The sequence below is a fragment of the Podarcis vaucheri genome (assembly GCF_965113315.1).
Source record: "Podarcis vaucheri genome assembly, chromosome: 1".
In the NCBI taxonomy this organism is placed as follows: Eukaryota; Metazoa; Chordata; class Lepidosauria; order Squamata; family Lacertidae; genus Podarcis; species Podarcis vaucheri.
In genome coordinates this window covers 13,244,424-13,369,447 of record NC_138759.1, presented here as the reverse complement: position 1 = coordinate 13,369,447, position 125,024 = coordinate 13,244,424, and the positions used below count along the sequence as shown (strand labels likewise).

Here is a 125,024-nt window from a genome sequence, read left to right as displayed (position 1 = left end):
TGCAATCCTGTAGAGGCCTGTCCCCAGCAAACCACAAGATCCACCAACTTTAAGAGGCGGTGTCCTGCTTTGTATTGGCACGTCAGTGGTATCTTGCAAATGACACCTTTTTAAGCTGGGACGGGTGATAGCAATCTGCCCGTATTCAGTTGGCCTTCCTCCGTGCTGAGTCATTCCAGCCATTGCAAAGACAGTTTTCCAAAGCCGCAGCAGCAACTATCTTCTGCTGATGAGTCAGTAAATATATCTCAGGTGCCTGCAATTATAAGATGGCAGAAAGGAGTCAAGTCATATGAGGAATAGCTTCTGGATGCATTTAGCCTAGAGAGAGTTTCAAGTGAGAGGGAAGCATGTTATGGGCCCCTGCAGATTGGTGCTTTAATCTGGGGGTTCCTTGACCCAATAATAGTGCATGGATGGTGGGTTTATTCTGCTTTTGTGTCTTCTGCGATGTTTCCCAAGGCTCCCACATTTGTGCTTTCCAGAGGGGCTATAGCACAACAAATGTGGGAATAAGACAAACCAAGAAGTCGTGGTATAGATAGCAGGAAATCAAAAACTAAAAGGCAGCCACCTTTTGAAATGTGCACTTCTCTGCATTTTGCAATGCACTTCTCCAGCCAAGCAATGCATACAAAAATGCATTTGCTAAGGTAAAGTGTGCATAAAAGTGCATAAAGGTAAAGGTAAAGGTACCCCTGCCCGTACGGGCCAGTCTTGACAGACTCTGGGGTTGTGCGCCCATCTCACTCAAGAGGCCGGGGGCCAGCGCTGTCCGGAGACACTTCCGGGTCACGTGGCCAGTGTGACGAAGCTGCTCTGGCGAGCCAGAGCCGCACACGGGAACGCCGTTTACCTTCCCGCTATAAAGCGGTACCTATTTATCTACTTGCACCCGGGGGTGCTTTCAAACTGCTAGGTTGGCAGGCGCTGGGACCGAACAACGGGAGCGCACCCCGCCACGGGGATTCGAACCGCCGACCTTTCGATCGGCAAGTCCTAGGCGCTGAGGCTTTTACCCACAGCGCCACCCGCGTCCCTATAAAAGTGCATATTTCAGTGCAAATAACATACAAAAAATGCACGGCATTAGGAGAAACTGCTGTGCAAAGATGTGTATATTAGGGGAGATTGCATACAAAAATGGATATACTGGGAGAAATTCCGTGGTGAATTTTTGTGGTGACTAAAACGAAAAGAAAATAAATCACAATCTGATGTGAAAATGAGGAGAAGAACTGAACTTCAGTTTGGAAAAAATGAGAAACCGAGAAAAACTGAAATATGTGGATTCACCCATGCCATTTTTTCCCCTTGTTGGAATTATGTTTGCTCTATAACAAGATGTTCCAAGAGGCCTTGCCTGCTGCTTTTGGCTATAAATTCGTAGGGAGGTGTGCAAGGTCTGTTTAAAGGAAATCAGTTACAACAGTAAAGGAGGAGATGGCTCAAAAGATAAGAAGGAACAGGAGCACACTAGCTGAAACCTCTGAGAAAGAGGAGGCGCAGGCAGTTGGCCCTGTGCTAAGAGCGTTTGCTTTTGTTAACCTCCCCAATAAGGAATGTTAATTTGCCGCTGACTCGCTTTCATCAGCAGCTCACTGTGTGAGGCTCTTTTTCATTCTACCGATGAGAGAATCATATTACCCCATTTCTGCTTCTCCGGAGGGGGGTTTCATGCTGCTTTCCTCTGTGCAGATAATAATTAAGGACAAGAATAAACGATCTTTCGTGGCACCAGCCTCCTCTAGTTATAAACTAAATTCTCAAATTATATCTCTTTCCCCCACCCTCCTTCTCACACAGGAAACCCGATACACCTTTAGGAATTAATGATAACAACAACAATTTTCTTAGGTTTGCTCGGCTTCTTTGATCCTGAAAGATCTGATGGAACATCAGAAGGCCTTGCTGCAAGCACTTCATCATGTTAAATGATGGTGTGCCAAGCCACCTGGACCCTTGCCAGGGATGAAAGCAACTCTTTTCTCCAGAAACGTTGGGTGAAAATTGGGAGCTAAGACTCGCCCTCTCCCCCCCCCCATCCTTCCAGATTCAGGGCCCACCTTGACTCTCAGCCTGCAACATCAGACACCCTTGTGCAAATTAATTGAAACAAACAGTGTAGTTTATTGTACAAAACTCACATATACATGTACAAAACTCACATTAGTAATGGATATGACCTCCACTGTTTTTAAGCAGCATTTGAACACGGTTTGGCATGGAGTCTACTAGTTTCGAACAGTCACTGTTGATTTTCAGATCCCTGTACCACACTTGAATCAGCGCCTGAATGAGCTTCTCTATAGTCATACAGTCTACATCATGGAGGCAACTTTTGCATATAGCCCACAAATTCTCAATGGGATTGAAGTCCGGGGAATTCCCTGGCCAATCAAGTACCTGTGTTTGCTGCTCTGTCATGAATTTCTTCACCACTTTCTATGTGTGACAGGGGGCTAGGTCCTGCTGCAATATCCCAGTACTGTCAGGATACAGAGAGCCAGTGTGGTGTAGTGGTTAAGAGCGGTAGACTCGTAATCTGGTGAACCGGGTTCGCTTCCCTGCTCCTCCACATGCAGCTGCTGGGTGACCTTGAGCTAGTCACTCTTCTCTGAAGTCTCTCAGCCTCACTCACCTCACAGAGAGTTTGTTGTGGGGGAGGAAGGGAAAGGAGAATGTTAGCCACTTTGAGACTCCTTCGGGTAGTGATAAAGCAAGATATCAAATCCAAACTCCTCCTCCTCTTCTTCGTCTTCTTTTCCAGCTCTGAAATAACTCTCTTTCATAGAACCTCAATATATTGTGGTGAGCGCATCATTCCTTCTATTGGCTGCAGGCTTCCGACACCATAATGATCAACTAAATTTTCATGTTTGTTTTGAGTACAGCATTATGAGTAAGATAGGAAACATGCTTTGTTTCAATTAATTTGCACAATACTAACAGCAATCTCGATTCTCCTAAACATTGTCCTTACGTTCCCCAAATGCACAAGAGAAAGATTTTTGAAGGCTTGGGAGAACCCCAAGGTTTGCTGAAATACAAAAGAAGGGGAATTACAGGGGAAATCCCAAAAAATAGCTTGATGCAGACTAGAGATGGGCGAATCTTCCAATTTTGGTTTCTCTCCATTTCTCATTTTTTCCAATCCTAAATTCAATTCTTTGTATTTCTACAGCAATGTGTGGATTTTTATTTTTTTAAAAATCCTCACAAAAATTCATCAGCATTTTATAATTCCTCCTAGTCTGCACATTTCTGTTTTGAGCAATATACACATTTGCAAACAATTTCCCCTAATATGGTAAAGCTGCGTATTCATCCTCCTTTCATTTTTATGCATCCTTTCCACTAACACATGCATTTTTGTAAGTATTGTTTTGTCGCGAAATTGCACCACAAAATTCAGGGATTTCAAAGGATAGTTTCATTTCAGTTATTGGTTGGTTCAAGAAGCATGATTTAGGTAGCTTCTCATTAAAAAGCAAATAAAATTCTTTCCCTACCCAGTATCACAATAGCCAGAGAATTCTGAGTTGACTGTGGGGAGGCAGGATGGAAAATTTAGTGACAGGGACCAGAATGAGCATCTTGAACATGGGTAGGCAAACTAAGGCCCGGGGGCTGGATCCGGTCCAATCGCCTTCTAAATCTGGCCCACGGGTGGTCCAGGAAACAGCGTGTTTTTACATGAGTAGAATGTGTCCTTTTACAGTGGTACCTCGGGTTAAGAACTTAATTCGTTCCGGAGGTCTGTTCATAACCTGAAACTGTTCTTAACCTGAAGCACCACTTTAGCTAACGGGGCCTCCTGCTGCAGCTGTGCCGCCGCTGCACGATTTCTGTTCTCATCCTCAAGCAAAGTTCTTAACCCGAGGTACTATTTCTGGGTTAGTGGAGTCTGTAACCTGAAGCATATGTAACCCGAGGTACCACTATATTTAAAATGCATCTCTGGGTTATTTGTGGGGCATAAGAATTTGTTCATTCCCCCCCCCCAAAAAAAAAAATATAGTCTGGCCCGCCACAAGGTCTGAAGGACCGTGGACCGGCCCCCTGCTGAAAAAGTTTGCTGACCCCTGATCTTGAACAATGGTATCTGCAACACAATATGGGACTTAACTGCAACACTTTAATATGTATTTCTCTATCTCGGTTCCCCCCCCCTTTCTCTCTGTCTTTTGCCTCATTGAACTATGTGGAACTATGTAGAATGTAAGAAATAACCTCCATATGCACTATACATTTAAAAGCAGCATCATGCTATTATTATTATTAATCTCCTAAAGAAATTTGGGGACTGTGTTTTGTCTGAGATTCTTTCGGAAATCCCTATAGCCCAGGGTGGCTCAACCCTCCGTGCCTCTTGCCAGGGAACTTTAGCAAGGATGGGAAAGAGACTGGCCTTGGGGGTTGGGGGTCCTGAGGTTTCTAGGAGGCCACTGCCCCAGTTATCCAAGCACACCAATTCCCCCTGCTAATAACACTCCACAAAAAGTGGTACCCACATTCCTGAGTCTTCAGTGGGACTTTGTGCTATGTCAGCACATGACTTTGTCATGTGAAAAACAATGGCATCCCACACAAGAGGGAGCAAGAGACCTTTGTCTCACCCACCAAATGCTATTCTTTGTAACGATTATCAATCCCTGCCGCCACCGCCTTGTATTTCTCCCATATATGTGAGGCTAGCAATAAGTGCACATTACCCAATTTCCTGCACATCAGCGTCTTGCTTGCTGGATATCTTTTTCTTTAATGCTGCTGCCTTAAGTGCCCATAAAAGTTTTCTATTTTAGAGTGGTCTTTTATGCTGATAATGATCCCCCAACATGTGAAGACCCAGTGCAGCTGCACCGATGGTGTGGTGGGGGCAGGAAATACACAGCCACCCAGGCGCATGTTTTTGGTTTTTGGTTTTTTTAATGATATTTATTAAAATTTTGCAGACAATGAAAGATTACAAAATTAAAAATAAGAAATAAAAAGGAATAACAATAATAAAAGAAAAAGAGATACAAAAATGCAAAGACAAAATACATAAAAAGTGAAAAAAGGGGGGGAAAGTTTAAAAGAAATCAATATTTTCATGTCTTATATTTCATTTACTTGTTTCCTGACCTCCTCACACCCCCCTTTTTTGTATTCCAGTTCACATGGTTAATTCAGCAAATCCTTACCCTCTATCATTTATCTTTACTCAATATCGTAACCTAATATAACTATATATTTTCAACCATTGTCAGTCCGTATTTACATATTCTTGTTAATCTTTTTACCAATACCACTTATTTTCAATCCAACATCCCTTTAACATTCATTAATTTTACAGTATTTCTGCAAGTAGTCTTTAAATTTCTTCCAGTCTTCTTCCACCACCTCTTCTCCCTGATCTCGGATTCTGCCAGTCATTTCTGCCAATTCCTTGTAGTCCATCACCTTCATCTGCCATTCTTCCAGTGTGGGTAAATCTTGTGTCTTCCAATACTTTGCAATCAATATTCTTGCTGCTGTTGTTGCATACATAAAAAAAGTTCTGTCCTTCTTTGGCACCAATTGGCCGACTATGCCCAACTAGTCGGCCACCCAGGTGCATGTTGAGTAGAGTGGCACACCTGGGTGAGGCTGGCAAGGGGAGCTCCCAAGCAGCATAGGCCCCCGGGCAGCGCCTAAACTGGCTGACTACTGGAGCCAGGCCTGCAGTCCAGCATTCTCTTCTCTCATTGGCCAGTTAGGATATGAGAGCAATAGCATCTGCCCATTCATGACCCCCAGCAAGGGGAATTCAGAGGCATATTGCCTCTGGTGTCGTTAGAATGACTGGCAGCTGTTGATAAGCTAATATGCTTTTCAAAGGCCCTTCAAAAGCTTGTCTTCATTCTGATCTCATTGGGGGAGTGAAGAGATAAGCCCAGGGGTCAGCAACTTGCGGCCCATGGGCCAGATGCAGCCCACGAAGATCGTTTTACCGGTCCACGAACCGCCCCTGAACCGAGCCGCCCACTCAGCAAATCCCCTGCGCACTGCCCTAAACCAGCACAGCGTGGCATGGGGACTCGCCGAGCACACCGAAAATCGCATCTGCGCATGTCCAGACACTGAAAATTGCTTCTGCGCTCGTGCGATTTTTGACGTCTGGGCATGTGCAGAAGCAATTTCCGGCACCGCGGACATGCGCAGACGCGATTTCTGGCGTCACACTGCTCCAGTCTGGCCCACGGACAATCTCTGTGGGAGTGATCCAGCCCATGGCCGGTAAACCTTGGCGACCCCTGGATAGAGTGGTACCTCGGGTTAAGTTCGTTCCGGAGGTCCGTTCTTAATCTGAAACTGTTCTTAACCTGAAGCACCACTTTAGCTAATGGGGCCTCCCATGCCGCCGGAGCACGATTTCTGTTCTCATCCTGAAGCAAAGTTCTTAACCCGAGGTACTATTTCCGGGTTAGCAGAGTCTGTAACCTGAAGCGTATGTAACCTGAAGCGTATGTAACCCGAGGTACCACTTTAAGCCACTTTCCCAGCCAAAACCAGGCTCCCCCATTTCAGTCAAGGAGAAAGAAACCACACAGCTGCCTGGTATATGTTTAAGCAATTGTTTATGTTGGGCTTCAGCATGGGTGCCAGGTTGAACAAAATATTGGAGGGCCGAGAAAATATTATGAAAATGATATATAGGTGGTACATGACCCCAGTCAAGCTTGCAAAAATCTATCACTTGCCCGATAACAAATGCTGGAAATGTAAAGAAACTGAAGGTACATTCTTTCACCTTTGGTGGACGTGCCCAAGGATTAAGGCTTTCTGGGAGATGATATATAATGAATTGAAAAAGGTATTTAAATATACCTTCCTGAAGAAACCAGAGGCCTTTCTCCTGGGCATGGTCGGCCAATTGGTGTCAAAGAAGGATAGAACTTTTTTTATGTGCGCTACAACAGCAGCAAGAATACTGATCGCAAAGTACTGGAAGACACAAGACCTACCCACTTTGGAAGAATGGCAGATGAAGCTGATTGACTGTATGGGGCTGGCAGAAATGACTGGCAGAATCCGTGACCAGGGAGAAGAGTCGGCAGAAGAAGACTGGAAAAAATTTAAGGACTATCTACAAAAATATTGTAAAATTAAGGAATGTTGAATGATGCTGGATTGAAATTAAGCGGTCTCAAGCTGTAACTATGATAAAATGATTTTCTTTTTGTAAGTAAGAATTTAAAGCTATAATAATTTAAGATGTTGAGATAAGGATTTGCTGTATAAACAATTTAAATTGGGTATACAAGAAGGGGAGGTACGAGGAAGTCAGGGAAATAAGCTACAAGAAAATAAGTTGTGAAATTTATGTGTTTTTAATATTTTTATGTTTGTTTTTTTCTTTTTTGTTTGCATAAAATTGGAAACTTTAATAAATATCTTATAAAAAATATATATTGAAGGGCCACCTATTCTTCTGTCCTGCCCTGCCCTTCTGTGGAGTGCACCTTCCTCCGCTGTGCACAACTGGGTGCTGGCCCCCCCTTTCCCTGCCCCACCCACTCGCCTTTCGCCCCTTCCCCCGCATGCAAGATTTTTCTGCCTGCTCATCTGCCTCCTGCCCTCCACTCCATCTCCACCCATCGCCCAATTGGCTCTCCAACCAGTCTACCCACCTGCCTCTCCCCAGCTGCCCCAGGCCCAGAAGTGATCTGAAATGGGTTCAGGAGCCAGAAGGCAAGTTGGGAAAATAGGGCAGTACCTGGCTGGGGGGTGGGTAGAGCTGGCTAGCCAAGGGAGGGAGAGGCACCAACTTGCACAAGATATTGGGGGGCCACCGCCCCCTAAGAATTTTTTGGGGGGGCAAAGGTACCAGGATCCCCTAGAGTTAAGTGCCTAAAGCCCTCAGTGATGCAGCCAGAGTTCAGTAGGAAAACGTTTGTGACTCGAAAGTAAATCATTGTGAATAGACAAAACATGGGAGAGATCTATGGTCAGATCCTACAATGTTTTCCTTTTTTTAAAAAATGCAACTGGAAGGAAAATGTATGTGAAGAATTGGATCAGGACCAAAATGCTGACAAGGGTGTAGAACCTGTCCCCTGCACCATATTCCCAATCTAAATTGCAGCGCGTGCCCCCAAAAGTTGTCTTTTGGTCTCCAGTTTGTACCCGTGGGCCCAAGCAGGGCAAATAGCTTTCATTGGTGGCTGTGGGGAGGGGCAGCAGCTTTTGACCACGAAAATGCTGATATATACTCGGAGTCGAGTGTGGATTTCACGCTCTTTATTCAGCTCATAGTGGTGAGGAATGCAAGTTCCCCCAGAATGTCTACTTTACATACATTATTTACACAATGGGCCCCACGTGATTGGCTAATTCCGGGATTCTCCTGTAGGCCAGTCAGGCTGCGGATTCACTTCCACTTGGGGCTGGATTGGGTGGCTCCTGCGGACCAATCAGATTGCTGCATTCTGGATCCTATTGTTCTAGGACCAATCAGACTGCTGCATTCTGAATCCTGTTGTTCTAGGACCAATCAGACTGCTGCATTCTGGATCCTATTGTTCTAGGACCAATCAGACTGCTGCATTTTGGATCCTATTGTTCTAGGACCAAACAGACTGCTGCATTCTGAATCCTATTGTTCTAGGACCAATCAGACTGCTGCATTCTGAATCCTATTGTTCTAGGACCAATCAGACTGCTGAATTTTGGATCCTATTCAACTTAGTTCATAACAAATGCAATAGAGAGAAAAGCATTTTAAGAAGGAGAAATCATCCCCAAACAATGTGTTCCCAATCCAAGGTTGCTTTGAAAGTGGGATTGGGGGTGAGGACATGTAAATTGCCCACATTTTCCAGTATAGACCTTACTCTCCCGAAAGTGTGCACAAAATTGCAGCCTAGCTGCTGAAGCCAAACTGGCTACGCTGGATTTGAGCAGACCTTCCCCCTCCTTCTCCTCGATTGCCCACATTGTGAACAACTGAAAAACAGGATGAGGGCCTGAAGTCTGTCCCTGGTCTAAGGGATGTTTACCTTCTCCACTCTCCGTCTGTTTTCATGGAAACTTTTACTTCTGCAGCTCAACGTCAAGCCAATTTCCTTGCTTAAAGAGTTTTTGACCAAGGACGTCCTTAGGTGTGGGTCTTAATTGTTGCCGCCAGCTTCCGGAACAGGCTGGTCCCGGGAATGGTTTCCTAAGTGTAGCCATAGAGATGGAACCCAAAGCTGCCCAGTGGTCTTTTCCAACAACTTAGCTCCTTTGCGTTGGAGTGAGGAAGAGAGTAACCTTTCCAAGAATCTGCCTGTTTTCAGGTTCTTTTTCCATCATCTGGTTTGGAGAATCTATCGCTGGCCATTTGCCAAACTCTTTATAAGGGAGGCTTCTGTAAATCAGATGACTCCCCCGGTCATTTGATGCTTCCATAGCCAATGTGTGCTGAGTCACGAGGATGGGGGTTACATAGTGTCGAGTTAACCAGGCAAAATGAATTACTCAAGAAATTCCTCTTTCAAGGATGGTTGGAAACCCTACTGATACACATTTGTGTATGTTATGGTTTGTTGTTGTGGTGGTTTAGTCATTTAGTCGTGTCCGACTCTTCGTGACCCCATGGACCAGAGCACGCCAGGCACTCCTGTCTTCCACTGCCTCCCGCAGTTTGGCCATGTTATGGTTTAAGAGGACATTACAGTGGTGCCTCGCAAGACGAAATTAATTCGTTCCGCAAGTCTCTTCGTCTTGCGAGTTTTTCGTCTTGCGATGCACGGTTTCCCATAGGAATGCATTGAAAATCAATTAATGCGTTCCTAGGGAAACCGCCTTCAGACCAGGTCCGGGGACAGTCTGCCCCCGGACCTCTTCTGAAGGCTGGGGGGGGACAAGGGCTTTTCTTCTCACCCCCAGCATTTTAAAAAACCCCGGGACAGCGGAGGACTTCTCTGCTGTCCGGGCGATCTTAAAATGCTGGCGGGCGGCATTTTAAACTCGCCCCGGGACAGCAAAGGACTTCTCCGCTGTCCGGGGCGATTTAAAAGCCCCTGGGAAGGCAGGCAGGGGGGACAAAGACTTTCGCCCCCCGCCCGCCTTCAGAAGGTGTTCCCGCCCCCCCGCCCGGCTTCGGAGCACCGGGAGAAGCGATCTCCCCGCAGCCCCTTGCTTCAAAAGAGGTCCGGGGGCAGCGGGAAGCGCTTCCCGCTGTCCCCGGACCTGGGGCTGCGGGGAGAAGATCGCTTCTCCCCGCCGCCCCTTGCTTCAAAAGAGAAGACCCGCTGTCCCCGGGGCAAGCTTCGTTTTGCGAAGCAAGCCCATAGGGAAATTCGTCTTGCGAGGCAACTCGAAAACGAAAAAACCTTTCGTTTTGCGAGTTTTTCGTCTCGCGAGGCGTTCGTCTTGCGGGGTACCACTGTATTTGAAAATGATATATCGTTGGTACCTAACACCAAGTAAACTGGCAAAAAAATGTATAAATCTAAATCAAACAAGTGCTGGAAGTGTAAAGAGAAAGAAGGTTCTTTTTATCCTATGTGTGGACTTGTAGTAAGGTTAAAGCTTACTGGGAAATGATATATAACGAATGGAAAAGGATGTTCAAAATAACCTTTGTTTAAAAAAAAACCAGAAGCTTTTTTGGGGGGGGAATTATACCTAAATTGCATAGTAATGTATTTATGTATGCTACTACAGCTGCAAGAATGTTACTCACCCAAAAATGGAAAGAAGCAGAAGTCCCAGCAAAGGAAGAATGGATACAAAAACTTGTGGAATATGCAGAAATGGCAAAAGTTACCAGAAGAATAAGAAATCAAGATAACAAACTTTTTATAAAAGAATGGAAATGGTTTATGGAATATTTACGGATAAATTGCAAATAATAATAATAATAATAATAATAATAATAATAATAATAATAATTCATTATTTATACCTCGCCCATCTGGCTGGGTTTTCCCAGCCACTCTGGGCGGCTTCCAACAAAAGATTAAAAATACATTGAAACATCAATCATTAAAAACTTCCCTAAACAGGGCTGCCTTCAGATGTCTTCTAAACGTCAGATAGTTGTTTATTTCTTCGATGGAAGGGCGTTCCACAGGGATAAAACAGAACATTGGCAGGATTATAGTAATAACCTGCAGTTTCATAAGAGTATATAGTTAAAGTAGATGAATAAATGAGCAAATTAAATGAATTTGGATATGCAGAAGATATTTCAAAATAAATTTAAGGAACCGCAGAAAGAGGAGGAAGGAAGTCACACTTTGAAATGTTAAAATGATTGGAAAAATAATGAAATGTATAAACTTGAAAAGTATACGGTAAATAAAAACTTTTTTTAAAAAAAGATACGTTTGTGTATCATGGAGGCATCACAGTGAAGAGCGAAAGCAAGTACAGTGGTACCTCAGGTTAAGTACTTAATTCGTTCCGGAGGTACTTTCTTAACCTGAAATTGTTCTTAACCTGAAGCACCACTTTAGCTAATGGGTCCTCCTGTTGCTGCCTTACCACTGGAGCCCGATTTCTGTTCTCATCCTGAAGCAAAGTTCTTAACCTGAAGCACTATTTCTGGGTTAGCGGTGTTTGTAACCTGAAGCGTATGTAACCCGAGGTACCACTGTATAGGTATGAGCGACTTAAACCGCACAGTCACAAAGGAGGAAGGCTTCTGCTCCACTTTAATGTGTCAAATGACATTGTCTTCAGACTGCCTTGGGCTGTTACTCTTTCGCTGGCCAGCAGTTTAAATCTGACATCCCTGGTTCCACACCCAAGCCCACGAGAATGATATAGGTAGCCTGGGGAGAAGGAGTTAATGAACCAAGCGGAAGCGCACCTCCATAGAGCTCCCCTCCCACCCCCACCCCTAAGGCGCACTGGCAGCGCAAAGCATGTCTCAGCAATAAAGGTTCTTGTTCCCTGCAATGCTGGAATCTCCTTCAGAGGCTGTGGGAGTTGGCGAGGGAAGGACGGCTCTGAATGATTAGAGGTTTATGCCATCCAGCAAAATTAACGTTTGTTCGCTGCCTGCGTGCCGAATTTAGATGAGGATCTCCTGGGGGCAATCACAGCGCTTTCCCAGCGCTGCACGTACTACTAGCAGGGCAGCCTTGGCATATAATACAGGATACAGTACAGAAGAGAGGCTGTTAACCGTGTCCATCCCAGCCGAGACGGAAACACAAAAGCCACTGGCTTTCAAGCACTGTGGTATTCTTGCAGAGAAGCTGGTAAAATGTGAGCTAGATGATGTTGCGTGAATTTGTAGCTGGTTGACGGACCAAAGCCAAATAATAATAATAATAATAATAATAATAATAATAATAATATAATAATAATAATAATAATAAATAATTTTTATTTATACCTCGGCCAGAGCCAGGCTCAGGGCAGCTAACACCAGTAAAATTACACTAAAAATATAATGTGGGGGACCACACAAAAAAACCCCACCAATTTATTAAAATATGGGTTAAAATACAATTTAAAATGCAGCCTCATTTTAACAGTAGCCCATAGATCAAAACCATGTTGTTGTTTAGTCGTTTAGTCGTGTCTGACTCTCCGTGACCCCCTGGACCAGAGCACGCCAGGCACTCCTATCTTCCACTGCCTCCCACAGTTTGGTCAAACTCATGCTGGTAGCTTCGAGAACACTGTCCAACCATCTCATCCTCTGTCATCCCCTTCTCCTTGTGCCCTCCATCTTTCCCAACATCAGGGTCTTTTCCAGAGAGTCTTCTCTTCTCATGAGGTGGCCAAAGTATTGGAGTGTCAGCTTCAGGATCTGTCCTTCCAGTGAGCACTCAGGGCTGATTTCCTTAAGAATGGAGAGGTTTGATCTTCTTGCAGTCCATGGGACTCTCAAGAGTCTCCTCCAGCACCATAATTCAAAAGCATCAATTCTTTGGCGATCAGCCTTCTTTATGGTCCAGCTCTCACTTCCATACATCACTACTGGGAAAACCATAGCTTTTACTATACGGACCTTTGTTGGCAAGGTGATGTCTCTGCTTTTTAAGATGCTGTCTAGATTTGTCATTGCTTTTCTCCCAAGAAGCAGGCATCTTTTAATTTCGTGGCTGCTGTCACCATAAAGGGGGGGGGGACATAAGGGTCAGACTGAGTCCAAACCAAAGGCCAGGCGGAACTGCTCCGTCTTGCAGGCCCTGTGGAAAGATGTCAAATCCCCCAGGGCCCTGGTCTCTTGTTAGAGAGCATTCCACCCAGTTGGGGCCAGTACTGAAAAGGCCCTGGCCCTAGTTGAGACCAGAGTGCTCGCTAATGGTTCCTCATCGTCCTGGGCAAAGGTGACCAGTGGGGTCCTGTCCTGGGAAAGCTGTTGCAAAAGAACAGGGCTTTCAGAGCACATCCCATCAGCAGATTGTCAGTGCCCACAATGAGCAGGGGCATAGCATGGGCAGGCAGGGGGTGGAGTCCCAGGTGCACGATTTTTAGGCGGCAAGAACCAGGCACACACACCCCAGGGGCCGCCATCCTGCCTTGCCTGCTGCTGCTGGAGGTCTCTGAGCCCCAGAGCCCGGCCTGGCCTAGCCGCCGTGTCCCCAGACCCCTTGGCTGCCTGGAGAGCATCACGGAAATTTGCCTGCCAAGTCCTGGCCGGGCTCCTCACTGCACGGTCAGGCAGGAGATCAGCGCAGCGCTGCTTTGCTTTGGTGACCAGCGCTGAGCTGGCGCAGGGGCTCCATGAATCCTCTGTGCCCTGCGCGCATGTTCTTGGCAGCTTTGGCAGTGAGGCTTGGCATGGTGTGGTGTTGGCCTTGCACCCCCACCCCCACCCCACCACCGTCCCTGCCCAGGCACCAAAAAAGGATGCCACACAGCTGACAGGGAGCAAATGAGAACCTGCCAGCTGGAATCATTGTGGGATTTGGTGCCCCCACCTACCTGTCAAACTTGGCCCATGCGTGGTGATGGTGGTCAGGATCCGGCCTCCAGGCTAGTTATGCTCCCTTCCCTAAAATAAGAATTGGGGCAGATCCACACGATACACTTGAAGCCCATTCAACAGACATTTAAAGCCCATTACACTCATACCTCATGTTACGTTTGCTTCAGGTTGAGTGTTTTCAGGTTGCGTCCTGCGGCGACCCGGAAGTACCGGAAAGGGTTACTTCCGGGTTTTGCTGCTCGCACATGCGCAGATGTGCAAAATGACATCATGCGCATGCGCAAAAGCAGCGAATCGCCACCCGCGCATGTGCAGATGCTGGTTGCGTTCTGCTCGTGCTGCGAACGGGCCTCCAGAACATATCCCGTTCGCAACCAGAGGTACCACTGTACTTTCCCCAAAGAATTCTGGGCATACTCTAGTTTCCCACTCACGGAACTACAATTCCCAGCATCCTTAGCGAACTTCGGTTCTACTAAAACGGCAGACTCCTAATGGCGCAGCCTTCGTGGCTCCGGCTCAAAACGAAACAAAGGCTGCTGGGTATTGCAGGGCCACGCTCCGCTCTCAGGCTCAGGGAGGAGCACCTTGTTGTCACTCGATCTCTCCGATATAGCTGATTAAACCATCACGCCCCGGTGCCTTGAGGGACCATAGATGCATTTCTTGGCAGCTCAGGCATGTTTTTCCACAGCAGATTTCCTGTAGAGATTTAGATGCTGAAAGTGAACAGCATGAAGTAGTGGCTATAAAAACTGACCCAGTCCGGAAATGATAAGTGACTCTGCAAATCGGGCTTTGGATTGGGGCAGCCAGCTGTTTATGGAGCAGCAAACATCAGTCAGAAAGAGCTTTTGCGTGACAGGAGGCAAGCAGTCTGCTGACAGAGAGCAGCTGTGAACACTGTTAAGAGCCTGCAGGATCAGTGGCCCAAGGTACGAAATGCACCTGGGTGCTTTGGAACTAACCTTCCCAGGGGCTGCTCCAGACCACCTGTTTGTTGACCATTCCTCCTGAGCTGCTTGCACAAAGCCTATGTGGAGGTTAGGCAAGGTCTGGTTTTGATTTGCTCCCATCTCTTTGCAGCATGGTTATATAGTGGTACCTCAGGTTACATACGCTTCAAGTTACAGACTCTGCTAACCCAGAAATAGTGTTTCAGGTTAAGAACTTTGCTTCAGGATGAGAACAGAAATCGGGCTCTGGCGGCGCAGCAGCAGCGGGAGGCCCCATTAGCTAAAGTGGTGCTTCAGGTTAAGAACAGTTTCAGGTTAAGAACGGACCTCCGGAACAAATTAAATACTTAACCCGAGGTACCATTGTACATCGGTGAGGAATTGAGAACAAAGAAAACAATGAAGCCAGTGCCCCATCTGATCAGGACCACAATGCCTGAAGGACTGCCTCTCCCCTTATAAACCACCCCAGACTTCCTCATCTGAGACCCTTCTTCTTCGTGTGCCTCCTCCACATGAGGTCCAGAGGGTGGTAACATGAGAACGGGGCCTTCTCTGTAGTGGCTCCCCGTCAGGCACCAAACTAAGACATTCCTCTTCAACCAGGCCAATTTGGGCTGATTACTATTCCACAGTCTTTCCGATGTGTTTGTGGGAGGGGGGATTGTTGTTTTGCTGTTTTGTCTGCCCAGGGCTAGTGGCGTCACTTTGTTTGAGATGTGGTATATTAAGGCTCCTGTGAGCAGAAACTGAAAATGGAACTGCTGGACTGTGGAAAACATCAGGGGAAAACATTTCACACAGAATTAAGAAGGTGAAAGTTGAACAGGCCAGTGGTTGTAAAAGTAAAGGGAAATTATATGAAGGATTAACATCGGAATGGTTTATTAATTAACTAAGAAATGCAATGTGATATATTTTTTCCCCAAAAAATGTATTGGTTTTCTCTTATAATACACAAACATAAACACAGAAAAGAACATTACATTTAACACAACATAACATTTAACACAACATAAAAACTTAACAAGAATAAAAGTGCAAAAGATAAAAGAAAAAAATAGGTTTTTTCTATCCCTTAGCCTAATCTGTTACTTCTATGAGTTTCTTAATTTATCTTATATTGCAATACCTCACTAAATAATCTTTAAATTTCTTCTAATCTTCTTGTGTTTCCTCCTCTTTCTGGTCGCGGATTCTTCCAGTCAGGTCAGCCATCTCCGAAAAGTCCATCATCATCTGCCATTCTTCTATTGTCGGTATTTCTTACAATTTCCAATTTTTGGCTAATAAAAGTCTTGCTGCTATAGTGGCATACAAAAACAGTCTAACATTCTTCTTGGGCAATTCCAGTCCTGTTATTCCAAGTAGAAAGGATTCTGGTTTCTTAATAAATGCATTTTTCAACATTTTTTTAAATTCATTATAAATCTTTTCCCAGAAGTCTTTCACCTTGGGACACGTTCACCACATATGATAAAAAGTGCCTTCTTTCTCTTTACATTTCCAACATAGGTTATCATTAGTGTGGTAGATTTTTGCTAGTTTCACCGGGGTTAAGTACCATCTATACACCATCTTCATAATATTTTCTTTTAATACAGTACATGCCGTGAACTTAACCCCTCAGAAATGCAAAGTGATATTAGATGATCAGCATTTCGCGAAATTCAGAGCAACCAAAGATATAAAATTCAGCATTTATATTTGGCTTTTTAAAAATAATTGTATTGCAATTTGGAATGTTTTAGTGTGGTTTTTATTGGATAATTAAATTGGAAAGCTTAATAAATATTATAAAAATTAAAAATATTGTTTTGCTGTTTTGTTTTACTTATTTATTTGTATTTCTCCTGTATTTTATTCCGTGAACCACCCTGAGAGCTTATGATGAAGAGTGGTGTATAAATGCAATGCAATGCAATCAATCAATCTCCATCCTATTCTCATGATGTCCAATCAGATTCCCGTGGGAATTCCGCAAGGAGGACCTGAGCCCAAGAGCCTTCTCCCCACCTGCCATTTCCAGCAATTGGCTGTGCATTCTTGTGATGTCATAGCAATCATTGCCATCAAATGCCAACAGTGTCCTTCAGCTCTCTATATTGGACAAACAGGCCAAACCTTACGCCAAAGAATAAACGGACATAAATCTGACATCAAGAATCACAAAACAGAGAAACCAGTAGGAGAACACTTCAATCTCCCAGGACATTCTATACAAGATCTCAAAGTAGCTGTTTTACTACAAAGGAATTTCAGAAATAGACTGGAAAGAGAAGCTGCTGAATTGCAACTCATTACCAAACTTAAAACCATGGAGAGACCTGGTCTGAACAAAGACGTTGGATTCTTATCTCATTATACATGACTAAGCCATTTCGCACCTTCTCACCCCTTGCCTTTTCCTGTAAGACCTATTACAGTCGTTAAGAGTCGTCAACAGGCTCATCTCAGCTATCTGCCAATCTCCCATTCCCACCACCCTTCTGAGTAATACCCCTCCCCACCTTCTCACTATATAGAAGGGTCTGGCAACTTCTGTTTCAGTGTATCTGAAGAAGTGTGCATGCACACGAAAGCTCATACCAAGAACTAACTTTGTTGGTCTTTAAGGTGCTACTGGAAGGGATTTTTTTATTTTAACAATCATTGAGTTATCCTGAGTGGGTGGAACCACCCTTATAACTAATTTAGGGGAAAGGAAGTCTCAACAGCCGGAGGAGGCAATGGCACTGAACAGGGAGAGGAAAATATATGTATATTCATTGATATCTGTACTTATCAGAGGCAGGATTCATTTCCACTGAAACTGCTAAGTTTCTTTCTTCCTCCAGTTGGAAACTAGGTACTATTCAGCACAGCTATAATTCAAATCATAGCCCAACCCTAAACTTAACGGGTGGCTTTCAGCAAAACTGTTATCATGCAGGGTTTGTTTATTTTCTAATCCTCTGCTTGTTAAAATGAAAATAGCTGATGGGGCTGTTGGGATGAAGAATGAGATAAGAATTCCAAAGCATTTCCCGGCCAAAGCTTTGCTATATAAATTACTTGCAATCTCTTTTTTTACTGGGGGGGGGGGTTACAAAAGGCAATTTTCGAGATGTTCACCTGGGTCTATTTTATGCCTCCCCAACAGATACCCGCAAGCAGAAAAGTAATTAAAAAGCCCTCCTAGTTGAAGGGGAAGCAAGTTTATATATCATCATCTAACACACACACACACACCCCATATGATGGTTATCAAAGGAAAACTCTGGAAAACCGTTTTCTCATCTAAGCAAGCAAGGCATGGCAGGTTGCTGCGTTTGCTGGGATTTCCTCAGGGAGGAAAAAGGGGGAGGCGAGACACAGGAGGGAAACGTTTTGAGGTTTTGCTCAAAGGAAATTCCAGGAATAATGAATAAAGCAAATAACGTTGCCTAAGGACCCAAGAATGCCAAAAGCCAGCTGTTACAGAAAAATCTGGGTGCGGGGTTACTCTGCCACCCAGCTCATCGGACTAAGTCCGTGGGTCCCTGCGGAAGAAAATGAGCTCAGCCGGACACAGGAGCAAACTGCAGAAGGTCCAAGTTTATTGCGCAACAGGTTCAAGGCGAGATTGAACAGCGAGAAAGGGGTGGCATGAACTTTTGAGATTTCCCTCCATGTCCCAGAATACAGTGCATGAAACGTCACGAATACATTATGGGAAGGTTGGGTTTCACAAGTTACATCATGAATATACTTTACACGTCATGAATACATTATGAAAAGGTGGGATTACATTAATTAGCATTTTCGGATGAGGGAGGGGGGATATGCGGAGCGGGAAATATACATAGATACACATTTATTGAGTACCGGTGGTGGCAAGACAATGGGCCAGGAATATACATCGTCTGTCACCTAGTATTGCCCGAAGGAAGGATTTGCAAAACTATCTGACAGGATTAAGAAGTTCCTGCGTACGTGACCTGCCGCTTTGGGGATTATGGAAGTAGGGACAGCATCATGGAGTCCAAGGGGAACTGAGTTGAATGGCACCGAGAACGAGCAGATCAGAACCACGGCTGATTTTATATCAATTTTTGAAGATTTCAGTGATTTCTAAGCCACTCTGTACTAGAGAGCAAAAGCAGAAACAGAGTGGATACATTGTAACAGGATTTTGACAGTATTACTTGAGAGATTATGGAGGACAGGGGAGGGGTGATGGAGTCCTAGAGAAATTGAGCAAATATATTGTAGTGAAGAAGACATTGCCCCCCCCCCCGTTCCGTATCAGTCCCCCATTCGGAGATAGATTTGCATTAAAGTTCTGTAAGAACTTGCAAATCTTTTCTCCGCACCCTAAATCTCGGTGAATGGGATGTGTGGCTTTATGCAAACCTGAAAGGGACTTGCAAGCCATGCCTCTTACGGTCATTTGCAAGTATATCAGTGCAGGTAGCTGCATATAGGGTATTATATAAAGAACACCTCTTGTATTTTGTTGCTAAATTACTTGTGGCATTCTCAGTAGTGTTTATGCTTTACACCTAGCAGGAAGGTCTAATTGACTGAAAAATGCAGTTGGTGTTTTGTCCTTCGCCATTTTTGTGTATTTCTCAGGTGTCAAGCTAGCTCTTCTGTGGTCTCACACTGACATAGTGCTACAGCAACACATCCTGTCTGTTGAATCCCCTCAGGGCTTTCATTTAACCATGTCGCCTGGCATTCACCATAGCTGGCACAGGTTTGGGCATCTCTGAGGGAGATGTCTTCGCCTTGGCCTTTAGCTATGGGATTTTATTATAGGCTGTGGTTTTGCACGCATGGGGGTTGCTCACTTGCACTTAAAGGACCAAAAGGCTAATTGCAGCCTGGATACACGTGCCCAATTCAAACTGAGTCCAATTTGAATTTATCTTGCCCCATGGTTCTCAACTCTTCAAACCAATCTGTTAAAAGAAAACCATTCTTAACAAGGGCAGTTGTCCAAATAAGTCAATTTAAGTCTATAAGGAATCATTCCTGCTAAACGAAAGCATATGCACCTTCATGTATCTTATCAGCTTCTCTTTGGTAAAGCGAGTTTTAGCACATTTTAAAAATGGGTAGGGAAGTTGGGAAGTTGGCAGAGTGCCAGGTGGAACAACGAAATGTGGTTATAAATTTATCTAATTCTAAACATTGGACTACATAATAGCCTGACCTATTAAAAGCATAAAATGTATGAGAATCCTTCACTGGGGTGTAAGGAATAAGACATTAAACATAAAAACAATTACACACAAATAGCCCCCCCACAAATAACACACTGTCAGACACATTTCAACATTCCTACGTAATAACACGTAATACAAACAAACTAATTAAGTATCAGTTGCATATCTTGACACAATTGTGATCTTTTACGCATGTATCTTTTGAATCCTGGAGCACAGAGGCTTGAGGTTCAAGTGAAAAGATGTCCTTGTAAGTCAACTCCACCCCCCTTTGTCAGGCCCACTCCCCAAGCAGTCTCTGTTGTCTGTTGTTGCTGGTCTTGCGATGGCGAAGTACTGAGTTGAGGGGTTGTTGCTACTTTTCATCATTGCACATCTGTAGAAGTGATATCCTGTAAGGGGGCAGGGTTTTGGGGAGACTTAAACACAGTTAGACAAGAAAGGGGCAAAAGGCAAAAAGGATGTCCTCCAGTTTCCATGGGAAGCTGCAAATAATAACAATCTTAGCACATTAAGCATTTTATCCATTTCAATATTATTATCACATTTCCACATAATTACTGTTATTATCTGCTAAGTTTGTTTGCTTTCCTTCACTTAGTTTTTGTTGTTGTTGTTCTTTTCATATTATAAAATAAAAAATTACTCCACATGTATAGAAAGAGAACTGTAAAAAATATAAAGGTTAAAAAATAAAAAGAAAGCAAAAAATTAGATTACCAGTTAGATGAAAATGGACTTGACACAAAGACATCAGATTCAGAAAAGAACTATTATTAAATATATTATCAAAACCACGCAGATTACTACTAGACTGAAAAAAAAATACAAAGGTTAAAAAATACAAAAGAAAGCAAAAAATTAGATTACCAGTTAGATGAAAACAGACTTGACACAAAGACATCAGATTTAGAAAAGAATTATTATTAAATAATACAAAGATATTATCAAAAACCGCACAGATTACTCCTGGACTGAAAAAATGGGAAAACAATGGGGAAAAACTTAAAATTCACCATGTGCTATCTGATAAAAGAACTTCATGAAACTGACTTTCAACATGTGATGAACATGTCCCCAAAGTAAAACACACACACCAAATGAGCTATGAGGAACCAAAAATAAATAAATGCTAAGGCACACAATAAGTAACCTGAAGTAATCTGTTTTGGCATTCTAACATCCCAAATGAAAATAAAAGTGTTTCTTGATGTGACATCAGCTGTAATGTTAATAGCGGAATACTGGGAAATGAGTTAATACCAATAAAAAATGAATGGCAATTTTAAAGTTGTGCAAATAACTTGCACTAGCGAAAATGACAGAATTAATAAGAAATGCTCAGGCAAAAAGGTAAACAAATACCATTCCACAAACAATGTTTGGTTGTGCTTCGATTAATTTCATATATATAATGGAAGAACTGATAAAACGAACTTAATAAACGAAACAAATTATTTGTAACCTAAAAAAAATGTCAAAGCCACAAAGAGATAGATGGAAATCAACTAATATAGCAGGGATTCAGACTTGTTTTGCTGAACAGAAAGAAAGTGACTGTTTGCCTTTAAGGGAAGAAAGACAAAAAGAAAAACAAATGCAATTACTTTTTATAGAGTATTTAAATCACTGTTTGCATCCCGTCATTATCATTTGTGCTGTGGGAGAAAAGAAAGGACACTCTGTTAAAAGGGAAAATTATTTCATGTGAGAGGTCTGTCAGGAAATGCTGTTCCTAAAATGCATAGGCATATACACACCTGTTGAAAGGGAAAATTATTTCATGTGAGAGGTCTGTCAGGAAATGCTGTTCCTAAAATGCATAGGCATACACACACACACACACAAAAAAAAACTGTTATAAAATTTAAATCCCATGGGGGGGGAACTACTCAAGAGAGGAACTCACAGTGGGAGTGCTTTGATATTTACCTGTGAAAAGAATTTGGCATGTCCAGTACTTCACTCTTTTGTATTAAGTAGCCCCTGGAGCAAAACACATTAAGGGTGATTTCCCTCAATGGTTCAAAGTTTTACATAAGGAAATTTGTATAGGTTTCAGGCTCTCCAAACCTTCTCTCTCCCCCCCTCCTTTCTCTCTCTCTCTCTCTCTCTCTCTCTCTCTCTCTCTCTCTCTCTCTCTTTAAGCTGATCTAGCCTCTGTGCATGTGCAGAGTTCATGCCTCAGCAAACCTTTTATACCATTGAAAATGTTGCATCTTTTGGCTCAATTAGAATAAGGAAGGGAAAGGTAAGGAGTAGATTTTAAAAATAGGGTTAGATTTTAAAACAAAAAAGAGAAACTCAGCAATTCAAGTATTCACCATTCAGCCCAAGCAAAGGAGTGCTTCCTTTATGTACAGGAAAGGGCTATCAACCGCTCTCTTATTTATGAGTAAAAACGGCCAGGTAAGGAGTAGATTTTAAAAATAGGGTTAGATTTTAAAACAAAAAAGAGAAACTCAGCAATTCAAGTATTCACCATTCAGCCCAAGCAAAGGAGTGCTTCCTTTATGTACAGGAAAGGGCTAATATCCCTCTGGCCATTCGCGGAACAATCAACCGCTCTCTTATTTATGAGTAAAAATGGCCAGAGCGTTAGAATTCATAGGATTTTTTAACATTCTCAGTCATTTCAGCCTTACCATTTGCAGACAAAAAATTATTATTATTATTATTAATATTATTATTTTCTGCGCCTTAATTTACAGGAATGGCCAAGGCTAATTGTACTTGATTATTCATTTGTATGTGCTTAAACTTTGAATTGACTTTTAAGTTTGATTTAAAAAAAAATAGTAGACAAAATGATAAATACTGTAATCACTCAAATGCTTGATATTACCAGTTGTGCTTCAAAACATCATGGCTTTTACCTCTCACCTTTTAAAACTAAAAAGCAAAGCTAGGCTGAATTTCAACTCCATTACCACACCAGAATTTAAGAATTACCCTCCAATGCTTGCAGACACATGGTCTTCCACACAGCCACAAATTGGGAGAGTTGAAAGGGACCCTGGGGTCATCTAGTCCAACCCTCCAAAATATAGGGTTCACAACAAGATCTCACAGCAAGATTTGTACTACCAAAGAGACATACACATTTAAGTACAGATTTACAGCTGGGAAAGGAAACATCTATGCTCATATCATGTACTAAAGAAGAGGAAAATAAAAGTACATAACTTTACACAGAACCCTTTTGCAGAACTTGAGATAGTTTGAGTGAGTTTGCTTTCTTAGATTAAAGAATGCAAGTTCCTAGAGAAATAAAGGAAGATTGAATTGAGCAGTTTTCCCTAGGATAGGGAGAGGATCTTTTATAAAGCAAAGTTAGTTCAATTGATATAACCACTCACAAATAATTAAAACAGCCATAGATTTGATTTAAAAGGAAGACAAAAGTGACAATTTTCCTGAACTTGCAGAGGAATAGTAAGCCTAATCTATGCCCCCCCTTGCAGTTTCCTTTAAAGGAAGCTTACTCAGGAGTAAATTTACCTGGCACAGAATAAGAAGGAGAAGGAGGGGAAAAAAAAAACCCTGAAAGAGACAGAATGAAACGGGGGGGGGGGGCATTTTCTAAGAAAAGAGGCCAGGAAGTCTTATAGAGACTGATATCAGGAGCCTTACAATAACTCTTCTGTCCAACCAAATCAAAGTTAAAACTGGACTCAGATATTTTCTTAGAAGGAACACCATACTTTCATAGGCATATGCTTAATGAAATACATACACTGCATTTTAGCTTGAGAGCAGTTGGCTCAACTAGGCTTTTGCAGCAGAAACATTAGGTTATCAGCACCTTCCAAAATAAGACTGTAGACTCGCAATCTCAAAAGTTGGGGCAAAGCAAGAGGTGGGGTAAACATTTGCACACTTCATTCTCATTTTCTCTTATTTAGGACTGCTAAGATCCAGCATGACTTCCTTAGATTTAAATTTTGAAGCAAGCTTGCAGTTTAAACTATGCACACTTAAGAAAGGCAGTCTGCCAGAGACAGAAGGAACAGACAACACACATAACGGACAACATGTAAACATACATATTCTCATATATGTATTCACAGACAACACACATAACAGACAACATGTAAACATATATATTCTCATCCTTTAGTTGGTTATTGCAAGGAGATGGGCCACTACCTTTGGCTTCATTAAGTGAAATTAGTAGGAAGGTCCCACATGGTTTTATGAGCCTCCTTGCCTCTTCAAACACACCACCAGGTAATCAGACTGGTAGGGCTCACAACGCTTGGTTGACTGGGTACCCCTTTATAGATGCATGCGTTGCTGTTGTTGCTTTTTTTGCTTTTTCTTTTTTTGGGGGGGTGTCTGGGATAGAGAAGGGGAAAAAGAGGGGTTGATTAGGATTGGTATGTCTAGGGGTTTGGTATGCTTAGTACAGGGACGTATAGTAAAGAGGAGAAGGGGCTTCTAGTTGCCTGGCAACTTCCTTAGTGGGTTTTAGAGAGCTCTAGCTATCCGGTTCCTTGCGTTCCATTTCCTATTTCCTTATTTCCTTATTTCCTGTAACCTGGGGTCTCTTTCCACTCTGCCGGTCCTGCCCAATTCCTCATGGGCTATCCCTCCTGGCAACCTCCTACCTATCGTCACATCTCAGGAAAAGGGGCCCTACTGGACGCCCGCGCCATGCAGTGCCAGATCGGGTGGTCCCTGGATAGAATTTCGGGTCGAAAATCCCCCTTGCTTTCGGAAGCGAGCTTACAGTACACGTGGTATGTAGCTCGACCGGTGCGGCTGGGATTGGGATAGAAAGCAAGACCACTTCCTGCCCCCTAGAAAGGACGCTCGGGAAGATCGGAAAGAGAGCTCCAACCCCTTGCTTTCAACTGGGATGCCCGTTGCAGAGAGTCGGCTATCTTTCAAGTCGGGTCTCTCCGTCTTACTTTCGGGCTCCCAATTGGTGCGGCTGGCTGGAGATTTTAAGGAAAAGGGATAGAGCTCAGAACCCCCCTTTCGGGTTGAGCAGCGGTCCCCGGTCTCTCTCACTAACCGGACCAAGAGAAAGGCAAGAAGGAGCGATAGAGAGGAGGGCAGAGAATTCAGTTGCCAGGAGACTTCCACCCCCTTCCCACCAGTGCACTGGATTTTCCTTTTTCCTTATACTCACGCGTCTTCTATGATGATCCCGGGATCGATGAATAAGCCGGCTGGATCCCTCTTTTGCTCCCCGGCTGAACTCCTAGGGCTTTCGATTACCGCCCAGAAGATGGCTGGGGGTCCAAAAGGATCTTCCCAGGCAAAATGGCCTGGAGCCGGCTGAAGATTTCGGGGCCCCCAGTCAGCAGCTTGGGAGAACCACAAGCCCCACGTTGGGCAGCCAACTGTTACAGAAAAATCTGGGTGCGGGGTTACTCTGCCACCCAGCTCATCGGACTAAGTCCGTGGGTCCCTGCGGAAGAAAATGAGCTCAGCCGGACACAGGAGCAAACTGCAGAAGGTCCAAGTTTATTGCGCAACAGGTTCAAGGCGAGATTGAACAGCGAGAAAGGGGTGGCATGAACTTTTGAGATTTCCCTCCATGTCCCAGAATACAGTGCATGAAACGTCACGAATACATTATGGGAAGGTTGGGTTTCACAAGTTACATCATGAATATACTTTACACGTCATGAATACATTATGAAAAGGTGGGATTACATTAATTAGCATTTTCGGATGAGGGAGGGGGGATATGCGGAGCGGGAAATATACATAGATACACATTTATTGAGTACCGGTGGTGGCAAGACAATGGGCCAGGAATATACATCGTCTGTCACCTAGTATTGCCCGAAGGAAGGATTTGCAAAACTATCTGACAGGATTAAGAAGTTCCTGCGTACGTGACCTGCCGCTTTGGGGATTATGGAAGTAGGGACAGCATCATGGAGTCCAAGGGGAACTGAGTTGAATGGCACCGAGAACGAGCAGATCAGAACCACGGCTGATTTTATATCAATTTTTGAAGATTTCAGTGATTTCTAAGCCACTCTGTACTAGAGAGCAAAAGCAGAAACAGAGTGGATACATTGTAACAGGATTTTGACAGTATTACTTGAGAGATTATGGAGGACAGGGGAGGGGTGATGGAGTCCTAGAGAAATTGAGCAAATATATTGTAGTGAAGAAGACATTGCCCCCCCCCCCCGTTCCGTATCACCAGCTAACTGCTGTAAACAATGATCTCGCACATCGTGCTGATGTTCTATCCGGCTTCATCACTGTCCTACACTGTATGACACAAAAGCCAAATTTCAGCCAGAACAGAGTTGAGGAAGCTGAGGCACTCAAGCTGTTGCTGGACTCCAACTCCTACCAACCCCAGTCAGCGTGGCCGGCAATCAGGGTGGATGTAGTTGGAGTCAAGCAACATCTGTGAGGTGCATGGTTTGTGTTCGTTCTTGTTCCTTGTTTTCATTATGTATCTTGTCTTCTCGTTTTGTATCGTTACGTTGTGAACTGCCCTGTGATCCCAAAATTTAACAAATCAGAAACAGAAACTTAACGAACGGGTTCGTTGGCAGGACACATGGAACCGGCTGGCGTGTCGAACCCCCGTTGGCAGAAGTGTCCCGGTGGGAACATGATTCAGCTTGTGGGCAAGAGAGCGCAAGCACGGAGCACCTATGACAGCCCAGCCAAATGCCCCTCTCGGGAATTGCAGAGAAATGCATCCTTTGCTGCTGCTGCTGCTGCTGCAGCAACATCATTTGAAGAAGAACAAAAAATAGGAGAAGAGATTGTTGCCTTGTTGGACATCTTGTGGTGGCAAGGGAGCAGGGTGCCTGCTCTTAATGTTCTGGGGGTGATTTGTGCCCAAGTGACTTTTATTGTGGGGTAGGAGAGGGGGCATGGAATGGAATGAAGATGCCTTTGGGTGTCTTTCTATTGTATTTTGCAGTTATATAGATCATTTCTGTACCCCTTAACATACCAAGTTATCTCTAAGTGGTGTGCGGAAAACTAAAACAGCAGCAACAGACAACTTAAACACTGATAAATGTCACAAAAGCACAGTTGCATAAAACTGTCACATCAGTATCAAATTACTAATGCATGAACAACTCAACATTGATTCCTTCTCCTTCTGCATCCTTCCCTCTCAGCATCCTGGCCCCCAGCCAGGATTCCACCCATCCATCCAGGACTCTCAGCCAGGGCCCAAACAAATTCAGAGCTCGCCCATAAAAACCTGAGAATGAGGAGGGTTCCTGGAACCTGCTGACATCGCCCAAGTCTCCCACACTAGGCTTGGAAGGGCAGGCACCGAGGCAGATGGAGAGTCCTCAGGCTGCCCAGAGCTGTGTACCACCCAGCAGTCAGCTGCACTCGCCCCATCCACTTCCAGGTGGTGTAGTGGTTAAGAGCGGTGGACTCGTAATCTGGTGAACCGGGTTCGCTTCCCCGCTCCTCCACATGCAGCTGCTTGGTGACCGTGGGCCAGTCACACTTCTCTGAAGTCTCTCAGCCCCACTCACCCCACAGAGTGTTTAGAATCATAGAATCATAGAGTTGGAAGAGACCACAAGGGCCATCGAGTCCAACCCCCTGCCAAGCAGGAAACACCATCAGAGCACTCCTGACATATGGTTGTCAAGCCTCTGCTTAAAGACTTTTGTTGTGGGGGAGGAAGGGAAAGGAGAATGTTAGCCGCTTTGAGACTCCTGTGTGGGTAGTGATAAAGCAGGGTATCAAATCCAAACTCTTCTTCAGGTACAGCAGGTTTGGTGAGTTTCCCAGAGGGTCCCCAGAAAGGAAAAATAATACAATAATAATTTATTATTTATACCCCACCCATCTGGCTGGTTTTCACCAGCCACTCTGGGTGGCTTCCAACAAAATATTAAAAATACAATAAAATGTCGCCCCACCACTCACATTTCTTCCTCTAGCTTCTGCCCTCTTCTCCAGCTTTTGGCACACCCATGTTCTTGTTCACACTGGTGTGCATTGGGACCTCTTTTTGCATGTGCCCAGGGTTTATTTTTGCCTGCGAAAAAAGGGGGAGGGATGCACAGACCCTCCAAGTATCCCTATTTTTCCTGGACAGTCCTGGATTTACAAAACCATCCCTGTTTCTGATTTGATCCCAGAATGTTCTGCTTTTCCTTAGGACATCCCTATTTTCATCAGAGAAATGTTGGAGGGTATGGAGTTATCTGACCCTCAAGACATCTGAAGGCAGCCCTATATGGGGAAGGGTTTTTTAAAATGTTTAATGTTTTATTATGTTTTAATATATGCTGGAAGCAGCCCAGAGTGTCTGGGGAAACCCAGTAAGATGGGTGAGGTATTATTATTATTATTATTATTATTATTATTATTATTATTATTATCATCATTATTGACATCCCTATTTTCAGCGGATAAATGTTGGAGGGTCTGGATGCATTCCCAAAGGGCAATCCAAATCTTTTTTTCTTGTTTTCCCCACCCCCTTTCAATTCACACACTTCTCTTCCAAGCAACTGTTTGCTACAGATTGGTGGAAACCAAGGACAGTTGTGTGGCTTTGAGAGTGAGACCAGTGGCGTAGCGTGGGTTGTCAGCACCCGGGGCAAGGCAAGTAATTTGAGCCCCCTAACCCGTGGATTTTAGCACTTGAGTCTCTTCCGCGCCCCCCCCCAGATGTTGCGCCCGGTGCGGCAGGCCCCCCCTGCACCCCCCACGCTACGCCACTGAGTGATACTGCATGCGATATGCAACCACAAGTTGTGATGGGTGCAGTGCAGCCTTTTCTCTTAGTGAAACTCCAGCAAGAGCAGCCAACTTGAAACCACACTTGAGTGGTGAGCAGCACCAGACCATAGAGTGATCGGGGCAGAACTGTAAAGTTTAGTTCATATTAGGGTTGCCATTATTATTATTATTATTATTATTATTATTATTAGACTTCTGCTCCCATACCTTAAACACCTGCCCTGATTAATTGCTGATTATTGGCCGAAATGACTGGACTTCAATAATGTATTTCTAACTTTCATTTCATTATGAAAAATGTTAAAAGGTATATGAATCCTACAGTTTACCTGCAGCATCAACCGAACCCATATAATACTCATTATGTAATGCCATGAACCTCACTGGATGATCTTGGGCCAATTACTGCCACTCACTTTAACCTCCCTCACAGGGTCGTTGTGGACATTGAACAAGGAGGTGGAGAACCATGTGTATTGCCTTGAATTCTTTGGAGAAATGCAATAAATAAATAAAATAAAATGCAGTGGAAAATGATGACTCAGCTGAAGCAATTCTCGTGGGAAGGTGACTTGTAACACTTAGGATATAGGTTTCCGGCTGCCAATTCTCTCCTGGGATTTTCTTAACTTAAACAAGAGTTTGGCAATACAATTACTCTTTGCATTTCATGGCTGGACTGCAAGTTGATGAATGTGGCACCTGCATTTTAAAATAAGAATTTAAAGAAATCACCGGCCACCTTGCCATTGTTTTACAGTGTTTGCCACTCTGAAGAGACAATAGAATGGGAACAAACTGACCAGGAACTGATTTATCAATCAGAATAAGAATCAGGTGACTAACACAAACTGAATGGCGATTCTCAGTGGTTCGCCTCCTGCAGGCAATACTCAGCTGTTTCTCTTATGTGACATATAAGTCTTCACATTGCTTAGCTACTCACTGCAATCACCTTATCAGCAAGGTCGGCATCATATGGAGCGCAGGGCCGGCTCTCCCATTGGGCAGAGTGAGGAAATGGCCTCAGGTGGCAGATGTGGGACAAGACAGGACCGTGTGTGATGCGTGGCCTGGTATGCACCTGCTACAACAACCTGATGCCCTTGGGTGCTTTGGGGGCTGCCATCCCATCACCCGTTTCATATGCCAGTCCAGTCAGATTCTGCCCATGGACTGGAGGCTGCCATCTTGTTTTGGGCTTCAGAAGATAACATCATCTTAAACTATATATCTAATTTAGGGGGCTTGGCACATGGTCAGTTCAAATGGATTCTCTGAGCCCTTACACCTGCAAAAAAGATTAATGTGGATACATTAGCTGGGTGGGGGGGGGAGGCTTCCTTTGATCCATGGACAGACGACATGACAACCCTTGCAACCTATGAAAATTACATATGGACAAATGTAATGATATTTGGAAATTATTTATTGGAAGCATAGTGACTCATGAATGGGTGTATACACAAGGGACATAATAAGTCTATTTTATATTTTTATAAGATATATTAATATATTAATATATTATTATTATTATTATTATTATTATTATTATTATTAGATACTGCAGGGGGTTGGAATAGATGACTCTTGCGGTCTACCCCAATTCTACAATTCTATGATTCTAAAATTACATTTTAATGGTATTTCATTATTGTTGTTGTTATCAGGGCTGGATTTAGGTTTGATGAGGCCGTAAGCTACTGAAGGTAATGGGGCCCTTTATATGTCCAGCTGTCCTTTGCCAACAATAAATTGTCACTGTTTTTTGTGTTTAATACAGTGGTACCTTGTGTTAAGAACTTAATTTGTTCTGGAGGTCTGTTCTTAACCTGAAACTGTTATTAACCTGAGGTACCACTTTAGCTAATGGGGCCTCCTGCTGCCGCTGCGCCGCCACTGCACGATTTCTGTTCTCATTCTGAAGCAAAGTTCTTAACCCGAGGTACTATTTCTGGGTTGGCAGAGTTTATAACCTGAAGTGTCTGTAACCCAAGGTACCACTGTATATGCTATATGGTAATTTATGGACCTAACAGGTATCTAAAGCTATTTGCATGTAACAAAATATGCATTTTATCAAAGTAATTGTTGAACTGAAATACAATTAAGAAGAAGTATATTAATAGTGAAGGGACGCAGGTGGCGCTGTGGGTAAAAGCCTCAGCGCCTAGGGCTTGCCGATCGAAAGGTCGGCGGTTCGAATCCCTGCGGCGGCGTGCGCTCCCGTCGTTCGGTCCCAGCGCCTGCCAACCTAGCAGTTCGAAAGCACCTCCGGGTGCAAGTAGATAAATAGGGACCGCTTACCAGCGGGAAGGTAAACGGCGTTTCCGTGTGCGGCTCTGGTTCGCCAGAGCAGCGATGTCACGCTGGCCACGTGACCCGGAAGTGTCTTCGGACAGCGCTGGCCCACGGCCTCTTGAGTGAGATGGGCGCACAACCCTAGAGTCTGGCAAGACTGGCCCGTACGGGCAGGGGTACCTTTACCTTTTATATTAATAGTGAAATACAATTAAGAAGAAGCATATTTGGCGGCAAGGGGCGCGGGTGGCACTGTGGGTTAAACTACAGAGCCTAGGACTTGCCGATCAGAAGGTTGGCGGTTCAAATCCCCATGATGGGGTGAGCTCCCGTTGCTCGGTCCCTGCTCCTGCCAACCTAGCAGTTCGAAAGCAAGTCAAAGTGCAAGTAGATAAGGGGGTACCTGGAAGATACCTTCCAGGGGGAAGGTAAACGGTGTTTCCGTGTGCTGCTCTGGTTCGCCAGAAGCAGCTTAGTCATGCTGGCCACATGACCCGGAAGCTGTGGCTCCCTCGGCCAATAAAGCGAGATGAGCGCCGCAACCCCAGAGTCGGTCACGACTGGACCTAATGGTCAGGGGTCCCTTTACCTTTACCTATATTTGAGGGCGGGGGCAAGAGAGTGGGGCCATAAGCTATAGCTTGCTTAGCTTATATGTAAATCTGGTACTGGTTTCTTCCTTGCTTTCTTCTTCTGTTTTTCCTTTTCCCCCTTTTTCCCTTATTCACTTTAATCTGTTGTAAAAAAATTCCATAATTCGGGACTGAGCATAAGCAAACCCGCATTTAGGAAGCTTTGGCATCTCAGGGATTCGAGTTTCCCATCTCGCCATACATCTCTGGCGATGGGATGACCCTACACTGTCGTCTGATCTTGGCGAGAAAGAGAGAGAACAACAATCGCATCCTCTCCCGGTGCGCCAGTTCGCTCGCTCAGCTTCTGGTTTAATAGGAGAGCCGCAGCCAATCAGGTGAGCGCATGCAGCTGGGCATCCTCAGCCCATTTCGCTGCGAGTCTTTTCGGTCCCTGCAAGGCGGCGGCGGCGGCGTCTCCACCCCTCACCACCACTCCCTTCCTCTGCAATGACCTAAAGCAGCGCCAGCTCTGCAAGGCTGCTGCGATGGAGCAGGATTGCAACGCAGGGCAGACCTGGACCGTCTAGTAGTCTCCGGTGACCGGCGGAGAGTGCCAGCAGTTTGCTCCCACCTCGAGCCACTTTTTCCTGCGTCTCAAACCTTCCATTTTCTGCGCTGGGACTGAGCCTACAGCAGACAGGAGGCTGCTTTCCTCTCTATCTCTCTTTCTCTCCTCTCTGTCTCTCCTCCTCTCTCTCACATTGCTGAGCCAAGCCAAGCCACCAAGATGTGTGACTGCTTTCATCTAGTACTTCCAAACTGGCCGGGATCGCCAGGCAGTGGTGGGCTTAACTGTTTTTTCTACTTTCCTTCTGCGCCTCTGCTGCTGCCGCTGCTGTTTTGAAATGCCTTTGCTAGCTGCGAAACCCCACCACCCCACCCCGATATCCTTCTCTCCCTGCAGCTTCTTAGGGTGTGGCTTTGCCCAGATAGCTGCATGCATCAGAGTTCAGAGCAAGCCTGTAAATATTCACACGGGCAAAACTTTCTTTCGCCTTCTTACAACGCGACAAAGTCACCTCTGAAATCTCCTGCAATGTGTACAATTAAGTCAAGTGCTATTTTGTGGTTCCTGTCAGAATATGTCAGGTTTTTTAAACTCAGACTGCATGCCTACAATTTCACTCCTCCCCACCCCTTCCTTTAGCAGTCAGGATGCATGGGCATAGCATGTTCTAAAAACAACCGCAAGACAAAGCTGGCTTTTTGACTGCAACTGAAAATATGTGATATACACGCTTTGAATGTGTAGTTTTCAACATTTCTCATGCTTACTGTCAAGCGTTTATGAGTGATCGCGGTGAAAGTTAATGGTTTTTTCAGGCACGGCATAAGGTCCAGCAGAGTTACAGTAATGCCACCATAAGCTTTTAAAGTTTCATAAATAATTTCAGACTGTGTTCCCATAATCCTCTTGAGGAAGGAAGTGGAATTGTTTTAAGCTTTTTCTTTACTTTTCTTTTTTAAAAGGAGGTTTCAGGATTCAATCTTGTCTGGAAGCTGTGCTCCTAAATCCTCAGTATTGGGGGGAGGGTACAGGTGCCCAAGAGTGGCCAGAATGCACTCTGTGCATGCCTCAAGCTGCTCTTCTTCATTTCATATTCCTTCATGTGTTTTTCTTTAAAGAGCAATATTGCTGAAGAATGATGGTGGAAGCAGGTTAGCAGGTGGAGTTTAGAGAGAAATGTTTAAGAGCAAGAAAGAACAGAGAGCTGGCTAGAGTTTTATTTTCCTGTTTATTTTCTGACAAGCAACAGTGGCTCTTGACTTGTCCCCCCTCTCCCAAAAGGCAAAGTAGATCTTGTTATTTTTGCATGATAACTATCACCCAGTGTGGCATCTCCGAGAGAGAGAAAAGAAAAAGGGGGAGGCAACGGCTATTGGCTGATTCATCTCAAAGGCAACTTTTCAGAAACAAGCGCAATTGTCTGGGAGGCAGGCAGGCTGGCTGGCTGGCTGCCATGTGTTTGATATATTGCAAGTGTGTAGTGAATAGACAGAGAAGGTCGGTATCAAATTAGAGTGCCCGATAAGTGAGATATTTATTTCTTGCAAGATCAAAGCAAACATCAAATCTTTTCCTGGTGGCTCATCTTGGGTTATCCTTTTAGTGATTCAAAGTGTGTGCACACACAAGAAGACATGCCTTTTGAAAGACTGCAACTTGTGAAAAGCTTTCTGAGGAGGGTGGGGTAGAGTGATCTTAAGGGTGTGTGTATTGAATACATGGCTTGTTATAATGCCTGGTTTTTTTGTTTGTTTTTTACAAGTCTCTTATAATCCTGTTTCCTAATGCGTTGGAATTTATGGGGCTGGCTTTATCTCCCCTTCCTTCTCATGCAGAGTAGTAACTTTTACTGATTACGACTCCATGGAGCTGGGGGCTATTTTTCCACAAGAGAAAAACAGAGCTTTAGCTCTTTCCCCTGACCCCAGGATAATATTTTGATTAGATGAGCATCATCTGAACAATAATATTTTCCAGCTTCGCATTTTACAACAGGGATGGCCGTTTGGCAACCTGAGGGCTGGATTTGACTCCTGGAGCAACTTTATCCGGGGGCCTCAGAGACCCCACCACGTTTTGATCAAGCTGTGATAAAAGGCCTTGCTCATAGTTTCACTCTGGTGCAATAGGAGCGACTCCATCTGTGTTTCATAAAACTCTATTGTATTGCTGTCTTTTCTTGTTTACTCTGGATGTAAGGAGGGACTTTGCTTCTCTTTCTCTCTCTGAGAACATTTATTCCTGAGGCTCCCACCGCAAGTGATGGTTTCATTTCTTCTGAGCACATATGCCTTATACTTGAGAAGCCTCTTAACTGCTAGGAGGTCCCACGGTTATTACAGAGCTCTCACCCGCACTATTCATTTTAAAACGGTATCATGCCACCCTAAGCAGTCATGGTTCCATGCCCTCCTCCCCTCCAAGTCATGGAAACTGCAGGAACTTGTTAAAGATGTCGAGAGTTGTTATAAGACCCCTGTTCCCCTCTCAGAGCTCCAATTTCCAGAGTTCCTGGCTAGAAGTGGGATTGATTGTTATACCATTCTGAGAATTATCTCTTTTTGAGGGGAATACAAACTCTCAGCATCCATAATAAACCACAGTTCCCAGCATTCTCCTTGGGGAGCCATGACTGTTTAAAGTGGTATGATACAGCTTTAAAAGTATAGCAGAAATGGAGTCTGACTACCCTTGAGAAGTTATGGTTTTTTTCTGGATGTAGGTGTTGATGTTTCTGAGGCTATGTACACACCTCACAATTCAAACACATTCAAAGCACGTAACTTCCCTCCCAAAAATCCTGGTCTCTAAGTGTGGGAATTGTGGCTCTATGCTGGGTGAACTACGGTTCCCAGGATTCTTGGGGAAGGGGAAGTCATGTGTTTTAAATGTATGGTGAATTCACAGCCTGTTGTTTCCTCAGATTACACAGTTCCTGGTGCTGTGATTTGAGCAGAAATGTGTTCCTGTTCGTCTTCTGCCATTGCCTCCAGTCTATGCTTGCCAGAACCCTCAGCTAAGGTCTTACTCACCTGGTTGCAGGGAAAGGCCGTAGCTCAGTGGGAGACGGTCCCAGGTTCAAACCTTGGCTTGTCCAGGGCTAAAACCCCAGAGAGATACTGCTAGCCGGTTCAGAGACTACTGAGCTCGTTGGATCGATATTTCAAGATATGACAGGCACCCACGATCTCCACTTTCCTGAAACAACTGAAAACATTTTTCTTCTGGCGGGCTGCCCTAGCTGGATAAATGAAACTTTTCCACACATATTTTGTATGGTTCTAGTTTTGTTTTACATTTATTTGTTGCTTTGTGCTTTTTAACTGTGTTTTATTTATTTTAATCTTACATCACCTTAAGACGATTGCATAGAAGGCGACAGATAAATTAATAATAATAAGAGTTAACGTTCCTATATGCACTAGTTCAGTTGTGCCAATCTTGATCGATGGGAAAGATGGAGTGTATCTTTACACAATCCCAACGGTGTGAGTCATGATAGCTCCCTGGTAGCAGGACCCCTCTTGCACCAGTCCTATCCATTTCGCATCTTTCACTGTAGACTGCAGGATCAGAGCCTTCATCTTAATTCCAAGCATTTGTGGCTTAATTGAATTACAGATCAGGCTGCCTGAGCAGCAGGTGCAAGGCCTTGCAATAAGTTAAGTTGCCATGTTTTTGTAGGTTTGCTTTGAAGCAGAGATTAACAGCTTGTCCAGTGCCAAAGAGCCGAGAAAACTCAAGAGATCTGCTGCTGATTTGCTAATAATTGACCTCTCATGCACCTGATGCATAGCAAGGAGTCAAGGCTTTGCTGATAGGTAAAGGTAAAGGGGCCCCTGACCATTAGGTCCAGTCGTGACCGACTCTGGGGTTGCTGCGCTCATCTCGCTTTATTGGCCGAGGGAGCCGGCGTACAGCTTCCAGGTCATGTGGCCAGCATGACTAAGCCGCTTCTGGCGAACCAGAGCAGCACACGGAAACACCGTTTACCTTCCCGCCGGAGTGGTACCTATTTATCTACTTGCACTTTGATGTGCTTTTGAACTGCTAGGTTGGCAGGAGCAGGGACCGAGCAACGGGAGCTCACCCCGTAGCGGGGATTCGAACCGCCAACCTTCTGATCGGCAAGTCCTAGGCTCTGTGGTTTAACCCACAGTGATTTGCTAATAATTGACCTCTCTTGCACCTAATGCATACCAAGGAATCAAGGCTTTGCTGATAGAAACCTGTTATTGCTTAGCATGAGTTACAAATTACTTCTAAAAGGTAGGGCACTCAAGCAAGTTAGAATTGCGGGCACATGCACTAAACCCTGTCTGTGGTGCCTACCCTTTCCCCCAAATGTTGAGACCAGAGACCAGAGTATGGGTTCAAATTGGCCACAACTTTATTGAGCTTCAGAAGTGGGAAACTTGGCACAGGCCTTGGCAGGTAACCCTCTCAGCCCGTCCGGCTGAGGATATGCAGGCTGATGAGGTGCAGTGAGAGGGGACTGTAAAGCACAAATTTACACAGCATGCCCTTCCACTAACCTCATCCCGGGAGTTTGACCTACATGCCAACGCTCTAGGGCCAGGGACTCCCAGTTTTGCCCTTTAACAGGCCCAGCAATAGCACTGCTGCATGGGAAGGGAGCATGAATGCATCCCCCTTGACTTGATGATAGGCTAAAGGATACCTTGCCAAGGCCTAAAACCACCAAAGTTGTGGCGAAATGCTACAGGGAAGGCGAAACCTGCCAAAATTCATTCCCGATTCTGAATACAGCAACCATCTTACGACCCGCAGCAGCGCCCTGGAATGCAAAATATTAGTCTGTAAGGGGAAAGTATCGTTAACTTGACGACCGCTGACCAAGGATGGAATTATTTAGAGGCAAGAAATTATTAATTTGAGGGAGGGTGGGTGGGTGATCAAAAGGGTCAGCTTCTTTTCTTTGGCCTTAGCCCCACCCCCGGCCAGCCGTCCATTGTCCTCCTTGGCCGAGTGTGAGTCAAATGCCAACCCAAGCAGGTGGGAGGCACCGTCCACGTGAGCCCCCACTGGGTGCCGCAAACCCCGCCCACCTGTAGGGAAGGGAGGGCGGAAATTGCAAGAGAGGGTGTGTGTGTGAATATTGTGTTATTGGGTTTTTTCCCTTGTAGGATGTTCTGATCTCCCTAGGGAGGAAGAGCAGGATGAAAGCAGAAAGCAGATTTTAAATGAAATGAAATGAAATAAAATAAACTTGCACCCCAAACATAATGCTCCTAAGTACAATCACTTCATTCATCTGAGAGAGATGCTGAAAATTCAGGTTTATTATGGGTGGACTGGCCCATTGCTTTTTCCAGTCAATAATATAATAATAATTTATTATTGATACCCCGCCCATCTGGGTAGGTTTCCGCAGCCACTCAGGGCAGCTTCCAACAGAATGTTAAAAATAGAATCAAACATTAAAAACTTTCCTAAACAGGGCTGCCTTCAAATGTCTTCTAAAAGTCAGATAGTTGTTTATTTCCTTGACATCTGATGGGAGGGCGTTCCACAGGGAGGGTGCCACCACCGAGAAGGTCCTCTGCTTAGTTCCCTGTAACTTCACTTCTCACAGTCTATAGTTCAGAGATAGCCATTTTAGTGTGAATAAGCTTGTCTGCACATTGTGTGATGTATGCAATAAACCTCAGCATTACAGAGCACTGTAGTCAAGAAGCGCTCTCTTTATTCATCACTTGGGCAGAGCAACATGCTTGTTTTATACTTAACTGGGCAAAATAAGGAGGAGATGTGCTTTTTGGTGGAATGATGCGTTGCGGTTGCCAAGAGTTATGATTCAGTAGGGAAGTGGGCATCATGACTTAGTAATGATTCCAAGCTGCCCAAAAAAGTGTATTTGTGTTCTCTTAGTAGGTCGTTTAGTAGCAAGAAAGAAAAGTGCTGCCTTTTTTAAACCCAAAGAATTTATTCATTAATTTATTGCCAAAATCTCTGTATTGGTCCTTATTACAGGTATTGAGAAAGCGTGAGACAAATATAAGCTGCAGTCTTCTGTGCATTTGGATGCAAATCCTATGAACCTTTACTCAGAGGAAAGCCTCTTGAACCCAATGGCACTTCCTTCTGAGTAAAACATGGATGGGATCCAGCTGAAAAGCTGCCACTTCTTTTTAAAAGACAAAGACTTCATAATAATGAATTATGTACTTTGGGATAGCTCAGTTGGCAGATCATGAGACTCATCATCTCAGGGCTGTGGGTTCGAGTCCACCTTGGGCAAAAGATTCCCGCATTGCAGAGTGTTGCACTAGAAGACCCTCATGGTCTCTTTTAACTGTATGATTCTATGATAACAGAGTGCAATGTATATCAGGAACACTTGGAAAAGTCCAAAGACTAGTAATTAAACTGAATATTTGCATCATGTGCTATGCAAGTCATCATCTGCCTCAATAATAATAATAAGTCAATAGTGTGTTTACAGCAGGACTAACCAATGTGGTGCATGCTTGACATTTGGGACTACAACTCCCATCAGCTCCAGGCAGCATAGCCAATGGTCAAGGATTATGGTAGTTGTAGTCCACATCTGGCCATTGGCTGCCCCTGGTCCACAGCACTTTGCCAGAGGATCTGCACAGAGCAGCTCAGCGTTTGTCTTGCTGCACAATGCAATCCTATGCATAACTGAGTTCTCTGAGTGGTTTGCATGCCTCTTCAGAAGTAATTGAGCCAGTGTGGTGTAGTGGTTAAGAGCAGTAGACTTGTAATCTGGGGAACTGGGTTCGCGTCTCCGCTCCTCCACATGCAGCTGCTGGATGACCTTGGGCCAGTCACACTTCTCTGAAGTCTCTCAGCCCCACTCACCTCACAGAGTGTTTGTTGTGGGGGAGGAAGGGAAAGGAGAATGTTAGCTGCTTTGAGACTCCTTCGGGTAGTGATAAAGCAGGATATCAAATCCAAACTCCTCTTCTTCTTCTTCTAATTCCCTCTGAGTTTATTGAGGCTTATTCCCAGGTAAGTGGGTAGAAGATTTCAGTGGGTGATGGTATTTCCCCAGTTGTCTGGGTTCCCTAGTTTCTTTCTGGCCACAGTTCAAGGCGATGGTTCTTACCTTTGAAGTCCTAAATCGGGATGGAGGAGACAGATTATGTTCCTCCAGATGTTCGATTCTGACTCCCATCATCAGACCATTGGACATGTTGGGTGGGTCACATGGGAGCTGGAATCCAACAACATCTGGTCTGTACCAGGTGTGCTCCCTCTGCCCTGAGAAGGCTAGGAGCAAGATACCTACATATCCAGCCTCCGATAAGGACCTGACCATTAGAGACAGAATTATTTGCCACAGTATAGACGTGGTGTTCTAGGAGAGACTCTGCAGGGATCTGCAGGGCAGCAGCAGCCGCCAAGGTTCATGGCAAGAAATTGAATGGACCCGAGGTGTGATCTATGCACAAGACAGAAAGCAATGCAGCCCAAGAAAGTTGACTCAGACTATGAGATCTTCTGCTATAAATGCGACAGAGAGAGAGAGAACAAGGAAAAATGCTCATAGCTGGCGTGGAACGCAATACAGCTTTAAATAGTACACAGCATTTGGAAAGGTTTGTCGTATGAATAATGAGTTTGCACAATCCTATAGTTACCCCAGATAAACAAAAACCAGGAATGTTGCGTCCTGGTCTTGGGGCAAAGGACAAGCTGGTGCCCTCCATTTCATGTGCAGAATCCAACCTGTTTGGCAATTGAATGTTAGCAGCACTGACAGGGCTTCCCCTGCTTATTGTAGGGTCAAATATGGCTAGTGTTGGAAGAGATGCTCTTTTATGAAATTGGGTCCCTAGCTGTTTGGGGCTTCGTGTGCTAGTGCCCCGCAGCTCAGTGGCAGCCAATGCAGCGCTTCCAGGGCCACTGGCATGTAATCCCATTAGGCTGCCCCCTTTACTGACCTAGCAGCTGCATCCTGCGGTAGCTGTGACCTCCAGACCATCTTCAAGGGCAGCCCCACATACAGTGCATTACAGTAGTCCAGACAAGACCAGAGCATGGGCAACTGAGGCTCGGCTATCCCATTCTAGCTGTAGCTGGCAAATCAGTCTAAAATGGGCATAAGCACTTCTAGCCATGAAGGCACGCAACTCCTGCGATAGGTTGGAATCCAGGAGTACTATACTGCTTAAGAGCGATTGTGTCTGTTATGTACTGAGTTGAATAGGATCCAAAATGCAGCAGTCTGATTGGTCCTAGAACAATAGGATCCAGAATGCAGCAGTCTGATTGGTCCTAGAACAATAGGATCCAGAATGCAGCAGTCTGATTGGTCCACAGGAGCCACCCAATCCAGCTCCTGGTGGAAGTGAATCCTCAACCTGATTGGCCTACAGGAGAATCCCGGAAATAGCCAATCACGTGGGGCCCATTGTGTAAAAAATGTATATAAAGCAGACATTCTAGGGGAACTTCGATTCCTCTTCACCACTATGAGCTGAGTAAAGAGCATGAAATCCACTCACGACTCCGAGTATATTTCAGTGTCAATATTTCAATTAGACCAGAAAGGAATCAGCTCCCAGTGAGGAAGTTGCATGGAGCAGCAGCTGCATTTAAGCTGGATCCCAAGTTAGTATTTTGCCAGAGCCAGATTATGAACAAATAAAAGCGAGATCAAAACCCTTGCCAACCAATATAAAGCGAAGTGTTTATTCAGAAGCAAATATGCCAGCAAAAGGGAAGCGCCTTGCTAGAATTAAGTATGAAAACAAAGCAGACGGTCCTCCAATTGTGGGAGTATGAAAGAAGCTGACACCAGTTTCAAGCCTGGGTGCTTATGGGAAGCTTGAGAAACTGGTTTCGTTATGAAAATAAAAGCCTTGTTGCAGATGGATTCCACTTTACCCCGCAGTGTGACGATTTGAAAGCAGATGAAAATGGATACAGATCACTGGCGGAGGAAGAGGAGTGCGGGGGGAGCGCATCGACCCCGGCAGCGCAATCCCAGTGGGGTGCCATCGCGGCTCCCCCCCCTGCCTGAGCTGGGTGCCCCGCCCCCAGGACGAGCGCCAGCCCCGCCCCACCCCACCTGCTCTCCACCCCCCGCCCCGCCCCTGGTGCCGGAGCTCATGCTCCGCCACTGATACAGATGGTCCCACCAACATTTACCTGAGGCGTCTGCAGGGAGGGAAAAGCATGGATAACCTAATAAGGGAGAAGTTTTTCCAATGTGCACCAAGTAACTGCATCCATCCCTGTGGATGGCAGGATCTATAGCCAAACTAGATTGAATGGCTCCCAGTACATTTCCAAGCACAATTCAAAGTGTTGGTGCTGACCTAAACAGCCTCAGCCCGGTATACCTGAAGGAGCATCTCCAACCCCATTATCCAGCCTGGACACTGAGGTCCAGCGCCGAGGGCCTTCTGGCGGTTCCCTCCTTGTTAGAAGTGAGGTTGCAGGGAACCAGGCAGAGGGCCTTCTCGGTAGTGGCACCCGCCCTGTGCAACGCCCTCCCAGCAGATGTCAAGGCAATAAACAACTATTTTACTTTTAAAAGACACCTGAAAGCAGGCCTGTTTAGGGAAGTTTTTAATGTCTGACGCTGTATTGTTTTTAATATTCGGTTGGAAGCTGCCCAGAGTGGCTGGGGAAACCCAGCCAGATGGGTGGGGTATAAATTTTTTATTATTATTATTATTATTATTATTATTATTATTATTATTATTGGTGCTTTAGTTGACATTTCTGCATTGCAGGGGGTTGGACTAGATGACCCTCAGGCGCCCTTCCAACTTGTATGATTCTATGAAAGAAGCGTGTTGAAGATGAGCACAAATGATTCCAGACTGGGGAAAACTACATTTTTTGTGCTGCAAAGGGGTTAGTGTGCGTGCAGCCTCAGCTGACTTGTGAGTGATATGCCTTCCATTGAAGGAGTTCACCCTATAAGAAAGGAAATGCAGACTCTTTTATTTTATTTTATTTTTAATTTGTGAACTGAATAGATGTTTATTCCCGAGCCATCAGTTTCTGCTTCTTCAGTTTCTTTTGAGAGATCTTCTTTTGAGCAACTTCCTCTTCTGGCTTAGGGACAATTTGCTCCTTCTCTGTGAGGATCATCTCAATGTGGCAAGGAGAACTCATGTAGGGGTTAATGCGACCATGAGCCCTGTAGGTTCATCTGCGCATTTTGGGAGCTTTGTTAACCTGAATGTGCTCAATTACCAGAGAGTCTACATCCAGACCCTTGAGCTCAGCATTGCTCTCAGCATTTTTAAGCATGTGCAGGAGGAACTCAGCACTCTTTTTTGGCCAACACCCCTGTGTCCAGCCCCACTGCTTGGCCTGGGCACATCTGCCAACGCCGCCATTGTAACGACGGAAGGGAACACACTGCTTCTTTAGGGTCACATCCTTCAAGTACTTGGTAGCTTTCCGGATGTGCATACCCTTGATAGCCTGGGCAGTCTCACGTGTGTTCTTAAAGTGAACACGAAGGTTGGACCCCCTTGACTTGCATAATTTTGTGGGGTTCTCCGGATCAAGTGAGTAGCGGACCATTTTCAGAGCTTACCTTACAGCCACAGCTACCGCCCGGAAATGCAGACTCTTGAAATCGTCCTCCTCGTTTTATTTGTATGCCACCTTTCCAGGGTTACAACCGTGCTCAAAGTCAACAGCCGGTGTGAAGGATCAGAGCCGCTCAGTATCTTGTGTGTGGTCCCCTAACACTTTGCAGACACGCTCCTAAAATTGACAAGCTGGGCAGGGCTGAGAGGAGGAGGCAGCGTGCACCACCCACCTGCTTGTCAGAAAAACAGAGAATTGGTCGAGAGTACATTTGGTGGCGGGTCTGTGCATGTTGGCTTGAGCTGCATGACACAGCATCCTGCCTCAAGCTCTGATAAAAAAAATGCAATCTGTCTCCAACCAATGGCCAGTCACCTTCACATCCCCTATAATATAAATCAGAAGTGATGGCAGATGGGCTGTACAATCTGGGAAGATTTCCAAACTTTTTCTTTTTCTTTTTTAATAAAGTCGTTTAAACAGGCTTTGGCAGTGGGGTGTGAGCAGCACTGCAGATGTGCTCTCTGGATGAGGATTAAGCTAGAGGACAGGTAGGGAACAGAATCTGGCAGCAAACTGCTTGGTTTCCTTTATCCAGCTCTTTTTTAAATACACTCTGGCCTGGAGCTGAACCCAGATGTGAGTAGGGAGAGGAGATAATGTCATATTTATCCCATTCTGATGGGCAGGAAACCCGGCAGTTCTGCAAAGGTACCGTATTTTTTGCTCTATAAGACTCACTTTTTCCCTCCTAAAAAGCAAGGGGAAATGTGTGTGCGTCTTACGGAGCGAATGCAGGCTGCGCAGCTATCCCCAAAGCCAGAACAGTAAGAGGGATCGCTGCTTTCGCTGCGCAGCAATCCCTCTTCTTCTGGCTTATGAGATTCAGAATAATTTTTTTTCTTGTTTTCCTCCTCCAAAAACTAGGTGCGTCTTATGGTCTGGTGCATCTTATAGAGCGAAAAATACGGTAACTTGCAGCAAGAGTTCTGGGCACACAACCTGCATTGTTGAGATTTTGCTTAGACAAAGAATACTTTTGAGAATTTTCTCTGAATATTTTCCATCTTTTTGTGGTACCCAGTGTTGTAAACAAAAATTTCCCTTTTCCCTTATGGGGTATCCAAGAGCCAAGTCAGAGTCCTTACATAGGTTCCCTATTGGTAGGAGAGAATAACAGAGGCCAACCAGAGAATATTGAGAAGCAAAGCAGCTAGTAAGCTTGATCTGTATTGATCTGTTGCAACAGGGTGCTCCCCTCACCCGCAGGGGAGAAGGAGGAACCCAGAACAATGGCGCACTAGGCCTTATAAAGACTTTTGAAATTGCCACCCTGTAGATCAAGACCACCCCTCAGATACATCATACCTACATCACAGAAAAGGCGGTCTACAACAGAAATTTGAATGTTGTTTTTCTCCTGTCGTTGTTTATCTCCTGTCTGGCAGGTTACTCGACTGGATTGCCTGGAGAGCCTGGCTAGTCTTTTGTAATGATAAATACTTAGTTCCTGGGCCACGTCACAGGCTCACACCCTATTCAAACACAGACATACCCTTAAGACAGGATTGGTGAGGAAAGAGACAATGGGGAGGTTTCCCACTTTGACCTTACAGAGAAAACATTTGCTCAGTTTAGGAATCAAAATGGTTCCAGGTTGGTCTTCCTGTGCTGATCTATGTACGTGGTTGGTTGGTACACTTATGAACATTACCATATATCTAAGACCATAAAATTCCTATCACACCAGGTTGCCAAATACACAAACGGGCCCTAGTGTTTGTGCTTCTTAGGGTTGACAACATGCATACCATCCAAGTGCCCCTATTTTCCAGGGACAGTCCTGGAATTAGAAAAGCCGTCCTGGCTTCTCAATTTGATCCCAGAATGCCCTTATTTCCCCCGCCAGGACGATGAGCCAGCACTTCTCCTGAGTAGCAGTGGCTGCGAGGGAGCATCCTGTTGCCTCTCCGGGTTCTCTCCAGGGCCACTGCCACTGGCCTCCTCCCTTGGCCACCAAGGCTCAGCCCCTTGTGCCATGCTAGCTCTGAGGTACAGGCAGAGGGCAGGGCCCCCCTGGGCTGAAAAAAGGGGTAGTAGAGTAGAGCACTTTGTGCATTTGTTTCTATAAAAAAATGCTTTGTGCAAGGAGTCTTGATTTTTTATTTAAAAAAATGCTTTGTGCATTTGCCTCTTCTAAAATATATTTCTTACTGTGTTTCCTTTTGTAAATCTACCAGAATAAGACATTAAAAACCATGATGATCAAAACATAGATAAGAGTTTTTAAAACAAATTTGCATGTTCATTTAGCAAGGCACATTTTTGCACATAAACAAAACACAGAGAAGCGCATAAAATCCTGCCAGGATTTGCATTCTGACCGGCAAACCCAGCTCCGGCTTCAGAGAGCTCTTGCTATGGTTCCTGGGAGTATGTGAAGCACGCCAAGGACTTAAAATGCTCTGTATGAGAGCTAAGCTGTATTATTATTAATAATAAATATTTTAAGTGCCTAAAATAGCCGGGCAGTGTACTGAGATAAGATAAAAGACAGTCTCCACCATAAGGTTTACAGCCTTCAGGAGGCTGGGGGACCGGTTGTTAAAAAAAAGAGAGGCGGCAGACCACAAGTGCTAAAAGCATCATTTGTGGGAAGTGAGAGACATTTGAAGGAGTTTTTTGTATAAAGCAAGTCAAGAAATAGCCATGTGTAAGATAACAAAGAGGAGGGGTTTCCAGTAAAAGGGAACATCAACTGGGAAGTGTCATGTTGGAAAGAGAAAACATGGGGCGTGGAGGGGATCGGAGCCAGCAGAAAGTAATGTAGCATTTAACGTATAAATGTTATTGAAACTGCACAGTGCATAACCAGATAGAACCCCCCTTGGCACTACTAGGCGAGGGCTTCACCTGGCTTGAGAGCAGTACATGTGAAAAGGATCTAGGAGTCTTGGTTGGCCACAAACTTGACATGAGCCAACAGTGTGACGCGGCAGCTAAAAAAGCCAATGCAATTCTGGGCTGCATCAATAGGAGTATAGCATCCAGATCAAGGGAAGTAATAGTGCCACTGTATTCTGCTCTGGTCAGACCTCACCTGGAGTACTGTGTCCAGTTCTGGGCACCACAGTTCAAGAAGGACACTGACAAACTGGAACGTGTCCAGAGGAGGGCAACCAAAATGGTCCAAGGCCTGGAAACGATGCCTTATGAGGAACGGCTAAGGGAGCTGGGCATGTTTAACCTGGGGAAGAGGAGGTTAAGGGGTGATATGATAGCCATGTTCAAATATATAAAAGGATGTCACATAGAGGAGGGAGAAAGGTTGTTTTCTGTTGCTCCAGAGAAGCGGACACGGAGCAATGGATTCAAACTACAAGAAAGAAGATTCCACCTAAACCTTAGGAAGAACTTCCTGACAGTAAGAGCTGTTTGACAGTGGAATTTGCTGCCAAGGAGTGTGGTGGAGTCTCCTACTTTGGAGGTCTTTAAGCAGAGGCTTGACAACCATATGTCAGGAGTGCTCTGATGGTGTTTCCTGCTTGGCAGGGGGTTGGACTCGATGGCTCTTGTGGTCTCTTCCAACTCTATGATTCTATGATTCTATGGTCCAAGGCGCTGATGTCTTTTGATGAAACCACAGGTGCAAGTCGGTGTTGTGCAAAGTCTCTCACTCCATCAGTGCAAGGATTTCTGATGCACAACAGGACATTCTCCCTCCTCTTCTTCTTTTGCACACCCTTAATCTATTCTGAGGGACGCGGGTGGCGCTGTGGGTTAAACCACAGGGCCTAGGACTTGCCAATCAGAAGGTCGGCGGTTCGAATCCCCGCAACGGGGTGAGCTCCCGTTGCTCTGTCGCTGCTCCTGCCAACCTGGCAGTTTCAAAGCATGTCAAAGTGCAAGTAGATAAATAGGTACTGCTCCAGCGGGAAGGTAAACGACGTTTCCGTGTGCTGCTCTGGTTCGCCAGAAGTAGCTTGGTCATGCTGGCCACATGACCTGGAAGCTGTACGCCGGCTCCCTCGGCCAATAAAGTGAGATGAGCGCCGCAACCCCAGAGTCAGCCACGACTGGACCTAATGGTCAGTGGTCCCTTTACCTTAATCTATTCTGAATGCTCTCCCAATCCTCTGCAACAGATTTTATAGAATCATAGAATTGTAGAGTTGGACGGGACCCCCCAGGGTCATCTAGTCCAACCCCCTTGCAATCCAGGAATCTCAGCTAAAGCATCCATGACAGATAGCCATCCATTCTCTGATTTAAAACCGCAGGGAAGAAGAGTGCACAACCTCCTGAGGGAGACCGTTCCATTGTCAAACGGGTCTTACCGTCAGAAAGTTTTTCCTGATGTTTAGCCAGACACTCCAGAACAGGAGAAAACCAGCTTGTTCCCTCTTCAGATATTTCAAGATGGCTGTCATATCAGTCGCCTCCTTTCTAGGCTAAACATAACCAATTCCTTCTTCTGCTTTTTTGTTAAATCGTTTTTATTAATTTTCCAATAAAAAACTACCAATTAACATATCAAATCATAATCCAATAAAAATATAATTAAAAATTTAAAAAAGATCAAATTATCTTCCAAATTATAATTTTTAATTTTGGGGGCTTCCCATAGTCTGGACCTTGAAGCATATCTCCAAATCTCAATCCTGCCTCTTGTCGTTATTTCCATATTTCCACACCTCGATTTTAACGCTCTTAACATACCCAATTCCTTCAACCATTCCTCATAATGCTTGGTTTCCAGACCCAGATTTGGGAGATTCTGAGGATGTGCAGAAGGTGTCCAATGGGGATTGCACAATCACAATTACACAAGTGGGGATGCTCACACTGATGGGACATGACAGTTGAGTGCCACCCCTTTTTTTCGAGACTGTCACTTATTTGGGTTTGATCCCAGAGGAGGACTCCAGTAAACTGGTATCCGGATTCCCCCCCCCTCCCATTCTCCGGCACAACCCTTGCATTATTTCCAAATAAAGTGGGTCTTTATAAGTTGAAGAACCCTTCCTTGTCTACACTATAGATGAGGAATGGGGGAAGCAGGACACTCCAGATGTTGTTGGACTACAGATCCCATCATCACTGACCCTTGATCATGCTGGCTGGGGCTGATGGGAGCTGGAGTCCAGCAACATCAGGAAGGACACAGAGTCCCCCAACCCAGCATCAAACTACAGTTGTTGCTGCACTTCCGTTCAAGTCAGGGTGCATTTTTAACCGAGAAAGGCAGAGCACGATCTGTAAGAAGAAGAAGAGTTTGGATTTGATATCCCGCCTTTCACTCCCCTTCAGGAGTCTCAAAGTGGCTAACAATCTCCTTTCCCTTCCTCCCCCACAACAAACACTCTGTGAGGTGAGTGGGGCTGAGAGACTTCAAAGAAGTGTGACTGGCCCAAGGTCACCCAGCAGCTGCATGTGGAGGAGCGGAGATGCGAACCCGGTTCCCCAGATTACGTGACTACCGCTCTTAACACCACACTGGCTAACTGATTTGAATGCCTGTTCTTCCCACTGGTTCACAGATACCATTTGCATACTTTCCAGCTTGCATTATCTGGGGATAAACGGAAAGCTATCACGTAACTTCTGGGTGATGACAGCCAGCGTTCTTGTTCTTTCTGCTGAAACACAAGAAGGAGAAGGTGGAGGCCGAGAGGAGTGATCTCTTGCTTGTGATCCTGTGGCATTGTTTCTGTAACGAGCTGGTAGATCAAAATGCTCTTGATTAATAGGGGTAGGGAAAATCAGGATTTGCAGTAATGTCACTTTGGAGAGGAGCCAGCTTCAGCTGGAGTGGAGCTGGAGTAAAGTTTCCAAGACTATGAGAGCAACACGAGAGCATGCCTTGCCACTGGTGGTGGGTGAATCTCTGTGGCTCAATTTGCTAACAGCATCGCGCTGATGTCAGAGGGGCAAAAACACAGCTAAGAAGCTCAAATCATGCATATAACTGACACTCTTCTTTGAAAATTAAACCAATGTCCAGACTTTCACATTGAAAAACTTGACTTGCAGAAACTTATAGATGAATTATAAGATAATATCTAAAGTCACATGCTTCTCCAAGCATGGGCTTACTTACAGTCTCTTCTTCTAACTTCCAAACAACTGTATTTTCCTTGCTTTCCAGAGCTCAGCACTTTCAGCTTTCTGTATCCCTGTTAAAGTTATGCCTTGCAGCTCCTATGAGATTCCCACTTTCACCTTCTCCTGCAGTTTTGCTCTCTTTCTTCCAAGCGCTCCAACACTCGATTCAACTTAGCAGTGTTCACAGTGGATTCTAAAACACAGTCATCTTGCCACACACAAAACGGAGTCTGTCCTTCACTGGATACCTCCCATGTGACCAACGTTAGCCAATCACATAAGATCTACTAGAGAACTCTCTAGAATTCAGCTACCAAGCAGTCACACAAGCATTTACAATTTCAGGAATTAAATTACTATACTTAACACAGTGACTATGTTCTTACTTCCACTGTTGGAGGCAGAATGCCTCAGAATACTGGCTGGTTGGAGTGTATCAACATCTGGAAAGCTCTATAATGGCTGCCTTATGGTTATACGTGGGTAGATATATCTTGAGCAAAGTTTGGCAAACCTCCATAGCCAAAGGACTTACTGGGTAAACTTCCTCGTACTTAAAAAAGGTGGGACTTTATCCTTTTCTTTTGCTTCTTAGTGCTGTCCACAAATATAACAAAGTTATGCAAAAGTTAAAACTGTGGAATGAGTCGAAATCCAGGTATGAATTTGTGTACGTCGCGGAATTTGAAGTTGCAGAATTTGAGTTAACTCAGTGCAGAATTTGTGTTTTGCCTGACTTCTCTCACTGTTTCATGCCTCTTTTTGACCACTTGAGGGACATACCTGGTGAGAAGTCTAGTTATATTGTAGAGAGCTACTGTGTTCAAATGGGATGATGTAACATTTCAAGGTGGGTGTGACCGCCATGCTTTCAGCATATGCACTAGTTTCACTTTAAGGGACTAGGTGAACCAAACATGGACACCGAATTTGTATCCCTGTGATGTGATCAGTCGTAAAATCTAGTTTACGTAACAATGAGAAGTGCTTGTCAGCAGAGGAGCAAATTGGGCCAGATATTCAGCTGCCGAAAAATGAGTATAGATTTAAGTTGGAGCACTGGTCTGAGAGCAGGGCACACCCACACCATAACTAACCGTCATGCCCCCCCCCCAAAGCCTGGGAAATATAGTTTCTTTGGGGTGTTGAGAGTTGCTAGGAGACCCCCTATTGCCCTCTTAGATCTACAATTCTGAGTGTTCTTTGGGAAGCAGGATTGACTGTTACCTACTCTGGCAATTTATTTCCCGCATTGGCATGAGGTTGGAGCAGAAGACCTTTGGGATCTCCCCCATCCTGTGGTTCTACTCATTAATTTCCTGCGGTAAATGAAATGCAGACACCTTGCATCTCTGGGCATCCCGGTGGGTCAGACCAAAGCCCCATCTAGTCTGGCATTCTGCTTCCTCAAGCAGGTGTCTCCAGGAAGTCCACAAGAGGGCATAAAGTCCTCTGCTGCTGTTCGCTGCCCGCTCATAGTCTGGGTGGCATGCCGCCAGTGACATACTAAGGCCGCGATTGCCTTATTTTGTTCATCAGAATATTTATATACTGCTGTACGATACAAAATAACAAATCGGTTCTCAGTAATATCTACATATAACAAAATCCTGTAACTATTTAAGAGACCATCCATTAAGTTTTATGGAAAGGTGTTTTCTTAATTTCCTGAGTGAGGCTGGTGAAATAGAAAAAGTTTTCAGCAGGGATTTTAAGACTAAAAGAGAAGGTGGGTGCTCAGTCTCTGTTGGCAGAGCTTTCCACAGGACTGGATTGATGAGATTCTTAATAGCTCAGTCGGTAGAGCATGAGACTCTTAACTGCAAGGTTGTGGGTTTGAGCCCCATGTTGGGCAAAATTCCTGCCTTTCAGGGGGTTGGACTAAATGACCCTCATGGTCCCTTCCAGCTATACAATTGTATGACTCTATGACACTAAAGGCTCTATTTCACCAACTCAGGAGACAACCAATGACACTCCTGCAGTAGATCTCAGTGATTGAGCTGGGACATAAGGGTTCAGGTGGCCCCTAATTCCTCATATAGCCAAGGAAGTCACTGTGCTCTACAGCAGAGCTTCTCTAGCAAATTCCAGAGTTCCCAGAAGCCTGATCCACAATAACTTGGAGCAGGGCTTTCAGTGTGGCTGCCCCTCTTCTGTGGAACAACATTCCTGCCATGATACAACAAGCACCTCTCGCTGTACTTTGCAGAAACAAATGAAGACCTTTTTGTTCCAACAGGTCTCTGCCATAGTCTTCTACCTTCTATTCATTCTAAATTCATATTGTGGGGGGTTTTGTGTGCTGTTTTTAACTGTTTGGGGGAGGTGGGGTGGCTTTTTTTCAATTACGTTTTGTGCGTTGCTTTGACATATATGGGTGGAAGAAGATACAGTCATACCTCGGGATGAATACACTTCGGGTTAAGCATTTTCAGGTTGCGCTCTGCAGCGACCCGGAAGTAACGGAGCGCATTACTTCCGGGTTTTGCCACGCATGCATGCGCAGACCATCAAAATGAAATCACGCGCATGCGCAGAAGTGCCGAAATGTGACCCGCGCACGCGCAGACGTGCGGACATGGGTTATGTTCGCTTTGGGATGCGAACAGGGCTCCGGAATGGATCCCGTTCGCATCCCGAGGTACCACTGTATAATTATGGTACCTCTGAATGTGCTTCTATGCATCTGATCAGAAAGTACTGTGGTTACTGTCAGGGCCGTCTTAAGCATATCTGTCGCCGTGGTGCAAAGATCCCTTCGATGGTCCCCCCCCCCGTTTCCCAGTGTTGCCGACCTTTTTAGGGAGGATGGCGCTGCCGGCGACGCGCCCAGCTTTGCAGGGCTGGAGGAGGTGGGCAGTGGCTGGAGGGCAGGGAAGAGGGGAGGCTGGACGCAGCAGTTCCCGGCTTAGTTGGCTGCTTCATGCCATGGTGGCCACGGCAGGTGGAGGCTCCAGGCGTGGCGCTGCTTTGGCGTGGCATGGCAGAGGTGGGCGAGGGCGGCGAGCTGATGCCTGGAGGCGCTGCGTCCAGCCTCCGCCTGTTCCCTGGCGCACTCCAGAACTTAGCACCCTTGCGCCCAGCACCACTAGCCTCTATGGGTAAGACGTCCCTGGTTACTGTGGCTAAAGCCAGGTAACTTTTCCCAGTCATTGTGCAGCAGAACATTTTCCAGCGGGAGTTTTTACCTCTTGGGATATAAGTCCTTCATCCAGTACACAAGAAACACCATTGCTGCACACGGTAGGCTACATGGCTTGCTTCATGCACACCTTAATGGTTACAAACAATCATTATGGCTCCATTATGTTAAATCCTTCCTGGGGCCCTGAAAAGAACAATGGGCAATGTTGTTTCACCGCCCAAGAGGATCGTGTCCACACCCACACAAAATGTGGGTCCTCCTTCATCAATCATAGTTTGTGCCAACAGACAAAAAGACACTGATTTGTCATGTTTATTCATAGTAAGTCCCATTGCATTCAGTGGGATTTACTCCCATGCAAACATGCATAGGATTGCAGCATAAGGAAAGGAGCACATTAAGATGCTTGTACATTCCTTCCTATATAGCACCCAGACTACCACGCCATGTGCGAGCAGTGAAGACGCTCAAGTCCGCAAAGAAGTCCTGGCAGAGAACACTTTGCTTCAGACTATACTGGATATTCAGAAGGGATATTAAGACTATGATTCTATGATTCCGTTCACTGTGCATCAGAGGCGCCATGTGCTGCACTGTGCATTTAAAGCTGTATCATACCACTTTAGGGATACGGGTGGTACTGTAGTCTAAACCTCTGAGTCTCTTGGGCTTGCCAATCGGAAGGTAGGCGGTTCAAGTCCCTGCAACGGGGTGCGCTCCCATTGCTCTGTCCCAGCTCCTGCCTACCTAGTAGTTCGAAAGCACACCAGTGCAATATAGATAAATAGGTACTGCTGCAGTGGGAAGGTAAATGGTGCTTCTGTGTGCTCTGGCTTCCGTCATCGTGTTCTGTTGCACCAGAAGCGGTTTAGTCTTGCTGGCCACATGACCTGGAAAGCTTTCTGTGGACAAACAACAGCTCCCTCAGCCTGAAGCGAGATGAGCGCCGCAATCCCATAGTCACCTTTGACTGGACTTAACCCTCCAGGGCTCATTTAACTTTAGCTTTAGATACCACTTTAAATAGTTGTTGCTTCCTTCCCCCCATGGCATCCTGGGAACTGTAGTTTGTTAATGCTGATTGCAGTAAAAACACCTGGAAGCCAGCGTGCTGGCTACCCCTAAATAACAGCAATCATTTCTAAATCTGCATCTATGCATATAAAATTGGCATAGGCAAATTGTATGCAAATATTAATCCATTTGTTGTGGTGATGCGTTTCCTCTCTTGGGGCAATGTGAAAGTGGCTGGCTGCATGTGATGCCACATTCCACAACTCCCCTCTGCTAGGAAGTCTTTGCTGGGGATGTTGGGCAATTCAGACAAAAACGGAAATGAGGAAATGGGAGCAGAACCTGCCAACATTCCCTTATTCTTCCTATGTCCAGAATGGAAATCAGCCCAGTGAATATGATTAGTATCTGTCATTGGTGTTACTTTCAATCTGCCAATGATGGGTAATCTATTATACCCCCCCCATTCGCACTGGTTCCCCCCCCTTTTTTATGAATGGGGTAGAATAACGTAATTACACAACTGCTGCAGCAGCCAGTGAAACAAATAGCAGAAGGCAGTAGTTCTGGGCAGAAGGCAAACTGCAGCAGAAGGGAAACAGGACTGTGTGCGAAAATACAGGGCAGAAAAGAAAACTATCTCCTTACATCCCTGAATCTAACCTCTCCTCCTCCTCTGGCAACTGAACTAAAGCTAAATTATGCATAACTGCATTTGCTCACAATCATTTCTCATAAGCCCCCCCCCCGCACCTCCCCACTATCTAAATTCAATTGCAATCTCCCCGAGCCAGAAGTATTTCCTTTTGCTATATTTCATTCTGCTGGTACTATATAAATACTGAGCGGTATAAGGTTTCCCAGCTTTGCATGCAACAAGCTGTCAAGTTCTTTTAAAGCCGTTCTCATAAAGGGAGGAATTCTGCCAACTAACCAATGTTCGGCCCACAAGTGTCCTTGATTAGATTAACAAAGTGATTTGTTGAAAGAGCCGTCTCTGTTGGCTCTGCGAGTTGAAACACCGCTTGATTTTAAATCGGGCTTTGCTGCTCTCAAAGCAGTAATTGGGAGGCATGAGTGCCCCTCTGACAAATCGGTCCAGGGGGGCAGCAATTAGTAGGTCCCAGGACATCCTTTTTGGACACACACATTTGCCACCATCTCTGTGCTTCCTCAAATGACCATCTCCATATCCACACCACACATTTAAAGCACATTAAACCCACAAGCACATGGTGTCCCCCCCCCAAAGAATCCTGGGAACTGTAGTTTCCAGAACTACAATTCCCAGTATCCTCAGAAATCTGCAGTTCCCAAGATTTCTTTGGGGGCAGCCATGTTTTTTAAATGTGTGTTGAATGTGCTATAAATGTACAGTGTGGGTGTGGGCTAAGAGATTGAGGTTGTTGCTCCCAGGTTCAGCCCCTGGCATTTTCATATTAAAGCAGAATTTCCCTGTGTTTTCCAGATGTTTTAGACTACAACTCATAGAATCATAGAGTTGGAAGAGACCACAAGGGCCATCGAGTCCATCAGCCCAAACTCCCATCAGCCCAAACCAGGACAGTCATACTGGCTATGGCTGATAGGAGTTGCAATCCAAAACTTCCAGAGGGCACCAGGTTGAGGTGGGCTGCCTTAGAGGAAGTGCTAGCAGAAAGACCTCGTAACTGCTGCCAGACAGAGTGGACAAAGAGCTTCACTGGCATAACACAGCAGCTTCCTAGGTCTCCTGTCTTTATCCCAAAATAAAAAAAATCCTTCCAGTAGCACCTTAAAGACCAACTAAGTTAGTTTTTGGTATGAGCTTTCGTGTGCATGCACACTTCTTCAGATGCACACGAAAGCTCATACCAAGAACTAACTTAGTTGGTCTTTAAGGTGCTACTGGAAGGAATTTTTTTATTTTGACTATGGCAGACCAACACGGCTACCTACCTATAACTTTATCCCAAAACTAATGCTTGTCAAACTTAGGCCACATCTGCACTATGCATCTGAAGCAGAATAGAATAGAATAGAAAGAATAGAATAGAATAGAATAGAATAGAATAGAATAGAATAGAATAGAATAGAATAGAATAGAATAGAATTTTATTATTACGGTCACAGACCAGTTCCAGGTCACTTACAGTATCAGGAAAATCATAAAACACAACATCTGAAGCAGTATCATTCCATTTTTAACAATCTTGGCTTCCCCCAGGGACTCCTGGGAACTGTAGTTTGTTAAAGAGGCTGAGAACGCTTAGGAGATGCCCCCCCCCTTTCACCCTCATAGCGGTTTAACAATCAGTCCCTCTTCTGAGGAAACTCTGGTAAATATAGAGGTGAATTGGGGCCTCCAAACTATTCTCAGCACCCACAACCAACTACAGCTTTCAGGATTCTTTGGAGGAAGCCATGACTGCTGAGCGGTATAATTCTTCTTTTGATGTATAGTGTATTATTTGGCTTCAGAGGGTTGTCAGCAAACATTCCTGCTGCAATGTTTCACCTTGGTTCCAAATTTTGATTAATCGGTGTCAAGCACCTTACCATTTCCTGTGTTGTGAGCAGGGCCTATATCCCTGCCAATGCCGCCTTGTTTCTGTTTTTTGTTTTTATTTATTGAATTTATATCCCACCCTGCCTCCTGAAGGAGGAATGTTAAATAGTACTTCAATTACTCTGGATTACTCTGGCTCCACGTTGACTTTGCCTCCACTGCTGTGGAACCCAGGGCACTCAGCTCTGCATATGCAAAGGCGAGGCAAACAAGTTATCATTGCAGGTTGCCAAGTGCCCTGGAATGTATAATAGCCGGTGGCAAACCTGGAAGGACTGCATCTAAATTTCCAAAATGCAGGGCGGGTGGGATGAGTAATCCTATGAGAATTATAAGGTCTCAGATATAAAATAAACATTCATAAATGTACCAGGCAAACACATACATAAATATATAAATCACGTGTCTGAAATAGTACAGGAGAACAATCCTGAAGCCATTTTGACTCTCCCAAATTGACCTCAAATATTTCTCTGCAAGGAGGAAGGACATGGGAAAGGCTCTCCCATTGCCTTTGGACTGTAGGGGCTTACACCTCCCTTTTCAAATACAGTCTGGCAAGTATCTGTTAAGCTGTGCAAACTATGAATATGCGTAAGAGATTCAGTAATTAAAGCATTTACCATCTCAAAGGAATGGCCAGGCTACCCAGAAAAGGCAATCAGATAAGGCATTATCAGAGTTTCCTGGCAGACAGGAGAGAAGCAAAACAGTAATAAACCCTCAGGCACCCAATTTGCAGAAACTCACAGCAAACATTGCTCTGAATGCATTTGTTGTTGTTGTTGTTGTTGTTGTTGTTGTTGTTTAGTCGTGTCGGTGACCCCATGGACCAGAGCACACCAACATCAGGGTCTTTTCCAGGGAGTCTTCTCTTCTCATGAGGTAGCCAAAGTACTGGAGCCTCAGCTTCAGGATCTGTCCTTCCATGAGCACCCAGGGCTGATTTCCTTAAGAATGGAGAGGTTTGATCTTCTTGCAGTCCATGGGACTCTCCGGAGTCTCCTCCAGCACCATAATTCAAGAGCATCAATTCTTCAGCGATCAGCCTTCTTTATGGTCCAGCTCTCACTTCCATACATCACTACTGGGAAAACCATAGCTTTAACTATATGGACCTTTGTTGGCAAGGTGATGTCTCTGCTTTTTAAGATGCTGTCTAGGTTAGTCATTGCTTTTCTCCCAAAAAGCAGGCGTCTTTTAATTTTGTGACTGCTGCCACTATCTGCAGTGATCATGGAGCCCAAGAAAGTAAAATCTCTCACTGCCTCCATTTCTTCTCTGAATGTATACCCTCCAACATTTCTCTGGGCAGCTTCCAACCTATATAAAAAACATAATAAAACAATAAACTTTTTTTAAAAAAAAATAACCTTCCCTATACAGGGCTGCCTTCAGATGGCTTGGGGGTCAGATAACTCCATACCACCCAACATTTCCTCTGATAAAAACAGGGGTATCTTAAGAGAAAGCGAGACATTCCAGGATCAAATCAGAAACTGGGATGTCTTCTGTAAATCTGGGACTGTCGCTGGAAAATAGAGACACTTCGAATGGTCTGAGAATGTCAGGACAAAAGTTGTAATGACAACAGCAGCAACAACAGCAAATTCATTCACTTATATATTGTTGAATTGCACCATTTCGCAACACAATGACACAGAATTGCAGAGTTTCAAGGCAGCTTGAGGGTCCAACCCCCTGCAATGCAAGACTCCATGACAGCTGGCCATCCAATCTCCACTTAAAAACCTCCAATGAATGAGAGCCCACAGCCTCCCCAGGGAGACCATTCCAACGTCAAACTCCGAATGCGCACACACAAGCTAGGCTTCCTAGCTGCTTGGAGCGGCTCTTAAAGGCAGCTGTCCGACCAGCTTCTCACACTGTGTGTGTTTCAACAAGAACTTCCATCCTTCATGAAAATGCTCGCTGATTTGCAAATGAAATGGAACAGACTTAATGACAAACACATGCAAATGTGGCATGAACTGGAACGAGAGGGATCCGCCTGGTCCTCCATTCATTCCAGCAGGCCCCTTTTCCGTTCTGGTGGTGGCTGCACTGGACCTTTACATTTGGAGGGGAGGGGGAGTCTTTCTCATCCCATGGGCCACATTCTCTTTTGGAAAACCTTCCAAGAGTCACATGACAGTGATGGCTGCACCCAGAGGCCAAAGTGGGCAGAGCCGTAATTATAAGTTTTGTGCAGTAGGCTAGTTTCTGCAAGCAGACACCTACACCTCCCCACGCCCTTCGCTCTCTCCATCCAAGCAAGGAAGAAGCATCTATGGGTGGCCATCTGCCGTGGATGCTTTAGCTGAGATTCCTGCATTGCAGGGAGGTTGGACTAGATGACCCTTGGGTGCCTTCTGTTGTAAACAAAAATCTGCCCTTTTCCCCTTATGGGGTATCCAAGAGCCCATATAGAGTCCTTACGTAGGTTCCCTATTGATAGGAGAAAATAACAGAGGCCAAACTTTTATCACAAATTTTTTATCTATCATTTTATCATCACAAACTTACCACACAGAAAAGGTGGGTGGTCTAAAACAGAAATATGAATGTTGTTTTTCCTGTCTGCCAGGTTATCTGATAATGCCTTATCTGATTGCCTTTCCTGGTATTCTGTCACCCATTGAAATGCTGATTACTCAATTCCTGAGACAATGGGAAGGTTCCCTGACCCCCCTCCCTCCTTGCAGAGAAACATTTGGTCAGTTTGGGAATAAAAAATGGTTTCAGGTTGATCTTCCTGTGCTGATCTATGTACATGATTGGTTGGTGCATTTATGAACATTTATATCTAAGACCTTAAAATTCTTATCACAAGTCCCACAAGACTTGGTTATCTCTTGATATTGTAGACTTGGAACTGGTTCAGAAAAGGGAGCAACTTCTCTATAAGGACAGATTCAACCTCTGTGAAGGAAAGAGAGTCTCCCACCTCTATTCCACTGTAGAGCAGCTCTTACTATCAGAAAGTTCTTCCTGATATTTATTCGGAATCTCCTTCCTTGTAGCTTGAAGCCATGGGTTCGAGTCCTACCCTCCAGAGCAGGAGAAGGCAACCTTGTTCCCTTGAGATATCTGAAGATGGCTAAGACGCTGTTTGCTTTTGGGGAGATGTTTAAGTATTACGATTCTAGTAGTTTACAGACTATTCACTGCTTTGAATAGAAAAAAGACAAGTGTGCTAATTTTAAGTGTGCTCTATTTCTTTAGATGGCAAGGCTGTATGCACTCAGGTAATCCCCCCAAATTCTGTTGGAAGTGGTAAAGGCCTGTACAGTATCAAAGAAGGGGGGAACCAACGCCTTTCCATGAGGTGTTCCTGAAAAGTAGAACTCGGCATCAACAGAACCAACATTTGACTGTGGTTTGTGGCTCATTGATTTATGTGCATGGAGAAGCTCAACAAGATAGCTCAGTTGGTAGAGCATGGGGCGCTTAATCTCAGGGTTGTGGGTCCGAGCCCCACATTAGGCAAAAGATTCCTGCAAATTCAGCGGGTTGGACTGGATGACCCTTGTGGTCCCTTCCAATCTACAGTTCTACGATTCGCCTGAAGTATTCAGCAAAGCCGAATGTAAGCAGGTTTGGGATTTAAATCCCAGAATTCAGGGGAATCATGCCATATCTTGCCACAAACGAGCAGCATGCATGCACATATACTTGCTATCGTATCTTGCGGCCTTTTGCTCTGCCGCCATAACATGCTGGCAGATCGCACCAAACTCCTGCATTTCTAGTGTGTGTTCAGCAATATTTGCTCTGGTTCCAATCTGAGCTTCGGGTGGGACAAAAAGGCTGAGCCACTGTGCTTCCTTTGAGATGATGATCCTGAGGTTTGTTTGCTTCTGGCATTTTATCAAAGAAGTTGATCTCCTGTTTCTCTCCCCCCCCCCCCCCGCTGCACTTCCCCAAAAGGGGAATCACTGGAGGAGGGCCGGAACGAAACTTGAACAAACCAGTTTTCTACCAAATGCTAAGCAACATTTCTCGCTTATGAGTATCTTGGATGCAGAACCAACACACCCTGACCTAGACTTGCAATAATATTCCAAGCGAATGCATATGCCTGGCTGCCGGCTCCCAGTGTTAATTGAACATGAATATTCTACAGCCATAGGTTTTTAAGTCCTCAAAGTGTTAAAAAACTGCAGGAGGCACAAAATGAAGGCAATCCCTTGCAGAGTTTCCTAGGAGTTAGCCCCATTCACCATAGAATCATAGAATTGGAAGGTACCCCTGCAATGGAGGGGAGCTTTCCCTGGGTGAGCTCGAACCACCAACCTTCTGGTTAAGAGCCAGACGCACTGCCCCATTGTGCAACAAGAGGAATTAGCATAATGGGCCTTGTTTCAGAAAAAAAAACACATGGATAGGATTGGTGGGAAGCTGTTATTAGACAGGCTTAAAAGGGGGATTAACCAACATTAAAGTGGACCCACCCATCAGGGTAGGATCTTCACACAATCCTGCTCACGTTGCAATCCTTCCCATCTCTGCTCAATGTCCCATTGAGATCAGTGGGGCATACTGATCCTACCTAAGGTAAAGGACCCCTGGATGGTTAAGACCAGTCAAAAGCAACTATGAGGTTGCAGCGGTCATCTGCCGTTTGTCGACAGACAGCTTTCCGGGTCATGTGGCCAGCTTCTGGCACAATGGAACACCATGACGGAAACCATAGCGCACGGAAATGCCATTTACCTTCCCATCACAGTGATATCTATTTATCTACTTGCACTGGCGTGCTTTTGAACTGCTAGGTTGGCAGGAGCTGGGGCAGAGCAACGGGAGCTCACTCCGTCACAGGGATTCGAACCGCCAACCTTCTGATCGGCAAGCCGAAGAGGCTCATTGATTTATTAGACTACAGCGCCAGCCGCATCTTAGTTTAGGTGTGAATAGGATCATAGCTCAATTTACAGGTGCTATCAACAACAACTAGTGAACCTGTCCCAGTGGCTTCAACAGGATTTCATCATGGTTGAGCTGGATCCCAGCTAGAATGTGTGTTTTTGCACTGTCCTGGCCCCAGTTGTGCGATGGTAAGGAAGGTCTGAAACACACATATTGCCAATCTATATGATGATCCCACGCGGCCACGCCCCAAAACCTTGGGCGCTCCACCATCGCAGGCCCGCAGGTGTGTGATCCTTGCATCGCGCCAGGCAATGTGATGATGACTCATGCACGCACACACACCTGCACACGTGGCCACAACAGGTATGCAAATTTGGCAAGAGGCTGTGTGATTAGGCTGCAATCCTGAATCCTGAGTCCACTGGTGCTAAAATACCAGGGTTGCAATAAATTTGCTGGATCAGCCTGAAAAAGGATGTCTAAAGGACACCATCGGTGGCAAGATATTTAACTATGGCCCTTGCATGTGTTCTTGGCTACGTGTGTGTTTGGTGAGTACCGTGACTCATTGCCCTGAGGCCAGATTGGAAATGAATCTCAGGAAGAGAGATGTTTTGTTATGTGCGCTTTCGTTCCCAATGCATTTGCAGCCACAGGGAAACTTCTGCGCTCTCTCTCTCTCTCTTTTTCTCCACCCCTGGATCCACATTGGTGCTTGCAAATGTAGGCTTAGAGACAGAGTCCGTATTGAAATCCACCCGCCCCAGTCTTCTCCCTCCATGCCTGAGGGTGAGTCACAGACTCGGCAAAAGGCACGGAGAGTTGCTCCAGCCCTGAATGAAGCAGTCCAGCTGTTGTCTTCCTGTAGGGGTGGAGTAGGGGGGTCGGAGCTGGATATCACAGGCTGCCTGAGCTGCAATTGCACCACTGAGCGTGGAGTGGGGCAGGCCAGGAGGACTCCTGGCGGAGACTACGAGGCAGCTCTCTTCCTAACCTGATGGGAGGAACTCCCTGCTCGGCCTGACTTCTGAGATTCAGCAACAACACGTTTGTTTTGCTGAAGTTCTGCGTGCCTCACTTTGCAGAGGGCTGCTTGGAGGAGCTGATCCCGCACTGGCAGCCTTTATCTACAGAACCATTTCTGAGAACTTTTGTTTCTTTGTTTTGGTAAGTCTTTTTTCTCCCCACCTTCTCCTGTTTTGTTGGGGTATGTGGGCTTGCAGCAGCAGACTGCAAACCCAGACTTGAGCTTTTTGGTTCGGGGATGGTTAACTGTCCGCATGCACTGCGATTTAAAGAGAGAGCGTAAAGATTGCATGTCAAGCCGGACAGTGCTCCAAGGATGTGATGAGGAAAAGGTACATCAAGTCTTGCTGTGTTGCAGAAGTAAAAAAACTCCAGAAACGAGCACTTCAGAGGTTGTGGAGTTGGGCTTTTGGGTAACTTTGAGGTGAGGGGCTTTTGATCAAAAGTATAGCAAACAGTGATGACTGAACAGATTGCTTTAGGAGTTCAGAGATAAGGGACAACTCTTACAGGTGAATGATATCTGTATCAGTAAGGTTAAAAGTTTTCTGCTCAGGTTTTCTGCGTGTTAGATTCAGAAGCAGAGTCCCATCAACTTCAGTCAATTTTCTTCCAGGGGCGTGTTCACAGGGTTGTATGCTGGCAGTGAAGTCTTGTGTGTATCAGGAGAACATAGTGGCTCAGTGTGGAAGTTGAGCTCCAATGCCTTTGGTTCAGTTTTTACATATAAAGGTGAATCTATCAAAATCCAAAACAGTGAGAACCAAAGCACCTTCAAAATTTGCATTTATCTTAATTTTCTGAAGCAAATTAATTTTCTCCAACCAAATAAGGTTTGCAAAAAATGCATATATTTAAGGAAGGTGTGCCTAAATAGGAATGCATTGGTGGAAGTAGCATACAAAAATGGATTATTAGGAGAAATTGCTTGTAAAAAAATGAAGACAAAGTTGCATACATCAGGAGAAAGTCATACTAAAATGCTGGATAATTTGCAAGATGATTGGGGGGGGGGATGATTGCAAATTGCAGCACATATGCGGAGAACCAACTTTAAGATTTGGGGAAATGAGAAACTGAGAGGACGGGATCCTTTGATCCCTAGTCTCCATGTGCACAGAGCAAATAGGCACAGCCAGCACACATACACCCTAAAATATTTGAGAATGAGCAGGAGTGGTGTTGCTTGTCAATAGCTGGGGGTGAGGGGCAGACTTAGCCCCACCCACTCGCTCAGCAGGGTCTACAAGTTGCACCATGCAAATTAGTAGTTGTCATTCAGCCATTCTGACCACTGCCTTTTGAGACCATGCTGGAAGGCAAAACAGGCACTGCACTTGGATGTGGGAGAGGAAGGCGTGTCCCTCTGTATCTAGAACACTGCTGCCTTGCAGCCAGTCAGTTTAGGGCTGTTTTACACTGAGTGGCAGTAGTAGTAGAGTTTCAGACAGCCATCGTTCCCTGCCCTACCTGGAGATGACAGAACTCGAACTCGGGACTTCCTTCGTGCAAAGTGCTCCCACTGAGCTTTGGGTCCTTCCACAAGGACATGCTGCCTGTACAGTTCCTTACAATAACCAAGCCTTCCCTACACACCCAGTTAGCTTTCAATGGGAGGGGGTAGCATTGCAGCCTTCCCTTATAGAGTTGTCACAAGCACGGACTCCCCAAAGGTTTCCTACTGCCCTGAACATGCCCGATCTTGTCCAATCTCAGAAGCTAAGCAGGGTCAAGCCTGGTTAGTACGTGGATGGGACCCTGTCTGGGAATACTGGGTGCCATAGGCTTAGAAGCCTGGATAGCTCAGTTGGTTAGAGTCTGGTGCTGATAATGCCAAGGTTGCAGGTTCGATCCCTGTATGGGACAGCTGCGCGTCCCTGCACTGCAGGGGGTTGGACTAGATGATCCACAGGGTCCCTTCCAACTCTACATTTCTATTATTTCTATAAGATCAGGTTGGCTTCTATTCTGTTCTTCTGTTCTCTGCATCAATCTGTAGGGAAGTTAAATGACCATTGCGTTTCCTTGCAGGCCCCCTTTTAAAAAGAAAGGGGGGAAACTATGGAAAATACGTGCAAAAGAAATGTTAGATTTGTGGGGCTGGTCCATTCAAAATTAAACATTTGTGTGGCCTCATCCTATACATGTTGGCTCACAAGTGAGTTCCATTCAGTTAACTGGGATGCGTTCCCTAGTAAATGTACTTAGAACTGCAGACTTACAAAGTCCCTGCTGTCCCCAAAGTCAGTAAGGTGGGTGTTTGTACTTTTTGGTGCGCTGTGGATTTACTGCCTAAACCATGTTTTGATTTCAGTGCTTCGTTTTTTCTTTTTGCACGTTCCCCTGAATACTTTTCTAGAAACGCAAGATAAAATGAAGCAAACAGATATAACCTCTAGAATTTGCAGATGCTAGAGATAGGGCCTTCTCCGTGGTGGTCTCTCATCTGTGGGAGTCCTTCCCAGTGGGCAAACAGTTGGCCCTTTAGTTCTGGATTTTAAGTGGGCTTTGCAGCAATTGTTTCAAACTGCTTTTAGCTAGCTGCCTTGTCTTCTGGCGAATCACTTGGACGCGTTTTGACTTATCCCAGCGGCTCTCCTGCAGCTGGTTTGAAGTGTGTTCTAAATCGTAATGTTACAGGTCACTTGGCTGGACTTCCCTAGCTACTGTTTCAAATTATGGCCCTTTGGTTGATATTGTGCTAGTGTATGTTTTATAGCTGAATAGTTTTATAGAATCATAGAATAGAATCATAGAATCATAGAGTTGGAAGAGACCACAAGGGCCATGAGTCCAACCCCCTGCCAAGCAGGAAACACCATCAGAGCACTCCTGACATATGGTTGTCAAGCCTCTGCTTAAAGACCTCCAAAGCAGGAGACTCCACCACACTCCTTGGCAGCAAATTCCACTGTCAAACAGCTCTTACTGTCAGGAAGTTCTTCCTAATGTTTAGGTGGAATCTTCTTTCTTGTAGTTTGGATCCATTGCTCTGTGTCCGCTTCTCTGGAGCAGCAGAAAACAACCTTTCTCCCTCCTCTATGTGACATCCTTTTATATATTTGAACATGGCTATCATATCACCCCTTAACCTCCTCTTCTCCAGGCTAAACATGCCCAGCTCCCTTAGCCGTTCCTCATAAGGCATCGTTTCCAGGCCTTTGACCATTTTGGTTGCCCTCCTCTGGACACGTTCCAGTTTGTCAGTGTCCTTCTTGAATTGAATTATGTAAGCCACCTTAAGAGGGCTTTTTGGCCCGGAAAGGTGGCTTAGAGATACTTAAGATTAAATAACTAGAGGACTCTTGCAGAGGTTCTGTCGCTGTTTGTACTGGAGGAGGAGAGTCATTTTGCTCGGCTTGAGGGGAGTTGTATATTTGGCTATATATTTGTATATTGGCTGAGGTGTATATTTGTTTAACAGAAGGGGGTGAAACGCAGGATTGAAGGCTCTGCCCTGAGCCAGCTTGGGAGGTTTCAAAGCCTTTGGAAGCCAGATTTGACCCCAGGGCTTCCAGGTGCCTATCAGTATTGCAGATTCCATCAGAGCATGAAACAACAACTTCTGGTTTCCATGTAGGAATGGCAGGCCAGACAAACCCAGCCCAGCCTGCTCCTGTGCAGCTGGAGCTACAGCCATGAGTTAGCCAAGAGAAGCTCTTATTTTAACCTCTTCCTTGCTGCACTTTAGATGACTAGTGAAAGGACAGCTGCAGGGGCCAGTCTGCAAGTTCATAAAAGCATAGAGTTGGGAGCAGGGATGGGCTCAGTGCACATTTAGAGTCGAAACTATTAAACACACACTCTCAGAAGCAACACACAAACTGAAACTGAAATTCGCACCTGTCTGAATTTTTCAATGCCGGTTTCCAACCGATGTGTACAGAAGTGCATACGTTAGGAGAAAGTGTGCATTAAACTGAAACTGTCAGTGAAATTCACATACAAAATGGCATTCTATCAGGGGGAATGGCTTGCAAAAATGTGTGCGCTGGTCAAAACCACGTGCAGAAATGTGTTTATTGCGATAAAATTACACTAAAACACTGATGGATGTTTATGATGGTTTTTTTTTCTTAAAAAAACATGAATTACTGCAGAAATGTGAAATACTGAATATAAGGCTGGAAAAACGAGCAGTTGAGAGAAGTGAAATCAGCAAATCCTTCCATTTGTGGTTGGAAGGGATTTAGGGGGTGCGCTAGTCCTGGCATGGGGAACCTCAGGCCCAGGGTCCAAATGTGGCCCTCTGAAACACTCTGTCTGGCCCTTAGAACTCTCCCCGCAGACCACACCCCTCACAGGACCTGCTTCCCAAATCTTTTTGCCCAGTTGGAACATGGCCCTGAACTCGCCCCTTGTTTGGATGGAGAATAGAGGGGGCCGTGCAGAAACTAGCCTGCTAAAGTTCCCCAACCCTCAAAAGTTAGGTTAACTTTTGGTCTGGCTGTCATGACCTCAGATTTGGGTCTTCAAATATGGGTCTGCCCTGAGTAAGTTGCATACAAAGATGGGGTAGGATTTACAGCACAGAAAGGGCTGCGTCGGTGGGGGGTCCAAACCTGGGATCTAGATGTGCTTCTTCTCCCTACGCAAAGAGGTTTGCTCTTGGCTTGCTGCTCTGAGCCTCTCAGCTGCTGTACTCCATGTCCTCCTTGACTGCCTTTGACCAGGATGTGTGCTTGAAATCCCTCTTGCTTGCATGGACGATGGATGGATTGCAAGGGGGCTGTGGCTGGAAACCTCTGAAATGTAGCCTTCTGTACAAAGGTAAGAGTCACACCTGGCACCCTACCCTGCTTTTGCCTCTGGCCCTGTCCGCCACAGGCATGTGGCCCCCGGAAGCTTGCCAGGGAGGCAATGTGCCCCCCAAGTTGAGAAAGTTCCCCCACCCCTGTTCTGGGGCACCCACAGCTCACAATTGGTGCTGCTCAGGCAGGTGGCGGAATCCTATCTGGCTCAGCTCTGAAGCTGCAAGTCCTGGCGAAGGAGGAGAATACGGGGGGAGTGCACCGCCCCTGGCAGCACGATCCCGGTGGGATCCCATCACTGGTTCCCCCTGCCTACGCTGGGTGCCATGCCCTTGTGGGAGGTGCGCCATGCCTCCAGGACGCACGCCACACCCCCAGGACACATGTGAAGCTCCGCCACTGGCTGCAAGCTCCCCTGGAGTCTCCTTCCTGGTCAGTTCACCAAACATGTGTTTTACCCTCTCCAGCAATCTCTAGGTGAGCAGCCAGCTAGCAGACTGTCAGGATCAGTCAGACATCTAGCCAGCAGAACCCTGGCACAAGGCGGAAGTCTGGTATTGGAGCTCTGATCAAGCAAAGCTGTTTCGCGGCTATAGAGGACACTCCTTTTAAAAGAAATCATAGACCACAGAATTGTAAGGTTGGAAGGGAACACGAGAGTCATCTGGTCCTGCAATGCAGGAAACTTTTGCCCAAAATAGGGTTCGAACCCATGACCATGAGACTAAGAGTCTCATGTTCTACCGACTGAGGTATTCAAGATGGATGGGTCTGGAACCCTGAAGGCTGCAGCCCCGTAGGCAAAAATCTCCACCCGAGAGGATTCTGTTCATTTCTGAAGGCAAGTGGATTTCCATAATTGGAAGGGTTCTGAGGGTCATCTGGTCCAACCTCCTTGCAGTGCAGGAATCACAGCCAAGGGAGTCCTTAGCATATGCGCTGCTGGGGTGCAAAGATCCACCCAGCACCCCCAAGTCTGACAAGCGCCGCTGTTGTGAATGACAAGCGCGCCGTGTCGTTGGTAAATGAGCGCACAAAGTCGAAAGTCCTTTAGTGAAGCAGTAGGTATACATTTTGTTTTTCTAGCTTGGTCAAAAGGATTTATTATTTTGTAACAGGTAGATAGTTAAGAGCTTAGGTGACTTAAGCAGCAGGCGTCAGGCGCCCCCCAGAATTCAGCACTGGGGTGCCCCGCACCCCTTGCACCCCTTGGTAAAGACGGCTCTGATCAAAGCTAATACAAGCAGAGCTTTCATCACTGTGGCTCTTTTTTATGGAATACCCACCTTGGGGAGGCCTTCCAGGCTCTCATCTCTGCAAGGATTTAGAAGACCGAGATTTTGTGGTTATGGGCGGCTCCCAATGCGATGCCAGGCTGCCACCCACAGCTTATCATTCTGGTGGTTCTGTTTTGATGGGTGGGGCAGGAATGGTTGAGTGTAACAGATGGGAACCTCGGTGGATCTATGCCAAACAGCTGCTAAGAGTTGGTAGGCAGGTACAGTTTTAAGTCAAGAAGCTGCAGGCAGGTGGTGATGCATAACCCTTCCCCTGCCTGCCGCTTTCCTCCTATGTCCCCTTCTCCCTGCTGCCTAATTGCCAGAGCAGAACAAATATGGCTAGTAATCTGGAAAGCAAGTCCTATAAGGAAAGATGGAAGCAACTGAGGATTTTCACTTTGGAGAAGGCTGAGAAAGGACAGGCTAACCCTCTTCAAATAAGGGTTGCTACATAGGTAAAGGTAAAGGGACCCCTGACCATTAGGCCTAGTCATGGCTGACTCTGGGGTTGCAGTGCTCATCTCGCTTTATTGGCCGAGGGAGCCGGCGTACATCTTTCGGGTCATGTGACCAGCATGACTAAGCCGCTTCTGGCGAACCAGAGCAGCGCACGGAAATGCCGTTTACCTTCCCGCCGGAGAGGTACCTATTTATCTTCTTGCACTTTGACATGCTTTCGAACTGCTGGGTTGGCAGGAGCTCACCCCGTCGTGGGGATTTGAACCGCCGACCTTCTGATCGGCAAGTCCTAGGCTCTGTGGTTTAACCCACAGCGCCACCATAGAAGAGAGCAAAGACTTCTTACCTGCTTCCTGCCAAGGCAGGACTGGATCAGGGGCAGAGCTATCTGCTCCGGCACCCAGAGCGGTGCACATGCTGTGCACCTGGGGGCGGGGCTAGCTGCCGTGGGGGCGCCACCCACAGCGAGTGGTGAGCATCCCGGGGGGGTGCTGCCCACAGTGAGCGGCCCAGGGGGCTGTGTGACGATGTCACTCCCCTCAGGGAGGACATCTAGGGTGGGCCACACCAACTACACCCCCTTCCTCCACCAGTGGACTGGATCTCAGGCCGTTTCAAGAAGGGTAATTTTGGTTGAACATTAGGAGACACCCCAATGTTTAATGGGAGAGCAGTTCACCCATGGAATCAACCTTGCAGTGGTGGGATCTCCCTTGCTGGAGGGCTTCTCTTTGGAATGCTCTGGGTCGAAATTCTGTGTATCAAGCAGTGGGCTAGACTCTATGGCCTTCAGGGACCCCTTCAACTCTAGGATTTCCCTGCAAAACAGCACGTCCAGAAACTTAGCTGCGGCAGGGCAGGGTTTCGCAGGGAGAAAGTGACAGGTGGGGAAGGGTTAAGCACCCCATTCCGCTCACTGCTTCTCTGCTTCAAATCATGCCCTCCCCACTCTGCTTTTCAACTGTTCAGCAGAGAACCAGATTCTCTGCAAAATGTCTCATTCCATTCTTAATGGCCAGATTTCACTTGATTCTATCGTAGACTGCTGTGGGAGGGAATCATGTGAGCTTGACTCTTTCATTCCCCACAAGCCCTATTTATCCTGGCATTCCCATTCAGCTGTATGTTAGTGCAGGTTTGGTAGTTGATACAGAGTAAGCCAGCTTCCTTTGATCTGTCTGTGTTTACCTCTTTTCTTTTCTTTTACTGTTTTTGGTATAGCACTTTCCTAAAGTAAACTCAGCCCTGTGGATGGGAGGCTTATATAAATCTTATTTGGGGCAAGTGTGTTAAAGATGATCTCAGCCACTACTTAAAAGCAGTTCGCTGAAGATGGCTGCATTCCAGTCTGCAGTACAACTTTTCATGCAAAATGCATCAAGGGTATATTTTTTCCCCCAGTCTGGGAAGAGTGCTGGCAAAAGTTCTCTTTGGGGATATTCTTCTGGGCCCTGGTGATAGGGAATATTTAAAAATTATAGTATTCATCATCTTGTTAGGTCAGTTTTTATTCCCAGCTATGAGGTCAGTGTGCCTTTAGTTATCTTTGGCCAGGTTTGCTGTTAATCACCAGAATCAAGTCCAGCGATCAGAGGATGATACAGTGAAATATATTGGGGCCTGGTGATTGGATTAGCATTCAGGGCAGAGCAGCTTATGATTCACGAAGTGTGATGCAGATCAGGAATTGTGGATATGTGAGAAAATAAGAAGAGCCTTGCTGAATCAAGCCAACGCTCATCTATTCCAGCATCTTGCTATCACAGTTGCCAACCAAGTGTCCATTGAAACCCTCCAAGCAGGACCTGAGTGTCCATTCCTGGGTTTTCTGCAACTAGTATTCAGAAGCAGCAGTGAAAGTAGAACATGGCCACCTGGCTAAGTAGCCATTGGTAGTCCTCTCCTCCTTGAATTCGCCCATTCCTCTTTTAAAGCCATTCAAAAGCAAGCCTGATGAGGAACAGTTGAAGGAATTGGGTATGTTTAGCCTGGAAAATATTTATGGGGGGAAAATATGGAAAAGTGGGATATATATAAGATATATGTTCAAAACGGTACATTTATGAACACACACACACACACATATATATATATATATGACCTTAATTTTTTTATTTCAGTTAGAACGTGGTGCTGATAACAGCAAGGTTGCAGGTTCGATCCCCACATGGGATAGCTGCGTATTCGTGCCTTGCAGAGGGTTGGACTAGATGATCCTCAGGGTCCCTTCCAACTCTACAGCTCTATGATTCAACGACAGGATTTCCCAATCTGTCAACAGGCATTCAGTAGAACCCTGGGGCAACACTGCAAGAACAGCTATTCTCTCCCAGGCAAATATTAACTCTGCTTTGCTCTTGATGCGGTTCAATGGATGCTGTCTCCGCACCATTTAACTTGGTTGGTTTTTGGTAATGCCTTCATTGTTAACATGAAACACAGACAATAAGGCATGAGCCTCACGTTACTTTTAAAAGCATCATTTGACCTGCTTAGAGTGGATTCACTCCAACAAGGAAGCAGCGTCTGTATGAAATTCAACCCATCAGGGAAGGCCATAGCCCAGTCGGTGTATGCAGAAGGCCTCCAGTTTGCCATGGCTTTCTCCCGAAGAAACCTGGGAAGTGTACTTTGTTAAAGGTGCCAGGAACTATAGCATTTTGAGGGGTCTCCTAACAACTTCCAGCACCCTTAAGAAGCTGGGGTTCCCAGGATTATTTGGGGGATGCCATTACTGTTAGAGTGGTATAAGAGTGCTTTAAATGTATGGTGCAGATGGGACCAAACATTGGGGAGAAGGGGGGATGAAGTTTCTGCCTGTGATGAACAACAGCTGATGGACTACAGCTCCCATCATCCCTGACCATTGGCCACACTGGCTGGGGCTGATGGGAGTTCCTGTCCAACAGTGTCTGCAGTTCCACAGGTTCCTCATACCTGCTGAATTCATATTCATGGAATTGTAGAGTTGGAAGGAACCCTGAGATCACTTTCTACAGTTAAACCATGCTACATGATTGGGGTGTGCTAAGCTCATTGTGTGATGTCTACATGTGGCCTTTGTATATGTTAACCCCAGTGTGCTTGAATTACTGAAGAAAAAGTGTGCAGGGGCGCGGTCCTTTAAGAAATCCCAAGAACATGGAAATGTAGCCTACCAGCCTCTTCCCAGGCTAGTAGCTTTTGAGTGTTATTTGCAAGGGTGTATAAGGCCAGTCCTTATTCCTTTCTATGCTAAAACTCATAGGCTAGAGATCATGGGGTTTGGGTGCCAGTGAAAACAAACGACGGCACTGTCTGCCACATAATACAGTTTTAAACAAGGACTTCTGAGAGATTAAAATCTATCACTGTGCTCCGAAAGAGATACCGTTTCCATGTGACTGCCAACATTTCCTGTTCCTAGCAGAAGAGCATTTCCTGTTTCTAATATCAGCCCAATGCAGAAGGCCCAGCGATACACAAAAAATAAGCCTGGCATTTTGGAAAGAAAGACAAGGTTGGAATGTTCCCTGTAGTTCAGGAAAAAGATGGTCAGTGTATTATTTTAATAGAACTGTTTCCATTATTCCAGAGGAGCTAATTCTAGCCATTAAACTGAGCTCTTGATGAGATTTATGAACCCTGGAATTATGCACGTAAACATCAACATTTCAGGCTTCCTTGAAAGCAAACAATTGTGTCATCATTGCGCAAGCAAATATGTGTAATTACAGAATCTGTGCTTCAGGAATTCTTGAGGAATTCATTCTTTGCAAATTCCTAGACGGACCAGCCTGATCTGCAGCTCCAGGACTAATGAGTGCACTACATTCCTCCAGATATCGTGACAGATACCTCCTCAAAAACTGTCCCCTTTTTTATTTTAAAAATCTGCATTTTGGGATAAACTACAGCTAGAAATGCATAACGTGAGAGAAAATATATATTTGCAAATGCATATTTTTGCGAGAAAACGTGTATCTAAATATAATTTCTGTGCTTTTTTATTTTAAAAAATTGCAAATTAATGCAGAAACAGAATGACATAGACTTATGAATGAGCACGTGCAAAGCTGTTACAACCTGGAATTAGTTTTAGCCATCCATTGCTATGTATAATTACAGTACAATATGTGCGTTGAAAATTGCCTTCTGTCAGATCAGACTCTGCTTCTCTTGCCAATTGCTGTCTATTTTGATTGGCAGGAGCATGCCAGAGCCTCAGGTGGGGGCCTTTCACATCCCTTTTATCTGATATCCTTTTAATAGCAAATGCCAGGGAATGAATCTGGGACTTTGCACATTTAGCATAGTTACCCTGCCTCTGAGCTGCAAGCCTTCCTTCCTTCCTTCCTTCCTTCCTTCCTTCCTTCCTTCCTTCCTCCTTTTTCTTGTACCACTGCTGGCAAGATCTGGCAGGAGGAGCTGTACAGCAAAAGTGTCAATACTGATACAGTCATACCTCGGGTTACAGACACTTCAAGTTGCGTGTTTTCGGGTTTCGCACCGCGCCAAACCCAGAAGTACCAGAACAGGTTACTTCCAGGTTTCGGCGCATGTGCAGAAGTACTAAATTGTGCTTTGCGCATGCGCAGAAGTGCCAAATCACAACCCACGTGTGTGCAGACTATAAATGCCTTAATATATGTGAATATATTATATATTATATGTGAATTTATTTGCCAAATGCTGTTTACTTCTTTTTGTAAGCTGTTAGCTCTCAGGCAAGGCATGATATCAGGTATGGGTCTACCTTTTAAGTATGCTGATTGATGCTGTGGGAAAACCCACAGGGATTTACTTATTGTGCGTGGTTGGCTGCAAACACGCTGTACATTTACAGCTCCCCATCCCCCCCCAAAAAAAAAGAATAATGGGAACTGTAGTGGGTGCAGGAAACTGCAGCGCTGTGAGGGGGAAACTATAGCTCCCAGGATTGTTTGGGGGAATCGATGTGCCTTTAACGGGACTTAAGTATATGGTGTGTGCACAGCTTTATTTGTTTCTAAAGAAAGGACTTCCTTCAGCAGGCTGGCAGCCGTCCTCTTCAGGGATTACTGGCCACACATAAGGGGATGTTTTGTGTTCCTGAGAGAGGCTTTGCCCTCCCATTGTTCCTTTCAGCCTCCTCACCTTGAGAATTCTGCTGAGCCTGATTCAGCAGAATCGCCCACTAATTCACATACCAGTCTGTCAGGTTCCACGGAAGAGGTCTCCTTCTCTACTGCTAGAAGCAAAGATCACAGTAATGCAGGTGTGCCCAGTGATTGAGAGTTCAAATGTTGGCTGTTGAGGAAATGTTGTGATTCGTGGAGTCTCTGGCTCTGAAGCTGCTGCCCCAGTTCATACATTCAATATTCACCATGCAGAGCAGACTCATCACCATAGTCCAGGGGTGAGGAACTTCTTGTGGCCAGCAAGCCAGATCCTTATCTCCCCAACCAACCCCACGATGGGCCAAATTTGACATTACCTCGACACCTGGCATTACTATGACATCAAGTGATGCTGCCCTTTGAAGCCCCAAATATTGGTTCTTCAAAGTGCAGCATGGGGCTTTTTGAAAGCCCTTTTGCAAGCAGCCTCATGCGCTGTCCATACGGGCGTCCGTAGGGGCTGCCTCTCGCATGGCGACCGTACGGGATGCCGTGCATGCGCACTCCGTACTGGATGCTGCACATGCGCAGTCCGTAGGGACATTGCACGTGCATCACTGGGCCATTCGCCCTGCTCCTTGGTGCCCTGTCCCGGGTGCTGGAGAGGGTTCCTCCACCACTACCTGAGAGGTGCCAGAACTGAGTTCCGGCTGACAAAACAAGCCCTGATAAAACATTTAGAAACATTTAGGGCTGCCTTCAGATGTTTTCTTGGAGTGTCTGCAGAGCCAGAGGCAAATGTGATCAGAGCAGCCAATGTGAAGGTACCATAGACCTGGCAATCCAAAGTACTTAAGATAAAATTCAACTCCTTCTTCCTCTGGAAAGAACCTACATTCCCCCAGCCTAGGAAAGAACAAGGAAGTCTACAAGAGCCAGGTGTTACAGGCCTTGCCACAGAGCAGAGAAAGCAGGGAGAATGTGTTAGCAAACGGTTGGCAGATGACAAAATGCACACAGCAAAGAATCTTCTCCCCGGCTTGTGTTTTGATTTCTTTCTCTCTCGTCTCCTCCAAGAGCTCAAGAGTAATTTCCAGTCATTGCAACTCCCTCCTGGCTGGAGTGGAGCTCTGGCTGTGCTCAACCAAGACGTCTCAGAGTGTAAATCACTCTCCTCTCCAAGCCTCTTTGCAGTGACAAACTTCAGCTTCTGGAAGTAAGATGTCTTGCAGCCAGGAGGAGGCAAATGGCAGGCACAAAAATAGTAAGATGTCATGAAATAAAGACACCTTTATTTACGTTACCTAATCTTCTTGAATTGCAATGTTGAGCTTGTTGCAGAATTGAAAGACAACATTGGGTGACGGCAGCTGAAAGACAGGGAAATATATGTATTGTATATGCTCAGGACAGAAGTGCCTGGCGTGCTCTGGTCCATGGGGTCACGAAGAGTCGGACACGACTAAACGACTAAACAACAAACAACAATATGCTCAGTTACAGGTGTTGGTCTGCTGTAGTCGAAACAAAATACTGTATTTTTTTGCCCTATAGGATGCACCGGCCCGTAGGACGCACCTAGATTTTGGGGGGGGAAATAAAGGGGGGGGAATTATTTTTTCCTCAGGCGCAGGGCTGGGGCGGGGGAAACCTGAGCTTCCCCCGACCCCAGCCCCCAGAACAGGCAGCTCTCCACAAGCCATGGGAGCCCAACGCGAAGTCGCGCCGGGCTCCCACAGCTTGCGGAGAGCTGTACGAAACCCAAAGCCTGGGGGCGCTGAGCTCAGCGCCCCCCCAGGCTTCTGGGTGCAGGCAGCTCTCGGCAAGCCAGGGAGAGCTGCGCGACTTCGCGCAGCTCTCCCACGGCTTGCGGAAAGCTTCCTGAAGCCTGGAGAGCGAGAGGGGTCGGTGCGCACCGACCCCTCTCGCTCTCTAGGCTTCAGCGAAAGCCTGCATTCGCCCCATAGGACGCACACACATTTCCCCTTCATTTTTTGAAGGGGAAAAAGTGCGTCCTATAGGGCAAAAAATATGGTTCATAAAATTCCTTCCAGTAGGACCTTAGAGACCAACTAAGTTTGTATCTGAAGAAGCGTGCATGCACACGAAAGCTCATACCAATAACAAACTTAGTTGGTCTCTAATGGAACGAATTTTTAAATTTTGTATATGCCCCCAAATATTCTTTTTGGGGGCTTCTGCCAGGTCAGGCATTGCCAAACTTCTCAAAGTTTATTAGTGTATTAAAGGCAGGGAATGTGAACCAGGTCTCAGGTTAAACTTCTGAAATCTCCAGGTAGGGTTGGGAATGTTCCTGGTCTAAAATCCTGGAGGGCAGCTGCCAGTCAGAAGCAGCTTGTCGTGTTCATCTTAGGGGAGTCAATGTTTTTTCAGGCCTGCTCCAAATTGAAGTCGGAGACCACTAGTCCTGGGCGAGAACAAGCCCCAAAGCCACATTTATTCCAACAGGGCTTCTGCTAGAAGCCCAGAAGATACTATGAGCCACCTGCTGCGAAGCTGAAATTACGTCAAGCCACCTTCCCAGCCTATCAGTAAGGAGATAATAAAACACCCACTGTCTGCATTTCCTTGTTCTTTTGACAACAGAACAGCTTCTGTGAAATATTATTCACCTCTGGCTGAAAAAGCTCCCAGCAGTGGAATTCCAACAGGCCCACAAAGCTTGCTCTTCTGGCATTTCTTGATTTTTTTCATTTCTAAAAGCAGGTTGTACAAGTTTTTTTTTAAAAAAAGAACACTTTCACTGCGAAAAAAACAGGAAGGCATCAGGGAAACAGCCCTGTCCTGTTATTTATGGGCTCGCCTTTTCCCCAGACTGTGCTTTAGCCCAACACCTGTTTGAGCGGCATTCATGCAATGGGAACAACTAGGAGTGTTGTCAGCGTAGAGTTAAGCTGCATGGAGTTCAATTTGTCCCAGGGCACAGGCTCCAAAGAATCTGTTCTCAGCACTAGGACATCGCCCTGGGGTGTGTGAAGTGCTGAAAAAGACGAGCACCTCTGAGTGTAAAATGAATTGATAGTAATCAACCACAAGCAAAATTGTTCTCCCTGAGAGGCTAGTTTGCAGCTATGCGTTATTCTATTTTCCACAGAGGAAATCATTTGTATTTGGAAAGAGTTGCAGCCTGACAGCAACATGCTGAATGCACAAAAAGTCTCAGGTATTATTATTATTATTATTATTATTATTATTATTATTATTATTAATACCCTGCCCATCTGGCTGAGTCTCCCCAGCCATTCTGGGCGGCTCCCAATCAAGTGTTAAAAACAACACAGCATTAAATATTAAAAACTTCCCTAAAGAGGGCTGCCTTCAGATGTCTTTTAAAAAGAAGATAGCTGCTTATTTCCTTCACATCTGAAGGGAGGGCGTTCCACACGGCGGGTGCCACTACCGAGAAGGCCCTCTGTCTGTTTCTCTGTAACCTCACTTCTCGCAGGGAGGGAACCGCCAGAAGGCCCTCGGCGCTGGACCTCAGTGTCCGGGCAGAACGATGGTGGTGGAGACGCTCCTTCAGGTATACAGGACCGAGGCCGTTTAGGGCTTTAAGGGTTCAATCCTTGGTGAAGACTCTGAATCTCAGCATTGTGGGTTTGAGCCAAAGATTTTGGGCCAAAGATTCCTGCCTGGCAAGGGTTGGACTAGAGGACCCGTGGGGTCCCTTCCAACTCAACCATTGTAGGGGCTGGCGTCACCCCGGGCACAATCAAGACACACTCCTCCGCTGCCTTTAAATGCTCCCCCCTTTTTTCTCCTTTTGCTTCTCTATCCCATGAATCCTTCATGCTTTTCTAAAGAAAAGGGAGGGGGGAAGGCTTTTTAAAATGCCATTATCCAAGCTGACCTCAAAGCCAGGAGACCTCCAAGGTCAAAATGCTGACAGAACACAGTCCTGATAAAAGCTCTGTCCTCAGGAGCATTGTACACGTTGCAAACCTTTGGGAGGGCACAGAGGTTAATTTGTGAATAGAGGTTAGTGAGAAAACTGGGGACCAAGCAGCTAATGTCAACAAGGAGCTGTTGGTTTTTCCTACGGATGAGACAATGCCTTTGGAAAGTTTTCTTTCAAAAACCGAAACTACAGTTAAAAACTGATCTCATGTTGCAGAATGTGTATCTAATGGGGAATGATTCCAGATGCAGAAATTGCTTAATCATGTTTTCTTAGATTTCACCGAATTAGGTCCTCGATCAGACATAGCCAGATGCTTTCCCTTTCTTTCTCAGAACTAGCAAACTTTTATTGTTTTCCTTGGATGTAGGGTTGTTTAAAAGTAATATTTTCTGTATGCTGTAAAATGGTTTTAAGAACGTAAGAATTCCGTGGCAGAATGACAACAAAGTCCATATAGTCCAATATTGACTGGTGTGAATTATAGGCCAGAACATTGAATTATAGAATTGTAGAGTTGGAAGGGACCCTAGGGGTCATCTAGTCCAACCCCTTGCAATGCAGAAATCTCAGCTGAAGCATCCATGACAGATGGTCATCCTTCTAGAAGGGAAGGTTGCAGTAAAGCAGTAAATTGGCTTCCTTTGAACACTCTACATCAGAGGTAGCAATGAGCTGCCCTTCAGATGCTACGGGACCAAAAGTCACACCAACCTTGACGGCTGGTCAATCCAGCAGAGACTGATGGGAGTTCGAGTCCCACAGCACTTGGTTATCTCATGATATTGTAGAGTGGGAAAAGGTTCAGAAAAGGCCAAGCGAACATGACCAAGCGGGTGGAGCAATTTCTCTACGAGGAAAGCTTGCAGTTTTTGGAACTTTCTGGTTTCAAGAAAAGGCAAGCGAGAAGGGGGCATGATAATAATAATAATAATAATAATAATAATAATAATAATAATAATAATAATAATAATTTATTATTTATACCCCGCCCATCTGGCTGGGCCTCCCCAGCCACTCTGGGCGGCTTCCATAAAAACCAAAAATACAGTCAAATATCACACGTTAAAAACTTCCCTGAACAGGGCTGCCTTAAGATGTCTTCTGAATGTCAGGTAGTTGTTTATCACTTTGACATCTGCTGGAAGGGCGTTCCACAGGGCGGGCGCCACTACCGAGAAGGCCCTCTGCCTGGTTCCCTGTAGCTTTGCTTCTCGCAATGAGGGAACCGCCAGAAGGCCCTCGGCGCTGGACCTCAGCGCCCGGGCAGAATGATGGGGGTGGAGACTTTGTAACATCATTCATGACATGGACAAAGCGGACCGAGGAAGGTTTTTCCTCCCTCTCTCATAACACTTGAAGATTCAAATGTTAGAAGATTTGAGACAGATGAAAGAACTTCTTCACGCAGTGTGGAACTGAACTGTGGAACTCACATCCACAAGAGACAGTCGTGGTGGTCTCCAACACAAATGGCCCTAAAAGAGGACTGGACAGATTCATGGAGAATAAGACTGTCAATGGCTATTAGCCATGATGACTATGCTGTGCCTCCAGGATTGGAGTCAACAAAGCTTCTTCTTTTTTATAATAATATTTTATTGATTTTCCGCATTTTTAACATCCTCACAATATTCCTTTTTTGTCTCTGCTTATTAGGTTCTTTTGAACCTTTGAACTTCCCTCCTTGGGCTCTTTCTTTATCCCATAATTAACTGCATCTTTTACGTTTTCTAAATCATTATGTCAATCAAAAGTAGAATATAGTAGAATTTCACATTCCTGCCAGTGTCTTTAAATTTTCACAGTGATCTTTTACAAATCTGTTCCAGTCCTTTTCAAATGCTTGGTCTTCCTGGTATCGGATTTTCCCCGTCAGTTTCGCCATCTCTGCATAGTCCATCAGTTTTGCTTGCCACTCCTCTTTCATTGTCACTTCATCTTGCTTCCATTTCTGGGCTAGTAATGCTCAGGAGGCAGCAAAGCTTCTGAAATCACAAAAGGAAAGAGCGCTCTTGTACTCAAATTCTGCTTCAGGAAAGCTCTGGCAGGCTTCCAGAGAACGTTGAGATTCCTGGGCACAGAATTTGACAGCCAAGTTTCTCCTAGGTTCTCGAATTATTATAAATAAACCCCTCTTTACCTCTTTTTAAAAATCATAATTTAGTGGGCTGTCCCTTTCTTTTAAGGGACACGGGTGGCGCTGTGGTCTAAACCACAGAGCCTAGGACTTGCCGATCAGAAGGTCAGCAGTTCAAATCTCTGCAGTGGGGTGAGCTCCCATTGCTCGGTCCCTGCTCCCATTGATTCATTGGAGTGGCCCCTGTTTGCCCCCACTTAAACTCTTGTATACTGGGACGTGGGTGGCGCTGTGGGTTAAACCACAAAGCCTAGGACTTGCCAATCAGAAGGTCGACGGTTTGAATCCCCACGACGGGGTGAGCTCCCGTTGCTCGGTCCCAGCTCCTGCCAACCTAGCAGTTCAAAAGTGCAAGTAGATAAATAGGTACCGCTCCGGCGGGAAGGTAAACAGCGTTTCCGTGTGCTACCAGAAGCTGCTTAGTCATGCTGGCCATGACCTGGAAGCTATACGCCGGCTCCCTCAGCCAATAAAGCGAGATGAGCACCGCAACCCCAGAGTCATCTGCGACTGGACCTAATGGTCAGGGGTCCCTTTACCTTTACCCTTTCTTTTGGTCATAAAAAAAAAAATGTTCTCCTCTGTTTCTGCATTCTTCTCCTTTTTTTAATGCTCACAAAGATTTGGTGCCCCAGAGGGTGTTTCCTTTCCTAGGCCTCCTCATATTGTTTCCTCGGTTCCCATTTTTCAGCCCTCGGAGACACAACGTTGCTCATAAACATGCTTTCGGCTGGTGGATTCATGTGTAGTTCTCTATAGCAACAAACAAAACCGTGAGTCAGAAACTGGCATAGAGCTATAAACACGTTGTCCGTCCCCGCCCGCCCCCAGACATTGCCCAGCGTTTTCTTAATTTCTGTGGCATGCTGCTGAGTCCTGCTGTAGAAAATGAAGTTGCCCCTGATATCTACTCTGAGTCCCTAACAGAAGTACACCCCTTTTTCTCGGCCCTCCATCCCCAAGAGGAGGGGGAGGGGGAAACTGAGTCTGCTGAATTTCATTCTGTCATGCAATTGTTAAAGTTCTCCAGAGCCCCCCATCAGAAAATTTGCAGACGCCATGTCAGCAACATTTTAATTTTGTGTTGCACTTGAATGACTGGAAAACAGGTTCGGTTCTTCTTCCTCACCCCATCCCACCTCCTGCCCCCAACTCCTGGAAATTAAGAACAGAGGAGCCAGATGCAAAAGGGGACAGGATTCCTGCACGTTTAATAATTTACTGGCATGGCATCCAGCCAACCTAGGTGGGAAAATCACATAGGCAGTGGCATAGCGTGGGTTGTCAGCACCCGGGGCAAGGCAAGTAATTTGCGCCCCCTAACCCGTGGATTTGCGCCCCCTAACCCATGGATTTGCGCACCCTAACCCTAACCCCCAGGTGTTGCGCCCGGTGCGGCCGGCCCCCCCTGCACCCCCCACGCTACGCCACTGCACATAGGTACCTTCGGCTAGCCACTGGCCTGGTCCAGATGCAAAGTTCTAGATCCAACAGCTCACATGTTAGAGCAGATCCTCCAACTGTCCCTATTTTCCATGGACGTCCCTGATTTAAAGAAGCCATCCCACTTTCTGATTTGATCCCAAAATGTCCCGCTTTTCCTTGTTGTTGTTTAGTCGTTTAGTCGTGTCCGACTCTTCATGACCCCATAGACCAGAGCACGCCAGGCACTCCTGTCTTCCACTGCCTCCCGCAGTTTGGTCAAACTCATGCTGGTAGCGTCAAGAACACTGTCCAGCCATCTCGTCCTCTGTCGTCCCCTTCTCATTGTGCCCTCCATCTTTCCCAACATCAGGGTCTTTTCCAGGGAGTCTTCTCTTCTCATGAGGTGGCCAAAGTATTGGAGCCTCTGCTTCAGGATCTGTCCTTCAGTGAGCACTCAGGGCTGATTTCCTTAAGTATGGAGAGGTCTGATCTTCTTGCAGTCCATGGGGCTCTCAAGAGTCTCCTCCAGCACCAGAATTCAAAAGCACCGCTTTTACTTAGGACGTCCCTATTTTCATTGGAGAAATGTTGGAGGGTGTGGAGTTATCTGGCCCCTGAGCCGTCTGAAGGCAATCCTATATAGGCAAGGCTTTTTTAAATGTTTAATGTTTTATTATGTTTTTATATATGTCGGAAGCTGCCCAGAGTGACTGGGGCAACCCAGTAAGATATGTGGGGTATAAATAGTAAAACTATCATTATGGAATGGGACGTCCCTATTTTCATTGGAGAAATGTTGGAGGGTATGTTAGAGAAGGAACAAAATCAGGCTTCAAGAGCTCTATCTTTCCCCCCCTTTCCTATGCCCGCAGCAAAATCACAGTTTTGTGGTTTGGATGTTGCGAGGAAAACTTGATTTAATAGGTAGCAACTCACTATTTGGCAGATAGAGATCTCTGTAGTAGCAATTTATCTCTGGAACTCTCTGCCACAAGGAAGTGCATGTGGTCATCACACTTCCTTCCCTGGCAAAGAACCCCTTGCAAAATGACTGCTGCTTGTAAATAGTTTTAATTGGATTTTGGATAAATGTGCAATTAATTGTGGCTGTTTTGAATTTTATTTTGTTATTATCTTCCTTAGTGTGTCAGGCAAACCACTATTCTGAGTCATGCTTTTTTATAGAGCAGGGTAGGGGGCACTGGGGGGTGAATATATGCAACCAAGGTGGCAGCGGCCCCAAAAAGTTCAAAAACCACTGGTCTTGGGCAAATGTTAAATGTGTTTTCATCGCTGATGAGATTATATCTCACAATCCCTAAATGTTCTTCTTGGTCACTTGAATATGATTAGTTCACTCTGGGCAACATGACTGACTGTTGTTGAACATTCCTGGAACATAAAGAAGGTTTTTTGTTTGTTTGTTTTCCTGCATCACATGCTTAAGCAAAAGCACTTCTGGCCAAGCTTGCTTAGGAACATGCCTCGGAAAATGTCAAAACTCGCTTTCAGACACTCTGCCAATGTTTTGTGTAAATACAGAAGCCAAAACTCAGAATTCAATTGCAGACTATGAATGAGATTCATAAACTAAAATAAGAGCATATGAAGTGCTCTGCTGGATTAGGCCACGGTCCCATCTAATCCAGCAGCATCCTCTTCATCATTTTTTATATTTCATTTATGATTTCCAGTTTTATACATTTCAATAATTTTATAATCATTTTAACATTTCAAAACTCAACTTCCTTCCCCCTCTTTCTACGGTTCCCTAAATTTATTTTTAATATTTTCTGCATTTCCAAATTAGCTTAATTTGCTCATTTATTCATCTTCTTTAAATATATACTCTTTTAAAACTGCAGGTTATTACAACAAACCTGCCAGTGTTCTTATCTGTTTACAGTTTGTTTGTAAATAGTCCATAAACCATTTCCATTTTTTTACAAAAAGTTTGTTATCTTGATTTCGTATTTTTGGGGTAAGTTTCGCCATTTCTCTATATTCCATAAGTTTTTGTATCCATTCTTCTTTTGCTGGGACTTCTTTCCATTTTGGGGCAAGTAACATTCTTGCCACTGTAGTCGCATACATGAATAAATTTCTATACAGTTTGCGTAGCTCCGTCCCTATAATTCCCAAAAGGAAAGCTTCTGGGTTGTTGTTGTTTTTTTACAAACTTTATTTTTAAACATCTTTTTCCATTCATTATATACCATTTCCCAGTAAGCTTTAACCTTAGTACAAGACCACCACATGTGATAAAAAGAACCTTCTTTCTCTTTACATTTCCAACACTTAATTGGTTTGGATTTATACATTTTTGCCAATGTACTCAGTGCTAGGTACCATCGATATATCATTTTCATATAATTTTCTCTTAGACCGTAACATGCTGTAAATTTTATATCCATATTCCACAATCGTTCCCATGCCTCCATATCTACCGTATTTTTCGTCCCATAGGACGCACCTAGTTTTTTGGGGGGGAAATAAAGGGAAAATTTTTTTCCTTTATTTCCCCCCAAAACCAGGTCGGGGAAACCGAACCAGGTTGAGAAACAGCTGGATGGCGGCGCTGCGCCTCCCTGCTGTCCCCCGAGCTTGTGGGGCTGGCCGATGTCTGCCCGGCGCGAGGGGCGCTCTGCTACAGGGTGCGCCGGGCGGCAGGCCGCTATCCGCAGCGTGGGGAGCCCTGCGGGGAACTCCTTCAGGGCTCCCCACACTGCGGATGTCTGTCCGGCGTGCGGGGCATTCTGCTTCAGGGCGCCCCTCGCGCTGGGCGGCAGGCTGCGAGACAGCCCTGTGGGAATTCCCTCAGGGCTGCCTAGGCTGCTGATGTCTTCCTGAAGCCTGGAGAGCGAGAGGGGTCAGTGCGCACCGACCCCTCTCGCTCTCCAAGCTTCAGTGAAAGCCTGCATTCGCCCCATAGGACGCACCCAGATTTCCCCTTCATTTTTGGAGGGGGAAAAGTGTGTCCTATAGGGCGAAAAAGACGGTATATTATGGCCAATATCTATTGTCCAGTGTATCATTGAGGATTTTACTTGCTCATCCTTTGTCTCCAATTCCAATAATATCTTACACATTTGAGACAACAATTTTACATTACATTCCAACAGCTCTCTCTCCAGTTCTGATATTTGTTTCCCCAACATCCTCTTCTTACAGTGGCCAGCCAGATGCCTGTGGGAAGCCCGCATTTAGGGCCTGAGTGCAACAGCACTTAGTGGTACCTTGGTTTACAAACTTAATCCGTTTCGGAAGTCCATTCTTAAACCAAAGCGTTCTTAAACCAAGGTGTGCTTTCCCATAGCAGCGGGGGACTCAATTTACAAATGGAACACACTCGACAGGAAGCAGAACATGTTCTGCTTCCAAGGCAAAGTTCACAAACCAAAATACCTACTTCCAGGTTTGCAGGGTTTTTAATCCAAGTTGTTCATAAACTAAGCTGTTCTTAAACCAAGGTACCACTGTACAGTGGTACCTCGGGTTAAGAACTTAATTCGTTCTTGAGGTCCGTTCTTAACCTGAAGCACCACTTTAGCTAATGGGGCCTCCCGCTGCCACTGCACCGCTGCTGTGTGATTTCTGTTCTCATCCTGAAGCAAAGTTCTTAACCCGACGTACTATTTCTGGGTTAGCAGAGTCTGTAACCTGAAGCATATGTAACCCGAGGTACCACTGTACTAGGGTAAAGTGTGTGCATATAACTGTATATATTCATGCATAAAACATGCAAAAGTTCATTATGTCGGCAAGTCCTAGGCTCTGTGGTTTAACCCACAGCGCCACCCATCAGCACCTAAATAAGCAGGCCATGAGGGATGCAGCTGGAAGCACCTCTCCATGCAATACAAAGCTTCCTCTTTCAATTTCTGCGGGTCACAAGGCTTGGCCAAGGTGATTTTTTCCAGGTCAGCTTGCAACTCCATCTGCTCATGAGCAATTGCAAAGTGTGCTTCTGTCAGCAGTGAGTCACTACAGAGAACACACACACACACACACAGCACCAGAGAGAGTTTTCCAGACAAATAGGACTTTTATTTCTATTCAAGGACAGATTTGAACTCTGGTAGCTCCTTTTCTCTATAAATTAAAGGGCTGATTCTACCAATTGTCTAAACTCATGATTCCCATAAATACCTTGTCTCCAAGCTTCCTTATTAAATGCCTGGTTCTCATTGCCAAGCAAGTGTCAGGGTTTTCGTTTTGTTTTTTTGCAAGCAGTCATGCCATTTATGGTGATTTTTACACAGAGGCTAGATGTTTCTTCTCTAGAAACATCACCAATAAAACCAACAGACTCGTGACAACTTCTAAACTTACAGAAGTACATAACTCCCCCAACCGCCTGATTTCTCTGATCTTGTCAGGGTTCCTCTCAGCGTGGCCAATAACAAATTGTTGGTCTGGTCTAAAACAAAAGGCACCTCTTAGGACAGGGAGGAATGGACGTGGGAGGGAGACCAAAGCCGTAAGCTTTCATAAACACTGTTCCATGAAAATCTTGTGCCATAATAGGGGGTCTTCTAACAACACTCAGAGACTACAATTCCCAGGATTCTTTGGGGGAGGGCCTGAATGGTTAAAGAGGCATGATGCTGCTTTAAATGTGCTGTGGCAGATGGGACCTTTGAGTGTGTCTACCCAGCTGTCCTTGAGCTTTAACAGTGCCTCTTGCTCGCTTGGATGAAGAGGGTGTGCACTTAGAAACCGCTGGCTTCCGTGTAGTTGGAATGTGGCCTCTTGCACAAGGGTAGCCCATTGGTTTCATCCCACATTTTTACCTTTGGGAATTCCCACTGTGTTTTGGCTATGCCCACCATTCACATGTGGGCGCCCCTGAAGGTTGCACCCAAGGAGATACTTTAGTCGGGCAGGAAAAGGCCCCACTTCCACCCCTGTACTAGACTCTAGCTGAAACAGAAGCACGAGGGCTGTCTTAAAGCGCTTCTCAAAAGTGCTGTTTGAAACAGCCACACACATCTTTCATGTAAAGGAGAAGGGGGCAGATGCTTCAAACAGCACTTTTGCAAAAGGCTTTAAACTGCACATTTGGCAGGTGTGCACATCCCTGTCCCCTTTTCAATCCTGTGATGACATAATGCTGTCATGTGATTGGCAGGTTGTTAAATATGGTCCACGGGGTTCGTCCCGAAACAATAAGGCTCCACCCACACCCATGCTAAAGGATAGGCAATAAGATGATCAACTGCATCTAATTGGCATATTTATTAGCCAGCAATCTCTTGTTTGGCCTTCAGAGATGGAATACATTGGCATAGAAATGATCATTCAACAGAACACCCATGAGTCATTTAAAAAGCGCTTTTTTTGTGAGGATTTCATTTGACCAAGTGTGATATCAGTTCCCTCATGGGACAAATCCAGTCATAAGTAATTGTTTGACATTTCCCCGTTAACAATGGACACAAGTGTGCAGCTAATACATTGGGAATGTGGCAGGATGGAAAGAGGCGAAGCAAATTCTGAATAACAAATTACCAGCAACAGTTGCACAGTTTCTAAAACAGGAGAGGGAGTATTTTTTCAGCCTGGGGTCCACCTTCCCTTCTTTTTGTGGGGCCAGAGGTAAAAGTGCGTGGAACAATGGATGTGACTATCCCTTGTGCAGTAGATTGTGATTCAGCCACACAAAATTCAGAGGTTTCTACTCACATACACACTTCTCCATCCTCAGCCCAAGCATTATCATTGCTCAAAGACAAATTCTAGTAAAATGTTTGAGAGGGCATGGATTGGGGCCAGTGAAGAGATGTGGCCTGGAAATAGGTGTGGCTGTGTGAGAGTCCCAATGGCCAGATAGAGAGCATGGAAGATCACATTTGGTTCTGGGATTGAGGTTCCACACCCCTGTTCCTTGGGATACCTATACAGTGGTACCTCGGGTTACAAATGCTTCAGGTTACATACGCTTCAGGTTACAGACTCCGCTTACCCAGAAGTAGTGCTTCAGGTTAAGAGCTTTGCTTCAGGATGGGAACAGAAATCGTGCTCCGGCAGCGCGGCAGCAGCAGGAGGCCCCATTAGCTAAAGTGGTGCTTCAGGTTAAGAACAGTTTCAGTTTAAGAACGGACCTCCGGAACGAATTAAGTACTTAACCTGAGGTACCACTGTATAGCAAAATGTGATCTATACAGGATGGGGGAGGACCTTGGCCCTCCAGTTGTTTCTGGACTATCCCCTCAATGGTTGGCAATGATGGGAGTCTCATCTCAGTAACATCTGGAAAGCCAAATGTTCCCCACGCCTGCTGTATGGTGACTGAGCCTCCAAAGTCAAGCTGATTTGCACTTTTGGTGAAATCGAGCAACAGCTAAGGGATGCACAGAAGCCCCTCTGTGAAACTTTACTTGCCAAAGCTCTTTTGGGTACCCATGAAATTGCTTATGGCACAATCCTACTCACAAGTAAGCCCTGTGGAGTTTATTGGACTTTCCCCCCAAGTAGGTAGGAAGGCAGGCATAAGATCGCAGCCTTAGATGTTTCATCCGGGTTCCACACACATGTCTAAACATCCTTGAGATTGGGCACAATCCTACTCACAAGTAAGCCCTGTGGAGTTTATTGGACTTTCCCCCCAAGTAGGTAGGAAGGCAGGCATAAGATCACAGCCTTAGATGTTTCATCCGGGTTCCACACACATGTCTAAACATCCTTGAGATTGGGAGACCAATTGTGGCCCCACCTCGATTTAACACAATTAGAAGTTGCCATATACCTGCCAATGGGAGAGGAAGGAGAAACAAACCGGTGCTGCTTCCCCACCACCACCACCACACCCCACCCGTCTTCCACAAATGGGGAGTGGAAGTGACCTGTGACCCAGCAGATGTTTCCGTACTGCAGTTCCAACCATCCTTGACCATTAGCTATACTGGCCAAGGCTGATGGAATTTTGAGCCCAGAACATCTAAAGGGCCATAGACTTCCAACTTCCAACACAGAACATCAATTTCCCCCCATTTAAATAGTATTTATGTATTTATATTAAATTTGTATACCGCTCTTCTTCCAAAGATCTCAAGGAGGTTCACAGCATAAAAAAATACAAAATAAAACACAAAGGACATAATAAAAACAAGAACAAAACAAACCCATTACTACACCATCCCTTCCATGAACATATTTTAAAGGACATAGTCTGTTAATCAGCCAAAGGTCTGGTTGAAGGGGAATGCTTTTGTCTGGCTCCTAAAGATGTATCATGAAGGTGCCAGACAAGCCTCCTTGGGGAGAGCATGCCACAACTGGCGAGCCACTGCAAAAAAGACTCGTTTTTATTTTTTTTAAATATTTATTGAGATTTTACACTAAACATAGGTTTTTAAAAAATTAAAAGTAGTTAAACCAACAATTACACATACAAAAAAGAAAAAAAAGAAAAAAAACCAAAGCTAACAAGGAAGTTACCAAAAAAGAGACCTAAAAAGAAAAAAGAAAGAAAAAAGAAGAAAAAGAAAAACAGTGTGATACAAAATACAAAAAAACCAGGTAGTTGAAAAAATAGAAAAAGGAGAGGGAAAAATATCTTTAAAAAGAAATAATCAATTTTTCAATACCTCAAATTCATTTGCTTAATTCCGTGACCTCCTCACACTTCCCCTTTTTGTATTCCCGTTTACAAAGTCCTTTCAGCAAATCCTTACCCTCTTTCATTTATCTTTACTCTATATTCTTAACCTATTATAACTATATATTTTCATCCATATATCTATATTTACATATTCTTATTAGCCTTAATACCAAAACCACTTATTTTCAGTCCAACATCATTTTAACATTCATTAATTTTACAGTATTTCTGCAGATAGTCTTTAAATTTCTTCCAGTCTTCTTCCACCATTTCTTCTCCTTGGTCTCGGATTCTGCCAGTCATTTCTGCCAATTCTATATAGTCCATCATCTTCATCTGCCATTCTTCCAGAGTGGGTAAATCTTGTGTAGTGGGTAAATCTTGTGTTCGTTCTTATATTGTCACCATCTGGACCTGTCATGGAGGAAGGACACAGAAGGTCCTGAGGTTATGATCGGTGGGGAGAGGTGGTCATTGAAGTCACTGCCAGACTATAAAATGCTTTTATTATGGTTTAGCATAAGCTGAATCACATGTTCTAAATGGTATGTCTTGAACACTGTAGTTTCAGAAAGCAAGTCCATTGCGGTTTGCTTTGGTAACTGAAGATCTAAGAGCTCATGAAAATGTTGCATTTTGTGCTATTTTAATATAGCATTAGGTTGCTACTTCCATTTGTAATTGGAGCTGAAGACCCTGAACACTGGGGAAAGCAGAAGATATTGAAATAAATTGATGTTGATGACATCAAGTGAGAAAACTATTTTTGTGTTCTTCGTACCACAGAGACAGCCCATTTAGCCGACAGAGAGCCAAAGATTGCGCATCCCAGATGATGCACTTGGGAAAAAGAAAGCAATTATATACATTCATACATCTCGCTCGCCATTCAGTTCTGCAAAGTGGCCCTGCAGATGTTGTTGGACTCCAGTTCCCATCAGCCCCAGAAAACATTGTAAATGGTCAGAGATTATAGGATTTGTAGTTCAAAATAAAAAATCTGGAGGTCTACAGGTTGCCCAACCCCAATCTAAATAAGAGATAACATTTAAATACTGCATATACACACGTCCTCTTTTGTCTTCTCTCTCTCTCTCTCTCTCTCTCTCTCTCTCTGCGTGTGTGTGTGTGTATGGGTGTGTGCGTGTGTGTGTGATAGTCTTATGATATTTAAATGTTCTTCTGGTCTGTCTTAACGCCTACAGACTTCTTTCAAAACTATTCCCTTGTTTTGAAAGCAGTCCAGTGGCTACTGGAAATAGTTACAGCCACAAATTCCATCAATGCCTCTCAGAAGGAGGTTGACACAAAGCATCAATTGTCAGAGATTTATGTAAGGAGTGAAAACTCTGGAAATGTTGGCTGCATTGAAAAGTGACTAACCAGAGTGAGAGTTTTTATGTGTAATTCTGTATATAGGAAAAGAAGCGAGATATGCTCAATGTGTGGTGTGGTTCGTTCTGATTTCTGGAAGCCTGTTTTTGAGCCCCTTGTGGTGTGAGGCTGCATAGTCACAGAACAGAACAGCTGATGGAGAAAACCAATTCATATTCAGTCCTGCAAAGCCACTCACCAGGAAGAAAATGCCACAGATTCATCCATACCGTTCATTTCATGTGGATTGTAAGATTCCCAGCTCTCTGTTGACCATATTACTTTCTCCTCCAAATCACTGCCTTCCCACATTTGCCCCTTTCTCAATCCATATTTTCTCATACCCTGGCCTTTTCATAGTATCTCTAGTATGAAAAAATCCAGAGGTCAGGAAGCTTACTATCCACGTTAAACAACAGTATGGCTGGGCCCTGAGTAGATAGCCAGCATGATGTTTCATCAATAGCTCAAATCCATGCCATTTGTGATCCAGCCAGAGCACACCAGCCTTGTATCTTGAGCTACGGTGCAGACAGGGAACCGTTCTGGGCAACGTCCCAGGGGCCACATGCTGCTGGTGGAAGGGGCCAGACGGAAAAGTGGGGCTGAGCAACAAATGTGAGTTTCACCTTTGGACAGCAGGCTAGTTTCTTCTTCACTCACATGCCTCTCTGCCCTTCATCCAGGAAAGCAAAAAGCATCATCAGAGATCAAGGTCCTATAGTAGTACAGCTAAATCGCTCAAGGAGGGTTCAAAGCAGGGCTGTGGCTAGGAACAGATAGAGAGACATATGGACCTAACCTTCCCCATCCCTGTCTTGCATAAAGGTAAAGGGACCCCTGACCATTAGGTTCAGTCGTGGTCGACTCTGGGGTTGCAGTACTCATCTCGCTTTATTGGCCGAGGAAGCCGGTGTACAGCTTCCGGGTCATGTGGCCAGCATGACAAAGCCACTTCTGGCAAACCAGAGCAGCACACAGAAATGCCGTTTACCTTCCTGCTGGAGTGGTACCTATTTATCTACTTGCACTTTGACGTGCTTTCGAACTGCTAGGTGGCAGGAGCAGGGACCGAGCAACGGGAGCTCACCCCGTGGCAGGGATTCGAACCGCCGACCTTCTGATTGGCAAGCCCTAGGCTCTGTGGTTTAACCCACAGTGCCACCCGTGTCAAATCTCCTGATTTTGCAGTCCCAGGGAAACAGCAAAGAAGTTCAACATGTCCACGCTGGACAGCTGCATTCCTCGAGGTGTGCAGGCTTGCTTCAGTCAGTGGTTCTCAGAGAGCAAGTCAAGAGAACCCTGAATGGGCAGTGCCTTCCATTTGTTTTCTCACTTTCCAACAAGTATATACCTTGAGTCTTCCAGAATGCAGCAACCTAAACCATTGGTACAATACAGGAAGCTGTATGTGCCTTCATTCCTTGCGTTGACTGTTTATCGGCAAGAAGTCATTTGTTTCAGCCAACCTTTCAGGAGCACATATAAACTAGTTACATAGATTTGTTTTTATTTTGTTAAATTTATTTGTATGTCATTGATAATTGTTTTATATCATTTTATGTAGATAGATAATTTATTATGGTCAAAGACCAGCTCACATAACATAACACAATAAAGTTCATAAAGATAAAATACACAATCAGAGTATCTGAAGAAGTGTGCATGCACACGAAAGCTCATACCAAGAACTAACTTAGTTGGTCTTTAAGGTGCTACTGGAAGGAATTTTTTTATTTTGACTATGGCAGACCAACACGGCTACCTATCTGTAACAATTAGAGCAGATTGCAGCAATAGCTCATGAGTTAAAATTGAGATATATACATACACCCATACAACTGAGATTTGGGCTACCATAAAAAATTGACCCTGAGGCACCCCAAAGGGCAACTTCAGCATTTCCCTATTAAGCTATTTTATTCTAGAGGATGTTCTGTGCCTACAAATTTGGGCGCAGAATCTGGCTACCAGCCAGGTTGTCTTATGATCTTTGCCTAAGAGGAGAGAATTAAGTTTAGACTTGTCTGAAATATTGGTGAACCTCTTCAGCAAAGGATCAATGGTGTCTCTACGAATCTCAACACAAAAAGGGCATCTAAAAAATATATGTTATATCATTTTATGTACAACAGTTAGGGGTTTTTTAATTAAGTTTTTAATGAATTTTTTACAAAAACAACAAATTGACATAACCCTCTAAATTCTCCCAGGCTTTGCACTTCAGAGAAATCCTTATCTGTGGACCCGAATGACTCTGTTTGCTTTGAGATGTAAATCCCTGGAACTGGATTTAAAGTGAGCTCTTCCAGATGGGATGGTCTGTCATTTTTCTCCTCTGTTCTCACTTGACGCTGCCCAGGAGCACAGAAGTGTCCAATCTTGGGTTTATGACTGGCCAGGTGTGAACGGGTTAACTACCTGAAAAGTCAACATTTCTCAATTTCATTTTTTTAAATTGTTCATTTAATTTTTAATTTAATTGAGCACTTACTGTTCCCAACCCTAACCCTGCGGAAAGCCATCTAATTAGACTTTAATTTGATTTTGACCTGTTTTTAGGAGGTAATTTAATTATTGATTTTATACCAATGTTATATATCTGATGTTAGCCGCCCTGAGCCCGACTTCAGCCGGGGAGGGCAGGATATAAATAGAAGACGATGATGATTTTATTTTAAAAAGCAGGCACCGTTCAGACAGAAAGCAGTGTTCACATGTTGCATTCAACAAGTATATGAGGGCCACCTGGTATTACACTTGAGTAGTTGCCCATGGTGCCCACAGGTGGATCAGGACCACGTTGCTTTGGTTTTGGGGCATATTTCAATTCCATATCTATTATGAGGTTAATAGCCTTTGTTTTTCACTCCTGTGGGTGGGACAATTGTTTGATGGCTTGTTTGATCATTCCAGCTTCGGGGAGACAACTCAGACCAGAAGACACTGAGGCTGACGGCGAGGCTGATGCAGAAGATGACTCTGTGAGTAACGCCAAACAGTTTTGCAGCCACCACTGAGATTTCTCAGCATCTTTTCCTTTACGACAGGAGCCAAAAAGAACAAGAAGTCAAACTGAAGCCTGAGTTTAATTCACAAACCATACTGACTCCCTTTTACGCCCTGAACTGGAATAGAATATGCAATTTTATTTGAAAGTCTCCAGTCCATATTAAATGTAACCCAGAGCAGAAACCTAAAAATTGGGATATGACTGCCTGGTACTTAAAAATAATAAAGGTAAAGGGACCCCTGACCATTAGGTCCAGTCGCGGACGACTCTGGGGTTGCAGCGCTCATCTCGCTTTATTGGCCGAGGGAGCCGGTGTACAGCTTCCGGGTCATGTGGCCAGCATGACTAAGCCGCTTTTGGCAAACCAGAGCAGCGCACGGAAACGCCGTTTACCTTCCTGCCAGAGAGGTACCTATTTATCTACTTGCACTTTGACGTGCTTTCAAACTGCTAGGTTGGCAGGAGCAGGGACAGAGCAACGGAAGCTCTCCCCGTCACGGGGATTCGAACCGCCAACCTTCTGATCGGCAAGTCCTAGGCTCTATGGTTTAACCCACAGCGCCACCCGTGTCCCTTTTTGTACTTAAAAATACTCAGGGCTAAAGCCCATGGCGCATATTTGCCTCTGGGCAAATGAAGATAGCTGGTGGGATCTTACCTGCGCTGCATTATACAGCACACCTGTTTAAAAGTGTGAGGGGCTTGGGTTGAGCTGTGAAGGGATAGACACAGGATTGTATGAGGTGTAAAATAAAGGGGGTTTTTGTCAGTTGTAAAGGAGGAGTGGTGGGAGGAAAGTGGGGGGTTGGCAAAGGGATTGGTGGGTAGGTGAGGTTGGCAAACAGAGGCAGCAGCCCCAGTTATATGTAATAAATAATGGTTTGCATAGTTGATTTGAAAATTTTGGCTGTGGGAAAAGAAGAAGTTAGGTATGTCCGAAGAGTCCTGCTGGATCAGCTGAAAAATCCACCGTTATGTCAGTGGCCAAGCAAATGACTCTTAAAAACTCACAGCCCTGGTATGAAGGCATATGGCCTCTCCCACTGTTTGCCCCCAGGAAATGTCATTCACAGGCATACCACCTTTGATCCTGGTTTTACTGCCACTCCTTTACAGATACACATCTAATTCTTTTTTTAGTTTTGTCAGATTTCGCTGTGGGGAAGGTGATGCACTGATTTCAAAGGATTCCCTTCCTCTGCTGCTTCCTCTGCTTAAATTAGGGATGGGGAACATTTTTTAAGCCAGTAGCCACATTCCATCAGGAAAAGTGGGGGGAGGTTGCAAATGCGGGGGAGGGAGAGAGCTAAGGGTGGACAGAGCTGCAGCCAAAAGTGGGCAGGGATACCTTAAGCTCTCTCTTTTGCCACCTCTTCTCTGGAAATGTCTGGCTTCTGTGCTGGGCACTAAGAAAGAGGCTCGTTTCCTCAGCACCCATTGCAAAAACATAGTGGGCTGTCAGAGGAACAATAGAGTGACCTTGGGGGTAGAGGCTAGGAGGAGAAACAGAGACTGGGAAGGAAGGGATTCAGGCTAGACAAAAACCTATCATGCACCAGATCCTTGGCCCTGATTTAAACTCTTCAAATTGGCAGCGTCCATTGTTCATCAAGTAATATTGAATAGGGGGTACCTGTCGATGGTGGAAGGGGCTCCCTTGAGACTGCCTCCCTTCATTGGGGGGTTTTAAGCAGAGGTTGGATGGCCATCTGTCATGGATGCTTCAGTTGAGATTCCTGCATTGGGTTCCTTTCCAACTCTACAACTCTATGCTAAATTCTGTTGTTGTTCCACTCCTACAGGTCGACGAAGTGACAACTGAAAACATACGACCAAGACCACAAGGATCCTCTCCTGTTTATGAGTATTGCATAGAAGATGAATATTTTAACAAAAAGGCAAGACGTGACACAATGGGATTTTGTCTTTCACTGTTTCGCTAGTGTCAAATTCTCAGTTCTTTTGGACCATCGAGACAATGGCTTCCTTAGCCCTTTGAAGTTAAAGGCAAATGACATAGTGTTGTCCCAAATTCTAGAGGGAAAGCCAATGGACCATTAAGGCAGCTAAGCCCTGCAAGGAAAGAGTGGTGGTAGTGAGACCTTAATCACCATGATTATAAAGATAAGCCATCCCTCACTTGGCCGAATACTTGGCTGAGTACTTTGGCCCTGCCCTAGATAAAACCATTGAAACCAAGCATATATGGCCAGCTGGAACATCTGAGCAAATAAAAGTGTATTTGCTTGGTGACAAAATGGCCCTATAGTTTATTTGCATTTTATGTGCTATTTTTTTGGGGGGACAATTCATATACTGCTTAATTACAGCTTCATTGCATATCTTTAGGCACCATGTGCCTCTCCACCCACCCAAATCTTTGGCTAATTAAACAATGTAGGGTTTTTTAAACTAAACATTGTTTTCTGTGCTATTATGTTATTTACAGTGTTTTTATACTGTAAACCGCCCTATGATCCTTGAATGAAATGCAGTATATAAATGTGAGTAAATAGGTTTTTTTCCTGCTCCCTGTGTGTGGGTGTGTACACACACATACATATATACCTTTGAAGTCTGGAGAGAGGTGATAATTGTGTGCAGATAACTGATTATCGCATGTTTCAGAACCCTTGAAATGAATTGTCCAGCTATTGTTAAGTGCAATGCCACTCCCACCACAGAAAAATAGCTAGTGACTACATAATGACAGATGTGTGAGAAGTTTGGCATGATCTGTGGAAATCCATTTTAGCTTACTTAAAAATTACACCTCTGTTTGCAGCTTCAGCAAGATATAGAGAACAGACAAAGACGGGATTCTTCTATCAAAATGAGTGATTCACAGGTGAGCTTAAGGTGTCTGATAAACACTAGGTACGCCCTTCTGTACAGAAGAGCATTGTTTCGGAGCTCTTCAAACTGAATGATCTTCTCATTGATACCTGTCCCTAGAAGGGAATGCAACCACAGATTTTCAAATACAAGCTTTAACTGTTACTTGCCAAAGAATACTTCCCAAACTGGTTCCAGTTTGCGAAGCCACAGAGGGCCAGTCCATGCAAGTCTTGGGTGTGTGTAAGTTGTATGTTTGGAAAATATGCATGTACAGATCCCTGCAGATAGGTACACACTCACACAACTCGGTCTACGCATGTGGGTGGGCGCATGTGGGTGTGTGCCTGAGATATGCATTCAAGCCTCACTGCCTGTGTGAACCGGCCTATAGGCTTTCTGAAATCTCCCCCCACCCCCCGTCTTTCAAGGGAGCTTGTGATAGACCAAAGTCGCCACCCATAAATTCTCATTTGTCACAGCGCTGAAGATTCTACGTATACATATCCAGAGCTCTGTTGTACTCCATGCTAAGAATAATAATTAAATATCTATGTCCAGGACATCCAAACAGTGATGCATTCTGCAACCAATAATTGCATTATTTATTCTACAATGTTTTCTTTTCTGCTTAGTTTATTTTGGTGTTGCTTGTAATGGGATGGGAAGAGACATGGCCACTTTCCCCCTTGGAAGTCATCTGAAACTGGAAAACACTCTACCCAGAAAACCTTTATGTTGACTCTGAGTATGTGCAAATAAGCCCAGCAGTTCCACAGTTGTCAGTGTAGTCTGCTGTTTTCTGGATGCCAAGGGTTTCAACTATTCAGTATAATGTCACGCTGACACCAAATTGTGTGGGAAGATCTCCACATAGATTTTTCACAATCAATCAAACTGTTTACCCAAGTTACCTTGGGGTTCAATTAATTTGCTGTAGAGCAGCCACACCTGTGAAACGAAACTGGATATGCAGGTGGCTGGAGCTGCGAAGAATGATATTGAATATACCCGTTGTACACCTAACTGAACATTCGTTTTTCAAAAGGAGCCGGATTTAATAATATTCAAAGCATTGCAATAGTTGTGCTACTGTCTCTGGATGAGAGACTACTGACTTGAGGCGCAGTTAGTGTTCTGTTTTGGTTTAAAACCTGGATAAGGAAACTTTTTAGCCTTTCAGGGGCTAGAACATTCTAGAAGCTTTTGTAAATCTACACAATGCGCAGAAGTGCGCCTTCGATGCAACCACCCTTCAGCTGATGTTTACATGTTATGACAGGAATGGCTTGAAGTCTTCAACATACAGTATTAGAAATGAGTTTTGATAATGTACTTTTTGGTCCGACTAGGAATCTATGGAGGTTACCTTACAAACGGAAGTCGAATCTGGTGCAAGTGGATTTAGTGTGGCTGGTGGAGGAACCGAAGGATTATTTGTGAAGCAAGTGCTCAAAGAGTCCCCAGCATCAAAGTTATTCAGTCTGAGAGAAGGTACAGTAAAGTCTTATGTCACATTTATTTTTGTAAAATTAGCTATGAAAGTGAAACCTGGCCAGATGGGCGGGGTATAAATAAATTATTATTATTATTATTATTATTATTATTATTATTATTATTACTAACCTAATTAAAAAGTTAATTAAAATGTTGGTCAAATTTATGCAAACTTTTTTTATAAAGCACATTGGACAATCTATAGAGGAGGAGACAGTGGGCTTTCTCTTTTTTAAACAAATGGCTGAACAAATAACCGTAGAAGAGCCGGGACTAACCTACTTACAGTGCAATCCTATAAATGTCTACTTAGAAGTAAGCCTTATTGAATTTAATAGGCCTTACTCCCAGGCAAGCTGGTATAGGACTGCAGTCTTAGTCAATTGGCTGTGATCTAAAATTATCTTGACGGATAGCCAGCTGTAGCTGGAGGGCTTAGAATCTGTAAAAAAACAACTGCAAGATGTCAATACTAGCATTTATTTCTGGGAGATATTCTGTGTAAATATTTTCATGAGCAGGTTGTTGAATCAAGACAGTAGAATATGCGTTTTTTAATGGCACAACAGGCTCCTTTTCAACGGATTTAGAAATGGCCACATCATAGCTGTCAACGTTTCCCTTTTTTTAAGGGAAATTCCCTTATTCTGAATAGGATTCCTTGCAAGAAAAGAGAAAAGTTGACAGCTATGGCCCGGGTGGGTGGGTGGGGTGTTTGCTGTTGTTGATAGATGTCTTTGCATAAACAAGGCATCTAATTAACGAGCCCGATCTTTTGACACCCAATTAGTTTCTGCTGCCTCTTTTCACAGGCGATCAGCTTCTAAGTGCCACAATCTTTTTCGATAATATCAAATATGAAGATGCACTCAAGATTCTGCAGTATTCCGAGCCGTACAAAGTACAGTTCAACCTCAAAAGAAAGCTCGCCAGGAAGGAAGATCTTGAAACAATGCATTTTGCAACGCAATCCAAAAAAGAAAAAATGAGTCAGGTAATGCACAGCTGTAAAATTACACTTCAGATCAAGGCATGGATGTTGGGGGAGGTATTAAACTGACCATCACTTGTGTAATTTTAGGACAGTGGTCTAGATCCGGTGATATATTGGGCAAACCGAAAGGCATTTCTGCTAGACCAAGGTAGCCCTGTCAAATTATCGCAATTTTTTCAACCCCACTGCAGCGCCTCTCCACTCCATTGCTGCACCACACATTTCTCCAACAGTGAGCCAAGAAACCTCCATCATGCAAACTAACACCCACTCATCTGTCTCTGGATCCAACCTTCAGGGGTGTGTTTTTTTTTAGTGGAAGTGAAATTTGAGGGGATGCGGCCTTTGAGGCATTGAATTATTGAAGCCCTTTTTGTGTGTGTTCTTCAGTTTCTGTAAAAATGCAGAAAGCCTCTCAGAATAGGGTGCAATCCCCCCCCCTCTCTCTCTGTGTGTGTGTGTGTGTGTGTGTGTATCACATTGGGTTGTCGGGCGTCTTTTTATTATAAATTTATTTATTGGATTTTATACCGTCCTATACCTGGGGGAGGGGGTGGTCCTCAGGGCAGTTCGCAGAATGAAATCAAGATATAAAACCACAAAATAAATTGTAAAAATAAAAACATCCCAATATCCCCCCCCCACAAAAAACACATTTTAAAAGGGCATGGGATGTCAGTCAAATGAACCAAAGGCCAGGTTAATGTCTTGAAGACTTTTTAATTCTTGAACAGCCAGTCATTTAAATGTTTTTTGGGGGTGAGGATTGCTACTTTTTAAATGTGCTTATATTGCTGTACACTGACCTGATGTTTCATGGGAGGGTAGTATGTAAATACTTTTATAAATAAAACAGATACATAAAGGGGGTATTTTTAAGCCCAAGGACAACTTTCCTTCATCGACAACTTCCTGAGGGACCTGACAGGCCAGCAGTAGACAGTAGACATACTTTGATGAGGAACATGGCTCTTTGTATAGCAAGCCACATTTTTATCCAAAGTATCAAATGTGGTGACAGTAATAATAATACAACAAAACAACAACACCACAAACTGGCTTATAAGTATAAAACCAAATTTACTAGAATAATAGCTAGAATAGAGATAGACTTGTAACCATTCAAACAACAAACATACTAAGGTGCCAAGACAAAGCCTGGAGACACTGTAAACCTTTGAGTGGATAAATGTACAATTCTATCTTAACAATGTAAACGTTATACAGACTGGATAAATGAACCGTTACAAGTAACGCAAGTCCAATCATAGAATGGCAACCCCGTGCCGCCACAACAGCAAGGGTAGCACACTGGGAGAATATGAAAAAGTTTCAAAATACAGCCTGTATAATGTTTGCTGCACATGTAATTTGTTAAAATAGAGTTGGTGGCTGCGTTTCTGGAACCAATGAGAGGAAATAAATTGCAGGAAACTCTGCAATAGTTGCTACGTTGAAATTGCAGAGGAATATTGTAATCGGAGGGCAAGAATGATGTCGAAAGCCAGGTGGAATCTGCACACGTATTTAAAAAATGCTGTGAAAACGTTTGTTGTTGGTTTTTTTAAAAAAAGTTTTTTTTGGGGGGGGAAATACATTGAATTTGCCATAGCTCACTGTCGCCATCTAGTGTCACATTTGTGTAGTGCACTTAAAATATTTTATTTGCAGCTGTATAGTTGAGTCCCCAGTCTAGCATCAACCTTTTGCTGATGCATGCGAGCAAAGGCATTTCAGCCACACCAACTCGCATCATCCAACGTCTTAGCCTTTTGCACCAAAGTGGAGTGGAGCCCTGGCCTCATCAGTGCTGCTGACAGCATTTTGTTTTCTGAGGAGACAGAGCCTACTCCTGTTCTGTTTGTGTGTGATCAGCTGCTGTAATGCTAGGCCCGATCCCCAGGTTAAGGGGTTGAGAAACAGGCCTCCTGTCAGCAGCTTCACGTTTCAGGTGAATCACAGCACTTGACAAGCTGAAGACTACTGGCATATTAGTATGGTGCCTAAGAACACTTTCTTGGAGCAGAAGTATCCCACCCACCCACCCCGAATTAATCGCTTCCTATGAAGCATCTCAAAGCAATTTCATGATACGATAAAAACCACAGACAGAAAAGCTGGTTACGTAAAGACAGTTGAAACAATTGCACATAGAAAGTGATTCCAAATAAATTCAAATACCAATTGGGATGAAAACCTCCACTTAGAAGGCTTGCAGAAAGAGGAAAGCCTTCAGCTGGCACAAAAAAAGACAATAAAAACCAGACCTGTCTGATAACTGGAAGAAGTTCAGTGCTGCCACACTAAGGGCCTATTTCTGACATTGTGCAGAGCAGACATCCTAATATGATTGTGTCAGAAACAGAATTGTAGAGCTCGAAGGGACCCCCAGGGTTATCTAGTCCAACCCCCTGCAATGCAGGAATATGCAGATGGCCTATATATAATAATAATATATAATAGTAATATTTTTATTTATACCCCACCTCAGGTTGCCTCAGGTGGCTTCCAACACACAAATAAATAACAATAAAACATCAAGCATTAATAGTAACAATCAGATTCTATAGTACATAAAAAAGTCACATTAACTTTAAAATACGAAATTTATATCAGATAAAGCACTATTCAATAATCCAATAGTAAACGGTAAAATTAAACATCAGCAGATAATAATTTAACGGTTTACACTTATCAGTTCCAAGAAAGAATTACTAATCTATAATCAATAAAGTAACAGCAAATGCATAAAATAACATCAAACGCACAAAACCATGTAAAAGGGTCAAACTGAGAAACAAGGACACACAACTCAGTTTTTAAAAACTATCCCTGAACTCCTCCCTTCCCAGCTGCTTTTGCTGTTCTCAAAGTCATGGTCTGGGAAAGGCTCTTGGGGATGGAGGTTGCGACAAGGCAGGTGGAAAAGCCCTTGCCTGCAGAAAGTCTCTTCCCCCCTCAGTTCTTCCTCTGGAGCAGAGCAGGTCTCCTATAAGTATAGGTTGTGGTGACCTATGGAACACAATGCACACTCCAGTTGTGAGATGCGAGGATGCAAGACCAAGGTCCTCTTACACAGGGCAGGCTTATTATACACCCTTGTTTCAAATTAATTGAAACAAACAATGTAGTTTATTGTACAAAACTCACATATACATGTAGAAAACTCACATTAGTAACGGATATGACCTCCACTATTTTTAAGCAGCATTTGAACACGGTTTGGCATGGAGTCTACTAGTTTCGAACAGTCACTGTTGATTTTCGGATCCCTGTACCACACTTGAATCAGCGCCTGAATGAGCTTCTCCATAGTCGTACAGTCTACAGCACGGAGGCGACTTTTGCATATAGCCCACAAGTTCTCAATGGGATTTACGTCCGGGGAATTCCCTGGCCAATCAAGTACCTGTATTTGCTGCTCTGTCATGAATTTCTTCACCACTTTCAATGTGTGACAGGGGGCTAGGTCCTGCTGCAATATCCCAGTACCATCAGGATGGGTTTTTTTCCAGCTCTGCAATAACTCTCTTTCGTAGAACCTCAGTATATTGTGGCGAGCACATTATTCCTTCTATTGGCTGTAGGCTTCCGACACCATTATGACCAACTCATTTTTCGTGTTTGTTTTGAGTACAGGATTACGAGTAAGATAGAAAACATGCTTTGTTTCAATTAATTTTCACAAGGGAGTACACTTTCTCTTATTAACAGCTTCACACTGTGTCGTAGCGGCTAGGAACATTGCATCTAGGTTTCAGGAGGGGTACATCACTGGGGAATGGGAAAAGACTACAAAATTGAGTAAGTTGTATTATCTACATGATATTTTTCAGCAAGTGTTTGTCACCTTGAATTGCTAGAGGGACCTAATGGTCAGGGGTCCCTTTACCTTTTTACATTCCCGGAAGCATGAGGCTTTTATGGAATGTGAATCAGTTGTTTTGGAGACTCGTGCACACTCCTGTTTGCTCTGCTTCCAGCGACCTCCCAGCACTGGTTTGTGAAGCCGTGCATACACAACGTTGGCTACAAGTCACATCTGTCCTGTAGTTCCCTGAGAAATACTGCATTTTGATGTGTTTTCTCCCTAACCAGCTTCAGTCTGATTTGAAAATGTAAGCCATATGATGACATCCATGCCCCCTCTCCACTCACTGATGTGGGCAGACATCCAACCTTTTATCTCATTGTATTATGAAAAAAAGGGACGGCGGTGGCGCGGTGGGTTAAACCACAGAGCCTAGGACTCGCCGATCAGAAGGTCGGTGGTTCGAATCCCTGCCATGGGGTGAGCTCCCGTTGCTCAGTCCCTGCTCCTGCCAACCTAGCAGTTCGAAAGCATGTCAAAAGTGCAAGTAAATAAATAGGAACCACTCCGGCGGGAAGGTAAACCGCATTTCCGTGCGCTGCTCTGGTTCGCCAGAAGCGGCTTAGTCATGCTGGCCACATGACTGGAATCTGTACGCCTGCTCCCTCGGCCAATAAAGTGAGATGAGCGCCGCACCCCAGAGTTGGTCACGACTGGACCTAATGGTCAGGGGTCCCTTTATCTTTTACCTTTATTATGAAAAAGCTTTAATAAAAATTATTATTATTATTAAAGGGAAATACACCCAACCATGCTGATGTGTGCGATGATGTCCAAATGTGATTTGAAATGAAGCAGAGGGAAATCATCCCACTGTGTTTTAAGCTGGTAATGTGTACACAGCCCAAGTCTCTCTGTTAATTTAGTATGTTTTATCGTTTTGGGGTTTCTTGTTGCTATTTATTCATTTAAACATTCTGATGTACATTGCTTTCAACAATTTCGAAGATGCAAAGGGGTGGGGATTAAATACATACGTAATAAGTACTACAACCATTTATTTTGGAAATTCTATTTCTCAGGGGAAGGAAGCACTGGAAACATCAGAAAAGACATTCACAGAAGAAGATAAAGCAGACTTAATTGTAAAACAAAGAGTTGGAAGACCAAAAAGATCCAAGAAGGACAGACTTTCCTGGCCAAAATTCCAGTCATTAAAAGGTAAAAAGATACTGGGGCAAAGGAGATCTCGTAGCACGTCAGACGCATACGAACATGCGATTCCGGATATTTCCCCAACAAGCACAGACACAGAATCACAATTTCAGCCAGAAGAAATTCATGCAAAAGTTAAAAGAGGAAGTCAAAAGAAACTAAGATTCCCCAGTATTGGATTCAAGATGCACAGAACTAAACAAGAACCAGAGGGGAGGACAAAATACGAAGTCAAACCTCTCACAGACTATGAAAATGATACTGCGCAGGAAATCCCAGAATTAATAACAGTGCAATATTCTACTTCACGGGCTAAAGAGAAAAAACTGGAGGAAATACAGGAACCCAGAAAAGATGTTAAGGAAACAAAATTTGAACTGCCATACCATACAGGTAAATACCCTGAAGTTGAATTAACAATTAAAAAAACGAAAGAAAAGAAATCAAAATCCAAAGCCATCACAAAAAAATCAGAAACGACAGTGATAACAACACAGATAACAAAACCTATATTGCAAACAGGTGAAATACAAGATGTACAAATAAAACAGTTAACACCACCAAAACAACGAAAAAAGAAGCAAAAGGGATCCACAGAAAAAATGTACACAAAATTACAAATGGACAACGAACAAACAGAAAAAGAAAAAAAAGACATGGATGGCATCCAAGGAGTAATTAATCAAAATGAAGAAGATTCAAACGTCATGATAGCAACAACTGACATACGTATGCCGACAGCCAAAGCTTCTTTGGAACTTAAAACTCCACACATACAACTAGAGACACCATCAACTGATATGTCTCTGGGTGCTGCTGAGATTAAGAAAGAGGGCATGGAAACTACGTTTAAAATGCCAAAATTCGAAATGCCCAAATTTGAAACAGAACTGAAGGCTCCAGACTTAAAGGTTGAGGCACAATCGGCTGATATTGCTGTAGGTGGAGTTGAAGCTAATCTGGAGGGCACAGACAGTAAATTTACGATGCCAAAACTTCAAATGCCCAAGTTTGGAATGTCACTTCCCAAAGGGAAAGCCACTGCAGAGGGAGATATCAGCTTACCTTCTGTGGAAGTGGATATCTCCAAACCAGAACTGAAAGGGGAAGTGACCCTGCCCTCTGTGGGCATTGAGACTGACGTGAAATTGCCTGGAGCTGAAATGAAGGCACCTAGTGTGGAGTTGGAGGTCGCTGAGAAGGGCAAAATCAAAACACCTGATGTCAAAATGCCAAGCGTCAAGGTCCCAAAAATAAAACCTCCTCAAGTGGGAGTCTCACTGCCCAAGGTTGAAGCAGACATCTCTGTTCCCAAAGCAAAAGTGGAAATTCCAGAGGCAGAGGTCTCTGTTAAGGTGCCTGATGCAGAAGGCAGCATCGAGGGTGGCGGAATGAAAATACACATGCCAAAGTTCAAGATGCCCAGCATGGGTTTCTCAAAACCAGAGATCAAAGGTCCCAAAGTCGATGTGGATGTCAGCGCACCCAAGGTTGACATCGCTCTTCCAGACGTCAGTGTAACCAAGCCTGAGATCAAAGCAGGTGACATTTCAGCAGACATGAAGTTCACAGGACCTGACGTACAGTTTCCAAGGGGGGAGGCTTCCTTGGAACTGAAGGCTCCAGACGTAAAGCTTGAGGCACCATCGGCGGATGTCACTCTAGGCGGAGTTGAAGCAAAGCTGGAGGGCACGGACAGTAAATTTAAGATGCCAAAATTCCATATGCCCAAGTTTGCAACGTCACTTTCCAAGGGGAAAGCCACTGCAGAGGGAGAAATCACCTTACCTTCTGTAGATGGGGATGTTTCCAAACCAGAACTGAAAGGGGAAGTGACCCTGCCCTCTGTGGGCATCGAGACTGATGTGAAATTGCCAGGAGCTGAAATGAAGGCACCTAGTGTGGAGTTGGAGGTCGCTGAGAAGGGCAAAATCAAAATGCCTGATGTCAAAATGCCAAGCGTCAAAGTTCCCAAAATGAAGACTCCTCAAGTGGGAGTCTCGCTGCCAAAGGTTGAAGCAGACATCTCTGTTCCCAAAGCCAAAGTGGAAGTTCCAGAGGCAGAGGTCTCTGTTAAGGTGCCTGATGCAGAAAGCAGCATTGATGGTGGCGGAATGAAAATACACATGCCAAAGTTCATGATGCCCAGCATGGGTTTCTCCAAACCAGAAATCAAAGGTCCCAAAGTCGAAGTGGACGTCAGCGCACCCAAGGTTGACATTGCTCTTCCGGACGTCAGTGTAACCAAGCCTGAGATCAAAGCAGGTGACATTTCAGCAGACATCACCCTCTCGGCACCAGACATAAAGATTCCAAAGGGGGAAGCTTCCTTGGAACTGAAGGCTCCAGACCTCAAGCTTGAGGCACCATCGGCTGATACTGATGTAGGTGGCATTGAAGCTAAGCTGGAGGGCACGGACAGTAAATTTAAGATGCCAAAATTCCAAATGCCCAAGTTTGGAATGTCACTTCCCAAGGAGAAACTCACTGCAGAGGGAGAAATCACCTTACCTTCTGTGGACGTGGAAATCTCCAAACCAGAACTGAAAGGGGAAGTGACCCTGCCCTCTGTGGGCATCGAGACTGATGTGAAATTGCCAGGAGCTGAAATGAAGGCACCTAGTGTGGAGTTGGAGGTCGCTGAGAAGGGCAAAATCAAAATGCCTGATGTCAAAATGCCAAGCGTCAAGGTTCCCAAAATGAAGACTCCTCAAGTGGGAGTCTCGCTGCCAAAGGTTGAAGCAGACATCTCTGTTCCCAAAGCCAAAGTGGAAATTCCAGAGGCAGAGGTCTCTGTTAAGGTACCTGATGCAGAAGGCAGCATCGAGGGTGGAGGGATGAAAATACACATGCCAAAGTTCAAGATGCCCGGTATGAGTTTCTCCAAACCAGAAATCAAAGGTCCCAAAGTCGATGTGGAGGTCAGCGAACCCAAGGTTGACATTGCTCTTCCAGACGTCAGTATAACCAAGCCTGAGATCAAAGCAGGTGACATTTCAGCAGACATGAAGTTCACAGCACCTGACGTACAGTTTCCAAAGGGGGAGGCTTCCTTGGAACTGAAGGCTCCAGACCTAAAGCTTGAGGCACCATCGGCGGATGTCCATCTAGGTGGAGTTGAAGCGAAGCTGGATAGTACGGACAGTAAATTTAAGATGCCAAAATTCCAAATGCCAAAGTTTGGAATGTCACTTCCCAAGGGGAAAGCCGCTGTAGAGGGAGAAGTCACCTTACCTTCTGTGGAAGTGGATATCTCAAAACCAGAACTGAAAGGGGAAGTGACCCTGCCCTCTGTGGGCATCGAGACTTATGTGAAATTGCCCGAAGCTGAAATGAAGGTACCTAGTGTGGAGTTGGAGGTCGCTGAGAAGGGCAAGATTCAAATGCCTGATGTCAAAATGCCAAGCGTCAAAGTTCCCAAAATGAAGACTCCTCAAGTGGGAGTCTCGCTGCCAAAGGTTGAAGCAGACATCTCTGTTCCCAAAGCCAAAGTGGAAGTTCCAGAGGCAGAGGTCTCTGTTAAGGTGCCTGATGCAGAAAGCAGCATTGATGGTGGCGGAATGAAAATACACATGCCAAAGTTCATGATGCCCAGCATGGGTTTCTCCAAACCAGAAATAAAAGGTCCCAAAGTCGATGTGGACGTCAGCGTCCCCAAGGTTGACATTGCTCTTCCGGACGTCAGTGTAACCAAGCCTGAGATGAAGGCAGGGGACATTTCAGCAGACATCACCCTCTCGGCACCCGACATAAAGATTCCAAAGGGGGAAGCTTCCTTGGAACTGAAGGCTCCAGACCTCAAGCTTGAGGCACCATCGGCTGATACTGATGCAGGTGGCATTGAAGCTAAGCTGGAGGGCACGGACAGTAAATTTAAGATGCCAAAATTCCAAATGCCCAAGTTTGGAATGTCACTTCCCAAGGAGAAACTCACTGCAGAGGGAGAAATCACCTTACCTTCTGTGGACGTGGAAATCTCCAAACCAGAACTGAAAGGGGAAGTGACCCTGCCCTCTGTGGGCATCGAGACTGATGTGAAATTGCCAGGAGCTGAAATGAAAGCACCTAGTGTGGAGTTGGAGGTCGCTGAGAAGGGCAAAATCAAAATGCCTGATGTCAAAATGCCAAGCGTCAAGGTTCCCAAAATGAAGACTCCTCAAGTGGGAGTCTCGCTGCCGAAGGCTGCGGGAGATATCTCTGTTCCCAAAGCAAAAGTGGAAATTCCAGAGGCAGAGGTCTCTGTTAAGGTCCCTGATGCAGAAGGCAGCATCGAGGGTGGCGGAATGAAAATACACATGCCAAAGTTCAAGATGCCCGGTATGAGTTTCTCCAAACCAGAAATCAAAGGTCCCAAAGTCGATGTGAACATCAGCGCACCCAAGGTTGACATCGCTCTTCCAGACGTCAGTGTAACCAAGCCTGAGATCAAAGCAGGTGACATTTCAGCAGACATGAAGTTCACAGCACCTGACGTACAGTTTCCAAAGGGGGAGGCTTCCTTGGAACTGAAGGCTCCAGACGTAAAGCTTGAGGCACCATCGGCGGATGTCGCTCTAGGTGGAATTGAAGCGAAGCTGGATAGTACGGACAGTAAATTTAAGATGCCAAAACTCCAAATGCCCAAATTTGGAATGTCACTTCCCAAGGGGAAAGCCACTGCAGAGGGAGAAATCACCTTACCTTCTGTGGAAGTGGATATCTCCAAACCAGAACTGAAAGGGGAAGTGACCCTGCCCTCTGTGGGCATCGAGACTGATGTGATGTTGCCCGGAGCTGAAATGAAGGCACCTAGTGTGGAGTTGGATGTCGCTGAGAAGGGCAAAATCAAAATGCCTGATGTCAAAATGCCAAGCATCAAGATTCCCAAAATGAAGACTCCTCAAGTGGGGGTCTCACTGCCCAAGGTTGAAGCAGACATCTCTGTTCCCAAAACAAAAGTGGAAATTCCAGAGGTAGAGGTCTCTGTTAAAGTGCCTGAAGCAGAAGGCAGCATCGAGGGTGGCGGAATGAAAATACACATGCCAAAGTTCAAGATGCCCAACATGGGTTTCTCCAAACCAGAGATCAAAGGTCCCAAAGTCGATGTGGATGTCAGCGCACCCAAGGTTGACATCGCTCTTCCAGACGTCAGTGTAACCAAGCCTGAGATCAAAGCAGGTGACATTTCAGCAGACATGAAGTTCACAGCACCTGACGTACAGTTTCCAAGGGGGGAGGCTTCCTTGGAACTGAAGGCTCCAGACGTAAAGCTTGAGGCACCATCGGCGGATGTCACTCTAGGCGGAGTTGAAGCAAAGCTGGAGGTCACGGACAGTAAATTTAAGATGCCAAAACTCCAAATGCCCAGGTTTGGAATGTCACTTCCAAAAGGGAAGGCCACTGCAGAGGGAGAAATCACCTTACCTTCTGTGGAAGTGGATATCTCAAAACCAGAACTGAAAGGGGAAGCGACCCTGCCCTCCGTGGGCATCGAGACTGATGTGAAATTGCCTGGAGCTGAAATGAATGCTCCAAATGTGGAGTTGGAGGTGTCTGAGAAGGGCATAATCAAAATGCCTGACGTCAAAATGCCAAGCCTGAAGGTCCCTGAGCTGAAGACTCCTCAGGTGGGAGTATCGCTGCCCAAGGTTGAGGGAGACATCTCTGTTCCCAAAGCAAAAGTGGAAATTCCAGAGGCAGAGGTCTTTGTTAAGGTGCCTGATGCAGAAGGCAGCATCGAGGGTGGCGGAATGAAAATGCACATGCCAAAGTTCAAGATGCCCAGCATGGGTTTTTCCAAACCAGAAATCAAAGGTCCCAAAGTCGATGTGGACATCATCGCACCCAAAGTTGACATTGATCTTTCTGATGTCAGTGTAACGAAGCCTAAAATCAAAGCAGGTGACATTTCAGCAGACATGAAGTTCACAGCACCTGACATAAAGATTCCACAGGGGGAAGCTTCCTTGGAACTGAAGGCACCAGACCTAAACATTGAGGCACCATCGGCAGATGTCGCTCTAGGTGGAGTTGAAGCGAAGCTGGAGGGCACTGACACTAAATTTAAGATGCCAAAATTCCAAATGCCCAAGTTTGCAACGTCACTTCCCAAGGGGAAAGCCACTGCAGAGGGAGAAATCACCTTACCTTCTGTAGATGTGGATATCTCCAAACCAGAACTGAAAGGGGAAGTGACCCAGCCCTCTGTGGGCATCGAGACTGATGTGAAATTGCCCGGAGCTGAAATGAAGGCACCTAGTGTGGAGTTGGAGGTCGCTGAGAAGGGCAAAATCAAAATGCCTGATGTCAAAATGCCAAGCGTCAAGATTCCCAAAATGAAGACTCCTCAAGTGGGGGTCTCACTGCCAAAGGTTGAAGCAGACACCTCCCTTCCCAACGCAAAAGTGGAAGTTCCAGAGGCAGAGGTCTCTGTTAAGGTGCCTGAAGCAGAAGGCAGCATTGAGGGTGGCGGAATGAAAATACACATGCCAAAGTTCAAAATGCCCAGCATGGGATTCTCCAAATCAGAGATCAAAGGTCCCAAAGACAATGTGGACGTCAGCATCCCCAAGGTTGACATTGCTCTTCCAGACATCAGTGTAACCAAGCCTGAGATCAAAGCAGGTGACATTTCAGCAGACATGAAGTTCACAGGACCTGACGTACAGTTTCCAAGGGGGGAGGCTTCCTTGGAACTGAAGGCTCCAGACCTAAAGCTTGAGGCACCATCGCCGGATGTCACTCTAGGCGGAGTTGAAGCTAAGCTGGAGGGCACGGACAGTAAATTTAAGATGCCCAAATTCCATATGCCCAAGTTTGGAATGTCACTTCCCAAGGGGAAAGCTGTTGCAGAGGGAGAAATCACCTTACCTTCGGTAGATGGGGATGTTTCCAAATCAGAACTGAAAGGGGAAGTGACCCTGCCCTCTGTGGGCATCGAGACTGACGTGAAATTGCCCGGAGCTGAAATGAAGGTACCTAGTGTGGATTTGGAGGTTGCTGACAAGGGCAAAATCAAAATGCCTGATGTCAAAATGCCCAAAATGAAGACTCCTCAAGTGGGAGTCTCACTGCCCAAGGTTGAGGCAGACATCTCTGTTCCCAAAGCAAAAGTGGAAATTCCAAAAGCAGAGGTCTCTGTTAAAGTGCCTGATGCAGAAGGGAGAATCGAGAGTGGAGGGATGAAAATACACATGCCAAAGTTCAAGATGCCCAGCATGGGTTTCTCCAAACCAGAAATCAAAGGTCCCAAAGTCGATGTGGACGTCAGCGCACCCAAGGTTGACATCGCTCTTCCAGATGTCAGTGTAACCAAGCCTGAAATCAAAGCAGGTGACATTTTAGCAGACATTAAGTTCACAGCACCTGACATAAAGATTCCAAAGGGGGAAGCTTCCTTGGAACTGAAGGCTCCAGACCTCAATGTTGAGGCACCATTGGCCGATATTGATGTAGGTGGCATTGAAGCGAAGCTGGAGGGCACCGACAGTAAATTTAAGATGCCAAAACTCCAAATGCCCAAGTTTGGAATGTCACTTCCGAAGGGGAAAGCCACCGCAGAGGGAGAAATCACCTTACCTTCTGTGGAAGTGCATATCTCCAAACCAGAACTGAAAGGGGAAGTGACCCTGCCCTCTGTGGGCATCGAGACTGATGTGAAATTGCCCGGAACTGAAATGAAGGCTCCAAGTGTGGAGTTGGAGGTGTCTGAGAAGGGCAAAATCAAAATGCCTGACGTCAAAATGCCAAGCATGAAGGTCCCCGAGGTGAAGACTCCCCAGGTGGGAGTCTCGCTGCCGAAGGCTGAGGGAGACATCTCTGCTCCCAAAGCAAAAGTGGAAATTCCAGAGGCAGAGGTCTCTGTTAAGGTGCCTGATGCAGAAGGCAGGATCGAGGGTGGCGGGATGAAAATACACATGCCAAAGTTCAAGATGCCCAGCATAGGTTTCTCCAAACCAGAAATCAAAGGTCCCAAAGTCGATGTGGATGTCAGCGCCCCCAAATTTGACATTGCTCTTCCAGACGTCAGTGTAACCAAGCCTGAGATCAAAGCAGGTGACATTTCAGCAGACATCAGCCTTTCAGCACCTGACGTGAAGTTTCCAAAAGGAGAGGCTTCCTTGGAGCTGAAGGTTCCAGACCTAAACGTTGAGGCACCATCGGCAGATGTCACTCTAGGTGGAGTTGAAGCAAAGCTGCAGAGCACCGACACTAAATTTAAGATGCCAAAACTCCAAATGCCAAAGTTTGGAATGTCACTTCCCAAGGGGAAAGCCGCTTCAGAGGGAGAAATCACCTTACCTTCTGTGGAAGTGGATATCTCCAAACCAGAACTGAAAGGGGAAGTGACCCTGCCCTCTGTGGGCATCGAGACTGATGTGATGTTGCCTGGAGCTGAAATGAAGGCACCTAGTGTGGAGTTGGATGTCGCTGAGAAGGGCAAAATCAAAATGCCTGATGTCAAAATGCCAAGCGTCAAAGTTCCCAAGCTGAAGACTCCTCAAGTGGGAGTCTCGCTGCCAAAGGTTGAAGCAGACATCTCCCTTCCCAAAGCAAAAGTGGATGTTCCAGAGGCAGAGGTCTCTGTTAAGGTGCCTGAAGCAGAAGGCAGCATTGAGGGTGGCGGAATGAAAATGCACATGCCAAAGTTCAAGATGCCCAGCATGGGATTCTCTAAATCAGAGATCAAAGGTCCCAAAGTCGATATGGACGTCAGCACCCCCAAGGTTGACATTGCTCTTCCAGACGTCAGTGTAACCAAGCCTGAGATCAAAGCAGGTGACATTTCAGCAGACATGAAGTTCACAGGACCTGGCGTACAGTTTCCAAGGGGGGAGGCTTCCTTGGAACTGAAGGCTCCAGACCTAAAGGTTGAGGCACCATCAGCGGATTTCACTCTAGGTGGAGTTGAAGCAAAGCTGGAGGGTACGGACAGTAAATTTAAGATGCCCAAATTCCATATGCCCAAGTTCGGAATGTCACTTCCCAAGGGGAAAGCTGTTGCAGAGGGAGAAATCACCTTACCTTCTGTGGAAGTGGATGTTTCCAAACCAGAACTGAAAGGGGAAGTGACCCTGCCCTCTGTGGGCATTGAGACTGACGTGAAATTGCCTGGAACTGAAATGAAGGCACCTAGTGTGGAGTTGGAGGCTGCTGAGAAGGGCAAAATCAAAATGCCTGGTGTCAAAATGCCCAAAATGAAGACTCCTCAAGTGGGAGTCTCACTGCCCAATGTTGAGGCAGACATCTCTGCTCCCAAAGCAAAAGTGGAAATTCCAGAGGCAGAGGTCTCTGTTAAGGTGCCTGATGCAGAAGGCAGCATTGAGGGTGGCGGAATGAAAATACACATGCCAAAGTTCAAGATGCCCAGCATGGGATTCTCTAAATCAGAGATCAAAGGTCCCAAAGTCGATATGGACGTCAGCGCACCCAAGGTTGACATTGCTCTTCCAGACGTCAGTGTAACCAAGCCTGAAATCAAAGCAGGTGACATTTCAGCAGACATGAAGTTCACAGGACCTGACGTACAGTTTCCAAAGGGGGAGGCTTCCTTGGAACTGAAGGCTCCAGACGTAAAGGTTGAGGCACCACTAGTCGATGTTGATTTGGGAGGTGTTGAGACAAAGGTGGAAGGCATGGACAGTAAATTTAAAAGGCCTAAATTCCAAATGCCCAAGTTTGGAATTTCATTTCCCAAAGGTAAAGCCAGTGTAGATGGCATGGGCACCCTACCTTCTGCGGAAGTAGATGTCTCCATACCAGAACAGAAAGGCGAAATCATACTGCCCTCTATGAGGATCGCGACAGATTTGAAATTGCAAGGAGCTGAAATACGGGCACCTAGTGCGGAATTGGAGGTCTCTGAGAAAGGAAAAATCAAAGTGCCCGATGTCAAAATGCCAAGCGTCAAGGTCCCCAAAATGAGGACTCCTCAGGTGGGAGTCTCACTGCCAAAAGTCCAAGCAGACATCTCTCTTCCCACAGCAGCAATGGAGAATCCAGAGGCTACCGCATCAGTTAATGTGCCTCATGCAGAAAGTAGCATTAAGAGTGGCGGGATGAAAATGCACATGCCAAAGTTCAAGATGCCCAGCATGGGTTTTTCCAAACCAGAAATCAAAGGTCCCAAAGTCGATGTGGACATCAGCGAACCCAAAGTTGAAATTGATCTTTCTGATGTCAGTGTAACGAAGCCTAAAATCAAAGCAGGTGACATTTCAGCAGACATGAAGTTCACAGCACCTGACATAAAGATTCCACAGGGGGAAGCTTCCTTGGAACTGAAGGCACCAGACCTAAACATTGAGGCACCATCGGCAGATGTCGCTCTAGGTGGAGTTGAAGCGAAGCTGGAGGGCACTGACACTAAATTTAAGATGCCAAAATTCCAAATGCCGAAGTTTGGAATGTCACTTCCCAAGGGGAAAGGCACTGCAGAGGGAGAAATCACCTTACCTTCTGTGGAAGTGGATATCTCCAAACCAGAACTGAAAGGGGAAGTGACCCAGCCCTCTGTGGGCATCGAGACTGATGTGAAATTGCCCGGAGCTGAAATGAAGGCACCTAGTGTGGAGTTGGATGTTGCTGAGAAGGGCAAAATCAAAATGCCTGATGTCAAAATGCCAAGCGTCAAAGTTCCCAAGCTGAAGACTCCTCAAGTGGGAGTCTCGCTGCCGAAGGTTGAAGCAGACATCTCTGTTCCCAAAGCAAAAGTGGAAATTCCAGAGGCAGATGTCTCTGTTAAAGTGCCTGATGCAGAAGGCAGCATCGAGGGTGGCGGGATGAAAATGCACATGCCAAAGTTCAAGATGCCCAGCATAGGTTTCTCCAAACCAGAAATCAAATTTCCGAAAGTCGATGTGGACATCAGCGCACCCAAACTTGACATTGATCTTCCAGACGGCAGTGTAACCAAGCCTGAGATCAAAGCAGGTGACATTTCAGCAGACATCAGCCTTTCAGCACCTGACGTGAAGTTTCCAAAAGGAGAGGCTTCCTTGGAACTGAAGGCTCCAGACCTAAATGTTGAGGCACCATCGGCAGATGTCGCTCTAGGTGGAGTTGAAGTGAAGCTGGAGGGCACCGACACTAAATTTAAGATGCCAAAATTCCATATGCCCAAGTTCGGAATGTCACTTCCCAAGGGGAAAGCTGTTGCAGAGGGAGAAATCACCTTACCTTCTGTGGAAGTGGATATCTCCAAACCAGAACTGAAAGGGGAAGTGACCCTGCCCTCTGTGGGCATCGAGACTGACGTGAAATTGCCTGGAGCGGAAATGAAGGCACCTAGTGTGGAGTTGGAAGTCACTGAGAAGGGCAAGATCAAAATGCCTGATGTCAAAATGCCAAGCGTCAAGGTTCCCAAAATGAAGACTCCTCAAGTGGGAGTCTCACTGCCCAAGGTTGAGGCAGACATCTCTGTTCCCAAAGCAAAAGTGGAAATTCCAGAGGCAGAGGTCTCTGTTAAGGTACCTGATGCAGAAGGGAGAATCGAGAGTGGAGGGATGAAAATACACATGCCAAAGTTTAAGATGCCCAGCATGGGTTTCTCAAAACCAGAGATCAAAGGTCCGAAAGTCGATGTGAACATCAGCGCACCCAAGGTTGACATTGCTCTTCCAGACGTCAGTGTAACTAAGCCTGAGATCAAAGCAGGTGACATTTCAGCAGACACCAGCCTTTCAGCACCTGACATGAAGTTTCCAAAAGGAGAGGCTTCCTTCGAACTGAAGGCTCCAGACCTAAATGTCGAGGCACCATCGGCAGATGTCCATCTAGGTGGAGTTGAAGCGAAGCTGGATAGTACGGACAGTAAATTTAAGATGCCAAAATTCCAAATGCCCAAGTTTGGAATGTCACTTCCCAAGGGGAAAGCCGCTGTAGAGGGAGAAGTCACCTTACCTTCTGTGGAAGTGGATATCTCAAAACCTGAAGTGAAAGGGGAAGTGACCCTGCCCTCTGTGGGCATCGAGACTGATGTGAAATTGCCTGGAGCTGAAATGAAGGCACCTAGTGTGGAGTTGGAGGTCGCTGAGAAGGGCAAGATTCAAATGCCTGATGTCAAAATGCCAAGCGTCAAAGTTCCCAAGCTGAAGACTCCTCAAGTGGGAGTCTCGCTGCCAAAGGTTGAAGCAGACATCTCTGTTCCCAAAGCAAAAGTGGAAATTCCAGAGGCAGAGGTCTCTGTTAAAGTGCCTGATGCAGAAGGCAGGATCGAGGGTGGCGGAATGAAAATACACATGCCAAAGTTCAAGATGCCCAGCATGGGTTTCTCCAAACCAGAAATAAAAGGTCCCAAAGTCGATGTGGACGTCAGCGTCCCCAAGGTTGACATTGCTCTTCCGGACGTCAGTGTAACCAAGCCTGAGATGAAGGCAGGGGACATTTCAGCAGATATCAAGTTCTCTGCACCTGATGTGAATATTCCAAAGGGGGAGACTTCCTTGGAACCTAGAGCTTCAGACATACAAATAGAGGTACCTTCTGCTGAGATTACTCTGGATGGTGCTGAGGCAAAGATGGAGGGCCTAGACAGTAAATTTAAGATGCCAAAGCTCCAAGCGCCCAAATTTGGAATTTCGCTTCCTAAAGCGAAGGGTGCAGATGAGATCACTTTTCCATCTGTGGATATTTCTGCTCCAAAATCAGATGCTGACATCCAAGGACCAGATTCAGAAGGCAAAAATATTAAACGTGAAAGCTATGAAAAAGAAATTGTTGAAAAAGAAAGCAAATTTAAAATGCCAAAATTCAAGCTTCCATCATTTAGCTGGTCTCCAAAGAAAGAAGCAAGTGTTTCTACTGATATGTATGCAGATTTAGAAGATCCCTCAGTTCCAGTTCCAACAGGTGATATTGAATCTGAATTAACACTCACTGTAGAGGAAGGTGAAGTCCACATTGAAGAGCTAGGGGGACATATATCTTTTGATAAAGACAGCGAGAAAACCAAAATCAGAAGGCCTCATTTTAGCATGCCAAAGATATCCCTTCCAAAAATGAAAAGTCATAAAGCAGAAATATCTGTACCACAGTTGCATGCTGACATGACAGTATCTACGATAGAGGATGAAGGAAAGATGTCACTACAAATGCCGGATACAGATATCAGTGGTAGTGATTCTAGAAAAGGCATTAAAATGCCCGAAGTTAATCTTCCAAGCCTAGAACTTTCCAAACCAGAACTTAAAGGTCCAAAAATGGACATGGAAATCAGCTTACCTGAAAGTGATGTCAAACTTTCTATACCTGATGCCAGTCTTTCAGAAGCAGAATTAAAATCACTTGATGTTGGTGATAATGTTAGTAAAACAATGGCAGAAATTAAAGTCCCTGTGGTGAAAGGCCTAGAAGTAGGAGTTGAAGGACCGTCCACTGATATCTCTGTAGATGGAACAGAGATAAAAACTGAAGGAATGGATGGGAAGATGAAAAGGCCTAAATTCCAAAGGCCTAAATTTGGAATCTCATTTTCTAAAGGAAAAACTCCAGACACTGAGATTAGTTTGCCATCTGAAGATGCAAAAGTTCCTCAGTTGAAAACGACTGCAGATATTGCAGATATTGCAGTAGAGGCTCCAACACTTGAAGGAGAAGGTGACTTAGCTGGTTCAGGAAAAACCGGCCCCGAAGGGAAAATTAAAATGCCCCCAATCCCTAGAGCCGACATGAAGATTCCAGCAATAGACATAAAATTACCATCAGTGGGTCTTTCTGTGGCACAGCCAGAGACGGAGGCTCAAGATTTGGTTGCTGCAGCAAAAGATGCTAAATTTGAGGGAGATATAAAGACTGGAAGTATAGATGCAGAAGAAAAAGAAGGGCATTTCAAAATGCCAAAATTCAAATTGCCATCATTTAATTGGTCACCTAAAAAGGAAGCAAGTCTTAAAACTACTGCAAAGGAACCTCTGGAAGAACCTAAATTGACTATCTTATCAGATGATACTGATGCAGAACTAACAGCAGTTCTGTCAGAAGATCAAGAAGTCCACATGGAGCTAGATGCTGAAATAGCTACAAAAAAAGGTCAGATGAAAAGGCCTCATTTTAATATGCCCAAAATCTCCCTTCACAGGCCAAAGCTACCAAAATCGCAGGGTAGCCTGCCAAAAGTGGAGGCAGATATTACTGTGGAAAGAGAAGGGGCTTTGGTACACATACCTGATATAGAGAGCAGTTTTACCACACAGAAAGAAGAAGAAACCGAAATATGCATAAAAATGCCAAAGGGCACATCAAAAGTGGAAATCAAAGCTCCCCAAGTAGATACCGATATTAAAGTTGATATTAAGGAGCCCACCATAGATAGTTCAGTTGAACTGAAAAGTGCAGAAATAGGATCTGAAGGTGAAATCAATGTGGATAGTGGAAGTATGAAAACTGATGTTGCGGAGGGCACAATTAGAATGCTAAAACTCCAAATGCCAAAGTTTGGAATTTCGGTTCCAGAAGGAAAATTGCCAGAGACTGGGGTCACCTTACCCGAAATGGAAACTGAAGTTTCTCATCTACAAGCAACAAAAGATTTTGAGAGACTTTGCGGCGAAGCTCCAACCTTGGAAGTAAAAGCTGAATCCGCTGATGCAGAAATAAAGGTGTCAGCTGGAGAAATACAACTGCCCGGAGTTGACATCGAAGTATCTGACATATCTGTTCTCAGCCCTGCTGAGCAGGATGCAAAAGAACAAGGAGAACATGAAGCAAAGTCTGGAGAGAGTCAAACTGAGGAGTCTCCAGGTTGGTTTAAAATGCCAAAGTTTAGGATGCCTTCATTTGGCCGATCATCTTCAAAGGGGAAAAAAGGTGATGCTGAAGGAGATGGCAGTACAGGAAAAGCTCCTCTTGCTGAAGTAGAAATAAAAGCTCCTGAATTGGCAACCCAGTCTCCCCATGTGGTTAGTGAATTGTATTCTGGACAGGACATTTTAGAAGGCAAAGTCATGTTTCCTCAGGAGGACATTACAAAAGATGGAGTTTCAATACAGAAGGAAAAGGACTTCAGAACTGGCCCATTAATGGGGGAAGGCAGTTTTTCACAGGCCTCAGGAAAAGCTGACGATACAATAAGTCCCCTGGGGTCTAAAACTTATGCTGATGTAATTAAGCATGGTGCTGAAGGACAGATTATACAGATACATAAAACTTCATCCACTGCCCCCACATCAGAAATCAGTGTACCAAATGTGGATATTGACATGACAGTGGCTGAGACACATGCCACTAAAATTACTGTGGCTGGAACAGAGGAAAAAGTTGATGCTGTCATTACAGAGGCAAACGTCGCTGAGCAAAGCCCTGATGCAAAGACTGAAAAGGAGAGCCAAATAAAATCACCCAAAAAGGATATTCAAGGAAAAGAAAGCATATTCAAAATGCCAAAGTTCAGTGTGCCTTCTTTTGGATGGTCAACCACAAAAACCACCAAGAAAGTTGATGATGCTACATCTGACTTGCAAGAGCCTGATGTTAGACCACCAGAAGTTAGAATGGATGTTTCGGTCACTGATGAAGACTTTGAAATAATAGAGTACCCAATAGAAGGCTTTGAAAAAGATATGCCCGTGGAAGGAGAAGTGAAAGCAGAAGGGGCAGATGGCTCAAGTAAAACAAAATCATCAAAATTCAAGATGCCAAAGTTTGGCAGTTTGCGTACCAAATCACGAAGTGCAGAAGTTGATGCTGACCCACCAAAAACGGAGGCTGAGGTGTCACTAGATAAAACTGAAGGACAGATATTTGGAATCCAGGCTCAAAAAGCAGAAGAGTTTGTTGACATGAAAAGTAGAAAACTCGACCTGGTGGAGAAACCAGGAGACACCACGGGCAAACAAGATTTTGACGATTCAGAGATAAATTTCCATATTCACAAACTTAAAATACCCAAGTTCACATACAGCACATCTGTAGCTGAAGGACAAGTGTTGACTTCAGAAGACACAACACACATGAAATGTGCTGCTACTGATACAGATGGTGATGGTGCCCCTCAACAAGAATTCAGAACTACATTCCTCGATAAGAAGGTAGAAGACATTGGTTGTAATATCCAGAAATCAACAGTCAGAATTACAACATTGTCTGACATCCGAAGAACACAAGTGGAAACTAAACTGCCATCTACAGATCCTTCTTTTGAGGAGACCACAACACTCATACAGAGGCCAATGGAATTCAACATTAAATTTCCTACAGAAAAAATAGACACCATGAACGGTAAAATCCAAAAATCAGTAGCTAAAATTACAACACTGACAGAACCAGATATTCAGACAACACAGCTTGAGTGTAAACTCCCATCTACTGAGACATTTACTCAAAGTTCATCACTGCACATTGAAGGACCATACTTTGAAGGAAACGAAAAAAAGCTACAAGGTAAATCTGCGTTTGACTCCTCCGATTCTGAAAGTCAGGAATCCTTCTCAACTCAGATAGTGAGAGAATCAGAGATTCCTCCATCAGAAGTTCAAACTGCCACCTATGGGTTTTCTCTTTTAAAAGTGAAAATTCAGGAATCACTTGTGAACTTGGATATGCCAGTCAAACTGTCTTCCACAGAATATACGAGTGAAATGTTTGAGAGTAAAGATCACCAACCTTCAGGTGAAAAGGCAAGAGAAACAACACAAAAGACCAGCTTTGCTGAACTGAAAGTATCAGACAAAGGCCAAGAACATATTGAAGAAGCATCTTCTACTACTAAGCTGACAAAGCTGAAAGCATTTGCAGTTGAAGTACAGTCTTCTGATGAGTTTGCAGACAGTTCAATGATGTCTGAATCTGCTGTAGAAATTACCGAAGAAACTGAAGTTGCAAGTGCTGAAGAAGAGTCAACAACAGATCCAAAGGAAAAATCTGATAGTAAGAGATCTTCTGGCAGGTTTAAATTTTGGCTTCCAAGTCTTGGGTTTTCTTCCTCTGTTGATGACACAGGCACAGATTCCAAACCTGAAGTTCAAAAACCATTTCAAGAAGAGACACAAGTCGATGTCCCATCCACATCAGACAGTGACACTGCCAAACAAACTGAAAAAGCTGGGTGGTTTAGATTCCCCAAGTTAGGTTTTTCATCTCCAACAAAAAAGGGAAGGGAAACTGATAAAGTAGAAGAAACAGATCCAAAAGAAGAAAAACCTCAGGATGAGGAAAGTCCAACAGAAAAATCAGAAACATTTTTTGATGCACAAGAATCCTTGCCACCTAATGAAACAGTCACAGAGAGTGAAACCTCAGAGGCCACACCCATTGTTTCATCTTCCGCAAGAACTGAATTGATACTGCTAGAGAAAGGGAAAGCTCCACCCCAAAGCATTCCTGAAGAGGCATAAAAATAAGATGGTTTCTTTTCCTTCAAAATTCAAGCATACATAAAAATGTGATGCAACACTTTTCTAGGCAGGTGAGAATTAGAAAACTCATTGCCTTCTTTCCAGCAAAAGAAAATAAAACATTACATTAAAAGGAGTGAAGAAATGTTTTGTTTAAAATTACAGTACTGTTTTCAAGCTCATTGAAATATAGAAAAATAGTTCCTAACAAAAACACTTGTTGCATGGGACATAAGGAAACAAAAATAGACAAAGGAAGCTACTGACAAGAGACATGCGTAGTTCTAATGAAACCAACAAAGACCCTTTCTATTAATTTCCACAAGTGTTCCTTCTTCAGACCTACTTAGAGGAATAAAGACTGGACAAAAGTTTAAATATAATCATTTGAGAATCAAATGATTTTGTTCTAGATTATTTGCAGAGTATTAGGAAGCTAGTGCTGGGAGAATTAGGAGACATATTTTCTTTTTTAGATTTTATTTTTTTAACTGTATTTCTGCTGCTATCTTATGAAAAGTATATATAAATATATTTTCATTATCTTTGAGCAATAGGCATATTTCAGGATTGTTTTGAAACATAGACCAAATGGAAATAATACTGTAAATGTTACAATGCTTATTCTTCCTTTCCAGTCACGAAGCATCTTGCCAGTTTTCAAGACTATCAGTTAAACTGAAGTATTGGCCCCTAAAAGACATTGCATATCAGTCCTAAACATTTTGCAGAACAACATATGTAAATGTTACTTCTGAAATTTCTTTTTAATGACAAAGAATCTTAGCACCAGTGTCTTAAGATATATGTTAGCGTGCCTTTTGAAGTTTTATATATGTAAAATATCAGGACTAGCCAACATCTGGTCACCTGGGTGAAAAGTAGCTATAAGAAAAATATTGCTTGCCTTCATGCTTGTCCTGTGGCAAGTTGGGTAAATGCATTTGCCACTGTACAGAAGAAGCAGTTTTAGCTATGCCCCTGCAAATATTTTTTTCAAGCCTTTGCACTGGGGAGGCAAAAGTTGAACCCAGTACATGATGCACACAGCCAGTTTCCTACCGACTAGAGGCCAACACATACAAAATTCCTGTGGCTACCATGCCTGTAACTGATTGCCTGAGCAGATCACGTGTTTTATGGTGGATGCAGGATGAATACAAATGACTTACTATGTGAAAACTTGCCACGGTGCATATTTAATTGGTGTCTGTTTTGTCCTGCCAAGCGCCTGCCCGGCGGCGAGAGTTTGGCCCACACTTCCTCACATTTCTAATCAGGTAGAGAAATGCGGCAGAATTCCTCATGCAATTTTGCAAGACAAAACAAGCCTCTTCTGTTGTTCTTCCTTCATTATTGTGTGATGGGGGAGAGCCAGCTCAAGACATGCTACCTGAGGTGAAAGACAAGATGCCCCCCCTTCCCCTATTCCTCACACAGAAGCCAAGCAGACTGCCGACTGAACCTTACTGTAACACTACCAGCAGGTAGAACAGTCCATCTGAGGGCAGCGGGCTCACCTACAGGGGACACAGGGCAATATAGTGGCGCACACAGCTCTGTCCTTCAACAGCTTGCTGCCTGAGGCAATCGCTCCACTCTGCCTAATGGCAAAGTCAACCTTAGGGACCTTCCTGTACACATTTAGGCTGCCCGTGTGATTTACAGCATCGGATTCACCAGTGTTCTAAATTGTGCAAGGGATTCAGAAGGATCCCTGGCGCTGAAGTATTTTTCTAAACGTGGAGTACAATGGTGTCAGTTGCCAGGTCATGACAGACTGGGTGGGGTAAGGTCCATGGGGTCATCCCCACTTCAGCCATATGAGGCATGAAGGGGGCTACAGTTGACGTGAAAATGCCTACATCATAAGTTATGACTTGCCAACCATAATCTGTATTCATTTGTTGTCACTCATTCACCTCAGGGTGACTCATTCGCCCCAGTGTTGTTTTGTACCCTTCTGCTGAGCAGTAAAAACAAACCCCCACAGGCCAGGTACAGATATGTAACCACATGATCACCAGTAATCACTCTCAGTCCAAAGACATGTGTTGGGCAGACCAAAGCCGTCACATTCATTAATCCATCTAACCATTCAAAAGCGGCATTCGTTGACTCCAATCTTAAGACAAGGGTCATAAGATCCAACTGTCTTGATAAAGAGAACCTTCTGACCACAACAGTACCCCTACAGAATGGGGGCTGAAGTGGCTTAAGGTGTGTACTTCAGTGTGACTGGATTGTAAACTGGCGTTCAAGTGACTTCAGAAATAAAACTTAATAGTCAGGAGTTTAGTGCTTGGATAAGAGATGGAAGGGAGCATATGTAAGTGGCTTTAACTTTCCTAAGGATATAGGTTGTAAATAGTTATTGTTTGCCTTTTGGATTATATGAATGCTTGCTACACGTATGCAGCCAACAAGATGGTACACACATGCCTGTGAAACATTGTGCTTATGTACGGCAATAATGTTGATTGTATCCTGGCAATGCTCCTCCTGATACAGAAATAAAAGTAGTACCATTAGTATTGTGATCGTCATTCTGATTCTGAAGAAATACTATCCATGCTAACATGCCGATGTGGCTATCTAAAATGTCTGGGAAAGTTGGGGGTTGGGGAATCTCTGGTTATTTGGACTAGGATTTTGAGTTCATTTGCAAAAACAAACAAAACAAAACCCTAGAATGTCCCTGAGATGGAACTCCTTCCCTTCCATCTGCAGATTTGGGAATTATCTGCAAATCTGGAAATTATCTTCTCCTGCATTCAAGTTTAGCAGTCTGACAATGACTGTTAAGCCTGTACTGTAGATAAAGTCTGTAGGGGGAGATGGGACAATTTCCAGAGTAGTAGGTGAAACTACTACTGTGCCATGTGAATTGCAGATGTCAGAAAATACCAGAGAACAACAAAACCTGGGTTGGGTGGGTAATTTGTCAGTCCTCTATACTCTTGCCAGTTACAGCCCATTTACGTTGTGCCATAGATTTTAATGATAACTGCTTCAAGGTTATTTATTTGTTTATTACAATCAAGCCACATGTAAATCTTGTGACGTAAATAAGCGAATGATCGCTAGCCATCAGGGTCATTTTCCGGATTTAGAGAGTCCAGGGCAATATGCCAACTGGTCTTCCTCCCCACAAGGCAGTGTGGCACTGAGAAGCTAGAGGGAGTCAAATTGCCCTACCCACAGGGGTGGGCAAGTGACCGGGGTTGTTGTTGCTGCACCGTGGAATCTCAGGCCATTGGTGAACTCCCCCATGAAATTAGGGCCTTAGTAATGTCCAGCGGGTGGCACTGTGGGTTAAACCACAGAGGGCTTGCCAATCAGAAGGTCAGCGGTTCGAATCCCCACAACGGGGTGAGCTCCCATTGCTTGGTCCCTGCTCCTGCCTACCTAGCAGTTTGAAAGCACGTCAAAGTGCAAGTAGATAAATAGGTACCGCTCCGGCGAGAAGGTAAACGGCGTTTCCGTGCGCTGTTCTGGTTCGCCAGAAGTGGCTTAGTCATGCTGGCCACATGACCTGGAAGCTGTACGCCGGCTCCCTCGGCCAGTAAAGCAAGATAAACGCCGCAACCCCAGAGTTGTCTGCAACTGGACCTAATGGTCAGGGGTCTCTTTACCTAATTTCCTGCAGATGTCAACCCCTGATGCAGCAGCAACAACAATTTAACTACCGTATTTTTCGCTCTATAACACACACCCAACCATAACACGCACGTAGTTTTTAGAGGAGGAAAATCTGTAGGCATGCCACCCATAGGCATTCCCTCCATAACACGCACAGACATTTCCCTTTACTTTTTAGGAGGAAAAAAGTGAGTGTTGTGGTGCAAAAAATACGGTATATGCCAACCTTCTGACTGGGTTGCCCTGTGGCAGGGGTCGGCAAAAAAATTAGCCACAGGCCAGTCCACTGTCCCTCAGACCTTGTGGCAGGCTGGAGAAGCGGCACCGGGGAGGGGGAGCTGCAAGAATAGGCAGGGGGGGCAAGTAGTCCTCCTCCCCAGCCCCAGCTGCTGTGCTTACCTTCCCAGGGGCTGCCGCCACTGCTGTTTCTCGTGGGTGGGCAGAGGGAGTTTGTTCGCTCTGCTCTCTGGTCCACAGGAGCACCAGGGCAGTGGCGGTGGAGGGAAGAGGGGCTGCTTAAATGGTGCTCAGCCAGCTCAGCCCAGCCCCCTCCCTCCTCTAGGCAGGGCGGGGAGAAGCCAGGAAGAGGGAGGGAGGAGGCGCTGCCGCAGTGTGGGAGAGGGGGGAAAGGAATGGTGCGGGGGGAAATGGCACAGCCCGAACGAACAGAGTCCTCATGCCGATCCACGGAGAGTCCGCCAGACAGATCCGGAAGGCAGTTGGGCCTGATCCGGCCTCCGGGACTTCGTTTGCTGACCCCTGCCCTGTGGTGTTGATTAAAAAAGCTTTTTTTAAAAAAGCCTTTAAAACCACAAAAGTAGAGAGTGTAAAAGCAAGTCCATTTAAAATGATATAATGCCACACAAGGAGGTTACTCAAAGCAGTTTTGTTTTTTTTAGAAAAGGACTCAAGTGTTCGGCTTTTCAGCTACCCTGGCCTCTATTCATTTCCAGATATCATTCAAAGTGCTTGTAATTGCTGTACACTGACCTGATATTTCATGGGAGGGTAGTATATAAATACGTAGACCTTGGGCTTAAAAATATTCCTCCACCCCCCTTTATGTATCTATTTTATTTATAAGATACATAAAGGGGAGTGGAGGAATATTTCTAAGCCCAAGGACTGCATTCCTTCATGGACCACTTACTTCCTGAGGGAGCTGACAGGCCAGCAGTAGACAGCGCCTAAGGCAGTGCTGGATTTACATATAAGCT

General features: G+C 45.0%; 1 protein-coding gene, 1 long non-coding RNA gene and 1 pseudogene across 9 annotated transcripts; 1 reads left to right on the top strand and 2 right to left on the bottom strand.

Annotated features, from left to right (window-relative positions):
• Window positions 1–42,146: 42,146 nt before the first annotated feature.
• LOC309530858 (large ribosomal subunit protein uL22 pseudogene) lies at window positions 42,147–42,774 on the bottom strand (annotated as a pseudogene). Its single transcript has one exon. The product of its transcript is annotated as a large ribosomal subunit protein uL22 pseudogene (transcript).
• Window positions 42,775–61,206: 18,432 nt separating this feature from the next.
• AHNAK2 (AHNAK nucleoprotein 2) lies at window positions 61,207–122,696 on the top strand. 7 transcript variants are annotated; one of them, XM_082216343.1, is made up of 11 exons: window positions 61,210–61,603; window positions 92,408–92,475; window positions 94,307–94,402; window positions 95,290–95,352; window positions 96,692–96,833; window positions 97,649–97,830; window positions 102,724–107,661; window positions 108,385–108,684; window positions 109,408–109,459; window positions 110,891–112,321; window positions 113,045–122,696. In XM_082216343.1, exons 4-11 carry the CDS (start codon window positions 95,338–95,340, stop codon window positions 120,163–120,165), a joined length of 14,181 nt encoding a protein of 4,726 aa, XP_082072469.1. In that variant the 5' UTR covers window positions 61,210–61,603; window positions 92,408–92,475; window positions 94,307–94,402; window positions 95,290–95,337; the 3' UTR covers window positions 120,166–122,696. The 7 variants fall into 7 exon arrangements, with proteins under 7 accessions (XP_082072470.1, XP_082072469.1, XP_082072465.1 ...); XM_082216342.1 differs by lacking the exon at window positions 109,408–109,459 and adding an exon at window positions 109,969–110,803 and having other exon boundaries at window positions 61,211–61,603; window positions 108,385–108,537; window positions 111,527–112,321; XM_082216340.1 differs by lacking the exon at window positions 109,408–109,459 and having other exon boundaries at window positions 61,211–61,603; window positions 108,385–108,537; window positions 109,969–112,321; window positions 113,045–114,237; window positions 114,961–122,696.
• LOC309531302 lies at window positions 98,891–124,384 on the bottom strand. Its single transcript, XR_014219205.1, has 2 exons — window positions 124,207–124,384; window positions 98,891–100,842 (listed from the first exon to the last, which is right to left on the bottom strand). It is a non-coding gene; the product is annotated as an uncharacterized lncRNA (long non-coding RNA).
• Between the last annotated feature and the right edge of the window lie 640 nt (window positions 124,385–125,024).

Bases quoted from the DNA above. Each gene is read 5' to 3' on its own strand.
- AHNAK2 (XM_082216344.1), top strand. The intron at 96,834-97,648 runs GTACAGTAAAGT...CTCTTTTCACAG, and splicing joins GTTATTCAGTCTGAGAGAAG to GCGATCAGCTTCTAAGTGCC. The intron at 97,831-102,723 runs GTAATGCACAGC...TCTATTTCTCAG, and splicing joins AAAAAGAAAAAATGAGTCAG to GGGAAGGAAGCACTGGAAAC.